We start from the raw sequence: 141,986 nt of genomic DNA, 5'->3' as shown, positions 1-141,986 counted from the left end.
AGGATCACGAGGTCAGGAGTTCGAGACCAGCCCGGCCAACATGATGAAATCCCGTCTCTACTAAAAATACAAAAAATAGCTGGGCATGGTGGCAGGTACCTATAATCCCAGCTACTCAGGAGGCTGAGGCAGGAGAATCATTTGAACCCAGGAGGCAGAGGTTTCAGTGAGCCGATATCACACCATTGCACTCCAACCTGGGTGACAGGGTGAGACTCCATCTCAAAAAAAAAAAAAGGTAGTATCCAGGCACCATGGCTCACGCCTGTAATCCCAACACTCTGAGTGATCCTTAGACAGGATGACCATTTGAGCCCAGGAGTTCAAGATCAGCTTGGACAACATGGCGAGATCCTGTCTAAAAAATAATAATAATTAAAATTAAAAATTAAAGTGTACTAAGCTGCTGAAAATAAGTGTTTTTAAAAGTACCGGTATTTTGAAATGAGCAGAGACAGAGTCTCCCCACACTCTTATATGATGAAGAGGGAGAAAAAGTGTTTATTATATCAACTATTGAAGATGCTTTAATGAACGTTCCTTTTGGCAAATGTTGAATAAGCTGAACTATTTCAAGTTACCAGGAAACTAGTCCTTTCCAGATGGAGAGGAAAGTAGAAGGGCAAAGTTCTGTGCTGCATCTCTCCCATCTTTAACGTAAAGAACCCCTCCCCAACCTCTGCAATACACACACAAACATACACACACACACACGCACCGCTCGCCCACACACACACCACACGCGGTCCTTAGACACTCTCTGCTAAGCCCTTTCAATAATTACTTATAAGTGCTTTATTTACATTTCTTCCTTTTCCCCACTCCATTCCCAGAATCTTCCTAAAGAAAACCTCATCTCTTGTAGTCAGGAAGTGAGAGAAGAATGCGAGGCATTCGAGGCCTTCTGCAGGTACTAGGAGTTGAATCAGTCCTGTTTCCCCATTATGAATTCAGGAGCAAGAAAACAGACTGAGCAAAGTTCCCCGACATAGGAAACACGCACGTCCTGGACGAGAAATCACGCTTTGCCCAGGTGGAAAAGGCAGGAGCAGAGGGCTCAACCTGTCTGTCTGTGCGCCCTCACAGAGCCTGGCTTCATTCTGATGAGCAGGACCGCGAACCCAGCACCCAACTGTAGTTTTGCCTTTGATTACTGTCCCCGAAAGGCTGCTGAGCACGCTCCAAAGAGAAGCAGAACTGGACGATGGCCCGTGGGGCCATGAGACTCGGCGGCAACACCACCTGGAAGGTGAAGCTGACCCTCTCACCTCCGCGGGGACCCGGCGTTCCAACACAGGGCTCTTGTTGCAAGGAGCCCCAGGCATCCAGGGGGTGCGAATCTGCATCGCCTGCTGGCCCCCACCTGCGCGCGCGGTGCCCCGCAGGAAGCCCCTACAGGGCGCACGGCTGCTCGCCCCCGAGAGTGCGGGCACCCCTGAACATCCCCTAGTCCGTCCCGGGGCGCAGCAGCCAGGGGCGTGGGGGGCGGCTCTGCAGCAGGAGGAGGCCAGGCCGGGGAGGCTGCACGCGGGACACCCGCCCTCTTCAGGCTCTGCCCGCATTGGCTTGAAACCAGTGCACCGATACCACCGACAGCCCCTTTACGTCTGCAAACACAACTTGCTTCTTGGGTCGCCCCAGGCAGGGGCGGGACAGCAGAGGCTGCGGCGCCCCTCGAGAAGGCCGCTGGGGCTGCGGGAGAGGTGCGCTGCGGCAGAGGCAGAGGTGCATAGGGAGGCGCTCTGAAGGTGGCACGGGGAACTTGGCAAAAGGGAAGGAAGCTCTGATGAGGGCGCAGAAGGACCGCACATTCCCACCTGCAGCCCAACCCGCCCTTCGCTGCGCTCCCCCTGGCTCGCACACCCTATGGTGTCCCCTGAAACTGGAGAAGAAGAGGCACTGACAAGAAGAGAAGTGCTAACATTTAAGTCTCTAATCCATCTTGAATAATTTCGTATAAGGGGTAAGGAAAGGATCCAGTTTCAGCTTTCTACTTATGGCTAGCCAATTTTCCCAGCACCATTTATTAAATAGGGAATCCTTTCCCCATTTCTTGTTTCTCTCAGTTTGTCAAAGATCAGATGGCTGTAGATGTGTGTGGTATATTTCTGAGGACTCTGTTCTGTTCCATTGGTCTATATCTCTGTTGTGGTACCAGTACCATGCTGTTTTGGTTACTGTAGCCTTGTAGTATAGTTTGAAGTCAGGTAGCGTGACGCCTCCAGCTTTGTCCTTTTGACTTAGGATTGTCTTGGCAATGCGGGCTCTTTTTTGGTTCCATATGAACTTTAAAGCCGTTTTTTCCAATTCTGTGAAGAAAGTCATTGGTAGCTTGATGGGGATGGCATTGAATCTATAAATCACCTTGGGCAGTATGGCCATTTTCACGATATTGATTCTTCCTATCCATGAGCATGGTATGTTCTTCCATTTGTTTGTGTCCTCTTTGATTTCACTGAGCAGTGGTTTGTAGTTCTCCTTGAAGAGGTCCTTGACATCCCTTGTAAGCTGGATTCCTAGGTATTTGATTCTCTTTGAAGCAATTGTGAATGGAAGTTGATTCCTGATTTGGCTCTCTGCTTGTCTGTTACTGGTGTATAAGAATGCTTGTGATTTTGCACATTAATTTTGTATCCTGAGACTTTGCTGAAGTTGCTTATCAGCTTAAGCAGATTTTGGGCTGAGACGATGGGGTTTTCTAAATATACAATCATGTCATCTGCAAACAGGGACAATTTGACTTCTTCTTTTCCTAACTGGATACCCTTGATTTCTTTCTCTTGCCTGATTGCCCTAGCCAGAACTTCCAACACGATGTTGAATAGGAGTGGTGAGAGGGGCATCCCTGTCTTGTGCCAGTTTTCAAAGGGAATTTTCCAGTTTTTGCCCATTCAGTATGATATTAGCTGTGGGTTTGTCATAAATAGCTCTTATTATTTGAGGTACGTTCCATCAATACCAAATTTATTGAGCGTTTTTAGCATAAAGGGCTGTTGAATTTTGTCAAAAGCCTTTTCTGCATCTATTGAGATAATCATGTGGTTCTTGTCTTTGGTTCTGTTTTATGCTGGATTATGTTTATTGATTTGCGAATGTTGAACCAGCCTTGCATCCCAGGGATGAAGCCCACTTGATCATGGTGGATAAGCTTTTTGATGTGCTGCTGAATCCGGTTGCCAGTATTTTATTGAGAATTTTTGCATCGATGTTCATCAGGGATATTGGTCTAAAATTCTCCTTTTTGTTGTGTCTCTGCCAGGCTTTGGTATCAGGATGATGTTGGCCTCATAAAAAGAGTTAGGGAGGATTCCCTCTTTTTCTATTGATGAAATAGTTTCAGAAGGAATGGTACCAGCTCCACCTTGTACCTCTGGTAGAATTCAGCTGTGAATCCATCTGGTCCTGGACTTTTTTTGGTGGGTAGGCTATTAATTGTTGCCTCAATTCAGAGCCTGCTATTGGTCTATTCAGGGATTCAACTTCTTCCTGGTTTAGTCTTGGGAGAGTGTAAGTGTCCAGGAAATTATCCATTTCTTCTAGGTTTTCTAGTTGATTTGCGTAGAGGTGTTTATAGTATTCTCTGATGGTAGTTTGTATTTCTGTGGGGTCGGTGGTGATACCCTTTATCATTTTTTATTGCGTCTATTTGATTCCTCTCTCTTTTCTTCTTTTTAGTCTAGCTAGACCTAATACCATAAAAACCTAGAAGAAAATCTAGGTAGTACCATTCAGGACATAGGCATGGGCAAGGACTTCATGTCTAAAACACCAAAAGCAACGGCAGCAAAAGCAAAAATTGACACATGGGATCTAATTAAACTAAAGAGCTTTTGCACAGCCAAAGAAACTACCATCAGAGTGAACAGGCAACCTACAGAATGGGAAAAAATTTTTGCAACCTACTCATCTGACAAAGGGCTAATATCCAGAATCTACCAAGAACTCAAACAAATATACAAGAAAAAAGCAAACAACCCCATCAAAAAGTGGGGAAAGGATATGAACAGACATTTCTCAAAAGAAGACATCCATACAGCCAACAGACACATGAAAAAATGCTCATCATCACTGGCCATCAGAGAAATGCAAATCAAAACCACAATGAGATACCATCTCACACCAGTTAGAATGGCAATCATTAAGAAGTCAGGAAACAACAGGTGTTGGAGAGGATGTGGAGAAATAGGAACACTTTTACACTGTTGGTGGGATTGTAAACTGGTTCAACCATTATGGAAAACAGTATGGCGATTCCTCAAGGATCTAGAACTAGATGTACCATAGACCCAGCCATCCCACTACTGGGTATATACCCAAAGGATTATAAATTACTCTACTACAAAGACACATGCATAGTTTGTTTATTGCGGCACTATTCACAATAGCAAAGACTTGGAATCAACCCAAATGTCCATCTGTGACAGACTGGATTAAGAAAATGTGGCACATATACACCATGGAATACTATGCAGCCATCAAAAAGGATGAGTTTGCGTCCTTTGTAGGGACATGGATGCAGCTGGAAACCATCATTCTTAGCAAACTATCACAAGAAGAGAAAACCAAACACCGCATGTTCTCACTCATAGGTGGGAACTGAACAATGAGATCACTTGGACTCGGGAAGGGGAACATCACACACTGGGGCCTATCATGGGGAGGGGGGAGGAGGGAGGGATTGCATTGGGGAGTTATACATGATATAAACGTCATGCACATGTACCCTAGAACTTAAAGTATAATAAAAAAAAAAATAATTAAAAAAAAAAAAAAAAAAAAAAAAAAAAAAAAAAAAAAAAGAGAGTGCAAGAACCACGTGGCACCGTGCTTACCCTACTCAGCTCCAGGCGGCAGGCGTGGCAGGGGTATCCCTACTCCTGTCTGAGAAACAGCTTTCCAGCGGGAATTATTTATTTGCTCCCAACCCGCGGCAGTGAGGCACTAGTTCCAGGAGGCGGCCAATCAGAAGAGCCTTTCATGATTAACCAGTGAGTTGGAGAAGGGAAAAGGATGTGGCTGCAAGTGTGACTCAGTAGGTCCCAGCTACTCAGGAGGCCGAGGTGGGAGGCTCGCTTGAGCCCAGGAGTTAGGAGACCAGCCTGGGCAAGATAGTGAGATCCCGTCGAAGAAGAAGAAGGAGAAGGAGAAGAGAAAGAAGAGGAAGAAGAAGAGTGTGACTCAGACACTTTGCCTCACCAGCACGTCACCGGAGGCAGCATTTGGGATCACTCTGGGGTGGTCAGTGATGGGGGTCTGTGATCAGGACAGGAGGGACAACAGGGACAATGTTGAAACTGGAAATCCTCTCAGCTGTGGAACAGACAGGATTTGTGTTTGTTTGTTGTATTTACTTTATTATTATTATTATTATTATTAGAGATGGAGTCTTGCTCTGTCACCCAGGCTGGAGTGCAGTGGTCCGGTCTCAGCTCACTGCAACCTCCGCCTCCCGGGTTCTAGCGGATCCTGCCTCAGCCTCCCTAGTAGCTGGGACTGCAGTTGTGTGCCACCACACTCGGCTAATTTTTTGTATTCTAGTAGAGATGGGGTTTCACGGTGTTGCCCAGGCTGGTCTGGAACTCCTGAGCTCAGGCAATCCACCCACCTCGGCCTCCCAAAGAGCTAGGATTACAGGCATGAGCCACTGTGCCTAGCCTGTTTGTCGTGTTTATTTACTTTAATTATTTTTCTTTTAATATAGAGACTTGGTCTCACTGTCGCCCAGGCTGGTCTTCAAATCCTGGGCTCAAGCGATACTCCCACATCAGCCTCCTAAAGGGCTGGGATTACAGGCATAAGCCACTGTGCCCAGTTCCACCAGTAGCCTTGAAAAGTTGCCCTTTTGGCCAGGAGCAGTGGCTCATGCCTGTAATCCCAGCACTTTGGGAGGCTGAGGCAGGTGGATCACTTGAGGTCAGGAGTTGGAGACTAGCCTGACAGCATGGTGAAACCCTGTCTCTACTAAAAATACAAAATTAGCCGGGTGTGGTGGGGCATGCCTGTAATCCCAGCTACTTGGGAGGCTGAGGCAGGAGAATTGCTTGAATCCAGGAGACAGAGGTTGCAGTGAGCCGAGATTGTACTATTGCACTCCAGCTTGGGGTACAAGAGCAAAACTCTGTCTCAAAAAAAAAAAAAAAAAAAAGTTGCCCTTTTCCCATATCTTCACCATAATTAAAAAATGATCAAACTTTAAGATATTTGTCAATATGACAGGTGTAAAAAAGCATCTCATGATTGTTTTGATTACATTTTTAAAAGAAAATGGCAAATAGGATTTTTTTCATATATTATTGGCCATTTCCATTTCGTTCTCAGTGAATGACATATTCAAACCTTTTGCCAAGTTTTAAATTAAGCCATTTGTCTATTTTCAATAATGTAGGTATTAGTAGCTCTTGGTTAATTAATGATATCGATTGGTTCAAACCTGTGCACCAATGCCAACAAGAGTCCCTGTGCATCTACAAACACAACTTGCTACTTGGGTCACTGGGGATCAGGAGGTCTTGGCAGGCAGGGGTTAATGATATCAACTAAGTGGATTACCTGTTTGGAAGAAAATAAGGGTGGACCCCAATCTCACAACAAAAATAATTGAAGAGCTTAATAAAAAAATAAAACTGGCCGAGTGCGGTGGCTCACACCTGTAATCCCAGCACTTTGGGAGCCGAGCCGGGTGGATGATGAGGTCAGGAGATCGAGACCGTCCTAGATAACACGGTAAAACCGGCCTCTACTAAAATACAAAAAAAAAAAAAAAAAAAAATTAGCCGGGTGTGGTGGCACGTGCCTGTAGTCCCAGCTACTCAGGAGGCTAAGGCAGGAGAATGGCATGAACCCGGGAGGCGGAGCTTGCAGTGAGCTGAGATCAGGCCACTGCACTCCAGCCTGGGCGATAGAGTGAGACTCGGACTCAAAAAATAAAAATAAAAAAATAAAAAATAAAACTGTAAATTATAAGGAAGAATTATAGGATAATATTTGCATAATTTGGGGGTGGGAGAAATTATATATGGCATGATAAACAAAATCAACAGGTAAACAAAAGACTGGGGAAATGTGTTTTCAAAACACCAACCAACCAAGATGATGTTACTTCTTCTTGAGTCTGTTTTGCTTATATTTTCTGAGAAAATCATCCATTTCCTTTAAATGTTAAATTTATTATTAAGTTAAGCACAGTGTTATTTTAGTTATTAAAAAGCCTTGGCTGGGTACAGTAGCTCACCTGTGCAATCTCAGCACTCTGGGAGGCCAAGGCCAGGGGATCTCTTGGGCTCAGGAGTTCGAGACCAGTCTGAGCAACATGGTGAAACCCCATCTCTACAAAAAATACAAAAATTAGCAAGATGTGGTTGTGCGTGCCAGTTATTCCCAGCTACTCGGGAGGCTGAGGTGGAGGATCGCTTGAGCCCAGGAGGTGGAGGCTGCAGTGAGCTGTGATTGTGTCACTGCACTCCAGCCTGGGCGACAGAGCCCTTTTATTATTCCTAATATGCTTTATCTGTGTTTTCTATATTTTTCATGGTCAGACTTGAAGTTTTTTTATTTATTTATTTTTCAGTTTCTTAGGTATATTGATTTCCTTGTTGCCTAGTTAATTATTTTGTTTTCATTTTATGATTTCCCCTTTCATTTTTCTACTGTTTCTCCCTTCTTCAGTGGAATGCTCTGTTTCCTTCATTTTTAATCTTTTGTGTTTCCCAAGAAATGCTTTTGAGATTGTTTATTTTCTACAAAGAAAACCTACACATTTTAAGACAGAGTGCTTTATTGCTAAACAGGCTCTCATTTGCATATTTGTTTTCTCTTTGACACAAGAATTATTTTCAAGAGTGCTATAAAAATTTGTAAGATATCATATTGGGAGGAGGATATCTTTTTCATGTTGTCTTTAAGTTGTATTGAGAGCCTAACTTCCTTCCTTCCTATGGAAGAAATTCTTATGGATCCCTGCTTTTTGCTGAACAATGTGTTAGGTGCTGAAGCACGAAGGTAAACAAAACTGGTAAGATTGCTGACCACAACAGACTTGCTTTCTAGCATTCAGATAATGTGTTTTTGTTGTTGTTGTTGTTTTTGAGACAGAGTCTTACTCTGTTGCCCAGGCTGAAGTGCAGTGGTATGATCTCAGCCCACTGCAACCTCTACCTCCCGGGTTCAAGAGATTCTCCTGGCGGCTAATAGCTGGGATTAGCCGACACACCTGGCTAATTTTTGTATTTTTGGTAGAGATGGGATTTCACCATGTTGGCCAGACTGGTCTTGAACTTCTGACCTCAGGTGATCTGCCTGCCTCGGCCTCCCAAGTATTGGGATTATAGGCATGAACCATCACACCCAGCTGAGAGTGTGATCTTTATAACCTATATTTTGGGGGAATTTATTGAAATTTTCTTTCATGGCTATAGGTGATCCAATTTTTTAAAAAAGTATTTTCTCAGTTTGCTAAAATGTTCTCTCACTTCCTAAATCCTGAGAAAGGAGTTTTCTGGTCTCCTATGATGGTTAGATTTTTCTCAAAATCTTATGTTTCTGACAGTTTAGGGTTTATATATTGTAACACTATGTTGTTTGGTATATGAAGGCTCACTACTATTATATCTTCTTGGTGATTTTGTCTTATATTAATGGTTGATAAATATCTATTCTATTTAATGATTTTGCCTTTAAGTTTATATTGATTTTTCTATCTGACACCCCAATTTTGCTTTGTTAATATCAGTCTTTTTTTCTTGAGATGGAGTTTTGCTCTTTTGCCTAGGTTGGAGTGCAATGGTGCATGGTGCAATCTTGGCTCACTGCAACCTCCGTCCCCACCCACCCCCTACCCCAAATTCAAGTGATTCTCCTGCCTCAGCCTCCCAACTAGCTGGGATTACAGGTGTGTGCCAACATGCCAGGCTAATTTTTTTGTATTTTTAGTAGAGACGGGATTTCACCATGTTGGCCAGGCTGGTCTTGAACTAGGATTACAGGTGTGAGCCACCGTACCTGGCCGTTAATATCAATTTTTTATAGATTCATTGTTATTGTTTATTTATTTTTTATCCACTTTCTACTATTTGAGGTGTGTGATTATTTTGAAGGAAGAGAAAGTAGCTGGATTGTTTTTCCAGATTTCTTTTTCTCCTGTTCTTGGTACTTCCAATAAGCTCTAGGTTTTCAACTGACTCTCATTGCGTAAGAGTTGTTTTTCTCTATTTACATTAGTTAATGCCAAGTATTTAACTCAGCGTGATCCTGGCATTGCTATCAAAGCAAATGTAGAGTAAAAGAGCAGTTGTTTAGACAGTTATTTAGATCTCCTTTTGTCAGGATTGTGTGCATTTATTTTGCACACTGAAACCCCCCAAATCTGGCTAAACACACAAACATATGTAAAAGTTTCAAAGATCCTAAAAACCTTTCACCCACAGAGACCTTGAGTTGGAAGAACATATTGAACCAAAGTTAGACCTGGAAATGATCTACCATGATCAAAGCAATCTCACTGCTTAACATAGTTGGAAACCAGGCAGTTGGGCAGGCATTGCCTCTGTAGGTGCCATGGGAACAGGTCAAGGTCAGAACTTATTTTTGCTGGACAAACAGTGTGGGGTCAGGGAAAGGTAACTGATTTTCTGAGACAGAAGTGCTATTTTGCACAAGCTTGGCCATACTGCCTGCCAGTGACTACGGAAACACTGAAGCTTTTATATCTGCAAATGGGATAATGGTAACTGTCTATGTCAATGTATTGTTGTAAGAAGATGAAGACATCTTATACATCTTATATACGTGTGATAGTTTGACTTCTCAAAACCTCCTTTTTTTTTTTTTTGAGACAGGGTCTCTGACAACCAGGCTGGAGCACAGTGGTGCCATCTTAGCTCACTGCAACCTCTACCACCTCCTGGGTTCAAGTGATCCTCCTACCTCAGCTTCCTGAGTAGATGGAGTCTCACTTGGTCACCCAGGCTGGAGCGCAGTGGTGCAATCTTGGCTCACTGCAACCTCTGCCTCCCATGTTCAAGTGATTCTCGTGTCTCAGCCTCCCAAGTAGCTGGGACTACAGGTGCACACCACCATACCTGGCTAATTTTTGTGATTTTAGTAGAGATGGGGTTTCACCATGTTGGTCAGGCTCATCTCAAACTCCTGACCTCAGGTGATCCACCTGCCTCGGCCTCCCAAAATACTGGGATTACAGGCATGAGCCACTGCACCCAGCCAAAAACCTTTTAATACTTCATCTCACTTTTTCCCTATAGCGAACTTTTTATGTTGGTATTATTACTAGCTCCGGTTTATAGATAAGGAAGTAATTTCTCCACAGCTGCTGAGTTAATAAAAATGCAGATTCTGGACCTGAGCTTCACTTTCTGACTCCAAGTCACAGGATCATTTCATTGTATCCTGCTCCTTGTGAAAATATTTTGAAAAACAAGAAGTGCCTCTCAATGTAAGGAATTAGTATTAATATTCTGGAAGAGATATGTGGAACCAAGCATAAATCTACAACAGACTGCTGCATGCAGGCAGATTGAAAACTGGAAGGAAACTCCAGAGACTTTCTGATCCCGCCCTTTGCAAATGTTGGGTGAGCAGCTGTTTAAACCTTTCAGGACAGAAGAATATCTATTAATTTTTCTGTCGTGTCTAAGACCATATCTCTTACAACCTTCTTCAGTAGACCATTCCAGCGTTGGGTTTGCCTTTTCTTCCTGATGCAGCATAGGCTTTTCTAGTCTTCATAAATAGCTCTAGGTTTGGCTTTGTCACTTTACTGACTCATTTGTCCTGGTATATGTTCTGGGTATTCTGACTTAGGTTAGAAAAGCTGCTTGCTTTTTGTAAGAATCCCAGTTTCTTTTCCATTGCTTTCTATTAGTCACCCAGGCTGGAGTGCAATGGTACGATCACGGCTCACTGCAGCCTTGACCTCTCAGGCTCAAGCGATCCTGCCACCTCAGACTCCTGAGTATCTGGGACCACAGGCTAATTTTGTGTAGAGATAGGGTCTCACTGTGTTGCCCTGGCTGATCTGAAACTCCTGAGTTTAAGTAAGTGATCTTCTGGCCTCAGCCTCCCAAAGGGCAGAGATTACAGGGGTGAGGCACTGGGCCTGGCCAACTTTTTTTTTTTTTTTTTTTGAGACAGAGTCTCACTCCGTCCCTCAGGCTGGAGTGCACTGGCACCATCTCGGCTCACTGCAACCTCTGCCTCCCGGGTTCGAGCAATTCTCCTGCCACAGCCTCCCAAGTAGCTAGGATTATAGGCATGCACCACCACTCCTGGCTTTTTTGTATTTTTAGTAGAGACGGGGTTTTGTCATGTTGGCCAGGCTGGTCTGGACCTCGTGACCTCAGGTGATCGGCCCGCCTCGGCCTCCCAAAGTGCTTGGATTACAGGTGTGAGCCACCACGCCCAGCGTGAATTTTGGTTTTTCAACATTCTTTCTAAAAACCCAACTTGATTAATTCCTTTCATCTTCCTTTCTTACCCTTTCCTCTTGAATTTTTTTATCCCACAAAACTAATTTGTTCCTAAAAGCTAGAATGAAATTGGATGATGAGATCTTGTTTATGACCACAGGCAAACTGCTGGTCTCCTCCCAGGTCATCATGACCCACTCCTGGCTGTTCTGGCTAATCCACTAAAATTAAGCAGTTTAATTTTAAAGGTCACTGGAGTGCAGCCTAAGGTGTCTTGGCTGGCTGTGAATGACAAGCAGTAAGGAAGGCCCAGGTTCCTACCCGATAGAGGATGGAGTGACATCTTTCTTATAGTCTCTCGGGGTGGGACGGATGTCTATAAATCTCTTGACTGGGCTGTCCACTGTTTTATCTTCTTCAAAGTCAAGAGGCTTGCCTCAGCCAGGTGCAGTGGCTTATGCCTGTAACCCCAGCACTTTGCGAGGCTGGGACAGGAGGATTGCTTGGGCCCAGGAGTTCAAGACCAGGCTGGACAACATGACAAAACCCCAACTCTACAAAAAATACAAAAATATTAGCTGGGCGTGGTGGTGTGCACCTATAGTCCCAGCTACTTGAAAGGCTGAGATGGGAAGATTGACTGAGTCTGGGAGGTTGAGGCTGCACTAAGCCATGATTATGCCACTGCATTCCAACCTAGGCAACAGAATGAGACCCTGTCTCAATAAAGGAAGGAAGGAAGGAAGGAAGAAAGGAAGGAAGGAAGGAAGGAAGGAAAGAAGGAAGGAAGGAAGGAAGAAAGGAAAAGAAAAAAGGAAGGAAGGGGCTTGCTTCATGTTCAGGGAACACTTCTTTTGAGATAAGTGGTTTTACTCTTCTTTGTGCTTTTTAAAAAATGAAAAACTGTTTAGCATTGTTCTAAAAATTCTTCAAATTTAAAGAACAGGCCGGGCGCAGTGGCTCACACCAGTAGTCCCAGCACTTTGGGAGGCTGCTGAGGTGGGTGGATCACCTGAGGTCAGGAGTTTGAGACCAACCAGGCCAACATGGTTGTATTAGGGTTCTCTAGGGGGATAGAACTAATAGGATATATATATATATATATATGAGTTTATTATTAATTTATACAATCACAAGGTCCCACAATAGGCCATCTGTAAGCTGAGGAGCAAGGAGAGTCAGTCTGAGTCCCCAAACTGAAGAACTTGGAGTCCAATATTCGAGGGTAGGAAGCATCCAGCATAGGAGAAAGACGTAGGGTGGGAGGTTAGGCCAGTCTCTCTTTTTCACATTTTTCTGCCTGCTTATATTTACTGGCAGCTGATTAGATTGTGCCAACCAGATTAAGGGTGGGTCTGCCTTCCCCAGCCCACTGATTCAAGTGTTCATCTCTTTTGGCAACACCCTCACAAATACACCCAGGATCAATACTTTGTATCCTTCAATCCAATCAAGTTGACACCCATTAACTGTCACAATAAAAATACAAAAAATGTAGTCTCTACTAAAAATACAAAAAAATTAGCCAGGTGTGGTAGCCTCTGCCTACTCAGGCGGCTGAGGCAGGAGAATTGCTTGAACTCAGAGGGTGGAGGTTGCAGTGAGCAGAGATTGGTGCCACTGCACTCCAGCCTGGGTGACAGTGAGACTACATCCCCCCCCCAAAAAAAAAAAAAAAATTAAAGAACATATTTACTTTTTTTTTTTTTTTCTGTTTTCCACTACTTAGGCTAAAGAAGCCTTTTCTGCACTAGGCCCTTTTTTTTTTTTTTTTTTTTTAATTATACTTTAAGTTCTAGGGTACATGTGCACAATGTGCAGGTTTGTTACATATGTATACATGTGCCATGTTTGTGTGCTGCATCCGTTAACTCGTCATTTACTTTAGGTATATCTCCTAATGCTATCCCTCCCCCATCCCCCAACTCCATGACAGGCCCCAGTGCATGATGTTCCCCACCCTGTGTCCAAGTGTTCTCATTGTTCAATTCCCACCTATGAGTGAGAACATGCAGTGTTTGGTTTTCTGTCCTTGCGGTAGTTTGCTCAGAATGATGGTTTCCAGCTTCATCCATGTCCCTACAAAGGACATGAACTCATCCTTTTTTATGGCTGCATAGTATTCCATGGTGTATATTTGCCACATTTTCTTAATCCAGTCTATCATTGATGGACATTTGAGTTGGTTCCAGGTCTTTGCTATTGTGAATAGTGCCACAATAAACATACGTGTGCATGTGTCTTTACAGCAGCATGATTTATAATCCTTTGGGTATATGCCCAGTAATGGGATCAGTGGGTCAAATGGTATTTCTAGTTCTAGATCCTTGAGGAATTGCCACACTGTCTTCCACAATGGTTGAACTAGTTTACAGTCCCACCAACAGTGTAAAAGTGTTCTTATTTCTCCACCTCCTCTCCAGCACCTGTTGTTTCCTGACTTTTTAATTAATGATTGCCATTCTAACTGGCGTGAGATGGTATCTCATTGTGGTTTTGATTTGCATTTCTCTGAAGGCCAGTGATGATGAGCATTTTTTCATGTGTCTGTTGGCTGTATAAATGTCTTTTGAGAAGTGTCTGTTCATATCCTTTGCCCACTTTTTGATGGGATTGTTTGATTTTTTCTTATACATTTGCTTAAGTTCTTTGTAGATTCTGGATATTAGCCCTTTGTCAGATGGGTAAACCGTAAAAGTTTTCTCCCATTCTGTAGGTTGTCTGTTCACTCTGATGGTAGTTTCTTTTGCTGTGCAGAAGCTCTTTAGTTAATTAGATCCCATTTGTCAATTTTGGCTTTTGTTGCCACTGCTTTTGGTGTTTTAGTCATGAAGTCCTCGCCCATGCCTATGGCCTGAATGGTATTGCCTAGGTTTTCTTCTAGGGTTTTTATGGTTTTAGGTCTAACATTTAAGTCTTTAATCCATCTTGAATTAATTTTTGTATAAGGTGTAAGGAAGGGATCTAGTTTCAGCTTTCTACATATGGCTAGCCAGTTTTCCCAGCATAGGCCTGTTTTCTAGACATGTTATTGTTTTGCTCACTCATTTAACTCCACCATCAAGAAGGAAGCACAAACACTAACATTTTATTGGTGGTTATTTTAGGATGGTGAAATGTTAGGGGATTTTTGTTTTCTTCTCTCAGTTTTTCTTTCTAAACTATTGACAATGGCATATATATTTTAGTAATTTAAATAGTTATTTAAAGTTAAAACTAAAAGCTATAGAGCCGAGCATGGTGACTGACGCACATAATTCCAGCATTTTGGGAGGCCGAGGTGGGCAGATCACAAGGCCAGGAGTTTGAAACCAGCCTGGTCAATATGGTGAAATCCTATCTCTACTAAAAATACAAAAGTTAGTCAGGCGTGGTGGCAGGCATCTGTAGTCCCAGCTACTTGGGAGGCTGAGGCAGGAGAATTGCTTGAACCTGGGAGGCAGAGGTTGCAGTGAGCTGAGATCGAGCCACTATCCTCTAGCCGGGGCGACAGCGTGAGACTCCATCTCAAAAAAAAAAAAAAAAAGACTAAACTAAACTAAAATCTATAGCAATACGGTGGTTTTAGATCTAGAGCAAATTAACAGACTAACAGAAATGAACAGCCAAACACACACACATACACACACACACACACACGATAGCATTAAAAGTCAGGACGAAAGAATGGACTGTTCAATAAAACATACCTGAACAGGTCAGGCATGGTGGCTCATACCTACAACCCCAGCACTTTGGGAGGATAAGGCAGGAGGATGGGTTGAGCCCAGGAGTTTGAGACCTAGACAGACTCTCAGTGTGTTAAGAGTCATAGTGAGAGTCTGTCTCTACAAAAAATTTAAAAATTAGCTGGACATGGTGGTGCGTGCCTGTAGTCCTAGCTATTTAGGAGGTGGAGGTGAGAGAATTGCTCGAGCCAGGAGGACGGGGCTGCACTTCTGCCTGGGCAACAGAGCGAGACCCCTGCCTTTATATACAAATGTATATATATACACACATATATGTGCGTGCGTGGTGTGTATACACACACACACACACACACATAAAATGGGAATAAAATGGGATGATTAGCTATCATATGGAGGAAAGTTCAATTCTTACATCACACCACATCCCCAAATTAATTTTAGGTGGATTAAATACCTAAATGTAAAAAGGAAAACTAAAGTTTTGGAAGAAAATATTGGAAACTCTATTTATGTCCTTGGGATAAGACTCCTTAAGTAATATATAATAACCAAAGACCATTAAGAAAATTGACTCCATTCAGTTGACTACTTCTGTAGGATAAAAGGCACAATAAGAAGAGATAGGCTGGACGTGGTGGCTCACGCCTGCAATCCCAGCAATTTGGGAGGCCAAGGCAGGCAGATCACTTGAGCCCAGAAGTTTGAGACCAGCCTGGGCAACATGGCAAAACTCTGTCTCTACAAAAAATACAAAAAATTAGCTGGGTGTGGTGGTGTGCGTGTGTAGGTAGGGTGTGTCTACAGCCACTCAGAAGGCTGAGGTGGGAGAATCACGTGCCCCTGCAACTGAGTGAGACCCTGTTTTCAAAAAAGCTGAATGACACACCACAGAAAATATCTGCAATGCATGTGACCAACAACAAAGGATCAGTATACACAATATATAAAGTATATTACAATAATCCTACTTAATCCCTGGGCATGAATGAAATGACACATATACAAGAGTATTCAATGAAGCAGTGGTTGTAGTAGCAAAAGTTTGGAAACAATCTAATCATTTCTAGGGAATTGTCTAAGTACATTATAGTGTCCAGATAACGAGATTGCATGTAGCTTGGCCGAGCATCGTGCTTGTATCCCAGCACTCTGGGAGGCCAAGGTGGGTGGATCACCTGAGGTCAGGAGTTCCAGACCAGCCTGGCCAACATAGGGAAACCCTATCTGTTAAAAATACAAAAAAAAAAAAAATTAGCCAGGTGTAGTGGTGCATGCCTGTAGTCCCAGCTACTTGGGAGGCTGAGGCAGAACTGCTTGATCCCAGGACATGAAGACTGCAGTGAGCTGAGATCGTGCCACTGCACTCCAGCCTGGATGACAGAGCAAGACCCTGTCTGGAAAAAAAAAAATTGCATGTAGCTGAAAGAGAAATCTAGGACATCACTTTACTCCTCTTCCAACTAATAACATCTTTTTAAATATACCACTGCAGTGATTAATGTAATTATTATTAAAGTCAGATATCATTCTAGACTCTTCTGTCTTTAATTTCCCACCCACCTCCAATCTAAATGGTTGTCCTCTCCTCTCAGACGTGCCTATTGCTAAGATTTTTTTCAAATCTGCAATGTTACTTTATATTGCTACTAGTTCCTTGCTGAAATTCTTGAGTTCATCTTTTATCTCCACAAGCACGGTTGTTTTCCAGACTGTCTGGAGTACGTGTTTGTATTATCTGTTGCTTCTGTTGGTTCTAATTCATATTTTTCTCCACATGTGCCTAGTTATCTTTATGCTAGACATTGTATTTGAAAAAATACTAATATAAGTCATTTGAGGACAGGCATCGTGGCTCACATCTGTAATCTCAGCACTTTGGGAGGCTAAGGCGGGTGGATCACCTGAGGTCTGGAGTTCGAGAGCAGCCTGGCTAACACAGGTGAAACCTCGTCTCTACTAAAAATACAAAAATTAGTGGAGGTTGATGTGAGCCAGTATCACGCCACTGCTCCAGCCTGGGCTACGAAGTGAGATGCTATCTGTCCCCAGAGATGATTTTAGTTTACTTCTTGAAGGCACCAGCAATCTGGATAGCTTTAATTCAGTTTATAAGTTTGAGATTTTCAGGGCCATCTCATGATTCAAAGCTGGACTAACATCTGTGTGTGTGAGGGGTGGTTGACTTCTACTTCACTTTTACTCCTAGTTTGTATTATACAATGTAATACTATGTATTATTTATACATTTATATAATGTAATACTATGTATTATTTATACACTTATATAATGTAATGCTATGTATTACAATACATAGTAATTCTGCAGGGTGGTTGACCAGAACTCCCAGCCTTCATAGGCACTAAACTCTAGCACTGCCCCTCTAGTCTCACTGGGTTGGAGGTGCTTCATGATTTTTCTGCCACAGACCCCTTTGGTAGTCTGATGAAGCTATGACTCCTTCTCAGAACTATGTACCTATACATATACATTTTATATATGTATGCTATATACTTTTTATATGTACATATGTATGTATGTGTCAGAGTGTGTGTGTGTGTGTGTTTATTTGGAGACAGGGTCTCATTCTGTCACCCAGGCATGATCACAGCTCACTGCAGCCTTGACCTCCTGGCCTCAAGTGATCTTCCCAACTTAGCCTCCTGAGTAGCTGGGATTACAGGTGCATGCCATCACGCCCAGCTAACTTTTGCATTTTCTGTAGAGATGGGGTCCGTGTTGCCCAGGCTACTCTCAAACTCCTGGGCTCAAGTGATCCTCCCACTTTGACCTCCCAAAGTGAGAACAGTATTTTTAAATGCATAAATAAAATATGTAATTTCAAAGGAAACCTATTATGTTGAAATACCGTGATCAAAACATTAAAAAACAAATTTGCAGTAACAGTAGTACATGTGATTCATGTACATGCAGCAGGTGTAATGATGGCTGAAATTTAAAAATAGGAATGTAGATGACATTTTGAGATATCTGTAACAACTGTAAATGTGGTAAGAAAATATCTGATTTCTGTTGGTGACAAAGTCACAAGTACTGATAATATTACTGTGGCTTATCAGTACTTGTGACTTTGTTACCAACTGATAATATTAGTGTGGCTTGGCTAGGTGCAGTGGCTCACGCCTGTAACTCCATCACTTTGGGAGGCTGAGACAGGCAGATCACTGAGGTCAGGAGTTCGAGACCAGCCTGGTCAATGGTTGCAGTGAGCTGAGATCGCGCCACTGCACTCCAGCCTGGGTGACAGAGCAAGACTCCGTCTCAAAAAAAAAAAAAAAAATATATATATATATATATAAAATATATACACACAATTACATATATATAATTACATATACATATAATTACATATATGTAATTACATATATAAAATATATAAAACTGTGGCTTGTTGCCTAGATTCATAATAGAAGGGAAGTCTAAGCTTCATTTAGAAGTTAGTGCAAAAAAAAGAAAATGTAATTTTTTTCTTAGCCAAGTTCATGAATCTTCTCAATTGCATGGTCCATGAAACCCAGATTTAAAATCACTGCTTGAGGCTGTTGGAAGCACTGCTGTCTCTCAGCTACCACTTGGCCTGGGCAAATGCTGTGTTCACCTCTCTTGACTGTGGTCTTCTAGATCTTGGTGCAACAATTCCTCACTAGCTTGTTAGTTCTTTGATGGCTTTAGAAAAATGCTTTTTATGTTTCACCCAGTGTTTGTCTTCACTGAGAATGATCCATATGGCCTAGTCTACCACTACAGCAGTAGAAAAGGCCCTGTACACTGCCAGATTACCTCTGCCTGCATGTACTACAAGGCCCTCTTTCCTCCTGGCTTGGATTTGCCCACACAGCCCTGGCTCCTAACCCTCCAGTGTGACCTCCATTTTCCACAGTAACCAGAGGGATTTCTCTGTGAATTGGATTTCTAAAAATGTAAAACCGGTCTGGGCCTGGTGGCTTACACTTGTAATCCCAGCACTTTGGGAGGCCAAGGTAGGTGGATCACTTGAGGTCAGGAATTCCAGACCAGCCTGGCCAACACAGAGAAACCCCATCTCTGCTAAAAATACAAAAATTAGCTGGGTGTGGTGGCACATGCCTGTAGTTCCAGCTACTCCGGAGGCTGAGACATGAGAACTCTCGAACCGAGGAGGTAGAGATTGCAGTGAGTCAAGATTGTGCCATTGCACTCCAGCCTGGGTGACAGAGCAAGACTGCCTCAAAAATAAATAAACAAACAAATAAAAATAAATACATAAATAAATATGCAAAAAAAAAAGTACAATGGATCCTATTGGGTGGGCGCAATGGCTCATGCCTGTAATCCCAGCACTTTGGGAGGCTGAGGCAGGCGATTCACCTGAGGTCAGAAGTTCGAGACCAGCCTGACCAAAATGGTGAAACCCCGTCTCTACTGAAAATACAAAACTTAGCCAGGCATGGTGGCACATGCCTGTAATCCCAGCTACTTGGGAGGCTGAGGCAGGAGAATCACTTGAATCCGGGAGGCGGAGACTGCAGTGAGCCGAGATTATGCCACTGCACTCCAGCCTAGGGAACAAGAGTGAAACTCTGTCCCCCCGGCCAAAAAAAAAAAAAAAAGAAAAGAAAAGAACTGATTATATCAAAGAGGCTTCCAAATGTTTTCATGCAAAATTCATATATTTTTAGCATGACAAATCAGACTCCTGAAGACTTTTGTCTGAAAACCTGTCTCCCATGACATCCTTGTAAGACTCCTCCAAGACGGGAAACTGCCTGTCCTCCCACCCGACTCTTGTCTGATGCACCTGCCATGCCCAACTCCTGGGAGTTTCCAGAGTACTGGATCCACCCTGTGGCTTCTATGCCTTTGCACATGACCTTTCTGCCTCCAGTAGGCATCCTCTCTTCCTGCCTCAGCTTGGCTCAGCTCTCCAGTGTTTCAAGTCTTGGCTTGGGTACCCACCTCTTCCGGGAAGATTTCAGGATTCTTCCAGCGTTTCGAGTTATTCCTGTGTTTTTTCATAATGCCTCATGTTCATTTCTTTTTTTTTTTTTTTTTTTTTTTGAGGCATGGTCTAGCTCTGTTGCCCAGGCTGGAGTGCAATGGTGCCATCTTGGCTCACTGCAATGTTCTCCTCTTGGACTCAAACCATTCTCCCACCCCAGCCTCCTGAGTAGCTGGGACTACAGGCACATGCCACCACACCTAGCTTTTGTATTTTTGGTAGAGATGAAGTTTTGCTGTGTTGCCTAGGCTGGTCTAGAACTCCTATGCTCAAATGATCTTTCTACCTTGGCTCCCCAAAGTGCTGGGATTACAGAAATGTGCCACTGTGCCCGCCAATTCCTACCTTTATTCAAGCACAATATGCTGTGATTTGGTTTTTGTTGGTCTCCCTCACTAGATTGTAAGTTGCTTTAAGACAGGGGCTTTCTTCTCTTAATATGCAGCACATACCAGTGTCTGACCCCATCTCTTTTTTTTTTTTTTGAGATGCAGTCTCACTCTTGTCATCCAGGCTGGAGTGCAGTGGCATGATCTCAGCTCACCTGCAACCTCCACCTTCTGGGTTCAAGCAATTCTCCTGCCTCAGCTTCCCAAGTAGCTGGAATTACAGACACCTGTCACCATGCCCGCCTAATTTTTTTTGTATTTTTAGTAGAGATGGGGTTTCACCATGTTGGCCAGGTTGGTCTTGAACTCCTGACCTCAGTATCTACCTGCCTCGGCCTCTCAAAACGCAGGGATTACAGCCGTGAGGCACCGCACCCAGCCAGCCTACTTGTTTATTGACTAAAGTGAATGGAGTTATACCTGGCACCTTACTGGGTCACTTACCTGACCTGGCCACTCTTTTTAAACAAGTGCTGGAGTGAGAGGACACTATACCTCCTGCCTTCATTACCACTTTTGCTTATGAATTTTCCTACTTAGGAATAAATATGCTGTCAAATGGTTTATTAATCATCATTCCCATATATGTTCTAAAAAGTGGGAACTTTAGGCTACTAATATATGTCCAAGTTACTAATATGTACTTATATAACTTTTACGTAATTCTTCCCCAAATTTGGGGTAGCTTTTAAAATTAAGGCAAAATATAAGATGGAAACTGTAGGTATCATAAGGAGATCAGAAACTATTTAAGGAAAGACACAAGGAGGCTGGGAGGGAGGCAGGGGGCACACAAAGTGGCTCTGAGTTCCTGGTAGGGAGGCCGGGAAGGGGAACAGATAGGACTCATTTGTCTGATAAAATGAACCATAAAGTTTGAAGATACAAACTTTTACTTACACTAAATTCCGAGAAAAATTTATTACAGGGGTTCTTATATAGAAACAATGGATATGTAATTGATAATACCTTCAGTTGTAATTTTCAGAAAACATGGAAATGTTATTCACATGGCTGTCTCTTTGCTAAAAGCAAAGAACGAATACATTTATCCAGAAATACTGACTTATGGGATCCAGTTTCATACAGAAGTAAAAGCTGGATGGCTGGGCGTGGTGGCTCACCCTATAATCCTCGCACTTTGGGAGGCTGAGGTGGGTGGATTGCCTGAGCTCAGGAGTTCGAGACCAGCGTGGGCATCATGGTGAGACTCCATCCATCTCTACAAGAAATACAAAAATTAGCTGGGCGTTGTGGTGTGTGCCTGTAGTCCCACTTACTCCAGAGGCTCAGTCAGGAGAATTGCCTGAACTCTGGGAGGCAGATGTTGCCATGAGCCAAGATCATGCCACTGCACCCTAGCCTGGGCGACAGAGCGAGACTCTGTCTCCAAAAAAAAAAAAAAAGTTGGAGAACCAAGAGAAATGGACTAACAAAACAGCCCTTAGGCTCTCTCTTGTGTTAGTTGTTAAACTGTTGACAAGAGTGTGGGCAGTAGCCTACTCATGAGCTCACTAAAGAGGACCCAAAGGGTACATGTTACGTTGTTGACTGGAGATCAGAAAGCTTCAGATGCCAGAAGATGGCAAAGTTGATGATCTTCTACACAAAAAAAGGAGGCCTGCTACAGTCTCACCCGGATTGAGGGCCAAATCACTCGTCTGGAGGTTGAGGGCAGCCACATCTGCAAACAGAACTGGGAGTGTATGGCACATGCTTTAACACGTGAAGCTGGGTGTGGGAGAGGCCATTTCTCACTGTTACTTTCATTACCTATTCTGGAAGTGAGATTTCAGGCCGACCAGAAAGCTGTGTGTGCCCAAATCACTCCAGTGTTTCTCATATGAAAACCTGTACACCTTAATTCCCCAAAGAATTTGGTGGGATTTAAACAAAGATAAAATAGTAAAACTGTAGGTATTAAAAAAGAGATTATAAAATATTTAGGGAAAGAGAAAGGATAATTTGACCAGGAAGCTGGCGCTTATCTCATAGGGTCGTTATGGGGATTAACCGAGATAATTCGTGGAAAGCAATTTGCCTATTGTCCGGGACACAGATAAATATTAATCTCCTTTACTGTTTCCTTTTCTGTAGGCAACAGGTAACCACTGAAGCTTTTTTTTTTCAGACGGAGTTTCGTTCTTTTTGCCCAGGCTGGAGTGCAATGGCGAGATCTTGGTTCACTGAAACCTCCAGCTCCGGGTTCAAGTGATTCTCCTGCCTCAGCCTCCCAAGTAGCTGGGATTACAGTCACCTGCCACCATGCCCAGCTGATTTTTGTATTTTTAGTAGAGCTGGGGTTTTACCATGCTGGCCAGGTTGGTCTTGAACTTCTGACCTCAGGTGATCCACCCGCCTCTGCCTCCCAAGGTGCTGGGATTACAGTCATGAGCCACTGTGCCTGGCCCACTGAAGCTTTTTAAGAGGCAATGAAATGGTCAGAATTCTGTTTAAGGAAAATTATAGGTTCAGTGATAACAGAAGCAGCAATTTGAAGTTTAAAGACATTTACATTTGAGTTGGCAACAACTTTGGGTCCCAAGTTGTTTTAAGCCACTTAAGAGGCTTAAAACATTCATATGCAAATCTCTGAACCCAAGAAAATAAATTCCTCTTAACCCTAGGCCTGGCCATTAGGAAAATTTTTTTCTGAGCCAAAGAATCTCATACTTTTAGGTTTATACTTAAGACATTTTCTCAGGATTAACTGTAAATTCCTTAGAGGCAAAAATAGTCATTTACTTTTATTCTTATTTCCATAGAAACTAATAGAACTGGACAAGAAGCAAGACTTAGGTTTAACTGTGTGCGAACTTTATTTCAAGTGGTTTTCCTTGTCTTAACAAGCTAGGCAGAATTTGTCAGCATTGTGTTATGTAGAATAGGACCTGGTTAAAACAGAAAACTATGTTGAGAAAAATGCCACCTCCTCTAAAGCAATGTGAATGGTAGTGGTTATTCCCTCAAATGAGTCTTTTTGGAATATGAGAACTCATTCCAGTGAAGCTATCGTTGCTGAAAACATTTTTGGATCTTCTTTTCTTTTGTGGAAAGAAAGATTACGGTAAGATGAAAAGGATGTACTCAGGTGCCCTGGCCTCACTGGGGTTTGATCACATCTCCTCTACTTAGAAGTGATGTGGCCTTCAGCAAAGGAGTCTGGTTATCTCGACTCTAAAAGGGGGATCTCACCAGATGCCATGGCTCATGCCTGTAATCCCAGCACTTTGGGAAACCACGGCAGGTGGATCACTTCAGGCCAGGAATTTGAGACCAGCCTGGCTAACATGGTGAAACCCCGTCTCCACTAAAAATACAAAAATTAGCCAGGTGTGGTGGCACATGCCTGTAGTCCCAGCTATTCAGGAGGCTGAGGCAGGAGAATCATTTGAACCTGGGCTTGAACCCGGGAGGCGGAGGTTGCAGTGAGCTGAGATCATGCCACTGCACTCCAGCCTGGGTGATGGAGTGAGACTCTGTCTCAAAAAAAAAAAAAGAATCTCATATATATATACATATATTTGAGACAGAGTCTTGCTCTGTCACTTAGACTGGATTGCAGTGTTGCAATCATAGCTCACTGCAGCCTCAACCTCTTGGGCTCAAGCAATCCTCCTATCTCAGCCTCTCAAATAGCTGGGACTACAGATGCACATCAGCAAGCCAGGTTAATTGTTTTACTCTTTGTAGAGACAGTCTCTCACTATGTTGCCCAGGCTGGTCTGGAACTCCTGGGCTCAAGTGATCCTCCCACCTTGGCCTCCCAAAATTGCTGGGATTACAGGTGTAAGCCACCAAGCCTGGGCCAGTACATCTCTTTGAATACACCCAGTAGTTGTTTCTTAGCCATGGAATGAATACGATTTTTCAGAAATAGCCAAGCTATTTGAAATCAAATCTGTTAAATAAGTACAGAATAGTGATTTTGCTTTTTTAAAAAACAAAGGTTTTTTGGACAATATAACGAGAGGGCTTTCATAGCTAGTTGATTAGATACATGAGAAAAATCAGTTCTTACAGAATTCTAAATGGGATATTTGGCTTCCCAAGATAAATTACTTAAAGGACACTATATGAAGAATTGACCTATGATGTGTTTGCTTAAAAATGCACTCTGCGGCTGGGCGTGGTGGCTCATACCTGTAATCCCACCACTTTGGGAGGCCGAGGCAGGCAGATCACTTGAGGTCAGGAGTTCAAAACCAGGCTGGCCAACATGGTGAAACCCCATCTCTACTAAAAATACAAAAATTAACTGGGTGTCGTGGCGTGCACCTGTAATCCCAGCTACTTGGGAGGCTGAGGCAGGAGAATCGCTTGAACTCAGGAGGCAGAGGTTGCAGTGAGCTAAGATTGTACCACTGCACTCCAGCCAGGGCGACATCTCAAAAAAAACACCAAAAAAAAAAAAAAAAAACACCAAAGCACTCTGCAAGCTTACCGGCTAACTCTTGTACATTGCAGCTGGGAAAGTTTGATGCCTCTGAGGGGGGTGATGCCAAAGCCAGGCGGGCTGCTGCAGCATGAGCATGGAGTAAACACATCAAACTTCATCACAGATGACGGATGATGACTGCGGTGGGAAATCCCACACAGAGACCTGCAAGCATGTCTCAGGAAGAGCTGTCTTACTAGGGGCAAACTTATGGTAAAGGATGACGCCATCATTTGATAAAATGTTCTGTCATGCTTTTAGCGGCGAGTTTTTAACAAGAAAGCAAAACACTCACCATGAACCAAATGTTTACATCAACGTCAACCAAGTCACATCATTTCCTGTTCCACTTGGTTTTGAAATTCAACTTCTCCTTTATTTAAAAATGACATATCAAAACCAGTCTTCTCTTGAAGAGGTAACTTAGGAAATGGAGCAATTTACTGTGGCTTTAGAGGATGTAAAGGGCTTCGTGCAGTCGGACACGTACAGGGCAGCAGCTGGAGGCACGAAGACATAGGGCCATCACGCAATGTGATCCCCAGGCCAGCAGCAACTGCACAACGTGGGAGCTCCTTAGAAAGGCAGGATCCTGGACCTCACCCTGTTTCAGAACCTACATCTTTTTTTTTTCTTAATTTGCAAAAATTTATTCATATACAAATGTGTAATGTCAATAATATGACCAAATAGGTTTGTTCTTGAAACATTTTCAATTGAACAGGAATTAAGTGCTTTTGAAAAATGACAAAATGATCATACAGTGAAGATGTCTCTTTATATAACAGGTATAAATCAGGTACTAACTCTTGATTTTACTCTGAATTAACCATGACATACTAAACGAACGTGGGCTTCCGGCAGAACCTACATCTTAAGGCGAGCTCCAGGGGACGGGTAAGCACATTAAGGCTTAGGAAGCACTGTTCTAGGTAACAGCTCAGGTCTCTGGGCTTAGCACTACAGGGAGAATGTGACTAGGAAATGGAGACTTGGGTTCTGATCTCAGGCTTACCACTAAATACCTGCTGTTTCCCACAGCCCTGCCTGCTTCTCAGGACTACGGAAGACCAAATGGGATCCTTATTAACAAGGTCCTGTAAGATCTGGGCCCAGCCTGTCTCAGACCTTATCCTGTACTACTTTCTATTTTGAGTTGGGCTTTGTAGCCAGGCTGACCTCAAGCAGAGCTTGTTTCTGCCTCAGGGCCTTTGCACAGGCTGTCTTCTCTGCCTGGAACACCCTCCCTTTTGACCTCTACACTGCAGTTGCCTCCTGTTAATCAGATCTCAGCCTAAATGTTGTCTCTCCAGTGAGACCCTCCTAGACTACCCAGTCCAGTGTCCCCGGTAAGTCTAACTCTTTAACTCTCTGCAAGGCACTTCTCACTCCATCCAAGCAGGGACTGAATGTCTTACTCCTGGTTCAAGGCACTGGTGCCTTGAACTATGCCTGGCACACTGTGTGCTCAATGCACATTTGTTTAATGAGTAGCTTAAGGCGGTAAAGACACTGGAAAAAACAAGGGACTGCACGAGTATCAAATACCTTTGTCAAGAAATAAAACCTCCCCAAGCCGTGTGTGGTGACTCAATTCCAGCACTTTGGGAGGCTGAGGTGGGTGGATCACCTGGGGTCAGGAGCTCGAGACCAGCCTGGCCAACATGGTGAAACCCCATCTTGACTAAAAACACAAAAAATTAGCCGGGTGTGGTGATGTGCACTAGCTACTCAGGAGGCTGGGGCAAGAGAATCTCTTGAACCCGGGAGGTGGAGGTTGCAGTGAACCGAGATCATGCCACTGCCACTCCAGCCTGGGCAACAAGAGGGAAACTCTGTCTCAAAAAACAAAAAACAAAAAACAAAAAAAAGACCTCCCTTGCCTTCCCCCACTGATTTCTCTTGGAAATGACAGCAATGTTACCCTGATTACTCTCGCAGCTCATATCCTGCAAATGGAAATCTGCCAACTTCATCCAGCAAGAAAAGACGGAATGCAGGTTGTTTTTTTATCGCATTTCAAGGAACGATCATTCATTCACTGCCTATACATCCTTCCTTCCAGCATCACTGTGAAACTCTGCAAGCATATTCGGTTAATTTCATCCATTCCTCTTGAAAAAGTGAAGGACTTAAACCAGAAAAGCGGCCACAGAGGTCACAATACAGGATGGTTAACGTCACTCTGTTAACAGTGCCTTGGCCAAGGACAGCCAGATGGCCCGGAGGCTGGCTTGGCAAAGCCGCTGGAGAGTTGGGGAGGGCTGTGGGTTAACAGCAGGGAGCACATACTTCATTAGACTACAAGCCGGGAGCCGTCCAGAGGTGCCTTCTGCCACAGAATGGAAATTTAATAATGGTTTATTGGTTTAGTTGTGATTTTCAGTTAAGCATGACAGAAATTGGTTTTAAGTCCAATATTAGAGGTTCTAAAATGTTAGTTCACACAGTCTAATGATGTATGACGGGAGAAGGCCACAGCTGTTTTCTTTAATCTATTTACAATCTTCCCAGCAGAAAGGCTAAATGAACTCTCATACCATTATCAGGTCAGGGCTAAATGCAGCCCCGATCACAGGCAGTGATGCCTTCTTATGAACTACCTCTGCCTGCCTTTCCTTAGCTCAGAAAATACGACAAAGGGAAAAGGTGTGCTGAGAGCCTCTGCTGCTCCGCCAAGTATACAGAATAAACAGAGCAATGGCCCCATCTACTGACACAGGCTAAAGCAGCACACAGGACGTGCGGCAACACAAGCAATCCTGCCTCAAGCTCCTCTCCACGCCTGTGACCCACAGCACTGCTGAGGAATGTCTGATGCCTAGTGAACTACTTTATTATTGTCCTCAGGCACAAGGTAATAAGAGGGGTTTCTAGTATTTTCTCTAGGGTTCCAGGTCTTCATTCCTGTGTATGCCTTTTTTTTTTTTTTTGAGACAGAGTCTTGCTCTGTCGCCCAGGCTAGAATGCAATGGCACGATCTTGGCTCACTGCAAGCTCTGCCTCCCGGGTTCACACCATTCTCCTGCCTCAGCCTCCTGAGTAGCCGGGACTACAGGGCCTGCCACCATGCCTGGCTAATTTTTTGTATTTTTAGTAGAGATGGGGTTTCACTGTGTTAGCCAGGATGGTCTTGATCTCCTGACCTCATGAGTTTATACCTAGTTTTTTTTTCTTTTTTGAGACAAAGTCTCACTCTGTCACCCAGGCTAGAGTGCAATGGCACGATCTCGGCTCACTGCAACCTCCTGCTTCCAGGTTCAAGCGATCCTCCTGCTCCAGCCTCTCGAGAAGTTGGGATTACAGGTGCACACCACCACACCCGGCTAATTTTTTTGTATTTTTAGTTCAGATGGGGTTTCACCATGTTGGTCAGGTTGGTCTCAAACTCCTGACCTCATGATCCGCCTGCCTCGACCTCCCAAAGTGCTGGGATTACAGGCGTGAGCCACCATGCCCGGCTGTTTATGCCTAGTTTTAAATTAGCTGGACAGCTCCAGATGCAACCAGAGGTGCAATGGTTTTGTATCGGATCAAGTGCTGTGAGCCCTTCTCCAGGTCAATCACGTAGTCCCTGAAAAAGAGGGAAACATATTCGCCTGTAGAGCTCGGCTGGCCCTCCACTGGGAGGAATGCGCCCACTGTGAAAGACGCACGCCACTCACCTCTGCTCATCTGTGTCTGGTTCTACCAGTATGTTTTCTTGTCGTTCTCTCACTCTCAGAAACACGTAAGAGTCTAGATCTGGTTTGGGAACTGCCAGGAAAATAATAATGTGATCAGGAAATGCTTGGCCAACAAAGTCAACAAAGGAAAAGTTGCTGGGAGGTATGGCACACTCAGGGTTTAGATAGGAGCCCAGCCCTTTCCTATTCTTCTAAGATGCAGACAGAGTGGCTGACCAGGGAGGGAGCTGGACATGGATTGGGCCTTTTGTTTTCCTCAGGCAGCCTCAGCAAAATGACCAATTCAGGGTTCCACAAGTCTGATATGGGTCTGACTTGCAGTTGGTGTTATGGGCTACACTGTGTCCCTGCAAAATTCATATGTTGAAGCCCTAACCCCCAATACTTCAGCGTGGGATTGTATTCGGAAACAGGGCTTTTAAAGAGGCAATTAAGTGAAAGTGTGGGCCCTAATCCAATCTAACTGGTGTCTTATAAGTAGAGAATAGGCCAGGCAGTGGCTCATGCCTGTGATCCCAGCATTTTAAGAGGCTGAGGCTGGAGGATCAATTGAGGCCAGGAGTTTGAGACCAACCTAGAAAACAATAGCAACACTGTCTCCACAAAAAAATTTTAAAAATAATAGCCAAGCATGGTGGCACACGCCTGTAGTTCCAGCTACTCGGGAGGCTGAGGTGGGAGGACCACTTGAGCCCAGCAGTTCAAGGCTGCAGTGAGCTATGACAGCGTCAACGTACTCCAGCTGGGGCAACAAGGGAAGACCTTATCTCAAAAAAAAAAAAAAAAAAAGGGCAGCGGAAGGGAGGGGACTAGGACACATAGAGACTGGGATTAGTGATCTTATGGAAGTAGCCTGAGAGTCTGCTTGCCCCTTGCCCTTTGCCCCTTCCCTTCTCTGTGACGACATATGGAAGGCGCCATCGATGAGGAACAGGCCCATGGCAGACACTGAATCTGTGGGGGCCTGGATCCTGGACTTCCCGGCCTCCAGAACTGTGAGCAGCCCAAAGGGACTAAGACCTTGTTCCACCACCACAGGGGTGGCCGTGTGGCCCCCAGCCCCAGCACAGGCTGGGCAGAGATGAATTTCCAGGGCTCGGGTGCACTGGAGCTCGTGGCCTTGGAACACTAAGCTCAGCTTGTAGACAAGGCGGGCTCCAGACCCCTGGAGGGCATTTGATTTGGTGTGGCAATTTTGCCTGAGGCAGTCTTGCTTGGATCTGGCGCACTGTGCAACACTGAGGAACATGGGCTTTATCCTGTAAGCCAGGGGCCCCCGGTGGGTTCATCCACGGTTAAGGGCTCTGCCTATACCTCCCTTTCCTTGCTCAGCAGCCCTCAGGGGCCAGTGCAAAGAGGCCCGAGGAGGGGCTCTGGCCAAGCTGCCCTTCCCCGGCTTCCCTCCCTCGTCTTTCCATACCCTCCAACCTGCTCCCTCTTCTGAGGCCACAGAGACTCAGTGGAGGTCTCCCTAGCCTCCTGTTTCAGCCCTCCCCTCCAGCTAGGCGGGCCCTGTGCATTCTGGGACCTGTGAGGAAGAGACCGCCAGTCCCTCAGAGCAGGGGCAATGTTGGTGTGGGCTCTGCAGCACTGGTACTCGGGGCTGCCAGCACCTTGCAGAGGCTCAGCAGATGGCTAGCTACTGAAGGCGAACGCAGCTCCATGCCCGAGTCTACAAGCACCAGTGCAGTCATGGGGCTCAGCCCACCCCCCGGGAACACGGAAGCAATGCTCAAATGACTACCATTGGATCTGCTTTCTGTTATTTTTTTGGTTTTTAGCCAGAACTCTTCCTCTCCTTTCTGTTTATCTACATACTTATTTTCCCATATTTGGGTAAAAACAGTAAAGAGAGGATCCTACCCTGGGACACCTGAGGATGGGTGGGCCACCTGCAGGGAGAATGTCCTGTTTACCTGCCCGAAAGAGGTCCACCTTCTGTAAATTAGGGGGCATGTGCTTCAAGGCGACTTTTTTCAGATAGGTCTCTGTGTTCACCATGAACCTGAAAGACATGGATTCAAACTGCTGTGGTGTGCACAGCTGATGGACGTCCAAGGTTAGCAGTCAGCAGCGCACAGCCCTCGAGGACAGGCCTCATGCTGAATCCACCAGGTGCCCCATGCCGACAGCTCACTCACTCTCTGGCAAAGGCCAACTCTTCCGGGGAGAGGCTGGAAGGCTCCCCCTCGGGCCGGGTTTTCTCCTTCTCAAGGACATGAGGGAAAAACTTCTCTATCTGTGAAGATAAAGCAAAATCTTCATGAAAACATCAGTAAAAGTCAGAGACAAGGATGTGGTTAACATAAAGAGGGTTTACACAACTCTCCCGAGGAATGACGTGTGGTCTGGAGGTGGGACAGTGTGGGTAGAGAGGCACACCATAAGACACGGGACATCTCTGAGACACCCTTGCAGGCAAGCTGTGGACGTGAGGCTGGGGGACAGCTTGGATTGGGAGACTCCTAAGTGGCTGAACAAAGAATGCTGACTCAATGGGTAGATGTCAAACTGTAGGAAAGTCTTTGGTGAGAGATGCTTAACACAGTCCAATTAATATTCACATAAGTTTTATTTTTTTTCTTTTTGAGATGGAATCTCATTGTGTTGCCTAGGCTGGAGTGCAGTGGTGCGATCTTGGCTCACTGCAACCTCCACCTCTCGGGTTCAAGTGATTCTCCTGCCTCAGCCTCTTGAGTAGCTGGGATTACAGGCACCCACCACCACACCCAGCTGATTTTTGCATTTTTAGAGATGGGGTTTCACCATGTTGTCCAGGTTGGTCTTGAACTCCTAACCTCAGGTGATCCACCTGCCTTGGCCTCCCAAAGTGCTGGGATTACAGGCACGAGCCACTGCCCCCTGGCTGGTCATCACCAGCTTTTGGTCATCAAAAACCTTATGTGGGCCGGGCACAGTAGCTCATGCCTGTAATCCCAGCATTTTGGGAGGCTGAGGTGGGTGTGGATCACCTGAGCTCAGGAGTTCGAGATCAGCCTGGCCAACATGGTGAAACACTGTCTCTTCTAAAAATCAGCCGGGCATGGTGGCAGGGGCATGTAATCCCAGCTACTTGGAAGACTGAGGCAACAGAATCACTTGAACCCAGGAGGGGAAGGTTGCAGTGAGCTGAGATCATGCCACTGCACTCCAGCCTGAGCAACAGAGCGAGACTCCGTCAAAAAACAAAACAAAACAAAAAAACCCACACACAACCCAGCAAATAAAAAAACAAGAGGGCTGATGACATAAAGTATTAAGAGACAGCTAATACATTAGGTGACAAGATCAGGATCCAGAGACAAGGGAAATGGCCCAGTTTAATAAGATAAAGTTTAAGAGGAATAAGTATCAAGCCCTACACTTAAGGAGCCAAAATCTAAGCCATGTAAGTAGAGGACAATGACTGGATGGGATAATTATCATAATAAAAGGGGTTAGCATCCATGTGAGTGAAGAATGAGCTCAGGCAGCGTACCTGTCAATATGCTAATGTGATAAATATGCTAATGTGATGTGGTTGGCATTACTACCAGCTTAATAACCAGAATAAGAGAAATGATCATGCTGTTTTTCACAAACTTGGTCAAACTACAACTGGGATACTGTGTTTAGTTTTAGATAGTGTAACTTAAGAAGGATAAAGACAAACAAGAACCCTTTTAGAGACCAGGAGAGTAAATGGTTTGAATGGCTAAAATGTGTGCCTGAAAGAAGACTTCGAGGAGACTGTGGGCAGTCTTCAGATAGCTGAAGCATTCTCGTGTAGAAGAGATAATTTATTTTATTTGTAATAACTAAAGAGACACATAGAACCAAATGAAAAGAAATGTCAAGGAAGTAGGAATTTCTCAGGGTTATAAAATAGGAATGTTTTGCAATTTCTCTTCCTTTCTTTTTTTTTTTGAGGCGGAGTCTCGCTCTGTCGCCCAGGCTGGAGTGCAGTGGCACGATCTTGGCTTACTGCAACCTCCACCTGCTGGGTTCAAGCAATTCTCCTGTCTCAGCCTCCTGAGTAGCTGGGACTACAGGCGCCCGCCCCTATGCCCAGCTAATTTTTTTATTTTTAGTAGAGATGGGGTTTCACCTTGTTGGTCAGGTTGGTCTCAAACTCTCCTGACCTCAGGTGATCCACCCTCCTCAGCCTCCCAGTGCTGGGATTACAGGCGTGAGCCACCATACCTAGCCTGCAATTTCATTTTTGTGAGTTAGATAGCCACAAAGCTGCAGGCAAATGTAAGTCATCCTGGTTCATTTGACATTGATGTTGGCCATCTGACAGGCAAAATAATTTTGGAAACAAGTTCTCCCCTAGTCAGCATTCCCTATTCACCAATGCCAACGACTCTCCCTTCAGCACCACCATGCTGTAATGCAAGGGGGCACCATTCACTCAGCGGGTGAACAGTCTAAAAATGTGTGCGGTGTCCCCGCAGTGGGCAACACATGCCTCTCTGCTTCTGCGGAGCAATCTCTTGCTCTCCTTACACTTTAGCTACACTGATATTGGGCTCTCAGCAGCGTCTTCAGGTCCTGCACCCTCCTGGGCCCCAGTCCAAGTTCTCCCCAGGACATTCAGTCTGCTTTACAGACTGCGCTGTCTCAATCCCTCCAGGTATCTCCATGTCAAACCTTCATGAGGCGACACCGCAAGTAGCTGCTGAGGACGTAGCGGATCCTCTCCATCTCCATTTGGTGGATGCTGACCTTCAGGTCCTCCCTTTTGGCTCTCCTGAGATTTTCTTCCTATTAAATGAGAAACTAAGGTTTATAAAAAACATGATGTTCAACTACCATCATTGACAACGCTGAGGACCCAGACTATGTTTCAGTCCAATGAAAACAAAAATATCATGTGAGTTTTTCACTTTATTTTATCATTGTATAAAATGCAAACAATAGGCCGGGCGCGGTGGCTCAAGCCTGTAATCCCAGCACTTTGGGAGGCCGAGATGGGCGGATCACGAGGTCAGGAGATCAAGACCATCCTGGCTAACACGGTGAAACCCCGTCTCTACTAAAAATACAAAAACTAGCCGGGCGAGGTGGCGGGCGCCTGTAGTCCAGCTACTCGGGAGGCTGAGGCAGGAGAATGGCGTAAACCGGGAGGCGGAGCTTGCAGTGAGCTGAGATCTGGCCACTGCACTCCAGTCTGGGCGACAGAGCGAGACTCCGCCTCAAAAAAAAAAAAAAAAAAAAAAAAATGCAAACAATAGTCATTGACTTTTAGAAAAAGACATTTGAATAGAATATGTTCAGCCAGAGGGTTCCAGAAGAACTCCAGTCCGATTGTAAGGGAGATAATACAGCACACAGAAGAAACTTCCATCGGGTCTAAGAAGCAGTATTAAAACACCAGCTGAGAAACTGTGAAATACCCACATTTTACAGCTTCTCTGAAGTTGACAACGATTTAGACTTAGATCATCTAGGCCAGGGACCACAAACTCAAATGTCTGCAGGGGCCAGGTTAGGAGGCTACAAGAGAGGGGTGGGTAGTCAGGGACTGTGGGGAGCAGGGAGTACATGGATGGGCAACTCTCATGGGACTGCTCTGGTCAACTGTTCTCATGCAGAAATGCAGAATTTTAGACTTTTCATGGGAAGCCAATATCCAGATATTTACAAGAACTCTCAAGCTTGATAAACATAGATAACTAATTCAATGTTTTTTTTAAAGAACTGGACTGTGGGTTGAGCCAAACAAAACAGATTTGCTATCAGACTGCAAGCTCTCAGTGTGCTGACCAAATGCTTTTACCTTCCTCCTCCTTTGTCAGCCCAAGACAAGCAACTCTTACCATGTGCTCCAGCTGTTCCATGACACATTCTACAATCTCAGGCTTGCTCTCCAGCAGCTCAGGGGCAAACTTTTCATTCATCCAGGCCTAAAAGACAAATGCCAGAAAAAGCAAGCATCATCCACCACAGAGCAAAACAACTCTGTGAGTCAGCCCAAGTCCCACAAAAACCAGGGACGGTGCAGGCGAGAAAACTGTCTGCCCACCAACTGGAAACACTGAAACTGTTTTGAAGACAAACTAAGTTTAGCAATTGCTTTCTCATGTCTTGTTTTAGTTGGGAGGATATGTTCATAACCTTCTATTCAACTGACACTCACACAAACCCTTGCTTACTTCAGTTAGTATGACGCCTGGTGCTGAGAGTGACACCACCTGGTGTTCAAACAGTGGCTTTGCCAGGCAGCCCGGGCACACTGTTACTCCACCAGCTCCTTCCTCCCAGGGAGCACCACCCCATGTCTATTTAGAGAGAAAGCAACAACCCACCAATCCACACAGCTCTTCATTCCTGAAGCTCAGAGCACTTCACAAATATTTTTAATTCATCATCATCATATCGCAGAGAAAATGGATATAGTTATCCTCATCTGATTGAAAAAATACAGATTGAGTAATTCACTAATGGCCCCAAAGTATACAGGATCATAAAAGAAACAGGCGCTCATCTATTACGGAGTTTTGGAGCCAGAAGTTAAAGCTCTAATTTATGACTCAGGCCCAGCTGTTTGGTTCATTTTAGAGACTTCTAAGGCTTAGAGAACTGAAATATCCCTAAGTGACTGACGAAAGCTACACTTATCTTTCAATTATAGGAAATGTAGTTTTAACATAGCTCAGAATTATATGCTGACCAGGCTCAACTTATTTTTTTCTGATGTCCTTGAGTGTCTGCTTCTCTCCATGATCACCGTCAAGACACATTACCAAATGCTGGGCATGGCCCCTGTCCTAAGTGTTTGTGCAGAGCCTGAGCATCTGCAATAGTTCTGCAGACTGAAACAAACAAACAAAACCCTGCATAATGCATGGGAAAACATCGTATTTTCTGAAGGGCTTATTAGGAGCAGTATTTCTTTTTGACTGATTTTTATTAAATATTGAATAATTTTTATTTATTTATTTTTGAGGGACAGTCTCACTCTATTGCCCAGGCTGGGGAGCAGAGGCATGATCCCAGCTCACTGCAACTTCTGCGTCTCGCGTTCAAGCGATTCTCCTGCCTCAGCCTTCTGAGTAGCTGGAATTACAGGCATGTGCCACCATGCCCAGCTAATTTTTGTGTTTTTATTAGAGACAGGGTTTCACCGTGTTGGCCAGGCTGGTCTTGAACTCCTGACCTCAAGTGACCCACCTGCCTTAGCCTCTCAAAGTGCTGGAGTTACAGGCGTGAACCACCGAGCCCAGCCAAATATTGAATAATTTTTAGAACTAGAAGAACAAGCTGGGCATGGTGGCTCATGCCTGTAATCCCAGTGCTTTGGGAGGCCGAGGCGGGCGGATCATGAGGTCAAGAGATCAAAACATCCTGGCTAACCTGGTGAAACCCTGTCTCTACTGAAAATATAAAAAATTAGCCGGGCTTGACACTCCTGTAGTCCCAGCTACTTGGGAGGCTGAGGCAGGAGAATTGCTTGAACCTGGGAGGCGGAGGTTGCAGTGAGCAGAGATCGCGCCAGGGCAACGGAGCAAGACTCCGTCTCAAAAACAAACAAACAAACAAACAAACAAACAAACTACGAGAACAATGACAAGTCCCTGTGTGTCCCCACCTCCTCAGAGGTAATTATTAGCTTGAATTTCATGTTGAATTTCCTTTATGGTCTCACTACATTTGTTCATATGTCTATAGAATTACCTCTCAACTGTTCATGACAGGATATTCACAGAAAGTGATAGTGCTTGTCTGGTATACTGGGGTACCATTGGGGACCACTTCACTTATATTATGAAATTATGATAATAAAGTATAAAACATTAGGTGGAAGTGTATATTAGTATAAAACTTTCACATAAAGCTTTCAAAAATTTTTACTGAGAAACTTGTATCAAAATCCAATCTTTTTTTTTTTTTTTTTAAATCAGGTTTTACACTTGAAATGGCTACATCTGGTTTCTGGTCACACAGTGGCATGATAATGGCTCACTGCATCCTTGACTTCCCAGGCTTAAGTGATCCTCCTGCCTCAGCATCCAGAGTAGCTGGGACTACAGGCACATACCACAAAGCCTGGCTAATTTTTAAATTTTTTAAATAAAGATGGGGTTTTACCATGTTGCCTATGGTGGTCTTCGAACTCCTGGCCTCAAGACATCCCCCTGCATCAGCCTCCAGAAGTGCTGGGATTACTTACAGGCTTGAACCACCGTGCCTAGTCCCTGATAAAAATTCTAAATACCAATCAGTTCATTATTGCTACAGGCTGAAGCGTGTCCCCCCTCAAAAATCTACCTAACTTCCAGGACCTCAGACCATGACTGTATTTGGAGATGGGGGCCTTTAAAGAAGTGCTTAAGTTGCCATAATCCAGTAAGACTGCTGTCCTGATAAGAGGTAATTTTAACACAGACACACACGAGAGGGAAGACCACGCAAAGACAAAGGGAGAATACGGTCACCTACAAGCCTAAGGCAGAGGCCTGGGAAGAAGCCAACTATGCTGGCACTTTGACCTGAGCCTCTAGAATTAAGAAACTAAATTTCTATTTAAGCTACCCAGTCTTTGGGACTTTGCTCTGCGGCCATAGCAAATTAAAACAATCACTAAAATGAGCAAATCTGCACTACAGGTAATAACTTTTAAATCACTTTTTACAGGCATTAAAGGGTATCCTATATATGCTCCCGAAGCTGTTCTCATCAGTGGCCCTGTCAGGCTGTCCCTTTGGCTGTGTCACACAGCATAAGAGACAGGATCTGGCTGTGGCAGCCATGCAGGTGGTGGGTCACTTCCTTGGCTGCACTCAGGGCATTGCACTGGAGCATCAGGCATGAGATGTTACTCTAGCTCAACCACCGGCAAGCCACAGCGGTGCTGTCAGACCCCCTGCCGCCCATCCTCTAGCTGCCTTTCAAGGACTCCAATGATGCTCACTTGAAAAAGCAACCAGCCTGGGGCTCCGGCTGTCCTGGAAGGTGCAGGGGTCCACACTGAGGCATCTGTGGCACAGCAGTGTGCCACATCACCCAAGGGTGGTGGCTCTGCCTTGAACAATAATTTTGCAAGTTTGAACTTTACATAAAGTTTCTTTGGCAGCTCATATTTTATGGCTGTTATTGTTCTACATTATGTTCCTGTTATTCACGCTGTTTCAGGAGTTATTTTACTCATTTGCACTGCTGTTTTATTTCCACTGTACATGGTATATTTTCTCAATGCTATTTATTTATGGCTATCTAGGTTATTTTCATTTTTAACTATTGCAAGCAATGTGTGAAAATACGGTAGATGTCTCCTACAGTATATGCGGAAGTTTTCACTAGGTATGTACCTGGGGGTGGAATTACTGGACCACAGGTATGTGCACCTTCATCTTTACTAGACAATTAACAAATTATTTTCCAAAGTGATTATACCTATTTACATCCCATGGCAGTATATAAATGTGCAAATTGCTCTACATTTTTTTTTTTTTTTTTGAGACGGAGTCTTGCTCTATTGCCCAGGCTGCAGTGCAGTGGTGTGATCTCGGCTCACTGCAATCTCCACCTCCTGGGTTCAAGAGATTCTCCTGCCTCAACCTCCTGAGTAGCTGGGATTACAGGCGTGACAACACGCCTGGCTAATTTTTGTATCTTTAGTAGAGATGGGGTTTCGCCATGTTGGCCGGGATAGTCTTGAACTCCTGACTTCAGGTGATCTGCTTGCCTCGGCCTCCCAAGGTGCTGGGATTACAGGTGTGAGCCACCGCACCTGGCCTACCCTATATTCTTAATTTTTTTCTTTTTGGGATAACATCTTGCTATGATCCTCAGGTTGGTCTCAAACTCCTGGGCTCAAACGAACCTCCAACTTTGGCCTCCCGAGTTGCTAGAACTACAGGCATAAGCCACTGTGCTCAGCTGCTCTACATTCTTGCCATACTTTATATTGCTCACGTTTTTCAGTTCTTCCAATCTGATAGATACGAAATGATATCTCATGATTTTAATTTTCATTTTCCTGATCACTAAAAAGGTTGAACATCTTTTTCATATGCTTATTGGCCATCTTGTTTTCTTCTTCTACCAGGTATCAGTCTGTATTGGGCAGTCTGAAAGAGTTGTTTATGTACTGTGGATAATCATCTTGTGTCAGCTACATATTAACATTTTGCAAGTATCTTCTCCCAGCCTGGTGGCCTGTCTTTTCACTCTAATTCAGAAGTACAAACAGGCAGGGCACAGTGATTCACACTTGTAATCCCAGCACTTTGGGAGGCTAAGGCAGGCAGATCACAATGTCAGGAGTTCGAGACCAGCCTGGCCAACATAGTGAAACCCAGTATGGTGAAACCCCATCTCTACTAAAAATACAAAAATTAGCTGGGCGTGGTGGTGCACGCCTATAGTCCCATCTACTCAGGAGGCTAAGGCAGGAGAATCACTTGAACCTGGGAGGCAGAGGTTGCACTGAACCAAGATCATGCCACTGCACTCCAGGAATGTATCCCTTTTTTCCTTTATGCTTTGTGCCTTTTGATTTTTGTTTAATGAACCCTTTCCTAATGAACAAGGAACTCTTAGGCTGTTCCACAGACTAGGCCTGTGGGTGGATTTCAGGGGATCTGTGATCCCCTGGAAGTCATATGCAAAATTCTGCATGGGTGCATGTGTGCATTATTCTGGGATGAAAGACCAGAGTTTTTACCAGTTTCTCAAAAAGGTCTGTGATATAAAAACAGATTAAGAATCACTGCTAAATAGTAAGGATCATCATTTAAGGTATAATTTAAAAATTATTTTAGTTCGGTTTTGTCATTCATGATATCATGTATGGCAGGGAAAAATGAAGAATACTAAAGTCGCAAACATGAGAGAGCTCTGGAAAGGGGCAGTTAGAGCAAGAGGGTAAGGATAATTACTATGAACAGCTCACGTCTAGTGAGTGCTTGCCACGTGTCAGACAGCATGCTGAGTACTTTACACAATTATAATTCCACATTTAATCAACCCAAAACTCCAGGAAGGAGACACTATTATCATCTCAATTTTATTATTTTTTTGAGATAGAGTTTCACTCTTGTTGCCCAGGCTGCAGTGCAATGGTGGGATCTTTGCTCACTGCAACCTCTGCCTCCCGGGTTCAGGTGATTCTCCGTCCTCAGCCTCCCAAGTAGCTGCGATTACAGGCATGCGCCACCACGCCCGGCTAATTTTTGTTTTTTAGTAGAGACGGGGTTTTATCATGTTGGTTAGGCTGGTCTCAAACTCCTGGACCTCAGGTGATCCATTCACCTCAGCCTCCCAAAGTGCTGAAATTACAGGCTTGAGTCATCGTGCCCGGCCCTACTGTCTCCATTTTATAGTCAAGCAACAGCTTGAGACAAACTCTCCAACTTGCTTAACATCACATAACAGAGTAGTGTCAGAGACAGATTTAAATCCAGATAGTCTGAACTGTTACCAGAGCATCATGAGATATAAGTGTAAAGAACACAGTTACTGGCACATGGGAAATACGCAATAAGTCAGAGCTATTATAACTAAAAGGAGAAATATTTCAGAAAGGATTTTAGATAAGCAGTGGACATATGGAGAGCAGAGGACTCAAGAAAAAAACACGTGAGAAAAAGGAAGAATATGACCAGTTTTCCCTTACGGGCATTTCAGCATTTTCTTGCTAAACAGGCATTCTCCAGGGAAACAGCAGATGTTCAAGGGACTAAGGTAAAGAAGTTAGCAGTCCCACCACACCTCTACAGTCCCTGAAAATATCACGTGGATCTTGCTCTGTGAACTGTTCACTGAATGTGCCCAAAGCTGTCTCTTACTGACCCCACTTGGGAATGCTGTGTTTGATATGATGAGATCTCTAACAGAGGATGTCCTTCCTGCTTCCCGTTTCCATGTAGATGGTAAGATTCAGTCCCTGTTCTCCTGAAATAAGCCCTGAATTCCATTTCCTCATTTTGTGATCCCTGATATTCACAGATGAACTAAATAAAAAGGCTGACAGGAGCAAAGGGATTCGATCTGGGATGCTTACCTGCTCCAACCTTTCAATGAGCTCTGCAGGAGTTAGGACCACTTCCTCACTACCCCCATCAGAGTCCTGTCCCAGGAAATCCAGTTCTTCGGTCATCTTCTCTGAAACCAGGAACCTAATGAGAAGGAAAGAACCAATACTCTGCAACGCATTTTCTATTTATTTGCAAGAATAGACTTCTGTCTGGAGAAGAGAAAGGTTTATTGCGGTTTCCTGCGGTTGTAGAGGCCCATTAGCAAGTGGTGAGAGAACGTAGGGACTCTAGTTTTCCAGTGTCTGCCTCTTCCTCCAAGGCTTAGGTCAGGTATCCATTTCTCAAACAACCCTCCCCTTTATTACTGCCCACCAGGAACTGAGCACCTATCACATCATACGATCACTATTCATTTCTTTGACTTCCCAGCAGAGGTCCTGTTCCTCAGGGACGGGGTTCGTTTTAGTTCAAATACGAATCGCGCCTCTGCTCAATGCCTGGCACTAAGCACTCGGGACGCAATGACTTGGGGAGCCCCTGCGCTCAGCACAGTGCTTGACTCCTAGCAGGCACTTAACATCGTTGGGAGCTGGCCGGGCTCACGCCTGTAATCTCAACACTTTGGGAAGCCCAGGCAGGAAGATACCTTGAGCCCAGGAGTTCGAGACCAGCCTGGGCAACACAGGGAGAGTCTGTCTCTATAAAAATAAAAATTGTTAGGAGGATTAATCAATGCTAATTTCCCAGAGCCACCAGGCCCGGCGACATTAGACTAGTCGGCGACTCTAAAGGCCTAAGGAGGTGGATGGCGGGGACGAGGAAAGTCCCTGGGGTCGCAGGGAAACTGCGAACATTCCCCTCCCCTTCTACCTCTCAGTGCCACCCACACAGGCCTTCCCTAGCCACAGAGGTCCCACTCGACTCTCACTCGGGGACCTGGGAGACAGCGAGGCACTCCACAGCAGCAGGTGGTAAGGACGGGGAGTTCGTGGGGACGCAGTCGGGGAACCTGGAAGCAGGAAGACAGCGGAACAAACTGCTTAAGGACTTCCCCGGATGAACCCGAGCCTCCAACTTCTCAGCTCCCGCGCTACTCTCGGCAACTTTCCGCCTAGGCACGACGTCATCGCGCACGGGCGAGGCTGACTAATCAAGGCGCGGGGGGTGGGGGAAGAGCGGGGCGGTCTTCTTGGGCCCGCCCACCCGAGGGGTGAGGACTGGCTTCGCGGCTGCTCGCAGTCCCAGCAACCCTTGGACACTAAGCGGCTGAAGGCTGGTCCGGGTGGGCCCCGCCCACCTGGGTCGGCGGCTTGGGTCTGCGGTCCGGGTTGCACTACTCACGAGCGTAGGAAGGGGGCGCCCCGCACCGTGGCCAAGGGGAGCGGCGGTGTCCGCCCCGGGGGATCCCACCCAGAAGTGTGCTGTTGAGAGCTGGCCGCAGCAGCCTCTTGGGTCGTCTCCACCCACAGCTCCCGTGGCTCTTTGGGTTCCTCCGTCTTTGCGGGGTTTCAGCTGTGGTCACTATGGTCAGTGCCTTCAGAATCTCCAGTACATTCCTTTTTATCTTTCTTGAGACAGGGTCTTGCTCTGATGCCCAGGCTGGAGTGCAGTGGCACCATCACAGCTCACTGCAACCTCCGCCTCCCGGGCTCAAGCCATCCTTCCACCTCAGCCTCTGGAGTAACTGGGACCACGGGCCAGCGCCACCACGCCCAGTTACTTTTTAATTTTTTTTTTTTAATGTAATTATGAGGCCGGGCGCGGTGGCTCATGCCTGTAATCCCAGCATGGGAGGCCGAGGCGGGTGGATCACGAGGTCAGGAGATCAAGACCATCCGCGCTAACTCAGTGAAACCCCGTCTGTACTAAAAATACAAAAAAAAAAAAAAAAAAAATTAGCCAGGCGTGGTGGCGGGCTTCTGTAATCCCAACTGCTCGGGAGAGTGAGGCAGGAGAATCGCTTGAACCCGGGAGGCGGAGCTTGCAGTGAGCCGAGATCGCGCCATTGCACTCCAGCCTGGGCGACGGAGCGAGACTCCATCTCAAAATAAAATAAAAATAAAATAAAATAAACTGTGGCGGGGCGGGGGAGGGGAGTTGTGTCTCCCTATGATAGCCAGGCTGGTCTCGAACTCAAGGACCCAAGTGATCCTTCCACCTCTGCCTCACAAAGTAGCTAGTTTTTGAAGCCTGGGATCTGACCACCAGCAGCAGCATCGCCTGGGACTCTGCAACAATGCAGATTCTCAGGCCCCACCCAGGCCCACTGAATCAGAAACGCTGAGGGTATTTCACCAGACCCAGGCCCTCCCGGTGACTCTGACGCAGGTGAGGTTTGAGAATCACTGCTTTGAGGCAATGCTTTCAACTCAGCTTCTGGAGGGGAAAAGCAAAAAAACCCCATGTCTGTATATGTATATATTTTTTCCATCTTTGTGTGATCCAGTTTTTCTTCTCTGAATTGCTGATTCTTTTCTCTTTGCTGTCCCGCATTTTCTGTGCAAAGCGTTGCTTCTGGCTTCCCTAAAAGTGTCTCTTCTCCATCAGTCTGAGGGCTCTTTGTGAAGCTGCCCTGTGATGTCATATTGATTGACCAGTAAAATGATTGGCTAATATAGGATGATTGTACCTGCCTGATTACAATCCTGTTTTTAAAATGACAATAGAATAAGCTGAGTGAGAGAGTGGGCATCTTTACAAAGGGTGTGTAAGCTGGGGCATATCAGCACGGGATTCCCAAAAGGAAGGGACATTTGAACTGGGTCTTACAAAATGAATTTTGTGAGTGGCAAATAGGTGGTCATTTCAAGGTCTGTTTCAACGCTGTGTTTCAATGGTTTGGTCATCCAGTTGTTTTTGGTTTGGCAGAGTGTGTTTCCCAAACATAGCTGCTCTGATGTGGATCTCACCCCACATACCCTTCTTACCATATGACACTGACACTCCTTCGTCAAGAGGTGGGGTCTATGTTCTCATGTTTTATTTATTTATTTAGAGACAGGGTCTCACTCTGTCACCCAGGCTGGAGTGCAGTGGGGCGGTCACGGCTCATTGCAGCCTTGACCTCCCTGGGCTCAGGTAATCCTCCCACCTCGGCCCCCGTGAGTAGCTGGGACTACAGGTGTGCACCACCATGCCTGGCTAATTTTTTTGTATTTTTAGTAGAGATGGAGTTTCATCATCTTGCTCAGGCTGGTCTTGAACTCAGGCTCAAGTGATCCGCTCACCTCAGCCTCCCAAAGTGCTGGGATTACAGGCATGAGCCACTGTGCCTGGCCCTGTTCTTGCCTTTTACATCAGGAAAGAGCTTTTTAACTGCTTTGACCAAGAGAGTTTGGCAGAAGTGATGCTGCTTGGCTTCCAGGACTAGGTCATAAAAGGCAATGTGGCTCCCACTTGGCTCTTTTTTCTGGGACCCTATCCCTTGAGAGCTGTGGGCTGATGTGGAAGAAGTCTGGCTAGCCTGCAGTTGCTGTGCAATAGAGTCCTTATGAAGATGTCAGGCAGAGACGGGGAGCCTTACTGGACGAACCCCAGAACCCCAGTTGTTCCATTCTCCAGATGTCTGGGTTGAATGAGCCTTCAGGTGATTCTAGCTCTGAGGCTTCACACTGTCCCAGCTAAGATGAAGGGAGCAGAGATGAGCTTCTCTGCTGAACCCTGCCCAAATGGCAGATTTGTGAGCAAAATAAGTATTGTTGTTTTAGGCCCTATGTTTTGGAGTGGTTTGTTATGTAGCATTCAATGACAGTGGTCTTTGAGCACAATCCCATTCTTCCATAATTCTCATTACCAAATAGCTTTTCAATGATGTTTATTAATATTCCTTAAGTGTTACAGATTTGAGTCCAAGTATAGATAACGTCTCTACACAAGTGCCGATTATGTAGTTTATTGATTTAAAAACTTCCCTTCTCTGGGTCCAATCACCTTCTCCAATCTCCCCCGCTCCTCCACTGGAGAGCTAGAGCCCAGCTTCTGCTTCGTTACTTAATAGAGGTGTGACCTAAAATGAGTCACTTTGGATTTCAGTCACACCACCTTTTTGTTGTTGTTGTTGTTAGGTGACGTTTTGCTTTTGTACCTCAGGCTGAAGTCCAGTGGTGCGACCTTGGCTCACTGCAACCTCTGCCTCCTGAGTTCAAGCAATTCTCCTGCCTCAGCCTCCTGAGTAGCTGGGATTACAGGCATGTGCCACCGCACTTGGCTAATTTTTGTATTTTTAGTAGAGATGGGGTTTCATCATGTTGGCCAGGCTGGTCTTGAACTCTTGACCTCAAGTGATCTGCCCACCTAGGCCTCCCTCCCACCTAGGTTTGGTTTGTAACCCAAACCCTGCTAGAGTTACAGGAGTAGGATTACAGGAGTGAGCCACCACACCCGGCCATCAGTCATATCAGTCATACCACCTTTTTTTTTTTTTTTTTTTTTTTTTTTTGTGAAATGGAGTCTCACTCTGTCACCCAGGCTGAAGTGCAATGGCATGATCGCAGCTCACTGCAACCTCCACCTTCCAGGTTCTCCTGCCTCAGCCTCCCCAGTAGCTGGGGCTACAGATGCGTGCAACCGCACCTGGCTAATTTTTGTACTTTTGGTAGAGACGGGGTTTTGCCGTGGTCGCCAGGCTGGTCTCGAACTCCTGACCTCAAGTGATCCACCTGTCTCAGCCCCCCAAAGTGCTGGGATTACAGGAGTGATCTACCGCGCCTGGCTAGTCACATTACCTTTTACACAAGAATAATATGTGTCTGCCTAAAGACAGAGGGACAGACCAAAAAATTGAGGGACCCCTTTCACTTCTAAGATCTTTGATTACAACTGATATTCATTAGACAAAAACACTTCTAGAGGAAATGAGTTGGCAGAAAAATATTTCTACTATGTAGAGAAGGGTTATTAAAAGAAATGCCAAAGCAACACACAAACTTTCGGTGAAACTGTTGATCATTTGGCACTGTAAAGTTCAGGAAGGTGAGAGAAAACAGGTCTTCAGTTACATTATGCAGAATGAAGAGAAAAATTAGGAACATCTGGTTGATGTGCACCCACTGTCAAGAAGTGTTTTAGAAATAATAAGATAGCCATATAAATGGAATGCGATTCATTAAAATGATCACAGATAAAAGATTATGATAGCAGGAGGATGAAGTTTGTGGACAGAATTTGCAGGCAAGCTTAGATGTTTTAAATTGCAAGATGAACATACTAACATGAATTCAGACAAGTAAAACATGAAGTTACATCGAAAGAGAAGGAAAAAGCTACTTTCCAAAGTGGAAGAGGAGGATACAGAAAGTAGGATCCTATACAGGTGAAGAAAGTGACAAGCCACAGCAATTTCCAGATACTCTCAGTGAAGATGTTAATGGAAATTATAGACACAGCAAATAGAAACAGCCAAAATATTTGTGGGCAGCCATACATTATTATTATTATTATTAATTAATTAATTTATTATTATTTTTGAGATGGAGTCTCGCTCTGTTGCCCAGGCTACAGTACGGTGGCGCAATCTCAGTTCACTGCCAGCTCTGCCTCCCAGGTTCACGTCATTCTCCTGCCTCAGCCTTCCAAGTAGCTGGGACTACAGGCACCTGCCACCATGCCGGACTAATCTTTTGTATTTTTAGTAGAGATGGGGTTTCACTGTGTTAGCCAGGATGGTCTCGATCCCCTGACCTCGTGATCTGCCCGTCTCGGCCTCCCAAAGTGCTGGGATTACAGGCGTGAGCCACCACGCCTGGCCCACCCATACATTATTTTTATTTTTTGAGACAGAGTCTCGCTCTGTTGCCCAGGCTGGAGTGCAGTGGCATGATCTTAGTTCACTGCAACCTCTGCCTCTCAGGTTCAAGTGATTCTCGTGCCTTGGCCTCCAGAGTAGCTGGGATTACAGGTGTGCACCTCCATACCTGGCTAATTTTTGTGTTTTTAGTAGAGATGAGATTTCCCCATGTTGGACAGGCTGGTCTTGAACTCCTGACCTCAGGTGATCTGCCCACCTCAGCCTCCCAAAGTGCTGGGATTATAGGCATGAGCCACTGCTCCCAGCCAAAAAGATACATTATTAATGAGAACAACTTTAATTTTTTTAATCACAAAGGAAAAACGACAGTAAATACTATATATCTATACAGAATTGTGAACTTTCTGGAGAAAGATGCTTTCAGAATACAAGTGCTGGCATTATTATTGTTCTCATATCACTGCCCTTGCTTGTTTGCTCAGCAGCTGTTTCTCAGGGGTCCCTTTTTCTGAATTTCATCACATTCTTGGTCTCACTGCCCTGGGAACCAAAGCATTAAGATTTGGGAGTGTATTAGTTAAGTAGAGTTTAACTCCCGGTTTTTCTGAATGCATGAAGATTGGCACTACAGACAGCCATGTAAGAAGACAGCTTGCATTTTTTTTTTTTTTTTTTTTTTTTTAGACGAAGTCTTGCTCTGTCACCAGGCTGGAGTGCAGTGGCATGATCTCCACTCACTGCAACCTCTGCCTCCTGGGTTCAAGTGGTTCTCGTGGCTCAGCCTCCCAAGTAGCTGGGATTACAGGCGCCTGCCACCACGCCTGGCTAATTTTTGTATTTTTAGTGGAAGCAGGGTTTCACCATGTTGACCAGGGTGGTCTCGATCTCCTGACATCGTGATCCACCTACCTTGGCCTCCCAAAGTGCTTTAAGAAAGGCAGAAAAGTGCGCTTAGGCTGTTTAATCTTAGCCTCATAAGGAAAGCTATTGGCTGGTGAACTTACACGTATTTTTCTGACCAATAATAACACCCAATACCTGCTGTATGGCCAGGATGCTGGAGAACTCAGGAAGCCGGTCAAGGCTTGGGTCTCCCTTACAAAGGTAAAATCTGGGCAATTCGTGATATTCCTAATTCCTTTGCTGTCCTCAGACCCTAGGTCCTCTGAAACTCTGTAAGGAGATATAAGAACTATCTGCCCCTTTGCTTGTTGCAGAATATAAAATAATCATAAAAAATTTTTAAAAATTAAATCTATCTTCTGAAACACTGTGGCCAACAGAGCATTTAGCAGGTTGAGTAAGATTATTTTCCTAATGATTTTCTGACTATGTCAAGCAAAGAGAAAGGTGACCTTTCCATAAAGAAATTCATGTGCCTTTATATCATGGACATCTTTGATGAGAAGCTTATGTGCCTAAGTGCTGGGCAAGTCTATTTATTTATTTATTTATTTGCGATGGAGCCTCACTCTGTCGCCCAGGCTGGACTGCAGTGGTGCGATCTCGGCTCACTGCAACGGCACAATCTCAGCTCACTGCAACCTCTGCCGCTTGGGTTCAAGCAATTCTCCTGCCTTAGCCTCCTGAGTAGCTGGGATTACAGGCGCCTGCCACTGCATCCAGCTAACTTTTGTATTTTTAGTAGAGACGGGGTTTCTTGGTCAGGCTGGTCTTGAACTCCTGACCTTGTGATCCACCCACCTCGGCCTCCCAAAGTGCTGGGATTACAGGCATGAGCCACCGTGCCCAGCCTAAGTCTTCATATTTATTAACATCTATATAGTTTACCTAAGAGATCTTGAGGGACTCATCTTAAGGTCTAAATGAAAGCCAGGCCAAACTCAATCTCTTTTTCTCTCTGGCTGGAGTGCAGTGGGACAATTATGACTCACTGCAGCCTCAAACTCCTGGGCTCAAGCAATCCTCCCACCTCGGCCTCCCAAGTAGCTGGGACCACAGGTGTCCACCACCATGCCTGGCTAATTTTTCTTTTTATTATTTTTTGTGGAGATGGGGTTTCACTATGTTGCCCAGGCTGGTCTTGAAGTCCTGGCCTCAAGCGATCCTCCTGACTCAGCCTCCTAAAGTGTTTGGGATTACAGGCATGAACCTCTGTACCCAGCCCAAAGTCAGTATTTCTAAATGCTTGCACCTTAGGGCCATATGTGCTCTCTCTCTCTTTTCCCATAGTGATAGGAAAAGGTCTGATTATAGTCAAAGTAAAGGGTAAAGGGTAGCCTTGCTCAAGACTGTGCCCCATATCAAAATTTCATTTATTGTCTTGAATTTTAATGCCTTTCTTTTCTTTGTGTTAATGAATCATAGACATGGGCACCATTTTGATAACATTTATTTATTTATTTATTTATTTATTTGAGATAAGGCCTGTCTCTGTCACTCAGGCTGGAGTGCAGTGGTGTGATCTTGGCTCACTGCAGCCTCCACCTCTTGGGTTCAAGTGATTCTTGTGTCTCAGCCTCCGAAATAGCTGGGATTATAGGTGCGTGCCACCATGCCTGGGTAATTTTTGTATTTTTAGTAGAGCCAGAGCTTCGCCATGTTGGCCAGGCTGGTCTTGAACTCCTGACATCAAGTGATCTGTCCCCCTCAGCCTCTAGAAGTGCTGGGATTACAGGCATGAGCCACTGTGCCCGACCCGTTTTGAGAACTTTAACAGGTATTGAAGTAATTGTTTTCTGTGGGAGAACTCTTAGAATAGAATTTATTCATCTGTATACATTGACCCTTGAAGAACATGGCTTTGAACCGCGGAGATTCACTTACATGTGGGTTTTTTTTTTTCAAGTAAGTTTCACCAGTGTGCCTGCCTCCCTTTCTACCTCCTCTGCCTCATCTGCCTCTACCACCCATGAGACAGCAAGACCAACCCCTCCTTCCTTCTTTTTATAATTTTATTATTTATTATTGTTTTTTGTACAGATGAGGTCTCCCTAGGTTGCCCAGGTTGGTCTCAGACTACTGGGCTCAAGCAGTCCTCCTGCCCAGGCCCTGCAAAGTGCTGGGATTACAGGCGTGAGCCACCGTGGCTGGCCGCCTCCTTCCTTCTTATGAAGACCTTTATGATGCTTCACTTCCACTTCATGAATAGTAAATATATTTCCTCTGCGTTAGATTCTTAGTAACATATTCATTTCTCTAGCTTACTTTATTGTAAGAACATAGTATATAATACATATAACATTAAAATGTGTTAATTGACTGTTTATGCTATGGGTTAGGGTTCCAGTCGATAGTAGGCTATTAGTAGTTAAGGTTTTGGGGAGTCAAAAATTGTACGTGGCCGGGCGCAGTGACTCACACCTGTAATTCCAACACATTGGGAGGCTGAGGCAGGCAGATTACTTGAGGTCAGGAGTTCAAGACCAGTCTGGCCAACATGGTGAAACCTTGTCTCTACTAAAAATACAAAAATTAGCTGGATATGGTGGCATTTACTTGTAATCCCAGCTGCTTGAGAGGCTGAGATGGGAGGATCACTTGAACCCGGGAGGCGGAGGTCACAGTGAATCGTGCCACTGCACTAACCTGGGCCACAGAGTGAGACTCCAGCCCCCCCCCAAAAAAAGGTGTGAGAATGGTGGCTCACACCTGTAATCCTGGTGCATTGGGAGGCCAACGTAGGAGGATTGCTTGAAACCAGGAGTTTGAGACTAGCCTGTGCAACATAGTAAGACCCTGTCTCTACAAAAACAAGAAGATTGCTTGGGCCCAGGAGTTCGAGGCTACAGTGAGCTATGATTGTGCCACTGCACTCCAACTTGGGCAACAGAGTGAGACCATGTCTCTTAAAAAAAAAAAAAATTGCAGATTTTTGACGTGCAGAGGTTTAGTGCCCCTAACACCTGAGTTATTCAAGACTCAACTATATAGGTCATGGTTTTCTTGAGCTGACAAAATACAGTAAGATTCATTTAAAGTTATTCCTAAATTCTGGCCAGGCATAGTACTTGATGCCTGTAATCCCAGCACTTTGGGAGGCCTAAGCGAGCAGATCACTTGAGGCCAGGAGTTCGAGACCAGCCTGACCAACATGGTGAAACCCTATCTCTACTAAAAATGCAAAAATTAGCTGAACGTGGTGGTGCACGCCTGTAGTCCCAGCTAGTCAGGAGACTGAGGCATGAAAATTGCTTGAACTTGGGAGGTAGAGGTTGCAGCAAGCTGAGATCGCACCATTGTACTCCAGCCTGGGTGACAGAGTGAGAACCTTGTCTCAAAAAAAAGAAAAAAAAAATTAAATAAAATTATTCCTAAGTTCCAAACTTTTTAATTAGAATTACAAAGATGGAATTACAATTACAATTGTTGTCATTTTCCTTCTACATGTAGTGTCTATGAATTATACATCTCTTAAGATGTCAGTACTTGAAATCATAAGGAATACGAGGCCTAGGCTGGGTGCAGTGGCTCACGCCTGTAATCCCAGCACTTTGGGAGGCCGAGGTGGGCAGATCACCTGAGGTCAGGAGTTTGAGACCAGCCTGGCCAACATGGTGAAACCCTGTCTCTACTGAAAATACAAAAATTAGCTGGGTGTGGTGGTGGGTGCCTGAAGTCCCAGCTACTCGGGAGGCTGAGTCAGGAGAATTGCTTGAACCTTGGAGGTAGAGGTTGCAGCGAGCCAAGATGGTACCATTGCACTCCATATGGGTAACAAAGCAAGACTGTCTCCAAAAACAAAGAGGCCTAACAGGAGAAAATTGTGAAACTTTAAATTTGTGACATCTTAAAAACTTCTGGGTTATGATAGGTTTCTTTTTTTTTTTTTTTTTTGAGACAGAGTCTCACTCTGTTGCCCAGGCTGGAGTGCAGTGGCCGGATCTCAGCTCACTGCAAGCTCCGCCTCCCGGGTTTACGCCATTCTCCTGCCTCAGCCTCCCGTGTAGCTGGGACTACAGGCGCCCGCCACCTCGCCCGGCTAGTTTTTCTTCGTTTTAGTAGAGACGGGGTTTCACCGCGTTAGCCAGGATGGTCTCGATCTCCTGACCTCGTGATCCACCCGTCTCGGCCTCCCAAAGTGCTGGGATTACAGGCTTGAGCCACCGCGCCCGGCCATGATAGGTTTCTTTACTGAAACACTTCCAGGTTTCTCACTGGTAAAAGTAAGTATCTTAATTGAGTTCGACATTCACCCGCTATTTATCAGAAGGCTAGAGAACAGGATGATTATGTTCCATGCCACATACCATTATCTGAGTATTTTACTACTAACTTAGCTCAGAACAGATAATGAAATAATTCCACCTTTAGAGTATCCCAAAGTGATAGAAATTATTAGATTTTTCAGTTTATTTCAGTTCAGTTATGAAAATACTGAAGTCTGGTCATGCAATTGTGTTAATTGTTGATATTTTTTGAAATAAGAACCAGAAGCCTTGAGTCATTTGGTCTATTATTGCTGATCTCGCTGTGAACAGCTGTGATGCAATGAGTTGCTAACTCATTGGAATCAGTAAGATTTGGATGTGACCCATGGAGCTGTAAGGGCTGCTGTTGCCTTTGACTTTTCTCTGTGAAGCGAGATCATGCTTTCGTAGTCATCCTCTCTTTGCTTTGTATTAGACATGTTTACTTTCGGTGAAAATTCAGCTTGACCCTGAACTTTACCCTTGGCTATAATCTGCTTCTAGGCTGGAAGTTTAATTCATTTATTTTAGAGTTCTACTCATATACTTGTAAGCATGAAAAAGCCTCTTTTTTTTCATATTTTCCACCTTTTTTGGGGGGGTTATAATTAGAATGGCAGAGCTCAGAGGCTAGTCCCTGTTGACAACCAACGGAACCAATGAGCTGAACAGGCTTGGAGGCTTTGAGGAAACTGAAGGGAATCCCAGGGGGTGGTGGTTATTGCATCCAAGTTATCAAAGCCATTCATAATACTGAAGATGTTAACTGGTGTGCATGGTATTTAGGATATGGTAATCCATATTGACAAGTACAAGTCGTTGGTTCTTTTTAGGCGTTGGAAAAAGTACGAATGATAAGAAGCCATATAACACGACAAACTCAATCGAAGTCTGTTGTGCTCCTGTTTCTGACCTCATTCCTGTTCCTTATACTCTAGATGTAACCTGTATCTTCAACTTGGTGCTTATTATTCCTATGAATAATTTTTTTGTTTTGTTTTTAATAGAGACAGGGACTCGTTCTGTCACCAGGCCAGAGTACAGCCCACTGTAGCCTCGACCTCCTAGGCTTAAGTGATCCTCCTGCTTCACTGTCCTGAGTAGCTGGGACTACAAGCATGCGCCACCATGCCTGGCTCATTTGTTTTTTTTTTTTTTGTATTTTTGGGGTTTTTTTTTTTGAGATGGAGTCTTGCCCTGTCACCTAGGCTGGAGTGCAATGGTGTGATCTTGGCTCACTGCAACCTCCACCTCCTGGGTTCAAACAATTCTCCTGCCTCCGACTCCCAACTAGCTGGGACTACAGGCGCCCACCACCACGCTCAGCTAATTTTTGTATTTTTAGTAGAGACGGGGTTTCACCATGTTGGCCAGGCTGGTCTCGAACTCCTGACCTCAAGTGATCTGCCCGCCTCGGTCTCCCAAAGTGTTGGGATTACAGGCGTGAGCCACTGTGCCTGGCTGCTAATTTGTTTTTTGTCTCAGTATGTTGCCTAGGTTGGTCTCAAATTCCTGGCCTCACCGATCCTCCTACCTTGGCCTCCCAAGGTGCTGGGATTCCAGGTGTGAGCTACTGTGCCTGGCCTGTTCCCAGAAATGTTTTTAAATTTGGCCAACTGTGTACCCCAAAATAATATGGTAATATAAGCTGTGTGTGTGTGTAGTCATGGCATCAATTAGCATAACTCAGGAAATGAGCTCATAAAACAAGTTGATTTTTTCTCTACATTTATTTGTTGGGGATAGTTCTTCCCCTGCCACTGGACAAAAACTGATTACTCTTGTCACTCTGCTTAAAAAAAAAAAAAATAGAGTTCCATGATCTCCTTAAGTACCATTCAGTAATTAAAATATATAATCAAAACTTCCTCCCTCCCTCCTGGGAAACGGTGCCACACTGTGGGCTTAGCATGAGTCTCCATCGGCCACTTGGGCTGCCAGCAGTAGCAGTGGCCAGGTCAGCCATGATGGAGGAGGCCCATTTTGTGGAGCCCTTTACACACTTCATCCTTGCCGTGTCTACCTTTTCACATGGTCCCACTGAGCCAGCACTAGGAAGGCTGGGAAAGAGGTTGACTGATATCAGAGGACTTTCCACTTCCTTTCCTGCAGTGAGAACCTCCCTGCAGGGATGCTGTGCAGTGGGCATACGCAACATATGAATTTCTTCACCTTCTATGCCCACTCCTAGAATGCATCCACATACAGTTTCTCTCCTCTTCCTCACCAGCCTCCAGTTGTATCTTTCCAGATCCCTAAGCAGCTGTCTAAATAGTTAGCCACTCCTGTGATGCAGTGTCCCACGCTCCGGTCCCCTGCTGATGCCTCCCTTGCCTGAACCCTACCAGAAGTGACAGGGCAAGGAAGCCAGGCTGATGCAGCCTGCTGAGATTAGTCTTCTAGAACATAAGGAGCACAGGGAAGGAAAAAAGGTATGAGAGACAAAAGGATCCAGGACACCATGCATGCGGAGGTCTGTGTGCAGGTCTCTCTTCTGTTCCATCATCCGTGAGCCTATTCTTGCACCAATGAGACACATCTCAGCTACTACAACTTCATGTCTTGCTAGACACAGGTCATATCTCTTCACCTTTTCTAAAACCAGCATGTCAAGTTCCATTGAAAACCTTGTTGGGACCTGGATTGCCAGGCAAATATTTTTCTCAATTTTTACTAAGCTTGTCTGTTTGCTATTTTTTTTTTAGAGACAGAGTCTCACTCAGTCTGTCACCCAGGCTGGAGTGCAGTGGCATGATCTCGGCTTACTGCAACCTCTGCCTTCCCGGGTTCAAGCGATTCTCCTGCCTCAGCCTCTTGAGTAACTGGGATTACAGGCACCCACCACCACACCCAGCTAATTTTTTTTTTTTTTTTTGTATTTCTAGTACAGACAGGGTTTCACCATGTCGGCCAGGCTGGTCTCAAACTCCTGACCTCATGATCCACCCGCCTCAGCCTCCCAAAGTGCTGGGATTACACGCATGAGCCACCGCGCCCGGCCAAGGTTATCTGTTAAATGAAATGATCAGATCGAATTTTACCCTCTGAGCCTAAATGCTGGCTTTGGTCTCAGAGGCATTTTTACTTGCTGTCTTAACTGCTGCATGGAGTTAATATACAACTGTGTATTACTCTGGCAGCACATGTTTCCTTAATGGAAAACTTGTGGTCACTTCAAACTCTACACAGTACTTGGGAACAGAAAACAACTATTCCCTTTCTATTCCTTGGGAATAGAAAACAACTTGTCACAAGCAAATTTCCTCAGGGAGCCCCTATCAGGGATCTGATAATTTTACATTTATAGCTCTTGCTGGCAGGGGCTAGTGAAGTTTCTGTATTCAAGATGGCTGCTGTGGGGTTTCTAGTTACTTAAAAGGTGATTTTTCCTATCCTGAAATAGTCCCTCCATGTCACTAAACATTAAGTGAAGATCTTTTCTGCAATATTAAAAATCCCCCAAAACATGCTGTTTGGCCTTTCCTAGTTGTGTGTGTGTGTGTGTGTGTGTGTGTGTGTGTTGTTGTTGTTGTTGTTTTTGAGACAGGATCTCATTCTGTCACGCAGGCTGGAGTGCAGTGGCATGATCTCAGCTCACTGCACCTTGACCTCTCAGGCTCAAGCGATCCTCCCACCTCAGCCCCGCAAGTAGCTGGGACCACAGGCGTGGACCACCATGCCCGGCTAATTTTTGTGTTTTTTGTAGAGACAAGGTTTTGCTGTTGCCCAGGCTGGTCTCAACTTCTGGGCTCAAGTAATCTGCCCACCTTGGCCCCTCAGAGTGCTGGGATGATAGGCGTGAGCCCAGCCCCTACGTTTTTGTTTTTGTTTTGAGATGGAGTCTTGCTCTGTTGACCAGGCTGGAGTGCAGTGGCACGATCTTGGCTCACTGCAGCCTCTGCCTCCCAGGTTCAAGCGATTCTCCTGCCTCAGCCTCCTGGGTAGCTGGGATTACAGGTGCTTGCCACCACGCCTGGCTAATTTTTGTATTTTCAGTAGAGATGGGGTTTCACCACGTTGACCAGGCTGGCCTCAAACTCCTGACCTCAAGTGATCCACCCACTTCGGCCTCCCAAAGTGTTGGGATTACAGGCGTGAGCCACCGTGCCTGGCCTGGCCCCTAATTGTTAACTGAAGCACTCCTCATTTTAAAATTAGAAACGAGAATCACAGATGTTGGTTTTCAAGCACATAATCCTTCAAACATCTAAGAAAATAGAAACTGGACTAAGTAAAACATTTGTAGATTTTATGATAAACAAAGATATGCAAGTTGTGCACATGAATCCTTTCGTTGGGAGGAAAAAATCACGTCTGTGTTTCTCGGCCCTTGCACATCCCAGAATCTGGGCTTCTAGTTATGTTGTTTGACACTCGGCTGCTCCGTGAAGAGTAATTACCAAAACATTTTGAATACAAATTATTATCATTTCCTGGCAGTAAACAGGTCTGTTAAAACATGAAGCGAGAGAATATATACATGAACAGAAACAGAAAGATCAAGAACAACAGATACGGCAGCTAATAGGTGGATTTTTAGGTCTCTTTCTGCTTTTTTTTTTTTAAAAGAACTATTTCTAGGTGAAACAAAGAATTTCTTCAAAGATAGCTTATGAATCTGAAGATTAAAGATTTCACTAGCAAAGTAAAATGTGACAGCACAAAGTTAGATCTAAGTTACTAGGTCAATAAATCCTTTTATTGCTCAGATACTATTTTTTTAAAAACCCACAACATCCTACTAGCATAAACTTGTTTTCACTTGACGATAACCCTTAACCAAAGATTAAGGTAGTACCTAACTTGTAAAAACTATTTTGTTTTTTCAACAAAACAAATAGTTTTTTTCAAAATGGAGGCTTAAAAGTGTAAAGAGTAGGCGTTAAGTTCCCACGGGGCTTCCTGGTTGCAGGCAGAATTTCACAGAACTTCGTATTTGCAGCATTTGAGGTACATATATGGGAAGAACTTAGGATGTAATTCAGAAGAGCCAAGATCTTTCTTTTGGTTCTGTAATTCTGTGCCTACTCATTTTGGAGCAAAATACATGTATTGCTGTACCCCTAACAATCCTAGCATGTAGGTGGTCCACAATCCACATTTTAGCATTCCCAACAATCCACAGCAATGGGATGTTATTCAGATGTTTGCCGTTCTCTACACATTTCCAAGTTTTGAGTACAGTACTGGAGAGTACCATCACAAAGCCATTTATTCCAGCTCTTGGGAGTGGGGTAGAATAAAATCGTTCACACTGACACCCTTGCACATTAAAGCTGGTCACTGTGTAATGGTTATAGTCATCGATGTTTATCCTTCCAGCAAGCACACATGAGGACGGGGATCACTTTGGCCTATTTCAGTTGGTGTTTGCACTACAGAGTAGTCTCTGGTGATGTTACACTACAAGCCTGCTTGATTCATTTTATCTAATGAGTGAGAAGCACCTTTTTTCATATTGTTCTTATAACTTTGATTTTACGTAGAGAAATTCAGTAGCAAGAACTCAAATGAGTACCAAGTATGGTTTGTGATTTATTAGGTCCCTAGAGAATTTTGAAAAGTGGAAATTATCTGAAAATAAACTTTTATCAGAAGACTAAGTTAAAAGAATTAAGGAGAAATAGACTTCTAAGTTTTCCAGTTTCAATCATAGCTAGATTTAATGTTACACAGAGAATAATACAGGACAAAGTATGAGCAGAAGACTTATTTATTATTTATACTACCCAACTCAGAGGTTTCGATGCAATTCCTTTCCTTTCCCTGGGAATTCCTCATCTAGAAGTAAAGGGCATTGGGATCCTCAAGGGTACTTATCTCCAGGCAAAAGTCCACTCTATTGGAGGTTAAACCACAGATACCTCCTCCCAGTTTTAGAAGACTTTACCAAGGGAGCACACAAATCACTGCCTATCAAAAGCCAGACAAACACTGCACTAATCCAGGTGTAGCACCGTAATTCTATTCTGATGTTAATGACCTGATGGGTCAACTTACCTCTTATTCATTTATTCATTTTACAAATATGTGAGAGCTAAGTATCTATAGCACTGTGTATGAGGATGCATGGAGTGTGGGGTGGACACAAGGGTAAGTAGGAAACCACCTCTGCCCTCATGGAATGTACAGTCTCCTTTGTTGGGAGGGGGAAGGAAGCTGGTGAAGGGGAGAGGAGGTAAGTACATAAATCACATATGGCACTAATACTCTGATTTCCTTTGACATTAAAACAAATAACAAAAAACAAAGCATGTTACTCCTTGGAAACTGTAGCTTTAACTTATGCTAGGGGCCAGGGCTAAGTGGAATACGGAAGACATTTAATTGAGGTGTTATGACCTCTTTTTTGACTCCTGGCTATGTTATTATTATTTACTATGAGTTTCACTGGATAAGGAGAGACACTGAACATTTTAAAATAGGAAAATAAGCTTACAAAAGAAAGTTGGAATATGGACTGTAACTTCTAAGTTGTTAATTTTCTACAAATATACCTTATTTAAAAGAAAAGGAGTCTGGGCTGGGCGCGGTGGCTCACACCTGTAATCCCAGCACTTTGGGAGGCTTAGGCCAGCGGATCACCTGAGGTCAGGAGTTCTAGACCATCCTGGTCAATATGGTGAAACTCTGTCTCTACTAAAAATTGCACCACTGCACTCCAGCCTGGATGATAAGAGCGAAACTCCGTCTCAAAAACAAAACCAAAACCAAAAAACGGAGTCTGTATTTGGATTGTTTGTAACACAGTGCTTGAGGGGATGAGTAGCCCATTTGACATGATGTAACCATTACGCATTGCATGCCTGTATCAAAACATCTCATGTACACCATGAATATAGACACCTATGTACCCAGAAAAATAAAAATATTAAAAAAAAACCCACACTGAGTCATCGGGTGATCCAAGATAGTAACAATAACTGTGATGCCTTTTTCCTAATGAAACATGTCAATGTCTTATTTCTTTAAATACGTTTTTTAGGCCAGGCATGGTGGCTCAGACCTGTAATTCCAGCACTTTGGGAGGCTGAGGCAGGCAGATCACCTGAGATCAGGAGTTTGAGACCAGCCTGGCCAACATGGTGAAACCCCATCTCTACTAAAAATAAATTAGCTGGGCATGGTGGTGGGCACCTGTAATCCAGCTACTCGGGAGGCTGAGGCAGGAGAATCACTTGAATCCAGGAGGTGGAGTTTGCAGTGAGCCGAGATAGTACCATTACACTCCAGCCTGGGCAAAAAGCAAAAGTCCATCTTAAAAAAAATAAGTACATTTGTTAATTATCATGGACTATTCCTTGATTTTTTTTTTTTTTTTTTGACCTCTGAGCTTTTTATTGGCCTCTTGCTCCCCAAAAGGTACCCTGCTTCTGCTGGCTTAATGTCTCAGAACTTTGGTGTCACTGGCCTCAGACACCACTTTGCTATCCACTATCCGGCGGGTTGGTCTTTGGGATGGTTTGCATGGAGTGGCTGCTGTCCAGGGCATCACCAAGATTGAGGCCCTCACTGTCTTCCAGCAGGCGGCTGTCGGTGGCGATCTCAGCCTCCAGCTTGACTTTGATGTTCAGCAGGTCCTCGTACTCCTGGACCTCGCGCTGGCCCTCTGCCCAGGTCTGTGCCAGCTTCGACTCCAGGTGCAGCAGGATTCCATTGAGCTGCTCCATCTGCAGGGCATAGTGGGCCTCCACCTCCCTCAGGCTGTTCTCCAAGCTGGTCTTCAGATCTCTCATTGAGTCCAGGTTGATCTCCAAGCACTGGACTGTATGTCTCAGGTCCATGAGTGTCATCTCAGCACCTCCAACCTTAGCAGACTGAGTGGTGACCACTGTGGTCCTCTCCTCAATCTGCTGAGACCAGTACTTGTCTAGCTTGTCTGGGTTCCTCCAAGACAGCTCGTCCTATTGGGCCCTGATGTCTACCATGATCTTGGCGAGGACTTGAGATTTGGGGGCATCTACCTCCACGGCCAACCCAGAGTTGGCAATCAGGACTTGCAGGTCTTTTACTTCCTCTTCGTGGTTCTTCTTCATGAGAAGCAGTTCCTCAAGAGCCCCCATCTCTGTCTCCAGCTGCAGCGGAGTGACATTGGTGTCATCAGTGACCTTGTGGAGCCCATGGACGTTGCTCTCCACAGACTGGTGCATGGCCAGCTCTGTCTCATACTTGACTCTGAAGTCATCAGCAGCAAGATGGGCATTGTCGATCTGCAGAATGATGTGGACATTGTCCACAGTATTTGCAAAGATCTGAGCCCTCAGGTCCTTGATGGTCTTGAAGTAATGGCCCCAGTCTCTGACATGGGGTCCCTTCTCCAGATACTCCTGGATTTTGCTCTCCAGCTTCCAGTTCTCGGTCTCCAGGCTCCTCACTCTGTCCAGGTAGGCCAGGTGGTCGTTCAGGCTTTGCATGGTCTCCTTTTTGTTCTGGATGTCCCCCATTCCTGCCAAACCCCCAGCCATCCCTGTGGCCAGGCCCCCAGACCCCAAGCTGCACCAGAAACTGGTGGAACAGGACATGGAGATACGGAAGCCCAAGCCCCTAGTGCCTGCATAGATGCTGGCCGTGCTGCTGACCGGCCGGGTGCCACAGCTGGGTGGCTGGACAGAGCCCAGGGACTGGGAGTTGGTGGAGAAGGTGGAGCGAGTGGTGGAGCTCATGCTGTCCAGGGAAGAGAGCAGGAGGACAGGACTCAGGCTTTGTCAACGACTACTCCTTAATTTTTACTTGCAATATACCTGCTCTTGTAAGACAAAGCAGGTAAGAAATTTGAGAGGTGTGACATAGAAATGTTGTTTATTTTAAAACGCTAAGCTACATTGTATGGTACACTACTACAATTCTAGTATTATCTGCCAAATTTACTGTCCTATCACTTACCACTTTACCATCATTTACCACCAAATCCCACCAAATACGACACAGAGATAATTTGTTTAAGAAAAGTTTTATTAATGTGTTAATATTTCAGCAAAGTTATTGCAACGGGTTGAAAAGGCAGACACACTATTACAGGCTGTAGAGTAACAAATGAGTTTTACACAATTAAAATATTAAACATACTTACGGTATTTGCTGAATGACTAACAGACCCATAAAAGAAATTAAATCTGAAAGACGAAATCCAGTATTAGCACCTACAATATCTCTGACAGTGAAACTTTTAATGGTTTCCCTCTTCTAATGTATTTTTAAACCCTCTCCCAAATACAGCGCTCTCAAACCCCAAGGATAAACGAAAGGCATAAGCAGCCCCGATCCTAGGAATGTACAGCCAAAAGCAGAGCTACAGATAGGACTCAGACTTGAGAGTTCTACTGAGAAGTAACTTACTGTACTTGAGCCAATCATAAGATTTCTGTGCACTGAATACTGTATATGAGAAAATTCTGTGAGTCATAAGGTTTGCCTTATGTAGGGATAGTTAAAAATTAGTAATATACAGTATTATTCCTATCAAATTTTTTTCTCATAAGTTATATTTATAACAAAACTATAATTAAAATATTTTTTATACCTGCTTATTCCATATCCAGGGACACAGCAGGAACACCTATGTGTTTGATGGTTTGGCATCCACTTTATTGTGCTTACTGATTTTTGTGATGAACAAGCAACACGCACCACATCTTTCCAACATTCAAAGTAATGCAACAATGACATCAAATTCTCCAAAGAAATAACTGGAAATTGCATTAAATACTGCTTTAATTAGGAATAATTGATATAATAAAACAAATAACATTATACATTATTTTTTTCAAGGAGCTTCGGTTTGAGGAATAGTAGAAACAGATCTTAAGATTTGAGTCATGGTAAAACCGGTAATTCTTTGAAATCTGGGAGATGCATTAGCAAAACGACAGCCACAGCCAACCCTCACCAAAATCCTGGAGAAAAGCATTTTATTAATTTAGGGCAACAAGATAGAACACTGGCGAAGATACGGCTTGTTGAGGTCTAAAACCACCTGAGAAGCTGGCCCAAGGAATGAAGAGAACCAATGGCACGTACTGGTGGCAGATAATAAGCTTTGCATTGGGCTAACCAACTGTGTTTTATTAAACGGCTTTGAATTAAAAAAAGTGAAATGCTTCATTGTGTTTTCTCAGAAACTAATCAAAAGATTACAGAGTCCTACACAATTTGGAGACACAAAGTGGATGCTGAGCGACTAGAGGTCACCCCAGGTGTGGAATTTTAGAAAGTGAGTCCTTGGAGTAAATGGCACCGTGGCTCTGGCAGCAGATAGAAAGGAATGATGCTCTGGAGAGGAGGTAGGGACACTCTGCGGTCGGCCAGTGGATACATGAGGGGCCCGGCTGGAAGTGGGATCTGTAATTAGAGGGAGAAGTAAAGGTTTGAGAGAGGTGCTGAAAGTAACTTGTAAAATCATTTTTCTTCCATCAACTGATATGAGCATATAACATGTGGTCTATGTTCTACTAACCCAGGATTTTATCTACTAAAATATCTTGGTACCATTTGTCTAAATGAGTCTACAGCTCAATAGTCTACAAATCTAAGTCCTAGATATTCAGATCTCTGACCAAGCACATCACCACGAAGCCAGGCTGCCTTGACTGCTGTCTACTAGCTGTTCGTCCTTGGGCCAGCAACTTAAGTTCCTCATCTGAAAAACAGGGATAACAATATCTACCTCACAGGGTCATTGTGATGATTAAAATTAAGCATTCAGAATAGTGCTGGCACAGATGTGCCAACAAACATTAGCTGTTTTTATTATCACTAGTTATGATGGAATAATCATGTATTCCATTTTATATAAAGATGGCAATTTTAATCCAGAGAGAAAACACCAGTGTATGTAACAATAAGAATGTGATAATAAAGATACATGCAAGATATTACAAAAATTAAGCTTAAAGATAAGTATTTTTGTTTAAAACTCCTTATAAAAATAAAGGCCATCCGCATGTTTGTGTAGTCTTTTGTTAAGTCACTAATTCCCACATATTACTTCAAATTGCAGACACCTTCCAGACTGAAGAAAAATGGAAGAATTGAATAAATTATGCTTAGAGTTTCCTCCCCTTTCCCAAGATCTCAGCCCACATTACATCCTGAACCTTGGGAACACCTAACTCCAAAAACGAAATTGTGTTGAACAAAAATATCTGCATTCATGAAAAATGGTATCCAGAAGTTATTAATGTAAATCTTTCCCATTTCAAAATTCTAGTTATTTGAATATTGATAGATTAGCCTCTGGTGTGTAATCGCTCAAACCCCATACATCAGAAAAAACACATGATTACACAATAGCTGCAAAATGAGTCATGACAAATGGGCTGTGCCAAGTCATCGCAGCTGCAACCGATATACAAACCATGGCATGGAACAAAAGCCACACAGAAGGTCACTGGTTTGAGAAGTATCAGTTTGAAAATTGTCCATGAGAAAGTGTATGGACAAGTAACACTAAGTGTTCCAAAACAAAGCCTTTTTAAGGAAACACAGCATACGGCAGAGGATGTCATGATTTAGATCTTTGGCTTTCAGGAATTCAGGTGACACATTCACTAGTGCTAAAGAAGGCAGCTCTGGAATGTTGCATGGCTTGCAGGATTGAATAAATTATACAGGAGCAGACAAAATGTTTTTTTTTTTTTTTTAAGCATTGAAAAAGAAGAGAAGGGGATAAACCTCTAGAATTATCTGATGAACTCTTCCTTTTCTCCATGTTCCTGCTGCTGCAAGTACTGAGAGCAAGTATGGTATAAAAGACAGGGGTTTTATGGTCAATCAGACTTGGGTTCATATCCCAATACTCGTTAACTGTGTGATTGTGAAAACATCATGTAATCTATTTGTATCCGAGTTTGCTCATCTGTAAAATGGGTAAATACTTTGTAGGGTTCTTATGAGGTTCAGAAGTACCATTTGTACAATACCAGGCACATAGTAGGTGCCCTCAAAATGGGAGCTGTTATTAATGTTGCCCTAGGAAGACATATGTCGGCTTTAGTACACTCTGTATCTGTGCTATTACTTAGTGACAGATATCTGTAAGCACAGTCAACCAGAAAAGTGCAGCAGAAGAACACTTTCTGTAGGAAGACCACGTAACTGAAATTGGCAGAAATAGTGAAATGCTACTTCCTGTCACTTAGAAGGCTATGCTAAAGTACTTATGGATTCAACGTGACTCTGCCTACAGATTCTTATTAGTATTAATTTGTTTCTTACTCATTAAAGGGCAGTATCTGGATATTTAAGGACATTAACACTTTAAACAAAGGAATGAAATTTATGTTTCTACTCAGTAGGTAAGGTTTCTTCCACAGGGGTCTGAAGCCACTTAAATATAATAAATGAGACATTCAGAATCTCCCCACTCCCCTCCGAAATGTTCCCTTTGCTTATTAAAGCCATTTGTCATACAGGTAGACATCTCTGAACTCATTCTTATATGCAAAACCCACTTATTTATATGCCTAAGATAGTTTTGAAATATTAAAACAAGCCAAGTAACTGCCATCCCCCATTCCCCCACCAAAGTAACAACAAAACCAGTCTGAACACAATACAGCAGGAAAAAAATCAGAATTAAATTCTCTATCACCAAACAGAACTTGGGCCGAATACACATTTTAAGTATCAAGCTAATAATACGGTGACTAGCTTAAGCTAACACAGCAAATATACCGCTATTTAACTGCGTGATTTAATGATTTATTTACCATGCGGGGAAGAATATTTATGCATCCTCTAAACTTGCAAAAGCTGCATACAAGCCATATCATTTCATATTTACCTTTAATTCTACGGTTTATCTTCCACTGCTCATGCCTCTGTCTTCATAAATGGTAATTTCAATCTAAACAGCATGGCTGTTAAGAAAACACACTACAGGACACAATACATAAAGGGGACTTGGCAAGGTGAAGGGTGTGATCCGCAGACTTTGCTTTCAGTTTGCTTTGCTTATTTTTCAATTATTAAACTTTTTTCCTACTTGTTTGCTTTCTCTAATTTGCTGAATATTTTAAGAAATGTAATTACTTATAGTCCACGTATAGTTCCTTCCCAAACACCGATGATTTATGTTTTGAAAACAAAACAAATTCTGAAAAGGATGCTTTATTTGTAGAATTAGGGAGTTCTTAACTGAGAATCCATGGAGGTAATGAATTCAGGGATTTAAAAATACCCTGAAATTATATGAGAACTTTTTTCTTGGGAAAGGGTTCATGGCCCCTGAAAGTTTAAGAACTACTGTTGCAGAGTATAATAAAACTGCTGAAATTATTATCAGCTGGAAGGCCTGGGATTCTGTGACCTAGGTTTTTAAAAAAATTTATTTACCCATTACTCCAGTTATCAAGCTAAATTAGTTTTTTGCAATTGTATTTACCAAATTCACTTAGTGATTTTCAAAGCTTATTGCCTCTAAAAATATGCACAGTATGTCAAAGGTAATGAAATTATACATCTGGCAGCTGTAACTGATTTCAACTAGTCAGATGAACCCATGAAACTGCAATTCATTTGGATGACAAGTCTCACCACACATTATGAGTTTATCCATTTCAAAGGGGCTTCAGGTTCAGGGTTTCTGCAGCTGAAATGCATTACTCAAACCACCCCCCGTTATTACTACAAGATGCCCTCAGAACCACCAGGAAAGATGGTGACCAGAATAGTAAACAAACCACAGAGACTTGCACCATGCAATGGAAGGAGGGACATGCTTTAAAATAAAAAATGTTGGAGACAGGGGGTTTACAGTAGGTATGCAATTCACACAGCAACTACCTAGGACAAATACAGGATGGGAGTTAAATTCTCTCTAGCCGATGCCAAACAATATCAACATTTTCTTGTTATAAATATTTAGACTTTCTGATCCAAACTAAAAAGATACAACTCGCAGTCCTCGCTCAATGGGGTCTGTCAGGAGGAGGCCTTGTGGAGCATAGATCTTCTCATTCTGCTCTTGAATGTATTTGGAGACTTTCTTCAAAACCTGACAAAAAGAAACACCACAGCTTTTTACAAACTTTATCAGATTTCCCTTTAAGTGTTAGTGAGATCTCAAAATATTCAGGCAGTGGGAATTTGTTTTCAAGGCAAATCACACAGATATTCACATGGTGGAATACAGCTGTGATTACTTGGCTCACAGGAGTTGCATATGACATATAGCAAAGTGTGAGGGACTCTTCCAGTCAAAAATATCTTCAACGCAATGCAAATAAATGCAAAAGCACACAACGGCACGGTGAGAACCAACTCCCTCCTTCCTACTTCCCAGCCACCTCAATCCTGCATGTGGAGAAACACACAGATGGCTCTATACACAATGGCTGCTCATGCTTCTCTTTTCCTATTCATAAAGTGCTGTTAATGTGACATCTTCTAAAATCAAGGACAGTTCTTGGCCTTGACTTTTACAAAACTTAAAGGACTGCTTCTCTCCTTTGTACATGTTCATCAATTTAAAGTAATGATAAAAGCTTGGCTTATAACAAAAGGTAGCCCCATTCTTTCAAAACTAAAAAGTTTATTTCCTTTGCAGAGCATGTGGGCATTAGCTGCCAGGGAGTTTCTGATAAATACAAGTGTCTTATGTCATTTCCATGACTGCATGTAGTGCTATTCTGCAGTTTGCTCATTTCCTAGACAGCAACCTCAATTTATAAGTTTAGTATTAAGCTTGTAAAAGTCAAAGCAAATGTAGACAAAAACCAGATAGGATACAAAGGAACTTCTGGAAATTGCCAAATCTCCAGCTTTAATAAGGGCAATTCTGAGACAGATAAGCTAGAAGAAAATAAATCTTAATAGCTACATCCAAAATCAAAGAGTTACATGTTTTATTTCAGGCTCGAAGTCATCATAACTTTTTTCTGGCTCTAATGTTCAAAGAGGCTTTGATCCAGTTCTTCAAATTACTATGTATTTCCCTAAATTCACACTATTAGCAAATGATAAAGTCACAAAAATGTGATCACAACTTAAAGGGAAAAAAGAACTGTATGAAAATAAAGTTGGAAATTAAGCAATAATTTAAGTGTGCCTTATATAACGTACAGACCAAACTAAAAAATTAGGATGTCACAATTTAGATGCTTTCGTATACACTGACTTAGAATTTAAAACTCTACCTGTTTCATATAAAGAATTTTCTAATTGAGGAAAACTAAACAGTTTATTCAAGTTTTTTGGGGGGATAAAAAAATCTCATCTCATGTTTTATGCTTCTTTAAAAGAGCGTAAGATTATTGAAAGAACAATCTGCATGGTTCTTATGTAATAAATTAGGAGTACTATTTCTAAAGAAAAGATTTGTTTTTTTCATCTAATTACCTGAAGCAATGCATGTATCATTCTCCTATTTTCAGCACTCAAAGAATTTGAGCTGTGCTTGGTTTTTATGAGCAAAAAAACCCCTTAGGCACTATCTTCACATCAGAGTTTGTCAATCATCCTAAAATAATGAATAGAAGGAAGTAGCCCATAAAGGTGCCCAACTAAGGCCTCTCAATCTTCTCTCCAATTTCCTTCTCAGCTCACCTGCCAGAATTGGAAACTGGAGACTCAGTCTCCCTTCACACCAGTCCATTAATACTAAGGAAGACACTCAGAAAAATGCCTGCATGGCTGGTTTCAAAGAAAGGATTCCTTCAGAACAGCTTTCCGTCTCCTTTCTCTGAGTACAAGTTACGAGCAAAGAAACAGCAACAGCATTCTTTTATTTGGTTCAAGTATAACTTTGTTGGGCAAGTTTTCTGTTTTTTTTTTTTTTTAATAAACTTTAGTAATATTGATATGCACTTGGGTACCAGTTCAGAAAGAAAACAATCAGTTTTCCTTTTTGTGTAAGCTCTAAATCTTCTTATACTATTGTGGTGAAGGCAACACTCTCCTTAACAAGATGCTTTAAAACTCTTAGTCTCAAAATAAAAATAAAATAAAAATTAAAACAAACAAACGATAAAACTCTTAGTCTCTTTAATAGCCGAAAAGTATTAATATGTGTAAACTCATACCACAATCTCAGAAAGGACAAAGCGCCATTCTCACCCCCAAGAAATCATATGTTGACATTTTATTCACACTTTATTATTTTTGGTAAATCAATGTCAAAGTAAACCATAATATTTAACAAAGTTATCTGTCACTCTCAAATCCTCAACAAAACTTCAATTTGTATAATATTTACAAAGTGAAACACAATCAAACCTTGGAAAAAACTACTGTCCTCCCTGAGGATATTCAACTGGAGAAAGCCTTCCAGACCTTCAAGAAAAATAGCCTGATTGAGGCTAAGTAACACTACATCTTACTGTTTTCAGAACATATCCAAGTTCTCTCCTGTGTTCCTTCTAGACATTCTGCACATAGGCAGAAGGAATGTTTTCTAGTTCATGAACAAGGCAGAGAGATACTGAGAGGAGAACGTTCCACGAGCCCATTTGTTCCCTAATTATCATGGGTAGCAACAATAGAGAAATAACACTGAAGTCTTTATCTTCATTTTAAATCAATAAATAGCACATTATAGGGAAAAATGCATGATTGTTCTAGTGAGTTTTAAAAGGCCTATTTACAATTTCAAAACATTTAACACACATGACAAAGTATAAGCACTGTTATATTTGGCTTACTGTTTGTAGACTAGGAATTTCGGTGTTTAAAACAATAGAGACTAAATGACTCAACCCCGTCCTTTCGTAAGTAGAAAATAATAGCACAAAAATTCCTGAGAGACAAACTGGGAAAGGGAGAGGGCAACTATGCTTACATTTTAATCATTTTATCGAAACACAAATACACACTTCTATTAAAAGTATAGGTATATCATATCTTAACTATGATCATTCCAGTTATTAATTTTGCACAATCTAGTTATCCGTGTTCACTTTCTACAAAATATCACCTATTTTTAAAATGTGGCCATGCCTTAAATTTGGTTTCTGGATTAATTTTATTTGGTCTTTACTTGCTTTATAATATTTGCTCTATAAAATAGGACCTTACACAATGTCTACAAATCCAAGCTAAAACACATATTGGGATCAACCAATTTCCATTGAATTTCTGGTATCGAGGACCATCTTCCAAGATTTCATAATTGGAAGGATTTTATTTGAGAGCTAAGTATTTTCAGCACCCAAATAAACTAGCAGCTGACTAAAAGATTACTTATACTTGAAAATAAAAAATCATATGTGAGTTCATAAATATCTGATTAAAACTTACATAGGTAACTTCATTTAAAATCTATCGTGGCTGGGCACAGTGGCTCATGCCTGTAGCCCTAGCACTTTGGGAGGCCGAGATGGGAGGATCACTTGAGGCCAGGAGTGCAAAACCAGCCTAGCCAACATAGTGAGAGACCCCATCTCTAGTTTTTTTTTTTTTTTTTTAAAGTAATAAAGGCTGGGTGCTGGGTGCAGTGGCTCACGCCTGCAATCTTAGAACTCTGGGGGGCCAACGCAGGTGGATTACTTGAGGCCAGGAGTTTGAGACCAGCCTGGTCAACATGGTGAAATTTCATCTCTACTGGCACAAGAATCACTTGAACCCAGGAGTTCAAGACCAGCCTGGTCAACGTGGTGAAACTTCATCTCTACTGGCACAAGAATCACTTGAAGCCAGGAGGTGGAGGAGTGGGATCACACCACTGCATTCCAGCCTGGGCGACAGGGCAAGACTCTGTCTCAATAATTAAAAAAAAAAGAAAAAAGAAAAAAAAATCGACCTCAAGAAAACACTGTTTATTAAGCACTAACCACATGTGAAGAAAATTATTAATTCTAATATCCATTTTACAGTTGAGAGAATTCAGAGAGATTAATTTGTCCAAGATCTCATAATTCGTATAAACTGACTAGCACCCAATTACTAATTTCTTTTTACAAATGACATCAGTACTTCTATTTCAGCAAATATACTTTGACAAATACAATTAAAATTTTATCAACAAATGTAATGACAACTCAAACCTTTTAATATTTCACTAAGCATGAATAAAATACTCAAGAGATGTGCTTCTACCTTAAATTAGCAATATTATGGACTTCTGTAAATAGCCATTCTGGATGATAAAGTTTCTACCCATACGAATTCAGCTTTACCCTCCCCTCCTACATTCATGCTGACTATCAACATATCCCTTGGAGCTGGTCACCTCTTTGCACCTCCCCTGCTCCCTTCCCAGTCCAGGCTATCTCACTCTTGCCTGGACTTCTGTGGAGCTTCCTCACTTGTTTCCCTACTTCTATTCTTTTTTTTTTTTTTTTTTTTTGAGACGGAGTCTTGCTCTGCCACCCAGGCTGGAGTGCAGTGGCCGGATCTCAGCTCACTGCAAGCTCCGCCTCCCGGGTTTACGCCATTCTCCTGCCTCAGCCTCCCGAGTAGCTGGGACTACAGGCGCCCGCCTCGTAGCCTGGCTAGTTTTTTGTATTTTTAAGTAGAGACACGGTTTCACCGTATTAGCCAGGATGGTCTCGATCTCCTGACCTCGTGATCCGCCCGTCTCGGCCTCCCAAAGTGCTGGGATTACAGGCTTGAGCCACCGCGCCCGGCCTCTACTTCTATTCTCATGCCTTTTTACCACAAAGCAAAGAGATCTCTTTAAAATGAAAATCTTGCTGGGCACAGCAGCTCATCCCTTTAATCCCAATACTCTGAGAGGCTGAGGTGGGAGGATCGCTTGAGCCCAGGAGTTCGAGACCAGTGTGGACAACACAGTGAGACCCTGTCTCTATTACAAAAATAAATAAAATGAAAATCTGATCACATCACTCTCTTGATTAAATACTTTGAGTAGCTTCCCACTTGCACTAAAAATAAAATCTATACTTCGTTCCATGGACTAGGCACTCCAAGCTACAGCTCCTGCTTACCTCTCCAAATCCACCTCCCATCATTCTCTGCCCCTCCTCTCCTGTGCATCACCTTCTCTCAGTTCCCAGGGTCCATCAAGCTCTCTGGGCCTTTATGTACGGTTCATCGTTCTGCCTTAATGCCCCAGACTTTTCATCCTTCATGCAACAGCTTAAATGTCACCACCTCAGAGGCCTCTTTTGACCACACACCCTAGATTAGGTCCTGCCTATTATTTTCTACCACAGGCCACTTTGTTTCCTTCAAGGCACTTATCATAATGTGTAATTTTGTTGTCTTTGTTTCCTTGTTATTATCAGCTGTCACCACTTAATTATGAACTCCACAAGGTCAGCAACCATGTTTGTCCTGTTTGGTTATGTGCCAGCACTTTGCTTAGCACATAGTAGGCTTTCCAATAGTTACTGAGCAAACAAATCCCCTGAGCCTTCACTCACTGAAAGTATTAGAGAGGAGATACACTGAAACAGACTGAAAGCTGACACTGAGCCTTGATAATTTCTGATTTTGAAAGTTAAACAGGAATGAAAGCTTCTCTGTGTGGTATTGATATGGAAGGGAAGAGCATGGTCCCTTTAAAGGATACAGAAGCAGGCAGGTAGGGAAGTGCTGGGTGGAGAAGGGCGTGGTCCCTGGCTAGCACTCCACCTCCAGGCCTGTGCTCAGTAGGTGAAGACAGGCATTTTTGTTTTCCTGCCCAAACGCTGTAAGTCTACCCTGGCCTGTCATGCCCCCATCCTGTGCCTATAAAAGCCCTGAGACCCTAGCAGGCAGGCAAACAGGCGGCTGGATGTCGAGAGGTGAACATTCGTGGAGGAACACATAGATGGTGGCTGGATGTTGAGAGGAACACACTGGCGTAGGAGCACACTGGCACACTGGTAGGCCATCAATCGGCAGAATCACGCAGAGTTTGGCCAGGGTGGTCGAAGAGTTCGGTCGTTGAGCAGCCTGACCTCAGGGGAAAACCATCTCCCTTCTGGCCCCCCCATCTGCTGAGAGCTACTTCCACTCAGCAAAACCTTGCACTCATTCTCCAAGCCCACATGTGATCTGACTCTTCTGGTACACCAAGGCAAGAACTCTGGGATACAGAAAGCCCTCTGCCCTTGCGATAAGGCAGGGGTCTAACTGAGCTAACACAAGCCGCCTATGGACAGCTAAACTAAAAGAGCACCCTGTAACATATGCTCACTGGGGCTTCAGGAGCTGTAAAACATTCACACCTAGACACTGCCGTGGGGTTGGAGCCCCACAGCCTGCCCATCTGTATGCACCCCTAGAGGTTTGAGCAGCCGGGTACTGAAGAAGCAAGTCACACCCCCATCGCACACCCTGCAAGGGGGACAAGAGAACTTCTCCTATTTCAACATGGGGAAGGATATAAATAACTATACTTAAATAGACTTGTTTATATGAGATGGAATTATAGTAACAGGATGGTAATGAAGAATACAACAGCATTTTCAGCCAACAGCTCCAAAAACTTTAGCTGCAACTATATGCACTCTCCACTACATGGAGTGTAAGACATTTCTATCAGATGCGGTATGATATATTCTTACAGCATTTCGTTTTCTGAGCACTGTCAGAATTTAGTGATATACCAGGGCTTACCGTGATTAATTTACAGTCATTTATTTAACATACATTCAATGAGTGCCTGATATACCCAAGGCATGGTGTCAGTCATGAACAGGGATACAAAATGGTTAAGGCATTGTCCTCAAGAAAAATACACACTTGAAAGGCAAATAAGACAAGAACATAAACTGCTACATTCCAAAGAAGAGTGAGGCAAGTGCCAGAAAACAGATACAAATAAAATGTAGGGACACAAGAGAAGAGAAAGAATTCTGACTAAAATAGAGAAAAAGTTAGATGAAAGTGACACCTAAGGGACTGGTGGTATTTGAACCTGGGAAGATAGCATTCCAGGTGGAGGAGAACCACAGTGGGTATGTTTGCTGACCAGTGAGGGATAGAGTTTAGCTGAGGGAGAAAGTAAAGGAAGGAATGGGAGGCAGGGCTGGAAAGGTAAGCTGAGGTCAGCTTGAGCAGGGCCTTGAACTTTACTTAGTGGTAAAACACGGGAAGCCAGGGAAGGTCTCTGACTTGGCAGAAGTAGTAAGGGAAGTAAATCTGTGTTTTATAAAAACAGCAGCAGATAATTTAGAAAAGCAAAAGGAGGGAAGAAATGAGACAAGCCACACTATTTCAATAGTCTAGGAAAGACAGAATAAGGGCATAACGTAGGATAGTGGCAGAGGAAATCACAAAAAGTGAATGAATGTGAAAATGAAAGATATTTCAGTCTTTGAAAACAGATTAATTTTTCCCTCTTCTTCATCCCTCATGCCCAAAGATGGTATTGAAAAGACAGGGGTGCTACTGACAAAATGGGGAGGTGGGAGGTTTGACTTCTGGTCATCTTAAGTTGGGAAATAAGCAATTCAGGAGATAGCAGCCAACTGGAAAGAGAAGGTAAGAACTCAGGTGGGAGAAGAGAGTGACATTTAGGGAAATAAAGTAAAAACATTCCCAGAAAGCTGAGTAGGAAGAGAACATAAAGATTTTCTACATTCTTCTTAAGTGTAGGCCAGTCTGAACATTGACACATCAACTGCAAGTGGACATACCAACTGTAACCTGTTTTGAAAGACTCAGGACTATGTGCCTCTGTACATTGGAACACAATTTGAATGACAAATGCCCCTAAATATTTTACAGCAACTATCACTGTGTAAGCATCAATGTAATAATAGTATTACATTGTATTACATGTAATAGTATTACAAAAAGTAATAAACTTGCCTTCTTCATGATTTTAAGAGATTTTTGTGAAAACAAAAGTAGCGTTACCTTCTCATAATGAGTTTCCATGCATAGGAAGATGGTATATGCTGTTAAACAAGCCAAACAACCTTCAAGATATGATTGGCCGCCAAGCTTCTCTGCTTCTGCATAAAGGTTATTTAGAGTTCGAACTGTTTCTTCAAACTGCTGCCTATCAATCTGTAGAGAAGAAAGAATTTAAAAATAAGTTTTGGAAAAAAAAATCAACTTACGTGAAACCCCATCTCTACTAAAAATACAAAAAAAAAAAACTAGCCGGGCGAGGTGGCGGGCGCCTGTAGTCCCAGCTACTCGGGAGGCTGAGGCAGGAGAATGGCGTGAACCCGGGAGGCGGAGCTTGCAGTGAGCAGAGATTGCGCCACTGCACTCCAGTCTGGGTGACAGAGCGAGACTCCGCCTCAAAAAAAAAAGAAAAAAAAAAAAAAAAAAATCAACTTACTAATGCATGCTATCAATAATGTATCTTGTTTTGTCACCATTCTTAGCCACTAGTTGACAATTTTTTTGGTGATTAAATCTGGGCCTAAGTTACCAAAACTGCTTAGTTTGTCTAATTTTATCCCTCTATAAATACTGGATAGCGTCAAGGCTCAATAAGGTACTTCTTTATTCTTCCTACTAAATTTCAAGTAACTCTGGACTTTGTTCCTCTTTCCATTCATTTAGATTCACATTTACTGAGCACCTACTATCAGATACTATGAAAAACCTCAAGATAAAGCACTGTCTCAATCCTCAAGTTTATGCAAGCAGAACAGGTATGTAAACACAAAAATGTAAAAAGCTGGCCAGGCGCGGTGGCTCACACCTGTAATCCCAGCACTTTGGGAGGCCGAGGCAGGCAGATCACGAGGTCAGGAGATCGAGACCATCCTGGCTAACACGGTGAAACCCCGTCTCTACTAAAAATACAAAAAAAATTAGTCAGACGTGGTGGTGGGTGCCTGTAGTCCCAGCTACTGGGGAGGCTGAGGCAGGAGAATGGCGTGAACCTGGGAGGCAGAGCTTGCAGTGAGCTGAGATTGCACCACTGCACTCCAGCCTGGGCGACAGAGCAGGACTCTGTCTCAAAGAAAAAAAAAAAAATGCAGTAAGCTGACAGGGTACTATCATATAGGCAAATAGTGGGGGCACAAAAGCAAGGAGATATTCCCTTTATCTGGGAAGGGCAGGTAATCTTAAATTGAGTAAGTAAACACTGGAATTTACTAGGCAAAAAAAAAGTGACATTTTAGCAGAAGGATCAAAAGGCATAGGTTCTATATTCTGTTTACTCAGTCTATCTCTTTTGAAGCAATTCTCCTGTTACTAAATAAGGTAAAATTTGTTAAGGTAAAATCTCAAGCTAATACACAATTTTTCACATCAAGTCATTCACTCTTATTACCTCTATTTGGTGACACCATTATCTTAAATTTACACTAATACTACTACAGGTTGAGCATTCCTGATTTAAATTCTGAAGTCAGAAAGGCTCCAAATTCTGAAACTTTTGAGCACTGACATGACACCACAAGTGGAAAATTCCACACCTGACCTCATGTGAGGGGTCACAGTCAAAATGCAGGTGCACAACACATAGTTTATTCAGTGTCCCCAAGGGAAAAAGACCCTTCCAGTCCCCGTCAGCTGCCATGTACCTTTTCCATGCACAGCCAGATTCTCCCATGCAAGCACGCTCACAAAAGGTGGTAAGATGGTTCCGTGTACACACACTTTGTCTCATAAAGTCATTTAAAATATTGTATAAAATTACCTTCAGGTTATATGTATAAGGTGGATATAAAAATAATGAATTTCATGTTCACACTTGGATCCCAACCCCAAGATATCTCATTAGTATAAACAAATATTTCAAAATCTAAAAAACCCCCCAAATCTGAAATACTTCTGGTTCCGCATATTTCACATAAGAAAGAACCTGTACTGTCATCCATTGTTTCACTCTATCATCTGCTTTTACTTTATTCCTCCAATATTACTTTACTGTCTTCAAATAGTACTTTGTATAACAGATTTCAAATTTTGCTACTTCATCCCAGGATTTTCAAGGCCCATTAGGAGAGCATTCATCCAATACTGCCATTATCTGTCTGTACTCTAGGCCTTCTCTCGCATAAGGATTCCCTTATTTCTAAAATTAGTAAATACTTACATATGAATTCTTTCTTTTATGAAGTCTTTATTTAAAGACTTTTTTTGTTTGGCTTTTTTTTTTTTTTTTCCTTTCCTGGTCTCTGCGAACCTATTAAGTCTTTCTTTATGATAGAAATAGACTCAGAAAAAAAAAAATTAGGCTAGAGACGAAACCTCGTCTCTACTAAAAATACAAAAACTAGTAGGGAACGGTGGTGCATGCCTGTAATCCCAGCTACTCGGGAGGCTGAGGCACAAGAATCACTTGATCCTGGCACCAGAGGTTACAGTAAGCCAAGATTACGCCACTGTACTCCAGCCTGGGTGACAGAGTGAAACTCTGTCTCAAAAAAAAAAAAAAAACAAAAAAAACAAAAGATTGGCTAGGGTACTCAGTTTAGTACCCTAGACTGAGCTAGTGGCATGATGGCTCATGCCTGTAATCCCAGCATTTGGGAGGCTGAGGTGGGTGGATCACTTGAGCTCAGGAGTTTGAGACCAGCCTGGGCAACATGGTGAAACTCTGTCTCTACTAAAAATGCAAAAATTAGCCAGGCGTGGTGGTGCATGCCCATAGTCCCAGCTACTTAGGAGGCTGAGGTGGGAGGATTGCTGGAGCCTGGGAAGTGGAGGTTGCAGTGAACCAAGATCTCACCCCTGCACTCCAGTCTGGGTGACAGAGTGAGACTTTGTCTCAAAAAGAGAAAAAAAAAAATCCTCAACATACAGTATGAGCCTTACTATTCCCAAGAACATAATCTTTTTTTTGAGACAGAGTCTCCTGTGTCACCCAGGCTGGAATACAGTGGCGCAATTTTGGTTCACTGTAACCTCTGGTGCCAGGATCAAGTGATTCTCGTGCCTCAGCCTCCTGAGTAGCTGGGATTACAGGCGTGCACCACCATTCCCTACTAATTTTTGTATTTTTAGGAGAGACGAGGTTTCACCATGTTGGCCAGGCTGGTCTCAGACTCCTGGCCTCATGTGATCCACCCCCCTGGCCTCCCAAAGTGGTGGGATTACAGGCATGAGCCACCTGCACCTGGCCCCAAGAACATAATCTTTCAAAGTGTAAAAAATTCATGACCATCCTTAAGCTATGACAATTCTTTAAGTTAGAAGCAGCTGTTGTCATTGTTTTGTCCATTGTGTGGAAAATGTGAGGAGTCAATGAGCTAGTGGCATGCATGAATTTAATGTAACCTTAATGTGGTGTTGGCTCGACCCATTTTTCAAAAGGAGTTACTTTAAATTTCCAGGAATATTAGAGATTTGGACAAAGGCTACGTGGGTCAAGACGGCCTTTAAGTGCAGGGGCAGTGTTTCTTCACTGAGCTACCCCTTGAAGATGTGGTGTCAAGGCTGGTCATCTGGGGAACTGTCAGAGTTCTCATTCACGAAAACAGACTGAGGAGAGCTCAGCAAACAAAAATGGTAAGCTGTTATGTTCACCTAATTATGCCTTCAGTTTGTCCAGTGATAAGTCCACAAAAGTCTAAATAATTCCAATCACATTTGATGTGCTTATAAGTCATTGAATTATTTATGTTTCTTTACAATACAATTCAAAACCATGGGATTCAACCCAGAAACATCTTATTTCTTTCATATTAGAATTACTATTCATCCAGGAAACCCTAATTGTTATTATTTTTTAAGTTTAGAGACAGAGTATCGCTATGTTGCCCAGACTGGTCTTGAACTCCTGGCCCCAAGTGATCCTCCTACCTCAATCTCCAGAGCAACTGGGATTACTTGGTTGCAAACCACCATGCCCAGCCAGAAACACTAATTCTTATGCATTATTCTGAGACTACAATGCCTTATAGGATAGAGGTAAATCATACGTCAGTTAAACAAATTTAAAAAAAGGTTAATAAAAAAAGAAAAAAAAAGGATAAATGGTTAAAGTAAATGCCAACACGTTTTTGAAAGGTTATTTTAAAAAAGGGAAATAAAGGGTAAAAATCACAGAAGGCATCAGTAAAGGCAAACAACAAACTTCACAAGAAAGGGTTCAAGAGAACAAACGTTGGCATTTGTATCTCACTACCTTTAGGTTATGAAAAACAGTGGCCAGTGTTCTCCCTTAGGTTCCTGGACACTGATACAGGAGCTCTATCAAAATTTAGATATATAAGAAGTCAGAGCCAAATAAAATTTGGACCCACAAACACCAAAAGTCAGAATGGAAAGAGAAATCAGGCTCATTTTCCCAGAATTTTTGTTTCATGTTGAACTACATAGTAGAAGCATGGTGAAGCCTGCAGTGATCACGTATCAAGGGTGGCAGGTCAAAGGTAATTACTAACCAGATGAGGAGACATATTTTTAAAGGGAAATAAGGGAACAAATGCCTCAATTACAGTTCACTCATTCTTCTACCCAGACCAAGGGTAACTAAGGTATCTGTATTTTGGCTAATGAGAATAAAGCTTCCTTTAAAGGAACTGTTCTGGCAACAAATCGCTTAAGCATCAAAGTAGTACATTCTAAAAGCCAGCAGAGAAAATGAACTTGTTAACAGACAGAACCTATCCTACTCCCAAATTAAAGGGCACAAATGTGTGTGTATTTTTTTAAAAATGCTTTAAAATAACACAGAACACTTGCATATTAGTCTCTTTCTCTATTACGTTGCCAAGTGTGATGTTCTCACAAAAAGAAAATCAGCTCCAACGGCAGAGCAATCAGTAAAATTTCTAGGGTAAGTAGTAGAGAAACAGAAACCTTTCAATTTTTCATCAAAGCAAGGAAAGTTTAAACCTGTAATTTAAATTTAATCTCAACACACACACACACCCATACACACACAATCAAAGCTTTTCTAGTGGTTTAAAGCATAAGCTAGTGTTTTAACCCAAACATTTAAAAAGAAAAAAGAAATCCAAAGGCACAATTGAACAGTGCCATGTAACATTCCATATAGTACTCAGTACCACAGGCAGTTCTAGGCTATATAGAGTCAAAGAGGTGAAAGGACTCCAGAATTTAGAAACATCAATTTCCTGAGAAGAATCAGTGGAGCACTGTAACTACATTGTGCTTTTGTACTTAGGTTACAAAATAAAGGCTCTGCCACACACAGAGTGGAAGGCTAATGTCTGATTCTGCGTACACACATTTAGCTCAAATATGAGGTGTAAGTGTTGCTTTAAAACCTTAAAGCAAAGGAATCTTTAATGTCCAAATAATGGTGGTTAAAAAAGAATACTTTATATTCTGATTTTGAAGTACATAAATTGTATGTCATAATCTCCATGAGAGGCTTAAAAATAAAACATTTGATTGATTCCATGTAAATCTTTTTATTTTATTTATTTTTTGAGATACAGTCTTGCTCTATCGCCCAGGCTGGAGTACAATGGCATGATCTTGGCTCACTGCAACCTCCGCCTCCCAGGTTCAAGAAATTCTTCGACTTCAGCCTCCTGAGTAGCTGGGATTACAGGTGCCCGCCACCACACCTGACTAATTTTTGTATTTTTAGTAGAGATGGGGTTTCACCATGTTGGCCAAGCTGGTCTTGAATTCCCGACCTCAAGTGATGCACCCACCATGGCCTCCCAGAATGCTGGGATTACAGGCGTGAGCCACCGCGCCTAGCCTGATTTCACATAAATCCTAACATGTAAAACACATCAACTGTGATGTTAAATTATTTTAAAACAACATTCAGTAGCTCTAACCAACTGGCCACTTGCTGAATTTCTACCTCTTCAAACCACTGTGGATAGTTCCACCTACTGTCACGCTGAGTTAACTCATAACACAGTTGACAAGATACTGCAGCATTTAAATGGCATTTCAGAAACAAGCCACCTCACCATCTTTTAAAGGCATATTTGATCAATCTGCAATTCAAGAAACATATTTGGGCCACTAACCTGCCCATGGTTATGTCAAACTGAAGGAAACTACAATGGATCATTGTTGATTTCCCAACCATGGCAATCAGGCAGTGCAACCCACCTCACTGTAAACTGTAAATAACTGCTACACATTTCTCTACATAGACTCATCCACACTCACTTATCCCATGACCAGCATCCCTCAGTCCCACACCCAAGGAATGCCTAATCACCTCTCAGGCCCTCGCCCTCCCTGTCACAGAGGAGGGAGCCACAAAACCTGCTTCCAGCTAACCAGAAATTGATCCCTGAACAGGAAACACAATCTACATGACATGGGTCAAGACCAAAAGAATCTTTGGTTGAGTGTACCTATGTGGGCACGCAAAAACACAGGCAGGCACGCACATACTCCATTACCTCTACAAGATACAATGATTTTTTAAAAAAACGTTTTGCTAAGTCTGAAGGGGAAGCGAATTCCATTCTTCCATTTTTGCATGCAATGCTACCCAAAGGACCTACATCCTGATGACCATTTTGATATGCAAGACAAAACAAGTGGCTCCCAGTGAATGTGACAAGTTTAAGGCCTTGTTCTGAGATATTTTCCTGTCCAGGCCTATCTAACGCTCTACGTCTTTAAGGTTCCAAGAAAGCCTGAATGCACCGCCTGGCAATGCACCTAATAAACCCTTTCAGTCCAACAGTGCGGCCAGCAGAGAGGCAGCAAACACCAGTTATGAGAATGATGATGATTTATCTTGCGCGGAGAGGTAGGAGGATATAGCTTAAAACCTGGTGACTGAGGTGGCCTGGAGCCTCAGGAATTGGCTCCTCAACGCTGCCGACAATAACCCGGGGTGGGGATTTGAGGGAGTGCAGCAGGGGAAGACTGCTGGATCCAGATTCCCGGCACCGGGCAACAAAGTTCCATAGAGTCGTCAACCCCGGCGATCGGCCTATATTATTCTTCCTCCTCCAAACACCTGTCTTGCTTAGTGGCTCTCTTCTTACACCTTTGGCTAAGGCCCCTTCTGTGCCTGGCCCTCCCCAGAACTGCTGGATCCTCAACGGCCCAGTTGTCGCCCACATCCCTCCCGTCCCCGGTGAGTCTCTCTCCCTCGCCAGAGCAGGCGTGGGGAGTCAGGTTGCGTACCCGGTTCTCCAGCTCCGCGGGGAACTTGGTCTGGAACTGGCAGCGTGTGCCACTGCTGTAGTCTCGCTGAATGAACACCTTTCCGGACACCGGCGCCTGCTGCGGCCTCATGGCGAGGATTGGACACCCCGCGCTGCGGGGTCGGGGGAACACCAACCGCGGGTCAGAGAACCGGCCTGGACCCGGGACTCCGACCCGCCAGTCCCTCGACCCCACTCACCGCCCAAAACAGCCCAAGGCCTCCTCTGCCCCGCTCCCCTTCACCCATGCTGTCACCGCGGCCCTTAGCTGCCGCCTGGCCCAGGCCCCGCGCCCCCCAACAACCCGGTTCGGCCCGGGAAACACAAACCCGCCTCCTCTGCCCTCCAGCTGCTGTCGCACCGCCTTCGCCGTCACTTACGTCCTGCCGCAAAAAGCCTCTTCCCCGCCCCTCAGCTCGGCCTCTTACCTCAAGTCTGGGACCCACCCTCTCCTCCGGCCGTAAAGCCACCCTGCCGAGACTGCGCGCTGCGGGGCTAGGCCGAGAGAGGGAAACGCTGTGGGCGGGGCCAGGGCGGACCCCGCCTTCCGCCCTCGGAGATTGTTTCCGGAAGGAGAGAGGCGGGGCGAACTGTGGGGCTGCGGCAGTCGCGAGCGCGCGGGGTTGTGAGGGACTAAGTTTCCCGGCTGTGTCACTTGTGGCAGCTGGTTCCCGATCGCTGATTGTGAGGGGTTATTTTCGTTCTTGATTGGACGTCGCAACTTACGTGTGGGTTGTGCCACTCATACATAAAACGAAAAACAAAACATAAAGAAAAAACAACACCCCATCCCCAAACCCTCAAACACCAACTGCTCATCGTGTTCAGAAGTAGAAAGGCTCGGGATGGATCCATTTGGTCCCTAGACTCGTGAGAAAGGGTCAGGAAGTGAGGACGAAGAACCTGCGTGGGCCCCAGAGTTGGCCGCCCCCGCCCCCTCCCCGACTCTTCTTTGGGGGCGGCTTTCCTCTCACCCCACGGTTTCCACCCAGTTCCCATCCACGCCCCTCGACGGCGGCTTTCCCCTCACCCCCATTTTCCACCCAGCCACCACCCATGCCCCTCAGGTGACCCAAGGGGACAGACAAGCAGTTCTGCCCTCATTGCCCACTGGCCCCTACTTTACTCAGCATCTCTTTGCAAGGCAGCCAAAGAAATCCCACCTTACCTTCTCTCCTGCTAATACAACCTTTCAGTACCATATCTTATATATTTAATACAGTTTAAATATTCTGCCTTTTAAATATGAAAAATTCTCTTATTGTGTTTTAAAAACAGCTTTTTCGAGATATAAATGGCATACAATAAACCATACATATTTAAAGTGGTGGATTTGATAACGTTGGACATATGAATACACCCATAAACCATTGTCACAATCAAGATAGTAAAGCTTCATTGTCCTGAAAAGGTTCCTCCAGCTCCTGTGTAATCCCTCCCTCCTGCCTCTCCCCAGACCCCATTTCCCAGGCACTGATCCACCTTCTGTCACTATACATTAGTTTCATTTCCTCGAATTTTATATAAATTGAATCATATAGTGTGTACCCCCTTTTTTGCCTGGCTTCTTTCACATAGACTATTTCGAAGTCCATCTGTTGTTGTGTTATCAATAATTCATTTCTTTTTGATGCTGGATAGCTATTCCATTCTATGGCCATCCCATAGTTTGTTTATCCGTTCTTCTGTTGATGGACATTTGGGTTGCTTCCAGTTTTGGGATGTTACAAATAAAGCTGCTATGGAAATTTATTTACAAGTGTTTGTATAGATGTGTAGACCTTAATGCTTTCATTTCTCTTGCATACATACCTAGGAGTAGAATGGCTAGATTGTACGGTAAAAACACGTTTAACTTTTTGGCAAACTGACAAACTGTTTTCCAAAGTGGTGTCACCATTTTATATTCCCACCAGAGTTCCAGTTGCTCCACATCTTTGCCAACACTTGTGTAGTGATATCTCCTGCAGTCATAATTTTCATTTTTCTATGACTAATGATTTTGAGCATATTTTCCTGTACTTATTTGCCATTCATGTATCTTCTCTGGTGAAGTGTCTATTCAAAACTTTTGCCCATTTTTTGGGGTTGTATTTTATTTTCCTGTTGAGGGTTTCTTTGTTTTTCGTTTTTGTGTTTTTTGTTTGTTTTGATTTATATCTTTATTGGCTAGACTAAAGGTCAGTTTTAAATTTTTAAGGCACTTTCATTCTTGGGTTTTTGTACGTTTAAAGATGTTTTCCTGAGGCCTTTATACTTGTGTGAGAAATTGGCCAGGCTGTTTTTGAGTTTTGAGTTCTTTATACATTCTGGAGAAAAATCCTTTATCAGATATATGATTTGCATGCATTTTTCACAGTCTGTGATATGTCTTTTTACTCTCTTAACAAGTTAGGGGTTTGAGGGGATTAGGTGTGGACCTCTTGGGAAGGGTATTTCTGCCTCCTACAGGTATAGATTGAAGCTCTTCCCTCCCCCCGTATGATTCTTCAGTTGTTTACGCACCATTTGTTGAAAAGACTCTCATTTCTTCACTGAATTGCCTTTGTATCTCTGTTGAAAATCAGTGGTGTGTGTGTGTGTGTGTGTGTGTGTGTGTGTGTGTATGTATGTGTGTGTGTCTGTCTGCCTGTTCTGGACTTTCTATTCTGTTTCATGATCTGATCTTGTTTTGCATTAAATGTCTACTAGTGTTTGTCTCTGAGGTTGATGCTTCCTTGCTGACTCAGTAAGATCTCCTAGGAACTGTTTTTCTACATATTCGTTACTAGGAATGGAGAACACCCTTAAGCAGGTAAAACAGTCTCTACCCTCACAATTCCAGTCTAATGAAGTCAACAAAGAAAACAATTTTCATCCATTGTGTATTTGGAGTATTTTCCTGCAGCCCTTGGCCACTGAGACTAGGTGGTAAAACAGATTATTATTATTATTTTTTGAGACGGAGCCTCACTCTATCACCCAGGCTGGAGTTTGGTGGCACAATCTCGGTTCACCACAACCTCCACCTCCTGGGTTCAAGCCATTCTCCTGCCTCAGCCTCCCAAGTAGCTGGGATTACAGGTGCATGCCACCATGCCCGGCTAATTTTTGTATTTTTTAGAGTAGAGACGGGGTTTTACCATGTTGGCTAGGCTGGTCTTGAACTCCTGACCTCGTGATCCACCCACCTTGGCCTCCCAAAGTACTGGGATTACAGGCGTGAGCCACTGCACCCAGCAAACAGATTATGTTTGATTGAGGAAATTTGAGGGCAAATACAACCCGAGGAAAACCCTCTTCATATTTGGGAAGAGGATCGATCCTATGTGAAAGAGGAATGAAAAGATGATGAGCCATATTGTTATTGTCTTCCCTCATCCCTAAACACACTCATGTGTCTAGATTCTAGTTTTGCCATTAAAAGTAAAACTGCAAGTACTTTTGCACCAACCACATAGCTTCTGGCGGTTGCCAGCAAACCTTGGAATTCCTTGGCTTATGATAGCATAACTGCAGTTTCTGCCTCCATCTTCCCATGGCCTTCTTCCCTGTATCTTCTCTGTGTCTTCAAATATTTCTCTACTTATAAAGATCACCAGTCATTGGCTTTAGGGTTCACCTAATCCTGTTTGACCATCTTAACCTGATTCCATATGTAAAGACCCTATTTGCAAATAAGGATCTGGGGTTCCCAACTGACATGGATTTTGGGGGACACTATTAAATCTAGTACATCTACCTTGTAGTGGGTATCAATGTGATATTGTATGTAAAACACTTGGAATGTATTTGGCACATAACAAATACTCAGTGTATGGTACTCTGTTTTTGTTTTTGATTATTACATCATTAGCTACATAGTAGTTAAATGATTTGCTAACATTAACATCATAATAGTAACAGCTACTATTCATTGGGCTATTAGTGTTAGGAACTAGGTTGAGCAGTTTATATATATTACCTCATATAATCTCTGCCATATCTATTGATCTAGTAATCCTGGCCAAACTGATAATACTATGGTTCAGATATGATCTATAATCTACGAGCTCACTAGCCACACACTGTTATTTTATTCCTTTTTATGTTTTCAACAATCCTTTGATACTTTAAGGAGCTGAAGTCAAGCTATTAGTCTACAGTATTGACAATTCATTCTTCCTTTTTGAATTTTGAGTCCCTTGTCTATGTTTAGCTTCCTTGAAGCCTACATATTATCTATTTTATTGCTGTGTCCATAATAAATTCTCATGAAATGCTTTGAAATGAATTCATTCAACAAATATTTATTGACACTCATAAGGGCTGGTGATGAAAGGATAAACAAAGTGTGGATTATTTACGTCCTATGGAAACTCACATTCTTTTGGGTGGCCAGGAGGGTGGGAGGAGGGAGATTATAACAGGTAAATAAACTTTGGAGGAGGGGAGGGGTTTTAACAGAAGGAGAGATAATTGGGCATTCCAGCCTCTGTCCAGGGAATGATAAGTATTCCTACCTGAAATGAATAGGATCTGAAGTCGACTTGGGTGAGGGTGAGGTAGGAGTGGGGATGAGAGATCTTTAATAGAGAAGAGAGATGGTGATAAACATCTTATATCCTTTTTACACACCCCTCTATCGTTTCTTTTCCAAGGTAAATGAATCAGCTTCCTTTTTCTTCTATAGAGATCCTTCTATGGTAGGATCTCTATTCCAAAGTTTCTGTCTTTTTGTATGATTCTCAGAACCTTCTGGTGTTTCGAACTACATACTCTGATAAGTTTCTTCTATAGAGATCCTTCTATGGTAGGATCTCTATTCCAAAGTTTCTGTCTTTTTGTATGATTCTCAGAACCTTCTGGTGTTTCGAACTACATACTCTGATAAGTTAACCCGTGCTGAATATTATCAGTGAAATCCTTTTGTCCCTCCATTTTAAACTCTATTTTTTTTTCTCTATTGGAACAAAGCTAGCTTTTCAATGTGGGGTCCTATTCTGTATCACCGACTCATGTTCAACTTTTGACCCATCCTGGATCATTTACAGCCCTGCTTACAAACAGCTTCCCATGCTGCAGTTGGTTTCTTCTCTTCAGCTATGATCCCTCCTGGGCTTTGTTCTATTTGTGTCCAGCCACTTCCTCCCAGGTCCTTCATAAAGATCTCAGTTGGAATGAAAGACATCTTTATACTAAAGAAACTTTAAACTCTCCTCCTTGGCCATGCTCACGTTGCTCACTGAAGCCATCCCTGTGTCGTCTAACATCGTTTTTGTTGTTGTTGTTGCTTCCTTCTAAAGCTTTGCGGCATGACTGGGGTAGGGGGCAGATCAGATCCATTTTCCTTGGTTTCAGTTCTGGTGTCTGCCATGCACTGGTACAATGGGCAGAACTCCAAGGATCATTGTCTCTTTGTTTTCACGCATTTGCTGGTAATTTCAAGTCAGCTTCCGTTTTATAAGCTTGTATATCTTTATTGCATTTTGAGAGAACATTATTGGCATACCTGAAATGACGGCATCTGTTCCCTCCATTTAAATTTCACCATCTAAAACAACATGTGTCCCAGTTTCAGGAAACAGGCTGAACAGATGCCAGACAGTTGTACTGAATGCTCTCTCCATGAAAAAGCTGCTCTTGCCTACATTTTTGTTTATTTCATTGTGAGGGAGAAGAGCAGATTGAATGATGTCATTAATAAGGGTCCTTTGCCTTTATTGTTTAGGATCCTATTGAAGACCTCTCGTATCTGAAGTGGCTGGTGGATAAGAGGGTTTGGAGATTTCAGTCTCTCTTCACTAGCACAGTGTAGAATCGCAGACCTGGAAGCAAGGCTGGCGTCATGGGCTTGTGACTTGTATAGTTGCATAGGGATCTGCACTGAGAAGTGCTCTCTGCTTGGCTTAATGTCCTGCTGTCATCATCTTGAAATTCGCAATACTTTCTGAACATGGGAGTCTGCACTTTAATTTTGCATTGGGCCTCAAAAATCATATAGCTAGTTGTGGATGGAAGAAATATGAGGGCATCTAGTGGGAACACTCCATCATTATCTGGGATAGATGATTAACTGTCCATATCTTCTGTGAAACCTGATTTGATGGCAGTTTTGACAAAAGTGAAAAGAAAAACAGGCCAGGTGTGGTGGTTCACGCCTATAATCCCAGCACTTTGGGAGGCTGAGGCAGGTGGATCACGAGGTCAGGAGTTCGAGACCAGCCTGGCTAACATGGTGAAACCTCATCTCTACTAAAAATACAAAAATTAGCCGGGGGTAGTGGCATGCCCCTGTAATCCCAGCTACTTGGGAGGCTGAGACAGGAGAATCACTTGAAACCAGAAGGCAGAGGTTGCAGTGAGCCGAGATTGTGCCACTGCACTCCAGCCTGGGCAACAAGAGTGAAACTCCGTCTCAAAAAAAAAAAAAAAAAAAAGAAAAGAAAGAAAAAAGAAAAAGACCTCCTCCTTGGAATTATACCTCCCTTGAGTTGGAGGGGCCTGGCAAACATCTGGCCCAGGTGGCCTTCTTAGAATAGGGCACCATTTCAACTATCTTTATGACCTCTAGGGATGGAAATTTCACAACTCCCCCTGTGGGTTCTTCTATGTGCACTGCATGTTATGTCTAATTTTCCCATAAAGGACAAATGCTCGCTAACACAAAGGATTAATTTCTATGGTTGCTTTATAGTAATATGCATTCCAGGGCTTTGGAAAAATGGGAAATGAGGCTGTCTGTAAAATCCCCTCCACCCACTGTGGGATAGCGTTGTTGAAGAAGGGATGCATACTTTGATCTTTCCTTTTGAAAGAGCAAAATTCCTGTCCTTTTGACATTTGTTCCCGGAGATACATTTATAAAGGGAATGAGTTGGACAACTTGAGGCTAGAAAAGAATCAAGATGAGGAACGACTGGAGTAAAGGATCCCAAAAAAGACAAAAGAGAAGATGGGTGTGTAGAGGATGTTGTTTTGAGAAGGGCACATTTGTGGCTGTAGACTCAGAACCCTGCTTAGTATGTTTTAGAAACCTCTCTGCTTTCCACACTATCCATTCACAAATGTTATTGAATTCTGCTTTGCAGAAAGCACTCCGTGTTCAACTCAACCTCTGTACCCATCACACCTTTTATGGCTCAGTGGTGCTGAACCAAGTGGTTTCCATATCATCCGTAGTATGTTTTTCATTCTTTGATATGTCAACCTGAAATAATGGAAAGGATCAGAATCCAGTTTGAAGAGTGTATTCAAGTGAAAAGTTGGGAATAGCCACCTGGGAAAACCAGACTCCAGAGAAATGGAGCGAGTGCTCTGAAGTTAAAAGTTAAGTTCTTGCTTATATAGACAGAAAACAAATACATTTAGTAGGATCATAACATTTTCTATACAAGGCTGGTTTATGAATTATAACGATTTGATTAGTTTGTTTTCTATATGGCTTGTTTTCATTTACTCTCCAGTTTAAAGGAATATATTTCACATTCTATCTTAAGAAAATATGATAAAGTCTGTGTGTGAAAGAGGTAAGAGGTAATTTATTTATTTGACTTTTTCTTTTTTATTATACTTTAAGTTCTAGGGTACATGTGCACAACATGCAGGTTTGTTACATATGTATGCATGTGCCATGTTGGTGTGCTGCACCCCTTAACTCATCATTTACATTAGGTGTATGTCCTAATGCTATCCCTCCCCCATCCCCAAACCCACAACAGGCCCCGGTGTGTGATGTTCCCCACCTTGTGTCCAAGTGTTCTCATTGTTCAGTTCCCACCTATGAATGAGAACATGCAGTGTTTGGTTTTCTTATCTTGCGATAGTTTGCTCAGAATGATGGATTCTAGCTTCATCCATGTCCCTACAAACGACGTGAACTCATCTTTTTTTATGGCTGCATAGATTCTGTGGTGTATATGTGCCACATTTTCTTAATCCAGTCTGTCACTGATGGACATTTGGGTTGGTTCCAAGTCTTTGCTATTGTGAATAGTGCCATAATAAACATACATGTGCATGTGTCTTTAGAGCAGCATGATTTATAATCCTTTGGGTATATACCCAGTAATGGGATGGCTGGGTCAAATGGTGTTTCTACTTCTAGATCCTTGAGGAATCGCCACACTGTCTTCCACAATGGTTGAACTAGTTTACACTCCCACCAATAGTGTAAAAGTGTTCCTATTTTTCCACATCCTCTCCAGCACCTGTTGTTTCCTGACTTTTTAATGATTGCCATTCTAACTGATGTGAGATGGTATCTCATTGTGGTTTTGATTTGCATTTCTCTGATGGCCAGTGATGATGAGCATTTTTTCATGTGCCTGTTGGCTGCATAAATGTCTTCTTTTGAGAAGTGTCTGTTCATTGTTCATATCCTTTGCCCACTTTTTGATGGGGTTGTTTGATTTTTTTCTTGTAAATTTGTTGAAGTTCTTTGTAGATTCTGGATATTGCCCTTTGTCAGACAGGTAGATTGCAAAAATTTTCTTCCATTCCGTAGGTTGCCTGTTCACTCTGATGGTAGTTTCTTTTGCTGTGCAGAAGCTCTTTAGTTTAATTAGATCCCATTTGTCAATTTTGGCTTTTGTTGCCATTGCTTTTGGTGTTTTAGTCATGAAGTCCTTGCCCATGCCTGTGTCCTGAATGGTATTGCCTAGGTTTTCTTCTAGGGTTTTTATGGTTTTAGGTCTAACATTTAAGGCTTTAATCCATCTTGAATTAATTTTTGTATAAGATGTAAGGAAAGGATCCAGTTTCCGCTTTCAACATATGGCTAGCCAGTTTTGCCAGCACCATTTGTTCAATAGGGAACCCTTTCCCCATTTCTTGTTTTTGTCAGGTTTGTCAAAGATCAGATGGTTATAGATGTGTGATATTATTTCTGAGGGCTCTGTTCTGTTCCATTGGTCTACATCTCTGTTTCGGTACCAGTACCATGCTGTTTTGGTTACTGTAGCCTTGTAGTATAGTTTGAAGTCAGGTAGCATTATGCCTCCAGCTTTGTTTTTTTGGCTTTGGATTGTCTTGGCAATGTGGGCTCTTTTTTGGTTCCATATGAACTTTAAAGCGATTTTTTCCAATTCTGTGAAGAAAGTCACTGGCAGCTTGATGGGGATGGCATTGAATCTATAAATTACCTTGGGCAGTGTGGCCATTTTCACGATATTGATTCTTCCTATCCATGAGCATGGAATGTTCTTCCATTTGTTTGTGTCCTCTTTTATTTCGTTGAGAAGTGGTTTGTAGTTCTTCTTGAAGAGGTCCTTCACATCCCTTGTAAGTTGGATTCCTAGGTATTTTATTCTTTTTGAAGCAATTGTGAATGGGAATTCACTCATGATTTGGCTCTCTGTTTGCCTGTTATTGGTGTAGAGGAATGCTTGTGATTTTTGCACATTGATTTTGTATCCTGAGACTTTGCTGAAGTTGCTTATCAGCTTAAGGAGATTTTGGGCTGAGATGATGGGGTTTTCTAAATATACAACCTTGTCATCTGCAAACAGGGACAATTCTACTTCCTCTTTTCCTAATTGAATACCCTTTATTTCTTTCTCCTGCCTGATTGCCCTAGCCAGAACTTCCAACACTATGTTGAATAGGAGTGGTGAGAGAGGGCATCCCTGTCTTGTGCCAGTTTTCAAAGGGAATGCTTCCAGTTTTTGCCCATTCAGTATGATATTGGCTGTGGGTTTGTCATAAATAGCTCTTACTATTTTGAGATATGTCCCATCAATACCTAGTTTATGGAGAGTTTGTAGCATGAAGGGCTGTTGAATTTTATTGAAGGCCTTTTCTGTATCTATTGAGATAATCATGTGTTTTTTGTCTTTGGTTCTGTTTATATGATGGATTGCGTTTATTGATTTGCATATGTTGAACCAACCTTGCATCCCAGGGATGAAGCCAACTTGATCGTGGTGGGTAAGCTTTTTGATGTGCTGCTGGATTCTGTTTGCCAGTATTTTATTGAAGATTTTTGCATCGATGTTCATCAGGGATATTGGTCTAAAATTCTTTTTGTGTGTGTGTCTCTGCCAGGCTTTGGTATCAGGATGATGCTGGCTTCATAAAATGAGTTAGGGAGGGCCGGGCGCGGTGGCTCAAGCCTGTAATCCCAGCACTTTGGGAGGCCGAGACGGGCGGATCACGAGGTCAGGAGATCGAGACCATCCTGGCTAACACGGTGAAACCCCGTCTCTACTAAAATATACAAAAAATTAGCCGGGCGAGATGGCGGGCGCCTGTAGTCCCAGCTACTCGGGAGGCTGAGGCGAGAGAATGGCGTAAACCCGGGAGGCGGAGCTTGGCAGTGAGCTGAGATCCGGCCACTGCACTCCAGCCTGGGCGACAGAGCGAGACTCCGTCTCAAAAAAAAAAAAAAAAAAAATGAGTTAGGGAGGATTCCCTCTTTTTCTATTAATTGGAATAGTTTCAGAAGGAATGGCACCAGCTCCTCTTTGTGCCTCTGGTAGAATTCGGCTGTGAATCCATCTGGTCCTGGACTTTTTTTGGTTGGTGGGTTATTAATTATTGCTTCAATTTCAGAGCCTGTTATTGGTCTATTAAGAGATTCAACTTCTTCCTGGTTTAGTCTTGGGAGGGTGTATGTGTGCAGGAACTTATCCATTTCTTCTAGATTTTCTAGTTTATTTGTGTAGAGGTGTTTATAGTATTCTCTGATAGTATTTCCTATTTTTGTGGGATTGGTGATGATATCCCCTTTATCATTTTTTATTGCGTCTATTTGATTCTTCTCTCTTTTCTTCTTTATTAGTCTTCCTAGCGGTGTATCAATTTTGTTGATCTTTTCAGAAAACCGGCTCCTGGATTCATTGACTTTTTGAAGGATTTTTTGTGTTGGTAAGAGGTAATTTACAATGAAGATCAGTGTGAAGAGAAAAAGGATCTTCCCTGGTGCCCTTTAGTCATTTATAACATTTTACAAACTAATGTAGGTAAGGAAGAAGGCTAATCTATACTCAGAGAAACAAAGGTTACAGCTGCTTAAGCTACAGCTGCTTATCTTATGACTCAGGCCCCATAGTTACATCCTTTAAAGGTTCAAAATAATTCAGTTCCAATAGCTTAGATTTTGAATTACTTATTTTCACAAATGTAAGACATATAATATTCTTGTTAAAGTCCATATTACCTTTGAAAATCAGTCTAATTTGTTCCTTGCCTAATTTAACCAGCAGAGTTTCTACTCCATCATTTAAGTTATTGATATGAATGTAAGTAACAGGCAGGGTCACTGAGTAATAGAGATGAAAAAAATCACTGTGTAACTGAAGGAATGGCCCAAGGTTCTCCTACTACTAAAATACATCTGTACTATTACATTTGCTTCTTTGACCTCAAACATCTTAACCAGAAAGCCACAATTGATAAAATGTACATTTCTTACCCCAGGCATGTTTATTTTCATGAATGTGTTAGCCTAGACTGACTTTTTTTCCCAGAAGTCTGGAGGGCCTGTCCTCACAGCCTGTCTAAAGGCACAGGGTGCCTGGGAAAGGGTCTGAGTAGGCGGGAGTGGGTACTTATCTAGGATGTCATCACACACTCACAACTTGGCTAACGATAATCCAGGACAAGAAGTTAGCCCCATATTGTGTCTAATTTGCAGAGAAGGCACATCTCTCCACTGGCCCTCAGTAGCCAGTCACCAGGCCGGGCTATGGAGAACCAAACAAAGGCCGCCTGAGCCTGGACCAGGCGGAGGAAGAAGGGGCTCATCTGAAGCCCGGTGGGCTTTTGTGTGATGATCTCTAACTGGTAGGCAGGGGAGAATGTGGTAAGCAAAACAGGAGGTGGGAGTCTTGACCACAAACTTGTCCCATTCAGCGGTTTTCCTGGCATGGTTCTGCTACAACAGAAAAGGGTCCTCTCAGAAGTGAGCAGACAGTCAGAACCAATGGCTTCAGGATTTAATGGGATTGTGGAGGGGTGGCTGGGTTTGCAGTTGTGAGAACCCAGGTGTTCTCTGGTATGTCATATATCCTGCCAGATGAGAGGTGCCCACCTGGAAAACAGGTCCTTCATCCCACGCTTCTGGGAATGAGATGAGTCCTTCCTGGTAGTCGGTCTCTAAGCTGTACTTATTCCTTGAGATTTTTTCTTTCTTTTAGTTTTTTCAATCCATCTAGCATGTTTTAATGGACAAAATTGCTATACGTTTAATTTCCTTGTATGAAATCAGAAATAATTAATTGCTTGTCTCACAGGTTGTAATGAAGATAAAACGAGATGAGCCAGGTAAAGTTCTTCACTCAGCTTCCGGTGCTGTAACTCTCAGATGTTAGTTTGCTTCTGCTTCTAGCATTTCTTTTCATTTATTCATTATTTCACCAGTATTTACAAGTGCATACTATGTATCATCACTATTATGAATTTCTTCAAATGATTATTGCCTTGAAAAAAATCTAAAGTACTGGGTTGCCTCTGGATTAGTTAACATTATATATCACTCATATGATCAATTAAGAACACAATTATTAATCACATAATTAATAGTAAATTGATAGTCATACAACTAATTAATAGCATGATTGATAATTATACTCTGTTTTTTTTTTTTTTTTTTGAGATGGAGTTTTGCTCTTGTTGCCCAGGCTGGAGTGCAATGGTGAGATGGTGAGATCTTGGCTCACTGCAACCTCTGCCTCCTAGGTTCCAGCAATTCTCCTGCCTCAGCCTCCCGAGTACTGGGATTAGCCACCACCCTTGGCTAATTTTTTTGTATTTTTAGTGGAGATGGGGTTTCGCCATATTGGCCAGGCTGGTCTCGAACTCCTGACCTCAGGTGATCCGCCCACCTTGGCCTCCCAAAGTGCTGGGATTACAGGTATGAGGCCACTGTTCCGGCCATAGTTACTTCTTACTCTAGTTCTGTAAGAGGGTGACATTTGAGGAAGCAAAATGAAAGATATATAAGACTTTTTAATACAACTTTTGATGTAATTATTTCAAAATGAAAAGTTGAAAATTAAAAAATTTACTAGGGCTGGACTTGGTAGTTCACACCTACCTTGGTAGCCCACTTTGGGAGGCCAAGGTGGGAGGATCCTTGAGGCCAGGAATTGGAGACCAGCCTAGGCAACATAGCAAGACGCTCTTCTCTACAAAAAATTAAAATACTAGCCAGGTGTGGTGGTGCAAGCGTGTAGCCCCAGCTACTTGGGAGGCTGAGGCAAGAAATCACTTGAGCTCAGGAGTTACAGACTGCAGTGAGCTAGGATTGAACCACTGCACTCCAGCCTGGGCAACAGAATGAGACTTTGTCTCTTAAAAAAAAATTACTAGGGTCTCTTTGCTAAGTAGCAATCCACATGTATTTATCTCTTTGTCAATAGATGATACTGAATGAGGGCACTGCAAATTATCTTGGATTTCATATAGGGTAGAGATTCAGGGAGACAGATACTGGGGTGAAAGACCTCAAAGTCTGCAATCCCAAACTTCAGCTAATTCTCTTTTTCCTTTGCCTGCCCTCCTTTCTGTACTTCCTAAATTAGTACCTGGCTCCCTGTCTAATTAGTCACCATCAGTTAGTCATTGGATCCTTGTCTATATATCTCTATACTATCTCTGAAACTCTGCTGTCTCTCCATTCCCACTGCCATGTTCACATGTGAGGCTTGCCACCTCCCATCCAGACCCACTTCGGCTTCCTTCCTCAGGCCGGCATGGTGTGCTTCTGTTGTACCTTTCACATTTCTGCTAGACTGTTCTCTCCAAAAAGCAAATTTGACTGTGTCACACTCTTGTTTAAAGGGCCTATCTGGCTAGGCGTGATGGCTCATGCCTGTAATCCCAGCACTTTGGGAAGCTGAGGCAGGCAGATTACTTGGGGTCTGGAGTTTGAGACCAGCCTGGCCATCATGAAACCCTGTCTCTACTAAAGATACAAAAATTAGCCGGGTGTGGTGGCGGGCATCTGTTATCCCAGGTACTTGGGAGGCTGAGGCAGGAGAATGGCTTGAACCCAAGAGGCGGAGGTTGCAGTGAGCCGAGAACGCGCCACTGCACTCTAGCCTGGGCAGCAGAGTGAGACTCTGTCTCAAAAAAAAAAAAAAAAAAAAAAAAAAAACCTTATGTGCCTACAGTAGAAGTTTCAAAGTTCCTAGATGAGAGTTATGGGTTGAACTGGGTCTCTCCAAAATGGTATGTTGCAGTCCTATTTTCCAGGACCTCAGAATATGATTTTATTTGGAGATAGGATGTTTACAGAGGTAATCAAGTTAAAATGAGGTCATTAGGATGGGCCTTAAAGCAGTGGGACTGATGTCCTTAAAAAAAGGAGAAATTTGGACACAGAGGTGCATACATTGAAGAACACCATGTGAAACCTGGAGTTCCGCTGCTATGAGCCGAGGCACTACCAGTGGCCGGGAGAGAGGCCTGGAACAGACCCTTTCCTCCCGCCTTCAGAGGGAGCGTGGCCCTGGTGATGCCTTGATCTTGGACTTGTAGCCTCCGGAACCATGAGACAATACATTTCTACAGTTTCAGCCTCCTAATTTGTGGTGCTTTGTCTCAGCAACCATAGCAAACTAATACAACGAGTCTCTGCCACATCTTCCAGTACTTTCTTCATTTATTCAATTAGCAAGTATTTGTTGAGAGCTGATAAGATTTCAGATACTGTGTTAGACTTTGGGATATAGCTGGAGACAAGACTGGCAGCTTTAGGGAGGGCTGCGACAAGTACCCAAGCCAGGCGATCAGAATGTAGCAAGAAGGCTCTCATTAGTATGGTCCAGAGTGCACAAAAGCAGGGCACCAAATCAGTATTTGAAGGCTAGGAAGGCTTCCTGAAAGAAGAGACATTTCAGCTTAGAAGTAATAAGAACTCTCTTGTACAAGATGTTTCAGATGAACTATGAAAAGAATGGGAAGAAGGAGAGGCAAGCTATGGCAAATGATGCTAATCATCCCAGTCATCCCCCTGAGACTTTTATATACTTTCTCAAATGAGTGTTCCAGTATTTTGTGAGAAATCTGTTTCAGTACTTTACCAGATCTTGGGTATGTACACTAGGACATATAGTAAGATAGAACTGTGCTAAGCACTACCCTCCTTTTCTCTCCCGACTGGTCACCCTTCCATTATGTTCCCTTCAGGGGGCATGCTTTGTGATTTATTTTTTCTTTCAAGGTTGACCTTATTCATTTTAACCAGATGTTGACTATTTTTAAAACATGGCCAAGAGAATGAGAAGGCAAGCCACAAACTGGGAGAAAATATTTGCAAAAGACACACCTAATAAAAGACTGTTATCCAAAATATACAAAGAACTCTTAAAACTCAACAATAAGAAAATGAGCAACTCAATTAAAAAATGGGAAAAGACTTGAATAGACACCTTGTGAAAGCAGATACACAGATGGCAAATAAGCATATGAAAAGATGTGGAACATCGTGTCAGTTGGGAGCTGCAAATTAAAGCGACAGTGAAATATCACTGCATCTATTGGAATGATCAAAATCTAGAATACTGACACCACCAAATGCCGGCAGTGATGTTGAGTAACAAGGACTCTCATTCATTGCTGGTGGAAATGCAAAATGGTGCAGCCACTTGGGAAGATAATTTGGCCATTTCTTACTAAACTAAACATACTCTCAGCATACAATTAGGCAATCACACTTCTTGGCATTTACTCAAATGAACTGAAAATGTATGCCCTCCAAGAAAAAAAAAAAAAAACCTGCACAGGGATGTTTACAGCAGCTTTATTAATAATTGCCCAAAGTAGCGGTAATTAAGAGGTCCTTTGGTAGGTGAATCAATAAATAAACTGTAGTACATCCAGACAATAGAAGCTAATCTGAAAAGGCTGTTTTATGACTCCAACTATATGACATTCTGGAAAAGGCAAAGCTATGACGACAGAGAAAGATCAATGGTTTCCAGTGATGAGGGGGAGGGAGGGCTAAACATGTGGTGCCCAGATAATTTTTAGGGTAGTGAAAGTATTCTGCATGATATTGGGATGGTGGTTGCCTGTCATTATACCTTTGTCCAAACCCATGAAGTATACTTCACCAAGAGTGAGCCCAAACATAAAGTATGGGCTTTGAGTGACAATGCGGCAACACAGGCTCATCAGTCTCAACAAATGTACCATTCCAGTGTGGGATGTCCCCATTGGAGGAGGTGGCATGTGTGTGGGGGCACAGGATATACAGCATTTCTGTATCTCCTGCTTGATTTTGCTGTGAACCTAAAACTGCTCTGAAAAATAAATTCAATGATTAAAAACAAAAACATGGTTGTATGTAAGGTTGTGGGTGAGACTTGTCATCTGCTCCAGGTTCTGTGCCTCTTCTTTCCAATCCACAACCCCACAGTTGACGTTCTCAGCCATTTCTCCTGTTCCACCTCTGGCTTCTGTTTTCTTATTTTCCCTACTTTGTCAGAGTCCTTGGAATGCCAGCTTCCTATTACAATGATGTTCCTGCTAGCATCCAATTTCCATTGAAAAGATTCTCTTCCTTTTCTGGTGCCCAATAAGCTTTAACTCCCTTCTCAGGTCTTTCAGGCCATAGGCTCCCTGGTCCTTACCAGTCACTTGTTTAATTCTATGTAATTGAGTCTGCCCTTTATACACTACCATATGGCTTCAATATGTATGTTTTCAGTATCTCCTAATATGTGATCTCGAGACCCAGAGCATTTATAAAGATGCTGCAAATGGAATTTAATTAAAAACAGATGGATCCTCTTTGAAATACTCCCTTATCAATTAACAATACCCAGCTGTCTTACTAATGCAATCCCAGAGAAGACAGAGACCATTTAATCTCACTCCTTCCTTTTGCAGATGAAGACACTAAGAGTCAGAGATGTTAGTGTGACTTCCCAAAGGTCATGCAGCGAGATAGGGACGACTCTGTGCTTGGAGTCAGAACACCTGAGTTGTAGTCCCAGCTCTCTTTCTACTAGCCTAGGCTACTCTCCAACTGGGATGTGGGTCTGCAGGGAGCCCCCTGTGAGGTGCTCCCTTATAGGGTGCTCTAGCTACCACTATGGCAGCAATGCTTGCATAGAGCAAAGTTTATTTCTTGCTGCTATCCTCCTCGTTTTCCTTTTCCTTCTCTCAGCCAGAGAAGGCATATACATATATATATATATTTTTTAAGATCTCATATTTTGTCCTTTTAAAGAATAAGAATAAAAAGGTCATTGCAAAGACTTAAGGGGTCACTGATCTTACCTTGCAGGCTTACGGGAAAACAGAGGCTCAGAGGGTTGAATTCATTTGCCCCAAATCACACAGAGGGTGGTAAATCTGAAATTAGAATCTAACTTTGCACACCTCTAATGGGATAATCCCTCCACCCCACCTCGCTCCTCCCAGTATCCTGGCATAGCCTGATCTTGTGCAACCATTTCATTTAGCAAACGGGGTAGAAGTAGGGTTGGAGCAACCGGGAGGAGAGCACTTAGGAAAGATTTGAAAATACGTTGTTCATTAATTTTGTGTGAAGGGGATCCAATGTTTCTAAAAACATGTCCCTGGGTCAGAGATAACACTGTTGCCCTGGGCTGCTCAGAGGATGAAAAGCAGACGTTTATATTGGCACAGTCTTCTTCAGCTCACAAAAAAGGGAAAAAATGTCCTTTTTTGTGCAAAGGCGGCATGGATTGTCAAATTCATTGTGTTTTCCTAGGAATTTGAGACAGTGAGAACATATTGGCCTTTATGTGCATATTATTTCTCAGTTTATTTTGCTGATAAATGTATTATCATTTCCAGACCAACTAACCTTTGACCTCCAGCATCCTGCCTTCACAAGCACAAGCAAGGTCAAAGGTTACTTTGTTTAATGAAAGATCAGGATGGTTGTTACTCCAGCTCAGCCGCTGCAAAATGTAGTGTTTTCTTCCCTTTTTATGTCTATTTTTAGAGAGTTCCTTTTTAAAATAGAATTTATCAGACTTTTATAAAAAGAGGCAATGTTAATTATTTGTGATTTAGAGCATTCTGTGCTAATAAATTTGAAATCGAGATTTTAAGCCCTTAGACTCAAAAACAGCATTTCTTAAAAACTTTCCTGTATTAGTAACTCAGAGACATTTTGGACCTTTTAAATGCTTCACTAATGTTTGAGTTGAAAGCTCAATTTCTATTTTCTAATCACCTTGATTTTTACCTAAATCAAATAGCAATTTCAGCACCTTCAAGCAGGGATAGTGTTAAGGCCTGACTTGTGTCTCCTCTAAAATTCCTGTTAGTCTTAACTCCCAGGACCTCAGAATGTGACTGTATTTGGAGACTGGGTCTTTAAGGAGGCGATTAATTAGCGGGGTTTGGTAGTGCGTGTCCCAGCTGCTTGGGAGGCTGAGGCGAGAGGCTCGCTTGAGCTCAAGAGTCTAAGGTTGCAGTGAGCCATGATCTCACCTCTGTAAACAGGGTGCTTAGACATCCCCAAAAGGCCTTTTCTTCTCTCTCTGTCTCTCTGTCTCTGTCTCTGTCTCTCTCTCTCTCTTTCTCTCTTTCTTTCGAGATGGAGTCTTGCTCTGTCGCCCAGGATAGAGTGTAGTAGCGTGATCTCAGCTCACTGCAACCTCTGCCTCCTGGGTTCAAGTGATTCTCCTGCCTTAGACTCCCGAGTAACTGGGATTACAGGCGCACGCCACCACTCCCAGCTAATTTCTGTATTTTCATTAGAGATTTTCATGTTGGCCAGGCTTATCTCCAACTCCTGACCTCAGGCCTCCCAAAGTGCTGGGATTACAGGTGTGAGCCACCACGCCTGGAAAGAGGCCATTCTTTATCAGAGACTAGGACATGTGGCTTTTCTCTTACCTTGTAGGACTAATAAGGCTCCAGAGTGATACTGTGCATGAATCTGATTCAAAACCTGTAAATCACTGTCTAACTATGTAACCTTGGGCGAATCTCTTTGGTCTCTGGTAGTCAGTTTCCTGTCAACCATGGAGAGTGCCTTGATACCCCAATATTTAACAAATCTTCCAGCAGTTTCTGATGGAAGTCAGGTTTGGAAACCACTGGATTTGATCATTTCCAAGATCTCTGCTTGTTCCTGCAGTCTGTGCTTCTACAGAAAAGGTTTCCATCCCTGACCTCCAATAAGGGTTGGACTCTGGAAGAAATGAGCAGTGGAATTTTGTTATCTCCATCACATGCTGATCAAGCCCAAATTTGTTTTGTTTTGTTTTAGAGATGCGGGTGCAGGGTGGTCCTGAAGCGCTAGGCTCAAGTGATCCTCCTGCCTTGGCCTCCCAAAGAGCTGGGATTACAGGCATGAGCCACCACACCTGGTCTATGCCCAAGTTTTTTTTTTTTTTTTTTTAATTTTGTGGATACATAGTAGGTGTATATATTTATGGGGTCCAAGTTTTATGCCCTGCACGTTTCTCTGCCAGTTCCTAGGAATTCTGAAGCTTCACAGGACAGCTTGGGTGGTGAGGAGGCTGGCTGGGAGAGGGGCTTGGACCAGGGTGGCAGGCAGATAAGGCTGGTGATGGCATAGCAGGGTGTTTTGGGGCTTAGGTAAAGGGGTCAGATACTAGGTGTGATGCTAGCAGGCAGGTTCTGTGCAGCCTCGGGCTGCCGTGCACATGGATTGATGGACTGAATAGTGTTCCTAGCTTTGTAATGCACTTGTTGTGAAGCCTTGGCCAGGAGAATTTGTGCCCAGTTTACTCACTTGCAGAATTCACATATTTCCTACTCTGTCTCATGGGAATATTGGAACAATCAACTGAGGGAATGATTATCAAAGTGCCTTGAAAAATATAAATCCTCTTTACTAGTTTATGGTTTTATAGTTATAGTAAAATAATTAGTCAGTGATGGGATAGGGCTGAAGTCAGAAGGGGTAACCGAGATGTAGGATAGGTTTTCGGAAAGCTAGAAAGGTAAACTGGCTAGTTGTGGTTTTGTTTTGTTTTGTTTTTGAAATGGAGTCTTGCTCTGTCACCCATGCTGGAGTGCAGTGGTGTGATCTCGGCTCACCGCAACCTCCGCCTCCCGGGTTCAAGCAATTCTCCTGCCTCCGCCTCCCAAGTAGTTGGGATTACAGATGTGCACCACCATGCCAGCTAATTTTTGTATTTTTAGTAGAGATGGGGTTTCACCATTTTGGCCAGGCTGGTCTTGAATTCCTGACCTCAAGTCATTCGCCCTCGTCGGCTTCCCAAAGTGCTGGGATTACAAGTGTGAACCACTGTGCCTGGCCTTGAACTGGCTAGTTTTAACCACATTTTCTGAACTATAGTTAATGAAACTATGCAGTTTTAGTTAATGCCTAGCCAAGACTCTGACTTGAGTGATGAAATGACTCTGAATTCAGTACAGGGAAAACGAGTTATTCTACCAAATACTAGTTTAAAGGTGTCCTGCTGAACTCCTACTAACCTCAAGAGAGAAGGCTCCAGGTTCAAGAGGCCGAAGAAGAGACTCCGAAATAGCAAACGAGGCATGAGGTTTTGTTTTTGTTTTGTTCTTTTTTTGTGAGACGGAGTTTCACTCTTGTTGCCCAGACTGGAGGGCAATGGCATGATCTCGGCTCACTGCAACCTCCGCCTCCCAGGTTCAAGCGATACTCCTGCTTCAGCATCCCGAGTAGCTGGGATTACAGGCATGCGCCACCACACCTGGATAATTTTGTATTTTTAATAGAGACAGGCTTTCTCCATGTTGGTCAGGCTGGTCTCGAACTCCCGACCTCAGGTGATCCACCCACCCCGGCCTCTCAAAGTGATGGGATTGCAGGCATGAGCCACTGTGCCTGGCCAAGACATGAGGTTTTATTAGGGGCTTACAAATGGGGAGAGACTCCAGTGGTGGTGGGCTGGACAGGAGAACCCCAACTGCTTGTAAACAGCATGCAGTTTATATAGCACTTTCACTTAACAACTTCTTCTTAATGACCTCCACTTGGAAACCTTCACTTAACCCAAAACTCAGGCCCTCAATTCTCTATTTGGCCCGTGTCCCATGGACCAGGCCAGGGGCTTACACATTCCTTATAGGCAAGGAACGAATCTCCAGGTTGGCCATGCTGGATTCCTTAGCTCAGAACACACACGTTCAGGTGCATCTGCCATACAGAGTCATTCTAGGGATATGCTTAATTATTGTTGTCAGGTGCGTTTACCCTACAAAAGGCTGCCAGCCAAAAATGTGGTGGAGTTAGAATACGCATCCAGGTCTTCTGACCCTGTAATTTGGGGCTCCTTCCCCACATTCATCATCTCTCTCTGAGTGTTAATGTGTTGCCCACAGCATCTCTCTCCCCGGTCATTCCCTTGGAAGGGTGAGTTCCAAAAAGAACCTCTCAAAATGTTCGTGGAACCACCAAGGCAGACTTGTATTAAGTCCCTTTCACACCCACACCCTGATTTGTGGAAGACCCTTTCCGGTTTCGGTACGTACCTCAGGCATATGTGGATAGTTGCACATCTGATTTTCATGATCATTTTCAGCCTCAAAATATTTACAGATGTCAAGTGGTGAGTCCTCAGAGAGTCCTCCAGTGAGGCAGGCGTTCTAATTTCAGTTTTGTGAAAAGGGAAATTAAGGTATTGAGAAATTATGGGATTTAGCAGGAGGCTGGATTCTAGAAAACTGGTTATTTAAGGCCAGGCTACACAAACTCAACACTCTTGGGCATAATGTCAGATCCCTTAATTGCCTGTGAGGTGGCTGTGTCCTTATACTAGCACACTATGGGGACACAAATGAAGGAATGATAATACCTTAAGCTTTTTCCTCCTGGGGCATTTATACTTACACACTGAAGCAAACTGTAACATTTCAGGATCACTCCAAACAGAGAAGGGTACAATCAGCAAGAATCCCGTGTGGATATCTGTAAGGATGTCGACATGGGAGAGAAAAAGCAAACTGTCATCTTGATGAATATGGACTAAAGAAGACATTCTGATCTAAATCATTAAGGAAATACTACAGAACCACAAGGAATGCAAAATTTAAGCTCACTATCTATCACCATCCTCTTTTCTATACAGTCCCTACTCAATGATTTTTCCACTTTAAGATGATGTTAAACCATTGAAATTTCAATGTAATGTACAGTAGTAAATAAATTACATGAGATGTTCAGCACTTTATTATAAAATAGGCTTTTTATTAGATGACATTGCCCAGCTGTAGGCTAATGTAAGTGTTCTGAGCACTTTTAAGGTGGGCAAGGCTAAGCTATGGTGTTTGGGAGGTATATCAACTGCATCTTCAACTTATTAGATCTTTGACTTATGATGAGTTTATCAAGATGTAACCCCATCTGGACTTTTATAGTCTAACTCACAGGTAACCACAAATGAAACTCTGTCTGGGTCATCCCAAAAAGTCCCCAAATATTCTAGCTTTACATGGTCATCTTTTCCTTTACTATCCAAATAAAGTGATGTGCACAACAGGAAATGCTTAGATTCCTACAAGAACTGAGACTTAAGCAAATGTCTTTTGGGATGCTGTCTAAGCCATCTTTCTCTTCAAAGTCACTTAGAGATGGTGTGCTCATTATACGATCAAAGTGTTCAGCCTGTGCAGGGAGCTCTGAGAAGGTCAGCTGAGCAGGTCAGAGGTGGATCTAAAGAGACAGGGTGAGGCTGGGGGCCGGGTTTTCTGACTGTCCAACTAAGAACTTACAATTTACCCTAAAGCAGGGGTGGATTCATGTTTTGTGTTTTTTGAAGTTTATCAAACTTGTGGGAGTGGTGGTGAGAGATGAGGCCGCACAACAGCCAGCTCTATGTCTCCAAACCAGACAGAGGAATCTGGACCTACACACAGGATAGATTTAGACTATGTAAGCTCCCATGTGGGATGCCCAGACCACACCCTTTAGGAAGATTTTAGATAGCTCTGAGATATTCAGATAGATACTGAGGTTTCCACGCAGCCCAGGATATAAACTTCGCCAAGAGAAGAAGAAAGAAAATCGGAACATGACTGGCCTGACTTATAGGGGGGCCTTAGGATTGCATTTGGGATAAGACTGTGGAGTCATACAGATTTGGGAGAGGCAGAAAGAAGAAAAGGAGGGAGGGGAGTGGACTGTGCCTAGGAGGTCTGTTTCTCTGGCCCCTTTCTTTTTCTAAACGCCTGGAGGGTCAGAGAAAGTGATGGGCAAGATGGCGGGGAGAGGAGTTTGTAAAAAGGTAAAAGCAATGCAAACTAGAGAGTCCTGCAGGAGGAAGCCGATTTCCACTGGCTAGGAAGGACAAGAAATACCATCCAAGCAGAACTGGGCTTGAACTAGGTATTATGGGAAGAAAAATCTATAAGTAGAGAAGCACAGGACTGCCCTGAACTGCAGTGTGGAAGAGGGAAAGTGGGTAGCATGGGCAGGAATCCCCGAGGGGTGAGCTGAGCAGAGGGGAGGGCTTGGGCAGGCGGTGTGTGGGAGGGGGTCTGGAGAGACAGAGTGAGGCTGGGGGCAAAGTCCTCTGGCTATCCAGCTGACAACTTACATTTTACCATAAAGGCAGGGGTGGATTCATGTTTCATGTTTTTTGAAGCTTATAAATAAAATTTAGGTTGGGGGTGCAGTGAACTATGATCACTCCACTGTACTATAGCCTGGGCCACAGAGTGAGACCCCCATGTCTAAGAAGAAAATAAAAAAAAAAAAAAATAAAAGAATTTGGGGGGAGGTGGCAGGCAATCTAAGAAAAAGAATCTGAAATTATGAAAACAAAATTGTCAGGGCTCCCAGCATATGCAAATGATGGGCCATGAAGCTCAAGCTTCATGTTAGCCTTGCATGTTCTTAAGCAGGGGGGATTCTCTGGGCTGCCATGCTTGGAAAGAATTGTTTGGTTTTGGGATGAATGCAGATGTTTTGGAGTGTTCAGGGTGGTCAGATGAGTTTGCAAGATTAATGGAGACTATGTTGGTTTCCGTGGGCTGGTTTAACAATGACCACAAGCTGGGTGGCTTAAGACAACAGAAACGTCTTCCCTTCCAGTTCAGAAGTCTGAAATCAAGGTGTGGAAGGTTTGGTTCCTCCTGGAGGATGTGAGGGAGAAACTGGGCTCCACTTTTCTCCTGGGTTCTGGTGGTTGCAGGACTCTGTGGCATTCATGGCTTAGAGACACATCACTCCAATTTTGACTTCCATCTTCACACTGCCTTCTTCTCTGTGTTCTCTCCTCTTCCCATAAGGATACAAGTCATTGGATGTGGGGCTCACCTTAAACGCAGGATGATTTCTTCCTGATTTCTTTAATTACATTGGCAAAAATCCTATTTCCAAATAAGGTCATAGTAACAGGTACCAGTAGGTTAGGATTTAGACATATCTTTTTTGGAGACACTATTCAACTCCCTACAGGGTCTAAACAAAATATCACACAGTGTAGCACTTATGTCTATACTGCGGACCTGCGATCTCTTGTTGCTGTGCCCTTATATCAAATTTGGATCTTGACTGTGAGACCTTGGAGGGGTCACTGACCTCCCTGGGCCTCAGTTTGCTCAATAAAAAAGAGGTGGTTCTTACATTTTGCTTCACATAAAGATTTGAAAATCTGGCCAGGTGCAGTGGCTCACGCCGTAATCCCAGCACTTTGGGAGGCTGAGACGGGTGGGTCATTTAAGGTCAAGAATTTGAGACCAGCCTGGTCAACATGGTGAAACCCCTTTTCTACTAAAAATACAAAAATTTGCCAGGTGTGGTGGTGGGCGCCTGTAATCCTAGCTACTTGGGAGGCTGAGGCAGGAGAATCGTTTGAACCTGGAAGGCGGAGTATGCAGTGAGCTCAGATTGCGCCACTGCACTCCAGCCTGGGTGACAAAGTGAGACCCTGTCTCAAAAAAAAAAAAAAAATTGAAATTCTTGTTGTTCAGGCCATGCCTCATATCAGTTAAACCAGAATCTCTTCGGGGTGGGATTTAGGAATTAACAGTGTTTTAAAAACCATCCAGGTGATTCCAGTGCACATTGAGTTTGAGACTAGTGCTCAACTTTAAATGTACAGGTGGATCAGTGTGAAAATGCAGATTCCAATTTGGTCTGGGCAGGGCCTGAGAGTCTGCATTTCTAACCATCCATCTCCCAGGTGATACTGAGGCAGCTGGTCTGAGGCCCACACCAGCTCTTAGGGCCTGGATGACCTTGCACAGTCTCCTGAGCTCTTACATCATCCTATTCACTCTCCTGCAGTGGCCAGGCTGCAGGCTGTGATGGAGTGAGGTAGAAACATCTTAACAGGAAATGGCTTTTCTGAGAGACAGTTCATTTTGGAGGTGGTTTATATATTGGGAAAGTCCATATGCTACCCATAAATGGGATCTAATGAATTAATGACATTATTTAGAAACAGTTTCCCTAAATGAAAGGCAACAGCCAGCCCTGTGAGCTTTCTCCTGCACCCTGGAATGCTTCTGTTTAGTATAACAAGTGTTAATACGGCCTCCCAAGACCTCTGAAAAGGGACAGCGCCCTTTCAGCAAACCAAAACGCCAGGAAAACAGCGAGAAGGATGTAAACAGTGTTCAACTTCAGATTTTAATCTGTCAAGTGCTGATACTAGAAAAACAAACCCCTCCTCAACCTGGCCCTGAGGTCTGGGCTGTGTCAACTTTGTCACTGAACATTTGCACTCCACACAGGGTTGGGGGGTGGCAGGCAGGAAGGAGTTGTGTGTCCAAAGGCCAAGGCTTTCTGTGCTGAGTCCACTTGACCACCCTGGGGTGCGTACCTGCTCAGAGACTGGGCTTGGATGCTCAGTGGCGATTCTCACCTATAGTGGCCTGTTAGAATCATCTGGGGAGGTTCAGATGGTCCTGTGTCTAGGCCCTCACCAGATCAATTAAAAATAATTTTTCTTGGGGTGGGGCTTGGGCAAGGGTATGTTTTCAATTTCTTCAGGTAATACCAGCATATACCAAGGACACTTTGCAGGTTCTGTGGCTATCCAGCTTGTAGTAGACTGTATAATTTGTTTGGCACATGTTTACTGTGAGTCCTTACTATGTGTAAGTGTCAATTTGGGCTGCTGTAACAAAATACTATAAACTGGTGGCTTGTAAACAGAAAGTTATTTCTCACAGCCTGGGGCTGGGAAGTCCCGGATCAAGGTGCTGGCAGATCAGTATCTGGCATGGGCTCTGGTTCCCAGATGGCGTCTTTTCCCTGTGTCCTCACTTGGCGAGGTGAGGAAGCTCTCTGGGGTCTCTATGGATGCTCATCCTATTCATGAAGGGTTTGCCCTTATGACCTGATTACCTCCTAAAGCACCCAGCTCCAAATGTCCTCACATTGGAGATGATGAATTCTAGGGGGACACATTCAGCCTACAGATAGCAGCAAGGCTCTGTGCTGGGCACAGAGAACAAGATGGCCAGAAGCTGGGAGGGAAGATACAAAACAACAAGTTGTTAATATAAAACTTAGGAATTTCAGTCGTAATCGAGAGCTATAAAGGTGAAGTATGGGGTGCTACCAGACAGAGCACGTCCGTGGAACAGAACCCAGCCTGAGAGGCAGCCTTGCAGAAGTGACATTTGAACAGAGTTCCGGGAGATGGGTAGGAATTATCTAGGGAGAGACTTGGGCGGAGATTGTTCTTGGCCAAGAGAATAGCCAGTGTCAAGGCCTGGAAGAAGGAGGTGCACGGCGGATTAGAAGAACTGAGGGGAGGCCTCGCTGGGGCCGTGGGATGCAGGAGGGCACAGCTGAGCCTTCTGGGTGGGAGGGGCCAGCCTTGGGGGCCAAGCTGGGGATTCAACGTTTATTAGTTTGGAGCTGTGTAAATGTTTTTCAAAATGTTTAGGTTCCCAAGGAAACTCCTCCAGGGCAGACAGAGCCCATGTGCCTTCTAATTCTGTTTTTTTTTTTTTTTTTTTTTTATGAGATGGAGTTTCACTTTTGTCACCCAGGCTGGAGCGTGGTGGCGTGATCTCGGCTCACTGCAACCTCCACCTCTCAGATTCAAGCGATTCAACTGCCTCAGCCTCCCGAGTAAGCTAGAACTACAGGCATGTTTTGGAGCTGGGCACCAGCGGAGCCCCTCTTCAGTTCCGGACACTCTGCATCTGATGGTACCAAAATAGGATGGCAAAGCTGGGTGCAGTGGCTTATGCCTGTAATCCCAGCACTTTGGGAGGGCAAGGTGCGTGGATCACTTGAGGTTAGGAGTTCGAGACCATCCTGGCCAACATGGTGAAACCCTGTCTCTACTAAAAATACAAAAATTAGCTGGGCGTGGTGGTGCATGCCTGTATTCTCAGCTATTCGGGAGGCTGAGGCACAAGAATGATTTGAACCCAGGAGGAGGAGGTTGCAGTGAGCCCAGATGGCACCACTGCACTCCAGCCTGGGCAACAGAGTGAGACTCCATCTCTCTCAAAATAATAATAATAATAATAATACTTCTTTAAAATGTTTTTTTCTTTCTCCACCATCTCTCACCACCTTTAATTTGTACTATCATTGAAGTTTATGAGACCCCTCACCTAAATATTATCCATTTAATCCTTTCAAGACATAAGAGTAGACCACTGTTTATAGAAGAGAAGATTTAGAGAAGTGTTGCTACTTGTGAAAGTTTTCAGGGTGAGTAGAGACTCTTTTTCCCACTGGTCACCAAATGAAATCAGATACTATTTTATAACTATTTTATAACCTGACTTATTCATGTAACATAATCACTGAGTATTTTATTCACATTCTCAAATATTCTTCAAGCATGTCATTTTTTTATTTATTCTTACTGTGATCATTTTAAATGTGTAATCTTGAATTTATTAAAACATAAATATATGATGTGCACAGGAAAAGATTTGAGGGTGTCCATGCTAAAATGTCACCGCCAGTTATGGATAGCTAAATGTGGTGTACTTGACTTTTTTAAAAACAGATTTACAATGCATTTATTACTTTTGTAACAAAAAGTATGACAAATATAGAACAAAGAATTATTAATTTTCTATCTGCTAAGAGATTTGACATAGGAGATTCTATAACTTTTAATTAATTGACTAAACTGAATAAATACGCATTGTGTAAAAGCACTTTAAAGGACTAGAACAATGATCGTGCAATAATCTACAAGTAAGAATGTCATTTTTTAAATTGGCTGCTTCTGGCTGGGTGTGGTAATCCTAGCACTTTGGGAGGCACAGGTGGGAGGATTGCTTGAGGCTAGGAGTTGGACATCAGCCTGGGCAACATAGTGAGATTGCATCTCTGCAAAAAATTAGCTGAGTGTGGTGGCACATAACTTAGTCTCAGCTGCTGGGGAGGCTGAAGTAGGAGGAGCCCTTGACCCCAGGAGGTCAAGGCTGCAGTGAACTATGATTGTGTCACTGCACCTCTGCTGGGCAACGGAGAAAGACCCTATCTCTTAAAAAAGATTGCTGCTTCATATTCCTTTATTTGTATACAACCTAATTAGTACTATATTATTGGATATTTGTTTTCTCTGATTTTTGTAAATATTTATGTTCTCTGCAATCAATAGCCTTGATAAATACATTTTTGAGGATGTTTTTGAACATTTCTTTAGGAAAAAAATCCTATAGGTGAAATTACTGGGTCAAAGGCTATGTACAATTTAAAAGTATTTTTTAAAAACATCTATTGCTAAATTGCCTTCCAAAATAATTGTACAAATTTAAATTCTCACCAGCAGTGTATGAGATTGCCCATGCAAAACTTTTCAATGAAGGAAGGCCAGTTGGTCTGTAGCACTTTAGTTGTTGCAAATATTTAAGTCAAGTATTTCACAATGGAGTGCTTAGTGACCAGGACGCACCCATTTCCTCTTTGTTACGTTGTTGCTTTCTTTATTTCCAGGTCTGCTTTGGGTTTTCAGGGTCCAAGGTGGCACTGCTCAATTTTTTCTGGAGCTACTTTCTCCCTTAACTCTCTCTGCGTAAATCTTACTTCCAGATGAACTTGGGTCTCTCTACGTATTTATGAGACAAAGAACATAGGTTCACCATTTTCCCTCAGCAGTTACTAAGTTTCCTTATACCTTTGTCCAATTCCAGGAATTCCAGTTCCATAGTCATAGATATCAGGACTTTCAGTGTTGAAAGCGACTTTCATGGTCACCAGGCCCATCGGTCCATCCATAGCATCCTGACTCTTGACCAAGGATCATCAAATAGCTGGATGTGGCTGGGCGTGGTGGCTCCTGCCTGTAACCCCAGCACTTGGGGAGGCTAAGGCGGGTGGATCACCTGAGGTCAGGAGTTCGAGACTAGCCTGGCCAACCTGGCAAACTCCCATCTCTACTAAAATTACAGAAAAATTAGCCAGGTATGGTGGTGGGCACCTGTAATTCCAGCTACTCAGGAGGCTGAGGCAGGAGAATTGCTTGAATCCGGGAAGCAGAGGTTGCAGTGAACTGAGATTGTGCCATTGCACTCCAGCCTGGGCAACAAGGGCAAAACTCAATCTCTAAAAAAAAAAAAAAGAAAAGCTGGATGTTCATCTCTCTAGGATGTGTCTGGTTCCAGTGTTGGGTCATTGTTTTTTTAAATTTATTTTTAATGTATTTTTATTTTAGAGACATAATCTTGCTATGTTGCCCAGGCTGGTCTTGAACTCCTGGCCTCAAAGTGATCCTCCTTCCTTGACCTCCCAAAGTGCTGGGATTACAGGCCTGAGCCACTGAAGCTGGCCCATTGCTGGATCTTTCAAGCTGTTATATTGAGAGCAAGTCTAGTTTCCTTAGATATTAAAAAGTTATGAAATCTTTCAAAAACACAAAAATGTAGCAAATAATGATGATACCTGTGTTCCCACCACTTGGATTTACTAAATGTTAATATTCTATTATATTTACTTTAACATTCTCTCTAAAAACAGAAAGTGTTCTAGGCACAGGTGATACAGCTGCTCTTCTTCAAAGCTGACTATTCTAGGCCCTTTGTATTTCCATATAAATTAAAGAGTAAAATTGCCCCATAATTTTAAAAGCTAATCTCCGTTTCTGGACATTTTACTCAATATTTTACTATTATGAGTCAAACTAAAATAAACATTTTGTATGTACACATTTATGTACATTCTTAACTTCTTTCTTAGTATAAATTCCTAGGAATTGGATTGCTAGTCGATGATTAAACATACTTTCGAAGGCTTTTCAGACAAATTGTCAAACTGCCCCTCCTGAGATATATGAGAATGCCCTGTTCTTTGCATTCCTGTTAACATTGGGTATTATCTTTATTTTTCTTTCTACAATAGGATAGATCTAAAATGCTATTCTATTGTAGTTATAATTTTCATTTTATTGATTGCTAAAGAAGTTAAAAATTTAATCATGCATATTGACCCTTTAATAAACATGATTTTGTGATTCACCAGCTTATTTCCTTTTCTTATTTTTGTATTGGAATATTATTTTGCTGTTGATTTATAAATACTCTTTGTGTTATACATGTTGCAAATATTATCTGCATTTATTTATCTTTCAATTTTATTTCTTCTTTTCCAAAAAACAGAAGTGTAAACATAGTCAAATCTATTGGTCTTTTTTTTCCTTTGAAACAAGGTCTTGCTCTGTTACCCAGACTGGAGTGGAATGATGCAATCATAGCTCACTGCAGCCTCAAGCACCGGGGCTCGGGTGGTCCTCCCACTTAACACACAGTAGCTAGGACTACAGGCACCCACCACATGCCCTGCTAATGTTTTATTTTTATTTTTGTAGAGACGGGGTCTCACTGTGTTTCCCAGGCTAGTCTCAAACTCTTGGGCTCAAGTGACCCTCCCATCTTGGCCTCCCAAGGATTGTAGGCATGAGCCACTGTGCCTGGCTCTATTGGTCTTTTTTGTGCTTTTTGCTGTTCGTGTTAAGCTTAGAAAAACTTCCCTTATCTTGAGATTATATAAATCTATTCTTATATTTTCTTCCAGTCATTTTTAATCTACTTAAAAATGTGGAATATATTGTGAGCAAGAACTCTTAAGTTTTTTTCCCTCTCAGGCTTATTCAGCTACCCCAATGTTACTAGGCATCTATGATGTCCCCAGGGATCTCAGATACCACTTTTATCTTATAGCAAATACTTACATACATTCTAGATTTTTTTCTTGTACTCTATAGTCTATTTACAGCCTATCATTTTAATTAGCTAATTATTACAACTTTTGATTATTTTAACTTCATTATATATTTTAAGAACTGACAAGATGCCATTCTTGTTTTAATTTTTCTTAACGATTACTGTATATTTTAAGTTGTTTTTGTTCTAAAACCCAATACAAAAATATTTCATAATAGAAAAATAAAAGCAATGCATGTCATGGCCAATATTATAGCAGTCAAGAGGGTGTAAAATAAAAAGTATAAGCTCTCCCTCTTCTCTGCAGTTAACACTGTTAATGTTAACACCTGTAGTTTTTTGTTAGCACAAATAATTGCTCATTTTTCCTGACGAACTTTAGATTACTTTTTCTTATTTTAAAAATTTGAATTGCCTTAAATGTATGAGATAATTTGAGAAAGGATAGCTGTCTTTATTATTTTTGAGTCTGTGCATCTAAGAACAAATCACATCCCTTGATTTATCTGAATATCAGATATTCAGATATCTGTACGTCAGTCAAGTTTTACAGTTGTTTTCTTTTTTTTTTTTTTTTTTCCTGAGACAGAGTTTCACTCTTGTTGCCCAGGCTGGAGTGCAGTGGCATGATCTTGGCTCACTGCAACCTCCGCCTCCCAGGTTCAAGTGATTCTCCTGCCTCAGCCTCCTGAGTAGCTGGGATTACAGGTGCGTGTCACCACACATGGCTAATTTTTTTTTTTTCCTTTTGTATTTTTAGTAGAGACAGGGTTTCGCCATGTTGACCAGGTTGGTCTTGAACTCCTGACCTCAGGTGATCCACCTGCCTCGGCCTCCCAAAGTGCTGGGATTACAGGCATGAGCCACCGCACCCAGCCTACAGTTATTTTCATATAGGGCCTTCATATTAAAAAAGTTTATTCCTTGGGATGTTATCTTTTATTAGATTTTATTTATTTATTTATTTGAGATAGAGTTTTGTTCTTGTTGCCTAGGCTGGAGTGCAATTGTGTGATCTTGGCTCACTGCAACCTCTGCCTCCTGGGTTCAAGTGATTCTCTTGCCTTAGCTTCCTGAGTATCTGGGATTACAGGTGCCTGCCACCATGCCCAGATAATTTTTGTATTTTTAGTGGAGACAGGGTTTCACCATGTTGGCCAGGCTGGTCTTGAACTCCTGGCCTCCAGTGATGCACCCACCTCGGCCTCCCAAAGTGCTGGGAATACAGGCATGAGCCACTGTGCCTGGACTTTTATTAGATTTTAGAATGGTTTTATTTCCTTTTATATTTTCTCACTAGTTATTGTGGTAAAGCAGGTAAACCACTGTTTTGTTGTATATTATTTTATGATTACTCATGTATGAGAATTTTAGCAATTTCTGTTGTTTTATACAATCACACTACCTATGTAAATGATTTTTTTCTCTTTTTTGATAGCTATATTGATGTTATTTTTATACAGAAAAACACAAGTTATAATATAACAATTACTAGCGTACCTTCTTAAACAGAAATAATAGTCATGGTTTGATTACTTATTTGTTTTCGTTATCTTGTTGCAAAAGTAAAAAGCTCTAGAACAATATGGATTAATGGTGTTGAAATGGTCATATTTGGTTTTTTCTTGCCTTTTTTTTTTTTTTTAATGTTGTTGTTTTGAGATGGAGTCTCTCTCTGTTGCCCAGGCTGGAGTGCAGTGGTACAATCTCAGCTCCCTGCAACATCTGCCTCCCAGTTCAAGCGATTCTTGTGCCTCAGCCTCCTCAGTAGCTGGGATTACAGGTGTCTGCCACCTCCGGTCTGGCTAATTTTTGTATTTTTAGTAGAAATGGGGATTCATCATGTTGGCTAGGCTGGTCTCAAACTTCTGACCTCAAGTGATCCACCCTCCTCGGCCTCCCAAAGTGCTGGGATTAGCCACCGTGCCTGGCCGACGTAACCGTTTTGATTCTACCTTTTTTTGTTTTCCAGCTGTAGACATGCAATGGCACTGGATTATTCTGTAAAGTTCTATTTTCTTTAAAAGTAATACTTTTAAATTTGGAATTAGGTTTACGGAAAAGTTGCAAAAATAGTCCAGAGCTTTCCTGTATATCTCACACCCATTTTCCCCCATCGTGGTCTTGCATAACCATCAAAACTAAGAAGCCAACACTGGTATCTAACTATTAACTAAACTCCAGACTTTATTTGAATTTTACTATTTTTTTCCCACTAATATTCCTTTTCTACTTCAGCAACCAATCCAGGATACCATGTTGCATTTAGTTGTCACATCTCACTGTTACCAGAAAGTGGTCCCAATTCAGACCCCAAGAGAGTTTTTGGACCTCAAGCAAGAAAGAATTCAGAGCAAGTCCATAGAGTAAAGTGAAAGCAAGTTTTTTAGGAATGTAAAGGAATAAAGAATTGCTACTTCATAGGCAGAGCAGTGGTATGGGCTGCTTGACTGATTATACTTATAGTTATTTCTTGATTATATGTTAAAGGAGGGGTGGAGGTCAGGTGGGGTGGCTCAACGCCTGTAATCCCAGCCCTTTGGGAGGCTGAGGCAGAAGAATCGCTTGAACCTAGGAGATGAAGATTGCAGTGAGCGAAGATCGCACCACTGCCCTCCAGCCCGGGTGACAAAGTGAGACTCCATCTCCAAAAAAAAAAGGGGGTGGATTATTCATGAGTTTCCCAGAAGAGGGGAGGGGAATTCCTGGAACTGAGGGCTCCTCCCCTTTCTAGATCATATAGAGTAACTTCCTGATGTTGCCATGGCATTTGTAAACTGTCTTGGGGATGGTGGGAGTGTCTTTTAGCATGCTAATGCATTATAATTAGCATATAATGAGCAGTGAGAACAATCGGAGGTCATTTTCCTCATCATTCTGGATTTGGTGGGTTTTGGGTCAGCTTGTTTACTCCGTCCTGTTTTATCAGGAGGGTCATTGTCATTGTGACCTGTATCTTTTTTTTTTTTTTTGAGATGGAGTTTTGCTCATTGCCCAGGCTGGAGTGTAATGGCACAATTTTGGCTCACTGCAACCTCTGCCTTCTGGGTTCAAGTGATTTGCCTGCTTCAGCCTCCTGAGTAGCTGGGATTACAGGCACCCACCACCATGCCTGGCCAATTTTTGTATTTTTAGTGGAGAGGGGGTTTCACCATGTTGGCCAGGCTGATCTTGAACTCCTAACCTCAGGCGATCCACCTGCCTCGGCCTCCCAAAGTGCTGGGATTACAGATGTGAGCCACCACGCCCAGCCATGACCTGTATCTTGTGTCAACCTCCTGTCACATCCTGTAACTAAGAATGCCTGACCTCCTGGGAATGCAGCCCAGCAGGTCTCAGACTGATTTTACCCAGCTGCCATTCAAGGTGGAGTTGCTCTGGTTCAAACACCTCTGACATCATTAGTGTCCTCCAATCTGTGATAGTTTCTCACTTCTTTCTTTTCTTTTCCTTTCTTTCTTTCTTTCTTTCTTTCTTTCTTTCTTTCTTCTTTCTTTCTTCTTCTTTCTTTCTTTCTTCTTTCTTTCCTTCCTTCCTTCTTTCCTTCTCTCTCTCTCTTTCTTTCTCTCTTTTCTTTCTTTCTTTCTTTCTTCTTTCTTTCCTTCTGTGAGACATTAGTCAAGTATTTTGTAGAATGCCCCTCAATTTGGATTTTCTCATGACTAGCTTGTGCTTTTGGGAAGACTACAGATGACAGCGTTCATCCCATTGCATCCCATCATGGGATACATGTTGTTATGACAGAGTACAGGCAATGTGAACCTTGATCATCTGGCCAAGGTAGTGTTTGCCAGGTTTCTACCCTGTAAAGTTACTTTCTCCCCCACTGATGCTTCTTGGGAAGCAAGTCACTAAGTCCAGCATACACTGAAGGATGAAGGGGTTGGGGGAGAGAACTGATTCTAATTAAATGAGAATCTTTCTGGTATTTTGCTCTTATGATGTCGACTCTTGGTTTGTTTTAGATATTCTTGACCATGTTAGAGACGTAACTAAAGAAATGTATTTTTACATGAGCATCAGCTACCTAAATTATAATTCAGGGAAGAAATGAAAAAAATGAGTATAGGGAAAGAGAAGGGCTTTGAAGAAATTAAAACAATAGAAAGAAATTTTACTACTTGAATTAATTCAGAGGAAGCTCATGTGAAGTAGTAAAAAGTCCATACAGAATCTTTGACTTATTCCTTTTTATCTCCAAAGGTTCTAAAAGACGGTATATTCTGGGAGTGCAGCAAGGGTTGGCAGAATGGAACTGAATAAACAAGTGGGTTTGTTATCCATCTCCGGAAGAGTCTCTTAATTTTCTTGCCATTTAAAGTGTATTCAAGCCAGAAGCATATTTCAGGCTCCTTTTAAATCTTCTCTAAAAAGAAAGCCAGATTCAAAGGATTTGAATAGACATTCTCCAAAGAAGATACACATGGCTAATAAGCACATGAAAAGATGCTCAAGATCATTAGCCATTAGGGAAATGCAAATCAAAACCACAGTGAGACACCACTTCCCATCCATTAGGACAGCCAGAGTCAAAAAGATAGTAACTATTGGTGAGGATGTGGAGGAACTGGAACTGGCAGGGATGCAAAATGGTACAGCTGCTTTGGCAATAGTCTGGCAGTTTCTCAAAAAGTTAAACATAGAGTTACCACATGACCCAGCAATTCCGCTTTTAGGTATATACCCAAGATAAATGGAACGTATGTCCACACAAAAACTTGAACAAGAATGTTCATAGCAGCATTATTCATAAAAGGCCAAAACTAGAAACAATCCAGGTGTACATCAATTGATGAAAGGATAAATCAAATATGTCATAGCCACACATCAGAACATTACTGAACAATAAAAGTAAATCAACTACTGATACATGCTACAGTGTGGATGAACCTTGAAAACATCATGCTGGGCTGGGGACGGTGGCTAAGGCCAAGCATGGTGGCTCACACTTGTAATCCCAGCACTTTGGGAGTCTGAGGTGGGTGGATCACTTGAGGTCAGGAGTTTGAGACCCACCTAGGCAACATGGTGAAACCCTGTCTCTACTACAAATACAAAAATTAGCTGGGTGTGATGTCACATGCCTGTAATCCTAGCTGCTCGGGAGGCTGAGGCAGGAGAATTGCTTGAGCCTGGGAGCCGGAGTTTGCAGTGAGCTAAGATTGCACCATTGTACTCCAGCCTGGGCGACAGAGCGACACTCCGTCTCAGGAAAAAAAAAAAAAATCATGTTGGAAAAAGTCAGTCACAGAGGACCACATATTGTATGAAATGTCTGGAATAGGCACATTCACAGATAGAAAGTAGATTGGTGGTTGCCTAGGACGAAAGAATGACTGCTAATGCATGAGGGTTTCTTTTGGGGGTGATGCAAATGTTCTAAATTTGATTGTGGTGATGGTTGTACAACTCTGAGTTTACTAAAAACAATGGAATGGTAAACTTCACATTAGTGAATTGTATGGTATGTGAGTTATATCTCAATAAGGTTATTATTTTTTAGAAAAAGAACAGCAGATTTTGGAATATGGCTCCAGTTTAAACAGACACTAAGGGCGTAAATGCAAGCCACAAGTAAGCGAACAATACAGGGAGTACGGGAGGCAGTTTCAAAAACACAGGACATCACAGTTGCTCTAGAGCTGAGGATATGCTGGCACTCACGGAGAGAGACAGTGACCTCCTGTGTGATGACTTGAGGGCTGAAGTTCCAGTATTATGTGTCGGTATTAGAAATTCCTTCTTTATTCTTTCTTTCCTTCCTTCTTTTCATTTTTTTTCCTCTCCCTCTCTTTCTTTCTCTTTCTTTATATCTTTATCTCTTTCTGTCTTCTTTTTCTTGACATGATCTCACTCTGTCACCCAGGCTGGAGTGGAGTGGCATGATTTTAGCTCACTGCAGCCTCGAATTCCTGGGCTTAAGTGATTCTTCTGTCTCAGCCTCCCAAATACCTGGGACTGAGCTGCACACCACCATGCACACCACCATGCCTGGCTAATTTTTAAAAATATTTTGTAGAGAAGGGGTCTTGCTATGTTTCTCAGGCTGGTCTCCAACTCCTGGCCTCCAGGATCCTCCCACATCAGCCTCCCATAGCACTGGAATGACAGGTGAAAGTCACCTTGCCAGGCCATGAATTTAGTTCTTTAGATTACAAACTTGAAATACAAGTAATCCAATACACAGTGTAAATCCACGCGTGAGGTTTTTCCAATTGACAATGAGGGCAAGCAGGGTTGGATTGAGGAGGAGACCAGCCTCAGAGGGAGCCTGCAGGGATAGATGGCAGCTTGCTGTGCTCTAGAGAACTGGTGATGAGGGCGGCCAAAATGAGAGGTCCAAAGAGGCCCCACAGCCTAGCTAAGGGCTGTCCTAGGGGTCACCTCCATTCAGCCTCTGCCCTGGCCATAGCTCCATAGCTCGTCACTTTGGGATGCAGCCTTGTGGTTCCGTCTGTCTTTTTTTTTTTGAGACAAAGTCTCACTTTGTCACCCAGGTTGGAGCGCAGTGGCGCAATCTCGGCTCACTGCAACCTCTGCCTCCCAGGTTCAAGCGATTCTCCCTCCTCAGCCTCCCGAGTAGCTGGGATTACAGGCGCCCACCACCAAGCCCAGCTAACTTTTTTTTTGTATTTTTAGTAGAGACAGGGTTTCACCATGTTGGTCAGGCTGGTCTTGAATTCCTGACCTTCAAGTGATCTGCTCACCTCGGCCTCCCAAAGTGCTGGGATTATAGGCATGAGCCACTGTGCCCGGCCATGTCTTGAACTTTCTCTATCAATTAGGAAGTGGGCTTAGGTTTTTCATGCCTATGACCCACTTTCAAATTCATTCTTATTGCCTTATTCTTTTGGCCATCTTTGGGTATCATGCTGCTGTTGGAACAGAACTGCTTCCTGCCCTATTGTGGTCGTTGAATTACTCATGAGATAAAGCTCTTGTATGGTGCAGTCACTTCAGACCCTCATGCATGTAACTGCAGGTTATATCCATGCCATGTTACAGGACCCTCTCAGCTCCATGTTCTAGCCAGCAGAAATTGTGTAATCGTATGTCAAAGAAATGCATTTTACATGTTGATCACTAATTGCAAGCAACATGCAAACTATGGTTTGAAGGTGAGCCACACACCACTGTGTCAAAGTACACTGACTCAGAACCACTGTGCTACACAAGACACACACATGTGCATGCACGTGCACACTTACATGCACACACACTCTGTTGAAAGGACCAGTTCAGATTCAGATTTAGGTTTTCATCTGTTTTATATTAAACCTGTAATTCTTCCCATAAGCAAAGCTGGACTTTCCAGCAACACTTGTTCCTTCTCTGGACTTCAGGTTTCTTATCTAAAACTAGGAGACTGAATCTCTGGGGTTTTTGTACCTTCCATGGTTATGATTTATGATGGGAAAGTCTGATCTCTCTAATGAGGTTGAGCTCCTTAAGGTTAGAGAAGCTAAATCATTTGTAAAGGGCTTCCCCTTCTGTAACACTGAACAGTGTTATCTTCTGCCATTGGGCATGGGAGGGAGGGAGGAGAGTGTTTTCAAGCTACCTCCTACTTTCCAGAACTAAAAGAAAAGTCCCTTTCTTGGTTGAGAATTGCTAATGTAGCTCTTTGCAGGAAATGCTAAGTAAGGTAGGCACTGAGTGCCAGTACTTTGACCCTGTGTACTAACATTATTTGGCACTACATGTGCCTACTGGACTTTCTTTGATAACTTAAAAAGAAATCAACTTTTATTTTATACTCAGGGATACACGTGCAAATTTGTTACATGGATATATGCATGATGCTGAGGTTTGCGGTACCACTGATCCCATCACCCAGGTAGTGGGCATGGCACCCGATAGGAAATTTTTTAGCCCTTGTCCCCCGCTTCTCTCCCTGCCCCCTCTAGTAGTCCCCAGTGTGTGTTGTTGCCATTGGATAACATTTGGATAACTTTGTCTTTTTTTCTTTCTAGATAGCATCAGAGAAATGAGAATCCCCCCAACATATTCTCATCCCCATTCTTTATTCTCTTTGTCTCAAGACAGGCTGGGACGCTGGAAGAAACCCCCCTTTTGCAGTAAAGCATCTGGGATCCATTTAGGGCTCATAGTGCATTGGCAGAAGAAAGTGACCTAGTATGCTGGCCACAACTGCATCTGTTCCCTGTGCAGGTATCAGAGGGATCACGGCCCCTCCGGTAATTGCTGGAGACGGGGTCAACAGGGCCGAAGCTTCCTTCTCCTTGGGCTCCCTCCCCGACCCCACCACATTCCCTCTTAGGAAAGGCAAGTCGCCAGTCCTTTGACACCCCATCTGTCTGACTTACTGCAGCTCCTCCTCCCTCTCCACTCCCACTCTGCCACCCCCATCCCAAGGGCATGGGCTCAATCAATCTCTCCCAGCACTAGGGAGAGACTGAAGTCAGACAATGGAACTAATGGCTTAGCTCCCCAGGCACCTGGACAACATCCAGGGCTCTGGACACATTCCATGACGGTGCCATCCGTCTCCTTTAGGGGTGCCTTTGCTAACCCAAACATCTGAGCAAGAAGATCCATCTTACCCTACTCCAGGGATATGGGCTAGAGGGAGCATTACATCTGCTATGCCTGGTAAGAGCCAGCTCGGAGCCAATCACTGCGGGAAGACCTGGGCCAGGTAGGCAGGAATAGAGAGTAGAGACCATGTGAGGGGTCTGATATTCATGGAAACCTGCTGGGGGTTGCCTAAGACATACTGACACCTCACTCCCACATTACTTAAGAAAACATTATAAGGCATATTAAAAGGCAGAAAACACATTTGAAGAGATGGAGCAAGCATCAGAACCAGACTCAGACATGTCAGGGATGTTGGAATTATCAGCCTGGGAATTTAAAACAGTTATGATTCATATGCTAAGGGCTCTAATGGATAAAGTAGACAGCATTCAACAAAGGGTGGGAAATGAGAGCAGAGAGGTGGAAATTCTGAAAAAGAACCAAAAAGAAATGCTAGAAATCAGAAGCACTATAATCCCAGCATTTTGGGAGGCCAAGGCAGGAGGATTGCTTGAGGCTAGGAGTTCAAGATGAGCCTGAGCATATAGTGAGGCCCTGTCTCTACAAAAAGTTAAAAAAAAAAAAAAAAAAGAAAAGCCAGATGTGGTGGTGTGTTTCTGTAGTCCTAGTTACTTGAGAGGCTGAGGTGGGAGGAGTGCTTGAACCTAGGAGGTCGAGGCTGTAATGAATTATGATTGTGACACTGCACTCCAGCCTTAGCAACAGAGCAAGACCCTGTCTCTAAAAAACAAAACAAAAAAACACTCTAAAAGAAATGAAGAATACATTTGGTGGGCACATTAGTAGGCTGGACATGGCCAAGGAAAGAATCTCTGAGCTTGAGGATATCTTTATATAAACCTCTTCCATTGAAAAGCAAAGAGAAGGAAATAGAATGACATATTCAAGAACAGTGGGACAACTACAAAAAGTATAACATATGTATAATGGGAATACCAAAAGGAGAAGAGAAGAAATACAGTCTTGCATCACATACTTTGGTCAATATCATGGTGTTACCTCATGTGAGATGGTGGTCCTATAAGATTTTAATGGAGCCAAAAAACTCCTATTGCTTGTGATGTGGTAGCTATCATAGTGTTGTAGTGCAACATATTACCTTTTCTATGTTTAGATATGTTTGTTTATTTATTTATTTTTTGAGATGGAGTCTTGCTCTGTCACCTAGGCAAGATCTTGGCCCAGAGGCATGATCTTGGCTCCACTGCAACCTCCCGGGTTCATGTGATTCTCCTGCATCAACTTCCTGTGTAGCTGGAATTACAGGTGCCTGCCACCATACCCAGCTAATTTTTGTATTTTTAGTAAAGACCATGTTGGCCAGGATGGTCTCGAACTCCTGACCTCAAGTGATCTGCCTGCATTGGCCTCCCAAAGTGCTGGGATTACAGGCATGAGCCACCTCACCCAGCCTCTATGTTTAGATATGTTTAGATTCACAGATACCATTGTGTTCCAATTGCCTACAGAATTCAGTAATGTAACATGCCGTACAGGTTTGTAGCCTAGGAGCAATATGCCATGCCCTGTAGCCTAGGTGTGTAGTAGGACATTCCATCTAGATTTGTGTAAGTACACTTGGTGATATTCACACAATGATGAAATCATCAAACAATGCCTATCTTAGAATGCATCCCTATTGTTAAGCAATATATAACTGTATTTGAAGCAATAATAACTGAGAATTTCTCCATATTAATGTCAGATCCAAGAATTTCTGAAAACACCAGCAGGATAAATCCAAAAAAACCCTATACCTAGGCAATTATATTCAAACTATGAAAAATCAAAGATAAAGAAAAAATCCTGAAAAAGCCAGAGAGAAAACATTTTACCAAGAGAGAAACAAAGATAAGAATTACATCTGATTTCTCCTCCATGCAAGCAAGAAGAGAGTGTAATAAAATATTTAAAGTGTTGAGAGGAAAAACCCTACCAACCTAGAATTCTGCACCTAGAATCCTGCAAAATTATCCTTCAAGAGTAAAAAAGAAATAATAACTTTCTCAGACTAAAAAAAAAATAAAAAAATAAAAAATATCCGTGCGTGGTGGCTCATGCCTGTAATCCCAGCACTTTGGGAGGCCAAGGCCAGGCAGATCACCTGAGGTCAGGGGTTCAAGACCAGCCTGGCCAACATGGTGAAACCCTGTCTCTACAAAAAATGCAAAAATTAGCCAGGCATGGTGGCATGTGCCTGTAACCCCAGCTACTTGGGAGGCTGAGGCAGGAGAATCATTTGAACCTGGGAGATGGAGGTTGCAGTGCACTGATATCGCGCACTCCAGCCTGGGTGACAGAGCAAGACTCCATCTCAAAAAAAAAAAAAAAAAAGGAAATGTTAAAAAAAGTTTTTTAGAGAGCAAGAAAAAGATATAGGTCAGAAACTGGAATCTACATAAATAGATGTATTCATGATGCTTGGAAGAGCAGCAAAAAAGTGAAGTGAAAGTAAGATACTAAGAAACCCCACAGCTTACGCTGGTTTTGGGATACAAAACAAGGAACACACACCTTGTCCTTAAGGAACTCACTTTTTTTTTTTGAAACAGAGTCTTGGGAGGTCGCAGTGGCTCCCGCCTGTAATCCCAGCACTTCGGGAGGTCGAGGTGGGCAGATCATGAGGTCAAGAGATTGAGACCATCCTGGCTAACACGGCAAAACCCCGTTTCTATTTAAAATCCAAAAAATTAGCCGGGCGTGGTGGCAGGTACCTGTCATCCCAGTTACTCGGGAGGCTGAGGCAGGAGAATAGTGTGAACCCAGGAGGCGGAACTTGCAGTGAGCCGAGATTGTGTCACTGCACTCCAGCCTGGAAGACAGAGTGAGACTCCATCTCAAAAAAAAAAAAAAGAAACAGTCTCGGTCTGTCGCCCAGGCTGGAGTATAGTTACGTGATCTCGGCTCACTACAGCCTCCGCCTCCTGGGTTCAAATGATTCTCCTGCCCCAGCCTCCTGAGTAGTTGGGATTATAGGTGCACAACCACATCCAGCTAATTTTGGTATTTTTAGTAGAGATGGGGTTTCACCATTTTGGACAAGCTGGTCTTGAACTCCTGACTTCAGGTGATCCACCCGCCTTGACCTCCCAGAGTGCTGGGATTACAGGCGTGAGCCACTGCACCCAGCCAGGAACTCACATTCTAGGAGGAAAGAAAAGAAACAGCAGAGTTCATGGGAAAACTATAGGCTTTGGGATCAGAATCCTTAAGTTCCAAGTTGCGCTCTACTGCTTAGGAGCTTTGTTTGTGATGCAAGTTACTTGACTTCTCTGATCTGTTTCCTCAGTTGAATAGGAGAGAATGAGAAGTAATGTATACACATATAAATAGAGTTCAACAAGCAAAAGTGTTGTTATCATGTGATTATTTAGATAGCTCAAATACAAGTCAGGACCTGAAAATTACACAAATGAGGACCTTCCTTGTGCTGAGGAAGGCAGAAGGGAGGGACCATGGTTTTTCCCACTGCAGGAGTCAGAGACATCTTCATGGAGGCAGTGGTCAAGAGAATACAGCTCGTCTTCATTCTCCTGTCATTTAAATCAATGTCTGCTGTTTGGGCTGGGCACAATGGCTCACACTTGTAATTCCAATAATTAGAGAGGCTGAGATGGGGGGATCGCTTGAACTCAGGAGTTCGAGACCAGCCTGGGCCGCACAGTAAGACTATGTCTCTACAGAAAATTTAAAAATTAGCCAGGTGTCATGGCATGCACCTGTGGTTTTGGTCACAGGGGAGGCTGAGGTGGGAGGATCGCTTGAGCCCAGGAGTTCAAGGCTGCAGTGAGCTATGGATGGTGCCACTGCACTCCAGCTTGGGTGACAAAGTGAGATCCTATCTCTAATCTCTCTCTTTCTCTCTATCTACCTACCTACCGAATCTCCTATTTATTGAGGACCTTCTATGTGGCAGACATTGAACCGAATGTTTTATGTTCATGATTTCACATAATCCATCCAATAGTATTGTCAGGCAGAGATGATGATTCCAGTTTCTCAGAGGAGAAAAATGATATTCCTCAAGATTAAACAAGATGCGCTGGTCACACAGCTAGTGGATGGTGGAGCTCAGAACCCTAATCTGAATGATTGCATTCTAAAGTTTGAGGAGTGGGGTCTTAGTTTAGAGTCACGGTGCTCTTCACACTGACAATTACTCTTCATTCCAAAAGAGACTCTTCCATTTATCTTTAAGATAGTTCACAAGGGGCAGGCTACTCTTGGAGGATCCTTGGCTCCGCTCATCAGTTTCATATACTTGGCTAATTTCTGAGATTTTTAATTGAAAAGATTCAAGGCAGGACTTTTCATTCTAGTGAGGAGAACTGGAGCACAAAGCAGAAAACCCAGGCTGAAGTTTGTTGGGTGCACTCTGGAAGGGTTAGGAAAAGGCTTGCTAACTGAGAGGAGCACAGATTCCAGGGCTTGCACCAGAACCAGGCGCCAGGCACCTTGCTGGCTGGGCACCCAGGGGTCAGAATGAAATTGGGGACCCAGTAAGGTCAAGGCTCCCATTTGAAGGTCCTGTGGCCCTGCACTAAGCAAGGATGACGAGAGCAGGTGCGGACGTCAGGAGCTTCTCACACATTCTGCCTCTAAATAAAGGTACACCCAGAAGTTGAATCCCTGGAACACCAAAAGCATGGTCAAGCCCAGTCTTCCCCCGTAGGCAGCAGCATTTGATACAACCAGATTCTGGGACACAGAGAAAATGTGGGTGATCCCTTGGCGTTTCTTTAAATAATAACCTTTTGTGTTTGTGCAAACTTCATTTTAAAAGCACTTTCATAATCGCTGTTGCTGAGTCTTCACAAAGTTCCTGGTCCTGACTTTTCTGTGGAAGCAAACCGAAGTGACCTGATGAGGTGGAAATCGCTTGGGATTGGCATCAAGTGAACATGGGGTTTGACTCTTCTTCTGGATTTAATAGCTGTGACCTGGGTGACTTATTCACTCTTTTAAGTTTCAGTTTCTTTCTGTGAACAGTGAGGATTATCCTCAGGCAAGGATTACGTGACATCTGATACATCAAGTGCCACACGGCGCCTGGCCCGATGCCAACTGCTCGACAGGTGCCAGCCCCCTTCCTTTTTGCCTCTGTTCACTTCACTCCTGCTGTCTGCCCTTTCAGTCTGGCACCACTCCGCAGTTCTACCTGAACTGGGATGACCCACTGGCATGGTTGTCAAGGCAGAGTTCCTGCATGTGTCTTTTGTCACAAGGCTGGATGTGGAAGGCTGGGTAAGGTTGGTGCAGAGGCTCTCAGGAGGCCCAGGTGATCTTGGGTGCAGTGTCAGTCTCTACTGCTCTGTGTTCCTCTCTGGTACAATGGAGGGAGACCTGTGGTGTCCTGTGGTGTGGGCATATGTGGGTGGGTTATGGGGACAAGCTGGAAGCACCATCAGTTATGAATGGAGAGGTGACAGTTACTCAATGTGTTTCTTTGCGCCTGGGTTGGGGGAGGACTGGGGCTTGACCTGCATGAGATGGGGGGAGGCTGGGACTTGACCTGCATGGGATGGGGTTGGGGGACCTAGGATTTGGCCTTCATGGGGTTGGGAGGTAGGATAGGCACCATGTTATTCCAGGGACTTGGAGGCTGTTGTGCATAGAAGTGGTTAAAGACTGCATCTCTATATTTTGGATTCTGAGTCAGGACACATGGTCTGATACAAATAAGCTCACAGTGGAAATGGCACAGAATATGTGAAACCAGAAGCGCACCAGGAAACCCAAGACATGTGATCACTGAGCCTGTTCCGTCTTCTGGGAGGAGTTGGTTATATTCATTTAGAAGTTTGTTGATGCTTTTTCTGGGAACTTGTTTATTTTCCTTTCCTCAGGGTAGACAGAAAGAAGTCAGGATAGGTGGGATAGGAACTGAGAGATTCATATATTTGTTTATTTATTTTTTTACCTTTAGGGACAATGTCTCACTCTGTCACTCAGGCTAGAGTGTCGTCGTACAATCATAGCTCAATGTAACCTCGAACTCCTGGGCTCAAGTGATTCTCCCACCTCAGACTCGGAGTAGCTAGGACTATAGGTGCACACCACCATGCCTGGCTAATTTTTTTAAAAACGTTTTTTGTAGATACAGGGGCTCGTTATGTTGTCCAGGCTGGTCATGAGCTCTGAGAGGTATATTTTTAGAGGAACAGAACCTTTTAGGCTTTCCTGCACTTTCCCCAAAATGTAGCACTTTCCCCAAAATGTAGCACTTTCCATGAGCCTCGCATCCAGATTCAGGCTGCATGTTTAAAGGCAACTTAAAAACCTCATGCAATCTTTTCTTATACTAATTTTAGTGAATAACTTTTCTTTCAAAATCAAACATATCAAAGAGTAAAATGTCACTTGATATACAGTTCTTGTTATTTGAAGTAGTTATGTTGTATTAAATCACAGTGGACACTGAATTAGTGAACACTGAACCACTGCTCCTAAAAGAAATACAGGGTTAGGTTCCTGAGAGCCTCTGGTCACAGCATTTTCATCAATCAATCAGTATGTAACTTTTGTTTTATATGTGTTTCATTACCACTGAATATTAACAGGGAACTCATGCCTGATCAAAGCTTACCTAATACACATATTTTCTCCATGAGGCAAATCACAGCTTTCTTGCATTTAGGAACGCTAGAAAGTACTTCAACCCTACACTTGGGGGCCACAGTGAAATCACCAAAAAAATACACAAAAATGTGAAAATGTGGCACTAAAACAACTTCAGAAAGGGCATTTATTTACAGAGTAAGGGCTGAAACAAGAAGGCAGAACACCATCTTATTCAACACCTGGGAATGTGGGCATTGGGCAGCTTGAATTTCTCACTGTTGTGCAGGTTTCCATGAATGACCATGAGCACCAATATGTGAGTGTTGACTTGCGGAGTACAAGGAAACTTTAGAGAGTAGGAGAATTTGCAAGCATATAATCTGTGAATAATGAGGATCAACTTGACTTTTATTCCTCCATCTTCCCTCTCCCCCATACCTCCAAGTGGTTTTGGCAAAACCAGACTTTAGGGAAGACAATCACAGAATAAATTGATAGGATTCCTTTGCTTTGGAACTTGCCTGAGGACTTAGCATTTATTTATTCATTTATTTATTTATCTACTTTTTTTTGAAATGAAGTCTCACTCTGTTGCCCAGGCTGGAGTGCAGTGGTACAATCTTGGCTCACCGCAGCCTCCGCCTTGCGGGTTCCAGCAATTCTGCCTCAGCCTCCTGGGTAGCTGAGATTACAGGCACGTGCCACCATGCCTGGCTAATTTTTGTATTTTTAGTAGAGACAGGGTTTCATCATGTTGGCCAGGCTGGTCTTGAACTCCTTACCTCAAGTGATCCTCCTGTCTCAGGCTCCCAAAGTGCTGGGATTACAGGCGTGAGCCACTGCCCCTGACACTTGGCATTTATTTTAACTTTCATTTTAGGTTGATAACTAATTGAAGCCATTCTCTCTCCTCAGGTCTAGGTAAGCAATGGTATTGTCCAGCTATCTCCTTGCAAGGTATACAAACACTTTCCAGATCTGACATGTTGTCTTCTACATTGCCTTATCTTCCTCCACGCCTTCCCAGTCTAGCTCCAGCCATACTGAATTCCGTGTAGTTTCCTCCTGTGCATATGTGTGTTTGCATATTCTGATCTCTATGCCCAAGCTCTTTCCTGCCTGCGTTGGCTTTTCAAGTATTGCCTCCCTGTGAAGCTTTGACAGTGAAGTCCCTCTCTCTGTTCTTGATGTCCTAAGCATGCAAACTTATTTACCTTGTTTTATTTTGTTTATTTATTTTTTTGAGACAGGGTCTCATTCTGTTACCCCTGCTGGAGTGCAGTGGTGTGATCTTGGCTCACTGCAGCCTTGAAAGCCTCCCGAGTAGCTGGGATTACAGGTTTGTCACTGCACACAGCTAATTTTTTTTTGTACTGAGGGGGTTTCACCATGTTGCCCAGGTTGGTCTTGAACTCCTGGGCTCAAGTGATCCACCTGCCTTGGCCTCCCAAAGTGCTAGGATTACAGGCATGAGCCATCATGCCTGGCCCCCTACCAGGCGTTTGTCTGTTTACCTGTTTGTTTTTGCCATAAGAATGTAAGCCCTTTGAGGGAAAGGACCCTTTTTCATCTTTGTCTACCAGTGCTTGGCAAGTGCCTTCATGAAAGGAGGGATAGAGGGGTGAAGGAGGAAGAGAGTGTTCCAAGATGTTGACACTTTTGCTCACGGTGGTTGAAAACACCGGTATAAGTTAATTAGGACTCATCAAAGGAAGAAAGCAAGGCATCTTATTTTTCTCTTTATTCATGTAACTATGTTCACAAGCTTAAAAAATTAGGTGTAATTTTCACAAAGGTTTAAAAAAATTAGGAGTAATTTATTGGAAATCCTTGTGTTCAGCCAAATATGGTGTAAATTACAGACCTTTCATTTCACATTTCTATGAAATATATCTGACTGATAGTGGAGAGCAATAAAGTGGAATCTTGATCTTGTGCCCAAGAAGTAATTACTATGTACCCATTGCAAGTCATTTCACCTTTTGGGACCTCAGTTTCTGCAGCTGAAAAATAAAAACATTAAGAGATTACACTGGAGTGTGAGTGTTCTGTTGTTTCTATCTGCCCAGCATCCTTTCTGTCTAGGATTAGGCATGACCAGAAGAATCAGACCTGATAAATCTGTGTATTTCCTCTATCTGGCCAGAATAATTGGTTCAGGAATGGACATAGGATTAAAGTCTGAAACTGTGGAACTTTTGGCCAGGTGTGGTGGCTCATGCTTCTAATCTCAGCACTTTGGGAGGCCAAGGCAGGAGAATCAGTTGAACCCAGGAGATGGAGGTTGCAGAGAGCCGAGATCATGCCACTGTACTCTAGCCTGGGCGACAGAGTGAGACTCCATCTCAAAAACAAAAAACAAACAAACAAAAAAGGCAAAAACTTTTGTAGAAACTATTAGTTTAACATGGCAGATGAGATGCTATTAGTTTTCCTCCAAAATCCATTTGCTCCATCTCCCTTAGTAACAGAACTCTTGATTTGTAGCTGGGCTTATAGCAGCCAGGAACAAAGATTACACTCCTAGTCTCCCTTACAACTAGGTGTGAGCATATGATTACATTTGACCAAGGAATTTTTTTTTTTTTAAGAGATGGGAGTTTTCCTTTAAGAAGTGGACAAAAGACATGAACAGACACTTCTCAAAAGAAGGCATTAATACAGCCAACAAACATATGAAAAAAAGCTCAGCATCACTGATCATTAGATAAATGCAAATCAAAACCACAACGAGATACCATCTCATGCCAGTCAGAATGGTGACTATCAAAAAGTCTAGAAACAACAGATGCTGGCGAAGTTGCAGAGAAATGGAAATGCTTTTACACTGATGGTGGGAATGTAAATTAATTCAACCATTGTGGAAAACAGTGTGACAATTCCTCAAAGATCTAGAACCAGCAATACTATTTGACCAAGCAATCCCATTACTGGGTATATACCCAGAGGAATATAAATCATTCTATCACAAAGATACACACATGCATATGTTCATTGCAGCACTATTCACAATAGCAAAGACATGGAATCAACACAATGCCCATCAATGATAGACTGGATAAAGAAAATGTGGTACATATATGCCATGGAATACTATGCAGCCATAAAAAAGAATGAGACATGTCCTTTGTAGGAACATGGATGGAGCTGGAACCATTATCCTCAGCAAACTAATGCAAGAACAGAAAACCAAACACTGCATGTTCTTACTTATAAGTGGGAGCTGAACAGTGAGAACATATGGACCTAGGGAGGGGAACAACACACATTAGGGCCTGTCAGGGAGTGGGTGTGGGGAGGGAGAGCATTAGGAAAAATAGCTTATATATTAATAGTAGTGCTTAATACCTGGATGATGGGTTGATAGGTGCAGCAAACCACCATGGCACATGTTTACCTATGTGACAAAGCTGCACGTCCTGCACATATACCCCAGAACTTAAAATAAAAATAAAAGAGAGACAGGGTCTTGTTTTGTCACCTAGGCTGGGGTGCAGTGGTGGCATCATAACTCACTGCAGTCTTAATCTTCTGGGCTCATGTAATCCTCCTGCCTCTGCTTCCTGAGTAGCTGTGACTACAGATACATGCTACCATGCCTAGATAAATTTTTTATTTTTATTCTTTTAGTAGAGACAGGGTCTTGCTATGTTGCCCAGGCTGGTCTCAAACTCCTGATCTCAAGCAATCCTCCTGCATTAACCTCCCAAAGCACTAGGATTGTAGGTGTGAGCCACCACACCCAGCCTTGACTGAGGATTTAAGAGGAAGTATTATATATTACTTCCTGAAAGTGTCCTTAAAGAAAGGTGGGGAAGTCTTTTTTCTTACCTTTTTCTTTCATGCTAGTTGGAATACAGACAAGATGGCTGGAGCTCAAGCAGCCGTATTAGACTATGAATTGGAACTCACCCATGGCAGATAGCAAAGCAATAAAAAGAGGAAGCCTGGGCCAGGCACAGTGGCTCACTCCTGTAATCCCAGCACTTTGGGAGACTGAGACAGGAAGATAGCTTGAGCCCAGGAGTTCGATATCTGCCTGGCCAACATAGTGAGACTTTGTCTCTACAAATAATAAAAAAAAACTTAGCAGGGCATGGTGGCACATAGCTGTGGTCCCAGCTACTTGGGAGGCTGAGGTGGACATCACGTGAACCCGGGAGGTGTTTGGGCTGCAGTGAGCCATGATCACGTCACGGCACTCTGGGCTGGGTGACAGAGTGAGAACCTATTTCAAAAAAAGGAAGCCTGGATTACAGATGTTTGTGGAGCAACTACACAGCCCTGGACTGCTTACTTTGGGGTTTTGTTTATGTAAGACAGAATGAACTTCTAGCTTGTTTAAATAGTTGTCACTTTGAGTTTTGTTTTACTTGGCAGCTTAACCTAATCCTGATTGATAGAGAGCTATGGGGAGGACAACCACTGGGCTTCTGAGATGACTGGCAGGAAGTCTGAACCCTCTGGATGGTCATCTTGCCACCGCATGGGAAGGAAGTTTGCCTGAATAAAGCCGACATAGAAGGAGACAAGGTAGGAAACAGAGACTCCCTCAGCCCCTCGGATATCAATGAAGCCACTGTATCTGGCTGTTCTTGAAGCTCACAGCCTTTAACTTTTCAGTTTATGTGTGACACTACTTTTGCCTAAGTGAATTTTGTGTAAATCAGGGTCTCTGTCTTTCACAACTGAGAGTCCCATCTAATACAAAGCAGCAGAACGACTTCTCCCAACAACTTCTTACTCAGAAACCCAATCATATTCAGAAGGGGCACAAAGAGCTTCTTTGGCTCAGGCAGGGTAGGAGGATGGAGCCTGAGATCTCTCAGGAATTGCTTGTTCTCCTCACAGCACAGTCTGGAAAACACAAAACTAGACGAGTCTACTATCCTGTGGAAGAACACAGCTAATTCTGAGTGTTCATTTCAAAGCAAATGCCTGCTGCTTTTCTAGAATCACTCAAAGCTGGTTATTGCATCATTGCTACTTTTTAACATCTTTTTTTCTCCTTTGTTAGTAATGTTAATAAGGCAAGTAGACACCTTAGTTGAAACAAGCCCAGCCCTCCCTTGGCTGTTTCAACACATTCAGTATCCTCGTCTTGAATGCTCATTCTTAATCAAGATTCAGCAATCAGGTCTCTTAGTTTTAGATAATTCGTTTATATTTTGACTTGTGAGGCTTGAGCTTAGGGTTAGCTAGATTCGCACAGACATTAACCCTCCTCTAGCTAATTCTGCCGTTGTTTCAATGTCTGGCATTTGGGATTTGTTCAGTTGGTTGCTCCTTCGAACTAAGTTTCATTTGCAAGGGAGGGAGTCAGATTCCAAAGCGGGATCCCATTTCCATTGCTTCAGGAGAGACTCAGAATATGGCACCAAGACCAGTTGCCTCTTCTAAGGGATCTAAGCCTCTTTGTGGAGGAAGGAGGGCATCGCCTGTCTCAGCTTCCACTCTGCGTGCAGCCTCTTTGGCGCTGGCCCATTTACTAACCACACTGGACTGCCCTGTCTTGGGAAAGGAAGTGTGTTCTCTGCCCTGATCAACAAAGGGCACCTTGGATCACCATTGATCTGCTGGAATGTTGGATGCCCTCTGAGGGTGAAATGTGCATTTTCTTCTTGATCTGATTATTGTTGACATTTTCACTGGCAGCCCAGCCTTGAAAAGCCACATCCTGGCCAGAGAAGAGCTGAAATCTCACTCAAGCACTTGCTCTAGGCGATCACTCTGGGATCCAGGGCTGAGGCTTTCATCGGGGTCATGGAAGCACTGCGATCAAGGAACACCATTCTTTCCAGTGTCGGGAAGACACAGCAATCATAAGCTGTTTCTTCCTCTTCCCAGGGCTCATGTATACCATTGCTGCAGACCCAGGGAATGTTTAGAACTAGGCTTGGTGTCAGATCAGAGACTTGGTAGAATTTTCAGCTCTTTGTGTGAGAAAAGTGGCAGCAACATAACCATGTTAAAAGCTGCTTTGGAGCCAGGCCTAACCTAGTCAAATTGCTGTTGCTTTATCAGAAGTTGATGGTGTGAATCTCAGCTTCAACTAGACACTCTTAAAGGGAACAGAGTTAAACCAGCATGAGTACTCCTTTCCCCAAAGGCAGAAAGATGAAGCTTGCATTTGCAACAACCCTTGAGCTGTCAGGCATACAGTACCCCTTTTATTGTTTGTAAAATTCTTTGCTCAATCAATAACCACACAAGTATTTTCTGTGTACCTGTTTTGTGCCTAGAACCATGCTTCATATTAAGGAGGTCTCGAGAATGAGGATGTTTCTGCCATGGGAGGGCCTGTGGTTTAGTGGAATGGGACACTCTTGTGATCTGGAATGAAGATAAGGCGTTCTCATGACCCTAGATTATAGTGGACGTGGGAAAGGGGGTAAAGGATTTGGTTGCTTGAGAGTAAAAGCAATAAAGTGAGATTCACTGTATTTCAAGGTTGGGCATAATGTGCTTTGGATGTGTGTCCCCTCCAAATCTCATGTTGAAATGTGAGCCCTGATGTTGGAGGTGGGCATAGTGGGAGGTGGTTGGTTCATGGGGGTGGATCTCTCATGTATGGCTTGGTGCCATCCCCTTGGTGGAGTGAGTACTCACTCTATTAGTTCATATCTCCTCCTCTCTTTCCATGTGATCTCTGCACTTGCCGGCTCCCTCTTTGCCTCCTGCCATGACTAGAAGCTTCCCGAGGCCTCACCAGGAGCAGATGCCAGCACCATGCTTCTTGCACAACCTGCAGAGCCAGAAACCAAAATAAACTTTTCTTTACAAATTACCCAGCCTCACAAATTTCTTCATAGCAATGCAAACTGACTAACACAGGCCAGGTGCAGGGGCTCACACCTGTAATCCCAGCACTTGGGAGGCCAAGGTGGGTGGATCACTTGAGGTCAGGAGTTTGAGACCAGCCTGGCCAACATGGCAAAACCCCATCTCTACTAAAAATACAAAAAGTAGCTGGGCTTAGTGATGTATACCTGTAGTCTCAGCTACTTGGGAGGCTGAAGCAGGAGAATCGCATGAACCTAGGAGGCAGAGGTTGCAGTGAGCCGAGATCACACCACTGCATCCCAGCCTGGCTGACACAGTGAGATTCCATTTCAAAAAACAAACAAACAAACAAACAAACAAACACTGACTAACCTGGGCATACCCTTGATTTTGTCATATCTCTGAATGAAAGTTTGCCAGACAGACCTTCTAGCAGGAATTTCAGTTTCCTGAGAACAGGGTCTTTCTTGGACTTGTTTACAGTTGTGTCTTCTGCGTCCAGTGAAATGCCTAAGTGGTAGACATTCGATAAATATTCACTACATGAGTTAATCGGAGGCTGGGTGCTGTGGCTCATGCCTCTAATTCCAGTTCTTTGGAAGGCGGAGGTGGGAGGATCGCTTGAGCCCAGGAGTTTAAGACCAGCCTGGGTAACACAGCAAGACTTTCTACAAAAATTTTTAAAAATTAGCCAGGCCTGGTGGTGTGTACCTGTAGTCCCAGCTACCTGGGGAGCTAAGGCAGAAGGATAGCTTGAGACCAGAAGTTTGAGGGTGCAGTGAGCTGTGATTGCACCAGTGCACTTCACCTGGAGTGATTCTGTCTCAAAAAGAAAAAAAAAGTTAATGAGAGACTGAGGTGGACATGGTACAAAGCCCCCCATTCCCATAGACTGCCTTTGCATTTATTTCTGAATGAGTTTTGGGAAGGGGATGACCTCTTTCTGCTGTATCTCTAGGAGCTAGGTGAGGGCTCCAGGGATAAGCAAAAGGTGTCCCAGCATCTTGGCATATATTTCCAGACACTCTCCCCTCCATTGCTCATCAGAGGGGCCCTCTGAGAGATTTCCAGAAAACTTATGGAGAGTCAAGCATTTGTTTATCTTTGGGAGGCATATACATTCCCCTTTGCTGTCTCTGAAGGTTGTTATCTGAAAACTGTCTAGACTTTAGATTCAAGCTGGGCAGGAGAAGGGCAATGAAATACTTCTCCACTTGGGGGTGGGGCTGGACACAATGAAATATTTCCACTGCTGACCTGTGGGGCTGACTCCCTGCACAGTCAGCTCAAGGCCCCACAACTCGGGGCATGGGGTTTGTCAGTGTCTCTGTGCCGTCCCATCCGGGAGAGACTGTATATTGCTTGGCTTGCACAAAGAGTTTTTTTGCAATAAACTTTTCAATTTGGGTAAAGAGGGAGCAGGAAAGGCCTTTCATCTTGTCTTTTGTGTGGTATCTGTGATGGGGTTAGGGTGACTGCTCCAAACTGATTAGAGAGCATTTCGGTGGGATGGTGGGAGGTGGATTCCAGCCTTGTTTTGGATCCATGTCTAACTTTCTTTTTTGTTAAAGAAAAAAAAAAGTCTCCTTTCATCCCAAAGCTCAACATGCGAGCATCCAGCCAAAAGTACATTTTTTTTTGCAGTTTATTAAATATGTTGCCTCTTAGATCTCATATTAAAATCTATTTCCTTTCTGCAGGGGACAAGTTGAAACCAGAAAACTTGCCTTATAATTTTTCCACTTTGATTCTGCTGCTTGCAAAGGGCACCTCCAGTCCTCCAGTTGCAATAGGGAGTTGCTCCTTAGGAAGGGAGTTAACTCTTGTTTCACCACCCACTGGGGATGGGAGGAGCAGCTGGCCTTCCTTCATCACTGGACCCAGCCTGACCTCCCCTCACTGCACAGCTTTGACTCAGCATCAGTCAACTGAGTTAGGGGAGCATGCTGGCTATGCAAGTTAAGCTAAATCAAACTCTTTCTTAATCTACTCCACCATCAAATAGGCATTGTGATCTGCTGGTTTAGATCCAGAAGGGATTCTCCCTGCTCTGGGGTCTGCTTTGAGCTCTCCAGCCCTGTGTTGTCTCTTCCACCTGATTCCTTGGGCATCTGTCTTACAGCAACACGCACTTCAAGGTCCTAGAAATCTCCATTAAGAAGAGAACTCATTGTGTCCCAAGGCAGTCCATCCCAGTGCAGACCTCTCTAATTGTTAAGATGTTTTTCCTCATGTTGGGTTGGTCGGTCCTGCTCCTATGCATTGGTCTCTTCCCTGGCAGCTGGAGAAACCGAATTTAATTCAAATCAGCTTCCCATGGTGTATTACTCCGTTTTCATGCTGCTGATATACCTGAGACTGGTAATTTATAAAGGAAAAGAGGTTTAATGGACTCACAGTTCCACGTGGCTGGGGAGGCTTCACAATCACGGTGGAAGGCGAAAGGCATGTCTTCCATGGTGGCAAGAGAAGAGGAATCGAGTGCAACGGTTTTCCCCTTACAAAACCATCAGATGTTGTGAGACTTACTTACTACCATGAGAACAGTATTGGGGAAACCACCCCTATGATTCAGTTATCTCCCACTGGTTCCCTCCTGCAACACGTAAGAATTACGGGAGCTACAATTCAAGGTGAGATTTGGGTGGGGACACAGCCAAACCATATCACATGGGGAAGGGTAGGGATGCTGGTTGAGACCTCAGGATGGGAGCTTGGGACCAGTGTGCCCAGAGTTGGCAATTTTTCAAGAGAAGCTCAAAATTCACATTTTCAATGTGAACTCTCACTTTCTAAATGCTGACAACTCATTTTTAAAAATTAGCATAGAACAGCAAACAAATCACAGCTTCAGGTCAGGAACAGCCCCTTGGGTCCTCACTTCGTGATAGAAACACGAAGATCAGCGATTGCAGGCTGAGAACTGTGTACAGTTCTGGAATCTTTGGATTTTGCTAATCTCTGTTTCCCTGGAATGGTTAGCGTGCAGTTCTTACAGTGTTCATATTCATGGAGGAAGGGTAGAGAGAGAAGGGTAGAGAAGAGCTGGTGTCGAGGAGGGCAGCTTCAGGTGCTGGTGTGGGTGGAAGAGCCTAGGAGGAGAGGATGTAGGCAGAGAACCAGTGCCCCTAGCAGGGAAGAAAACAGAATACAGAGCCCAGCCTGGCTGCGGAAGAGAGAGGTCCTGAGAGTCCTGAGAGTCCTGAGGTCCTCTTGAGCCTCAGGAAGATGGCAGCCTCCTGCACTTGTTGGGCTGGGGAGACAGGAGCTAACTGGACAGGCCCTGGGGCCAGGGATGGAGAGGCAGTTCATGGGCAGGTGGTGGAGGTGGGACCAGTTGGAGGGGAGGTGAGAGCGGGATTCTCTGAATTCAGAGCTGAAGGAGCAGCTATATTATGGAGCTCATTGAGAATGTTATTTTTTGAGTGTTTTCTTGCTGATGCCTTGGCTAAGATCACGCTCTTTCTCAATCTTTATTATGTGGGCGCATGGGCATTTTTACCTTCGCTCTTTATACCCATCATGTACTAAGCCCTTCAAGAATATCTGAAGAATGAATAAACACGTGGATGTGTACACCGTGAAAGTCTTTTTGTGTGAAACGTGTAGCCTTGGTGGAGGAGGAGGACTGCACATCTTCCTCAGGAACCCTGAGGTGTCAGCTGGGGCTCTCAGAACTTTAGCCTTCGTGGGGGTTCACTGCCACCTCCCCCAACCCCCCATGCTGGGAGACAGTCAAGAGCTGTCAGTCTGATTTTGGGGCACCAGGTTTAAACCTCTAAACAAACAGGAGGAACTGTGGCATTCCTGGGCGTTCGTGCAGAGAAAGTAGCCAAGTAGGAAAAAGTTACTGAAAAGTTACAGAATGGATATCAATCTTGGAGACAGTAGAGAAGCATGGTGTGGGCTTACTGGCTGTGGTAAGGATGGGTGGTGTTAGACCAATCCCTCGGGGATTTTCTTAAGTCCCCAAAGGAACGGGAGAAGCAAGGAGAAAGGCCTGACGGTCTCAATGGGCTGAAAGGGCTGTGATGGCTTGGAAAGACTTGGTCTGGACTCAAAACAGTGGACAGACACCGGCAGCAGGGGAGGGCGCGGGAAGGACAGCCACTGTTGGGAGAAGAAAGCTGGCTTGCTGCCTAGACAGCAAACTGAGTGCCTGTGGCCTATCTGCTGGAGGCTCGGCCCAAAGTCTCAGATTATGCCTGGGTCTTTTAGGAGTAGGGGAAACACGTGTATTACTATTTGACATTATCTATCTTATCTATCTATCTATCTATCTATCTATCTTCTATCTTCCACCCATCCATGTATGTATTTATCTACCTATCTATCCATTCTTTTGTATACACATACATATCTATTATATAAAAATAAATTAATATACTGAAAATTCATAATGGCCATGCCTATTTGCAAATCTAAGAAATAATTTCATCACATTCCAGAAAGTGCCAAGGTGATGAGGTGTAGATTTTAAAATGTGGCATTTTCCCATGACTTTGGGGGTGCTCTTTAGGTTTTTCCCAACTTCTGCCCTTCATTCTTTAATTAATTTTCTTCCTTCTGAGAAAAAGCATTCTTAAATGTGCAGTGCATTCTTAAGTTATTTTAAGGTAAAAGAAGATGGTGTGAAAAGAGACAAAAAGGAATGTTCCCTCACAGAACTTATCTGTTTCAAAGGTATTTGAAATTCCCGAGGTTGATACTGCAATGTGGCTTCTCATTTGCGCTGTTGGAAGAGAAAAGGCTTTGGGATCCCCCAGCTGGCTCGGCCCTGGAAGAGTCAGGAGCTCATCTTTTGTCCTGATCTTCAGTGCCTGCCCACCCGGGTTCTGAGCAGGCAGCTATGGGGTGGGGGCCAGGACCTTAGGAGACGTCTTCTTCCTCCTCTCCATCTTCCTACTCCTCTTCCTTCTCCTCCTCCAGACAGTTGGCCATGATCCTGCCAAACCAGCCAAGTCTGTTTTCTAAGAAAGGGACACGGAGCTTCCCTTGGGAGGAAGCCATGGGCCTTGCACAAAAGAATCCTGGCCACAGGGGGCCGGCTGGGCAGGACCCAGCCACAGGATGTGCATCTTGAAAAAAAAAAAAAACCAAAGCCTCCAAGAAATATAAATTTAGCAATGTTATTTTCCAGTGATCGTAGAAATGTCATAATCATGTCTCTTCCCCAAGGCAGAAAATAGAAACCTTGACATGAAGGGAGTGATCTGTAGGCTTTTCGGACAAATTGGCACCCGCTGGTCTCTCCTCTTCCCTCTTCATCTGCTCCACACGTTTTGGCATTTAACTCCACTCTGCTCCAAATGACTCTCTAGTTTCATGCCTGGATGTCTTGTCTTCCCCACTCACCTGGTGCCTCTTCTTTCTGATGTCAGTTTCTTTCTGTAGACTGGCCCTGCCCTGATCCAAGGAGACCCTAGTCTGTGGTGGACCTGCTGGTGTTTGGGGACCCCTGAGTGCCCCAGGAGCCCGCTTGAACTCCACAGCCATGGCCAGGCTGTGTCTTGGCTCTGGGCTTTGTCCACTGGGATGGAAGCCTTCCCTGAGCCCGGCCTGATCATCATACCACCTCACTCCTGCCAGCTCCTAGGTGTCCCTGGATCCTCATGCTGGTCTTTCTGTATTGACTTCCACATTCCTGCCTCTTGTCTGATGCCAAGAAGCACTGTGGCTTCCGAGATGCTGCTGCATGGCTCTGCCCTGCTCTTGGGGCTCTAACCCCTGGGCATCAGCTTGACTCAGCTCTAACCCCAGTTGATGATGCTCAGTGGACTCTGTGATTCTGACCCTGATCCCACTTTGGCAAGGGTTGGATCTTCTGTTCTGGCCAGTTCTCTCCTCCATTTCTACCCCATGCCCACGTGGGTTCTTTTCTGCCCTCCTGTCGTCTCTGTGGAGGCTGCATCAATCTTATTATTATTATTCCTGATGGTCCTTAGCATTCTGCTGAGAATTCAGCAATGTTTGTGAAATTAAACCAATGTTGCCCAAAATATGATTGTTTTTAGTTAGGCAACAGTAGGTATGAAGGAGAGAGACAGCCCCCAGGGAATAAAAAACAAGCTGAGCCCTGAGGCTAGTGATGTGATGAGCAGAAAAAGCCAAGCCTTCTCCTAAGGAGGGCCAGGCAGCTTGCCATCCTCTGCAACAGGCTGTGACTTAGAGATAAGGAAAACAGCTCACCTGAGCCACACTAAGCAGCAAGCAGTAACTGCTTATGTTGTGACAACCTGCAACCAAAAATTGTGGGGTTTTGTAGCAGTCGGGGTCCTCTGGAGAGATAGAAGCAATAGGATGAATAGAGAGATAGAGAGGTGGGTAAATAAATAGAGATATAGATAGATAGATAGATAGATAGATAGATGAGAGAGGAATTATTAGAAGGATTGGCTCATGCCATTATGGAGGCTGAGAAGGCCTCCATAAGGAGGCCATGAAGGCCATTTGTGACCTGGAGAATCCGGGATGCCAGTGCCATGGTTCAGTCCAAGTCTGGAGGCCTCAGAGCCAGAGAAGCCCATGGTGTAACTTCTGGTCTGAGGCCAGAGGCCTGAGGATCCACAGGGCCGCTGGTGTAAGTCCTGGAGTCCACAAGCCAGAAAGCCTGGAGTTCTAATGTCCAAGGACAGAAAAGAAGAGTGTATCGCAGCTGCACGAGAGAGAGAAAGTTGCCCATTTGTTCTACCTGGGCCCCCAGCTGATAGGGGTGAATTGGTGATCTTCGTTCACCCACATTGAGGGCAGATACCCACTCAGTCCACTGACTCACTTGCCAGTGTCTTCCGGAAATACCTGTGTGGACACATCCAAAAACAATGCTTTACCAGCTTTCTAAGTATTCCTAACCCAGTCAAGTGGACACCTAAACTTAACCATCATAGGCTTGGATTAAGCAGGTTCTTCAAAGAAACAGAACCAATAGTGTGTGTGTGTATGTATGTATGTATGTATGTATGTATGTATGTATCTATCTATCTATCTATCTATCTATCAATCATAGGAATTGGCTCACAGGATTATGGAGGCTGAGAAGTCCCAAAATCTGCTGTCTGCAAACTGGAGAACCCAGAAAGCTGATGGTATGATTTAATCTGAATCTGAAGGCCTGAGAACCAGGGGAGCTGATGATGTGAGTCCCAGGCCGGGTTCAAAGGCCCAAGAACCAGGAACACCAATGTCCAAGCGCAGGATGAGATTGATGTTTTTCAGCACAAGGAGAAAGAGAGAGATAGAGAGAGGGAGAGGGAATGAATCCTTCCTTTTTCTGCCTTTTGGTTCTATTCAGGCCCTAAGTAGATTGGATGGTGCCTACCCACGTTGGTGGGGGGAGCATCTGCTTTCCTCAGTTCACCAATTCAGGAGCGAATCTCTTCCAGACTTCCCTCAAACACACATAAGGAAATAATATTTTACCAGCTGTCTGGTACCTTCATCCAGTCACGTTAATACATGAAAGTAACTATCGCCAGACCATCCTTTATCAACGTGGCACCTGGATGCATCTTCTTAAGCCATACTTAATCTCCAAATAAAGTTAATAACAAGGTCATAATCCTACCTGACTCGATACAACTAGCCTGCGTAGAAGTGAAAATACACTAACCCCTTCCCCAGCAGAGGAGGTAAAGTTTTTTAGGTAATGATTATTCTTCTACTGATATCTCATAACTTAAGTACTATGATGTAAAATTAACAGTACTTAAATAGTCATGTAAAGTCAACACTTCTTATGTTACATTATAAGGGAATCAGAGGGGAAAACTATATTAGCTTGATACATGTACCTATGCACACAAACACATTCTTTTTTTTTTTTTGAGATAGAGTCTTGCTCTGTCACCCAGGCTGTGTGTAGTGGCAAAATCTCGGCTCACTGCAACCTTCACCTCCTGGGTTCAAGTGATTCTCCTGCCTCAGCCTCCCTAGTAGCTGGGATTACAGGTGCCCGCCACCACGCCTGGCTACTTTTTGTATTTTTAGTAGAGATGGGGTTTCACCACATTGGCCAGGCTGGTCACGAACTCCTGACCTCAGGTGATCCACCCTCCTTGGCCTCCCAAAGTGTTGGGATTACAGGCGTGAGCCACTGTGCCTGGCCAATAAACATATTCTTAACAAAATATTGAGAAAATAGGACAATTACAGTGTTTATTTCTGTAACTGACCACGTGGTTGTAGCTGGTATTTATAGCACTTTCTTCTACTACCCATTCTGTATTCCTTTTGCCTTCAGCAAGCACCTTAGCTGGTTGTGATTCTTTACCTGATAGGGTGACCCAGACTTTCAGTCCTGAAGAGTCTGGGCCATTTGGGTTTGGCCAATCTAGGCCAATTTGTCTAGATTGGATTGTTGTAGTTTCCCACTGACCTTCATCACGGGGTATGTAAATACTAAGAGATACCCTAAGGGATCTCCTGTATTCCAGACATGCTCTTCCTTACCTCCATTGGGGAGTAGTAGGCCAATTTCCCTTTGGTGCTCTAAATCAATCATCCCAGCTAACACCGTAACTCCCTTTGCCTATTGACTCAGAGGCATGGGATGTCCAAAGTGGCTGGGTGGCATGTTAACTTCCAGCTCAGTGGAATCATTGTTGTTTCTCCTGGTGGAAGCGTTCCTCCCTCTGGAACTAAGAACTCTAGGCCAACAGAACATCCAGTTTTGGAAAAAAGGGTGATCTTGGAAGTGTTCATATAAT

General features: G+C 43.5%; 2 protein-coding genes and 1 pseudogene across 9 annotated transcripts; all 3 read right to left on the bottom strand.

Annotated features, from left to right (window-relative positions):
• Positions 1-20,808: 20,808 nt before the first annotated feature.
• GINS4 (GINS complex subunit 4) lies at positions 20,809-41,705 on the bottom strand. Of its 6 annotated transcripts, none has more exons than XM_033232097.1 (8): positions 41,511-41,705; positions 40,609-40,723; positions 34,421-34,507; positions 33,252-33,365; positions 30,761-30,858; positions 30,536-30,624; positions 28,599-28,689; positions 20,809-21,717 (listed from the first exon to the last, which is right to left on the bottom strand). In XM_033232097.1, exons 2-8 carry the CDS (start codon positions 40,702-40,704, stop codon positions 21,669-21,671), a joined length of 624 nt encoding a protein of 207 aa, XP_033087988.1. In that variant the 5' UTR covers positions 40,705-40,723; positions 41,511-41,705; the 3' UTR covers positions 20,809-21,668. The 6 variants fall into 6 exon arrangements, with proteins under 6 accessions (XP_033087988.1, XP_033087978.1, XP_033087976.1 ...); XM_033232087.1 differs by lacking the exon at positions 20,809-21,717 and adding an exon at positions 28,098-28,507 and having other exon boundaries at positions 41,470-41,705; XM_033232085.1 differs by lacking the exon at positions 20,809-21,717 and adding an exon at positions 28,098-28,507 and having other exon boundaries at positions 41,519-41,705.
• Positions 41,706-58,859: 17,154 nt separating this feature from the next.
• On the bottom strand, positions 58,860-60,372 carry LOC117092102 (annotated as a pseudogene).
• A 40-nt stretch (positions 60,373-60,412) lies between these two features.
• Positions 60,413-80,930, bottom strand: GOLGA7 (golgin A7). 3 transcript variants are annotated; one of them, XM_033232079.1, is made up of 6 exons: positions 80,811-80,930; positions 80,363-80,495; positions 73,223-73,375; positions 65,370-65,471; positions 64,260-64,322; positions 60,413-61,816 (listed from the first exon to the last, which is right to left on the bottom strand). In XM_033232079.1, the coding sequence occupies exons 2-5, from the start codon at positions 80,471-80,473 to the stop codon at positions 64,275-64,277; spliced, it is 414 nt and encodes a 137-aa protein (XP_033087970.1). In that variant the 5' UTR covers positions 80,474-80,495; positions 80,811-80,930; the 3' UTR covers positions 60,413-61,816; positions 64,260-64,274. The 3 variants fall into 3 exon arrangements, with proteins under 3 accessions (XP_033087970.1, XP_033087966.1, XP_033087961.1); XM_033232075.1 differs by having other exon boundaries at positions 64,260-64,327; positions 80,712-80,860; XM_033232070.1 differs by having other exon boundaries at positions 80,712-80,860.
• Positions 80,931-141,986: the final 61,056 nt, after the last annotated feature.

The sequence above is a fragment of the Trachypithecus francoisi genome, unplaced genomic scaffold, assembly GCF_009764315.1.
Source record: "Trachypithecus francoisi isolate TF-2019V2 unplaced genomic scaffold, Tfra_2.0 Contig01440, whole genome shotgun sequence".
Classification (NCBI taxonomy): Eukaryota; Metazoa; Chordata; class Mammalia; order Primates; family Cercopithecidae; genus Trachypithecus; species Trachypithecus francoisi.
This window is presented reverse-complemented; position numbering and strand designations above follow the sequence as displayed.

Excerpts from the sequence above, each read along its gene's own strand:
- GOLGA7 (XM_033232079.1), bottom strand. The coding sequence starts at position 80,473 with ATGAGGCCGCAGCAGGCGCCGGTGTCCGGAAAGGTGTTCATTCAGCGA. Across the intron at positions 65,472-73,222 it reads TGGAAACTCATTATGAGAAG|GTTTTGAAGAAAGTCTCCAA; the intron begins GTAACGCTACTT and ends TCTTTTTGTCAG. Across the intron at positions 64,323-65,369 it reads TTGAGCGAGGACTGCGAGTT|ATTGAAATTACCATTTATGA; the intron begins GTATCTTTTTAG and ends CATGCTGTTTAG.
- GINS4 (XM_033232087.1), bottom strand. The coding sequence starts at position 40,704 with ATGACCGAAGAACTGGATTTCCTGGGACAGGACTCTGATGGGGGTAGT. Across the intron at positions 33,366-34,420 it reads TGGAACAGCTGGAGCACATG|GAAGAAAATCTCAGGAGAGC; the intron begins GTAAGAGTTGCT and ends CTCATTTAATAG. Across the intron at positions 30,859-33,251 it reads TGCGGTGTCGCCTCATGAAG|ATAGAGAAGTTTTTCCCTCA; the intron begins GTTTGACATGGA and ends TTATCTTCACAG.